Raw genomic sequence first — 144,179 nt, 5'->3', positions numbered from 1 at the left:
AGGTGCAGAGGACTACCAGCAGTGCCCAGACATATGAGGGGTGGGTGCATATCACTCCCAGCAGTGGCCAGACATATGAGGGGTGGGTGCAGAGGACTCCCTGCAGTGCCCAGACATATGAGGGGTGGGTGCAGAGGCCTCCTAGCAGTGCCCAGACATATGAGGGGTGGGTGCAGAGGACTACCAGCAGTGCCCAGACATATGAGGGGTGGGTGCAGAGGACTCCCAGCAGTGCCCAGACATATGAGGGGTGGGTGCAGAGGACTCCCAGCAGTGCCCAGACATATGAGGGGTGTGTGCATATCACTCCCAAAGTGCCCAGACATATGAGGGGTGGGTGCAGAGGACTCCCATCAGTGCCCAGACATATGAGGGGTGGGTACATATCACTCCCTGCAGTGCCCAGACATATGAGGGGTGGGTGCAGAGGACTCCCAGCAGTGCCCAGACATATGAGGGGTGGGTGTATATCACTACCAGCAGTTCCCAGACATATGAGTGGTGGGTGCATATCACTCCCAGCAGTGGCCAGACATATGAGGGGTGGGTGCAGAGGACTCCCAGCAGTGCCCAGACATATGAGGGGTGGGTGCAGAGGACTCCCAGCAGTGCCCAGACATGTGAGGGGTGGGCGCATATCACTCCCAGCAGTGGCCAGACATATGAGGGGTAGGTGCAGGGGACTACCAGCAGTGCCCAGACATATGAGGAGTGGGTGAAGAGGACTCCCAGCAGTGCCCAGACATATGAGGGGTGGGTGCAGAGGCCAGCCAGCAGTGCCCAGACATATGAGGGGTGGGTGCATATCACTCCCAGCAGTGCCCAGACATATGAGGGGTGGGTGCAGTGGACTACCAGCAGTGCCCAGACATATGAGGGGTGGGTGCAGAGGACTCCCAGCAGTGCCCAGACATATGAGGGGTGGGTGTATATCACTACCAGCAGTTCCCAGACATATGAGTGGTGGGTGCATATCACTCCCAGCAGTTGCCAGACATATGAGGGGTGGGTGCAGAGGACTCCCAGCAGTGCCCAGACATATGAGGGGTGGGTGCAGAGGACTCCCAGCAGTGCCCAGACATATGAGGGGTGGGCGCATATCACTCCCAGCAGTGGCCAGACATATGAGGGGTAGGTGCAGGGGACTACCAGCAGTGCCCAGACATATGAGGAGTGGGTGAAGAGGACTCCCAGCAGTGCCCAGACATATGAGGGGTGGGTGCAGAGGCCAGCCAGCAGTGCCCAGACATATGAGGGGTGGGTGCAGAGGACTCCCAGCAGTGCCCAGACATATGAGGGGTGGGTGCAGTGGACTACCAGCAGTGCCCAGACATATGAGGGGTGGGTGCAGAGGACTCCCAGCAGTGGCTAGACATATGAGGGGTGGGTGCATATCACTCCCAGCAGTGCCCAGACATATGAGGGGTGGGTGTAGAGGACTCCCAGCAGTTCCCAGACATATGAGGGGTGGGTGCAGAGGACTCTCAGCAGTGCCCAGACATGTGAGGGGTGGGTGCATATCACTCCCAGCAGTAGCCAGACATATGAGGGGTGGGTGCAGAGGACTCCCAGCAGTGCCCAGACATATGAGGGGTGGGTGCAGAGGACTACCAGCAGTGCCAACACATATGAGGGGTGGGTGCATATCACTCCCAGCAGTGGCCAGACATATGAGGGTTGGGTGCAGAGGACTCCCAGCAGTGGCCAGACATATGAGGGGTGGGTGCAGAGGACTCCCAACAGTGCCCAGACATATGAGGGGTGGGTGTAGAGGCTTCCCAGCAGTGCCCAGACATATGAGGGGTGGGTACAGAGGACTACCAGCAGTGCCCAGACATATGAGGGGTGGGTGCATATCACTCTCAGCAGTGCCCAGACATATGAGGGGTGGGTGCAGAGGACTCCAGCAGTGCCCAGACATATGAGGGGTGGTTGTATATCACTACCAGCAGTGCCCAGACATATTAGGGGTGGGTGCATATGACTCCCAGCAGCGCCAAAACATATGAGGTGTGGGTGCAGAGGACTCCCAGCAGTGCCCAGACATATGAGGGGTGGGTGCAGAGGAATCCCAGCAGTGCCAGACATATGAGGGGTGGGTGCAGAGGACTCCCAGCAGTGCCCAGACATATGAGGGGTGGGTGCATATCACTCCCAGCAGTGCCCAGACATATGAGGGGTGGGTGCAGAGAACTCCATGCAGTTCCCAGACATATGAGGGGTGGGTGCATATCACTCCCAGCAGTGCCCAGACATATGAGGGGTGGGTGCAGAGGACTCCCAGCAGTGCCCAGACATATGAGGGGTGGGTGCATATCACTCCCAGCAGTGGCCAGACATAGGAGGGGTGGGTGCAGAGGACTCACAGCAGTGCCCAGACATATGAGGCGTGGGTGCATATCACTCCCAGCAGTGCCCAGACATATGAGGGGTGGGCGCAGATGACTCCCAGCAGTGACCAGACATATGAGGGGTGGGTGCATATCACTCCCAGCAGTGCCCAGACATATGAGGGGTGGGTGCAGAGGACTCCCAGCAGTGCCCAGTCATATGAGGGGTGGGTGCATATCACTCCCAGCAGTGCCCAGACATATGAGGGGTGGGTGCAGAGGACTCCCAGCAGTGCCCGGACATATGAGGGGTGGGTGCATATCACTCCCAGCAGTGCCCAGACATATGAGGGGTGGGTACAGAGGACTCCCAGCAGTGCCCAGACATATGAGGGGTGGGTGCATATCACTCCCAGCAGTGCCCAGACATATGAGGGGTGGGTGCATATCACTCCCAGCAGTGGCCAGACATATGAGGGGTGGGTGCATATCACTCCCAGCAGTGGCCAGACATATGAGGGGAGGGTGCATATCACTCCCAGCAGTGGCTAGACATATGAGGGGTGGGTGCAGAGGACTCCCAGCAGTGCCCAGACATATGAGGGGTGGGTGCAGAGGACTACCAGCAGTGCCCAGACATATGAGGGGTGGGTGCAGAGGACTCCCAGCAGTGCCCACACATATGATGAGTGGGTGTATATCACTACCAGCAGTGCCCAGACATATGAGGGGTGGGTGCATATCACTCCCAGCAGTGCCCAGACATATGAGGGGTGGGTACAGAGGACTCCCAGCAGTGCCCAGACATATGAGGGTTAGGTGCACAGGACTACCAGCAGTGCCTAGACATATGAGGGGTGGGTGCATATCACTCCCAGCAGTGGCCAGACATATGAGGGGTGGGTGCAGAGGACTCCCCGCAGTGCCCAGACATATGAGGGGTGGGTGCAGAGGCCTCCCAGCAGTGCCCAGACATATGAGGGGTGGGTGCAGAGGACTTCCAGCAGTGCCCAGACATATGAGGGGTGGGTGCAGAGGACTCCCAGCAGTGCCCAGACATATGAGGGTTGGGTGCAGAGGCCTCCCATCAGTGGCCAGACATATGAGGGGTGGGTGCAGAGGACTACCAGCAGTGCCCAGACATATGAGGGGTGGGTGCATATCACTCCCAGCAGTGCCCAGACATATGAGGGGTGGGTGCAGAGGACTCCCAGCAGTGCCCAGACATATGAGGGGTGGTTGTATATCACTACCAGCAGTGCCCAGACATATGAGGGGTGGGTGCATGTGACTCCCAGCAGCGCCAAAACATATGAGGTGTGGGTGCAGAGGACTCCCAGCAGTGCCCAGGCATATGAGGGGTAGGTGCAGAGGAATCCCAGCAGTGCCAGACATATGAGGGGTGGGTGCAGAGGTGTTAGACGGCGACCTCAGAGGAGCCCGGGAAGGGAGTCCTGACTACCCTGAGACCCACCCTCAAGTATCGTAGCCGGGCACTGGCGGGAGACTCCTCAGGAGGAGAAGTCTCGTAGCGAGGATCGTACTTCGGGCACCACACGACACAGAAACAACACACCGTGCGTTCTCAGGAACCAATCTTTATCAAATAGGTTAGCACTGCAAATATGTACAAGGAGAGCGCGGGCTCAATGAGTCTCGGAAGGGATAGGGGGTAGCGGGACAGTCTTTGGCACAAAAGTTCAAGGTAAGGATGTACCCGGCGCACAGCTCACAATCCTCGAGCTGGGGGGTAGGCTGGTTGTCGTGGGGTCCGGCGGGACCAGTGGAGTCTGTGGAAGCCGCGAGTCACTCAGCGGGCTCAGGTACAAGTTCGGAGGTCTTACGGTCTTCAGGGAGCCGCGAGTCACTCAGCAGGGCTCAGGTACAAGTTCGGAGGTCTTACGATCTTCGGGGAGCCGCGAGTCACTCAGCAGGGCTCAGGTACAAGTTCGGAGGTCTTACAATCTTCAGGGAGCCGCGAGTCACTCAGCAGGGCTCAGGTACAAGTTCGGAGGTCTTACGATCTTCGGGGAGCCGCGAGTCACTCAGCAGGGCTCAGGTAGTTCTAAGTTCCAGGAGCCGCGACCGCGTCAGCAGGCTCTCGTTGTTCCAGCGTCGAATCTCCCGGACAGTCCCAGAGCACCCCTGGTTATAGGTCGACCCCTCTTTGATGTCCGGAGTCTGTGCAGGCAGGGGTCTTGTCACCTGGGGGTCGCTTGTCGGGGGTTTCCTGCCATTGTCTTTTGATCCTTTCAGGGCCGGGTCGGGAGGAGTCCCAGACACCCAGCAGGCGTGGAGCCAGCCTTCAGGGAGGCCGGAGGGCCGATCGAAACCCATCGTCCCAGGGAAGTTCAGAGGTGCGATAGAAACTGCTCCTCCCTCTCTCACCCCTGGAAGCGTGATGTCCTCCAGCCGGAGTGGCGCCTCTAGGCCCGGGTCGCGCTGGGGCGGGGCGGCCATCTTGGTGCATGAAGTGGGCACGCGGGCCCGGGGTGGCCGAAAGGAGAGAGGCCATGGACGAGGGTGTCCGGGTTGAGTGCGTGTGTTCTGGTGGAAAGGCTTGGTGAGGCCGGGGGATTGGGGCCGCCGGCACCAGGTTAGTTGGTGTGGGGACCAGTAGAGCCATGTTACGAGGCCGGGTCCAACACGCGTCCCCCCCAGCTGAAAGCCGGAGAGAACTGCCCATCATCTTGGGGGGTTCTCTTCGCTGAGGCGGAAGAACCGGGAGAGGCCATCGGCGTTGGCGTGGTCCGTCCCAGGACGGTGTTCCACGGTGAAATCCATCCCCTGAAGGGAGATTGACCACCGCAGTAGCTTGGGGTTTTCTCCCCGCATCTGCATAAGCCATCGCAAGGGCCGATGATCGGTTTGGACTTTGAAATGGGTGCCGAACAGGTAAGGGCGTAGTTTCTTGAGTGCCCAGACCACGGCAAAGGCTTCGCGCTCAATGGTACTCCATCGCTGTTCTCTGGGTAACAGCCGCCGACTGAGGAAGGCGACGGGCTGGTCCAGGCCTTGGTCACTCATCTGGGACAGGACGGCCCCAATGCCATGCTCGGAGGCATCGGTCTGGACTACAAACTCCCTGGAGTAGTCGGGAGCCTGGAGGACGGGGGCCGTGCACATGGCCTTCTTTAGGGCATCGAACGCCTCCTGGCAGGCGGTTGTCCACTGAACCTTTTTTGGCTGTTTTTTGGATGTGAGTTCTGTGAGGGGGCCGACAAGGCTGCCATACCCCTTGATGAATCTGCGGTAGTAGCCAGTGAGGCCCAGAAAGGCTCGGACCTCCGTTTGGGTGGTGGGGGGTTCCCAGGCCACGATGGCGTCGATTTTTGGTTGTAGAGGTGCGACCTGGCCACCCCCGACCTGGTGCCCCAGGTAGACTACTGATCCTTGTCCAGTTTGGCACTTGCTGGCTTTTACTGTCAGGCCTGCCTGGTGCAGGGCGGTTAGCACCCTCCGGAGGTGCTGGAGGTGCTCACTCCATCCGGAACTGAAAACGGCGATGTCGTCCAGATATGCCGCGCTGAACTGTTCTAGCCCGGCCAGGACTCTGTTTACCAGTCGCTGGAAGGTGGCCGGGGCATTTTTCATTCCGAAGGGCATTACGCGGAAGCGGTAATGCCCATCTGGGGTGGAGAAGGCAGACCGCTCCTTGGCCCCCTCGGTGAGCGCAATCTGCCAGTATCCGCAGGTGAGGTCGAAGGTGCTGAGGAACCGTGCTGCCCCGAGTCGGTCAATGAGCTCGTCGGCTCGTGGGATGGGGTGGGCATCGGCTCGGGTGACGTCATTGAGCCCCCGGTAGTCCACACAGAACCGGAGCTCGGGGGCGACACCGGGGGCCGCTGCCTTCGGGACCAGGACCACGGGGCTGGCCCAGGGACTGTCAGATGGCTCGATCACTCCCATGGTCAACATCTTTGAGACTTCAGCTTGAATGCAGGACCGGACCCGGTCGGGGACCCGGTAGGCTCGGTGTCTCACCGGCGGGCTGTCCCCGGTGTCCACGTCATGGACACACCAGTCGGTGACTCGGGGGATCAGGGAGAAGAGGTCGGCAAATTGTCCTAGTAGCTGGCGGCAGTCCTCTTGCTGCTGGGTAGTGAGAGCTGGGGAGAGATTCACTCCCTCCACGGAGCCATCCTGCTCCTTGACACACAGGAGGTCCGGGAGGGGATCGGACTCATCTTCGGCCCCGTCATCGGTGGCCAACAGGAGGCTTAGTTCTGTCCGCACAAAGTGAGGCTTGAGGCGGTTCACGTGAAGGACCCGGAGGGGATCCCGGGGCGACTGGACGTCCACCAAGTATGTGACTGGGCTCTTCCGCTCAATCACTTTGTAGGGCCCGGTCCACCTGTCCTGGAGGGCGCCTGGCTTCACGGGAGCCATGACCCATACTTGTTGGCCCGGCTGTAACTCGACCAGAGTGGCATTCTGGTCGTACCAGCGCTTCATCTCTTCTTGGCTTGTCTCTAGGTTGGCCTCGGCCAGTGCTCGGAACTTCCTGGTCTGGTTCCGGAGGGTCAGAACATAGTGGAACACATCTCGTGGGGTGGTCTGGGGTGCCGCCTCCCACCCTTCCTTAACCAAGCTGAGGGGACCCCGGACGGGGTGTCCATAGAGCAACTCAAACGGGCTGAACCCTAGGGACTTCTGGGGGACCTCTCGGTAAGCGAACAAGAGGCAGGGGAGCAGGACGTCCCACTTACGCCGGAGGGGCTCTTCTAGGCCGGTGATCATCCCTTTCAGAGTCCGGTTAAACCTCTCTACTAGGCCGTTCCCCTGGGGATGGTACGGGGTAGTGAATTTGTAGGACACTCCACATTGTTGCCACAGGGACGTCATGTACCTCGAGATAGAATTAGTGCCGCGATCGCTCACGACCTCGCGGGGGAACCCTACCCGGGAAAAGATCCCCATCAGGGCCCGGCCCACTACGGGGGCCGTGACGGTGCGTAGGGGGATCGCCTCAGGGTATTGGGTGGCGTGATCCACCAGGACCAGGATGAAACGGTGACCTTGGGAGGTGGGGGGGTCCAGGGGCCCCACGATGTCGATCCCGACTCGTTCAAAGGGGGTACTGACGACCGGGAAGGGTTGGAGGGGAGCCTTGCGCTTCCCCCCACTCTTCCCGCTAGCTTGGCACGTGGGACAGGACTTGCAGTGGGCTTCTACGGCTGCTCTCATCTTAGGCCAGTAAAAATGGGTCACGAGACGGCTGTAGGTCTTGTCTTGACCCAGGTGGCCGGCAAGTGGGACGTCGTGGGCTAAGCCCAGGAGGAAGTCTCGGAAGCAGAGGGGTACCACCAGCACCCGTCCGGATCCCAGCTCCACCGACTTCTGCTCACTATACAAAATGCTATTTTCCCAATAAATTCGGTGCGTGCCAGTTTGGTCGCCTGCGGCTTGGCCCTCGGCCTGGCGCCGCAGTCCGATCAGGGAAGGACAGGGGGCTTGCTCCCGGCAAAACTCCTCCCGGGTGGGTCCACCCTCGTGGCGCCATTGGGCCAACTCGGGTAGATCGCCTAACTCAGGGACCGGGGCGGTGTCGGACAGGGAGGGCTTGTCGCTGGCGACGGGGCCCTCCGATTGGGGGACGGGAGGACCCTCGGGGGTTACTGCTCTGACTTCTTCGGTCGGGGCGTCTTCGACTTCTCCCAGGGGGGTGAGTCGGGCTGACATAGATCGGGTGGTGGCGCACACCCACTCGGGGAGCCCCATCATCCCTAGGTGGGCCTTGCGTTCGACGTGCTTCCAGGGCGAACTCTCCAGGTCGTTCCCTAGGAGGCAGTCGACCGGCTGGGAGGTTCTTACGGCCACCCTCAGTTTACCTATTACTCCACCCCACTCAAACGGCACCAGAGCTACCTGACACATACTCTCTCTATTATCGGCGGAAATGACTGGGCAAAAGACGTTGGGGAGGATCTGCTCCTCGGGGACTAAGTGCCTGAGGACACCGGTGTTGCTGGCCCCGGTGTCCCGCAGGGCCTCTATTTGGTGGCCATTGATCTTAACGAGCTGCCCGTATTTCTTCGTGTTGGAGGGCAGGAGGCTACCAGGGACCATCTCCCTATCTCCCAGGGATACTAGGGCCATGGCTGCGGGTTCCCATTCCCCGGCTTCCTCAACCTCCTCCCCCAGAGCTACGTTGGCTATCTGTCTTGCAGGGGTGTTTTGGGTGGCCATGGGGCACTCTGGGTCATTGGCGTAGTGCCCGGGCTTCTGGCAACGGAAACAAGTGACGGTTACCCTGTGTCCCTGTACTGCTCGATTTTCCCGGCCTTCTTGTGTTGTAGAGCGATTAATATGACTTCAGTCTCTTTCCATCCAAGTCTAAGGATTAGAGTAGTGAATAGAGCCTATTTATTAGACACTTTGACACGATCCTGTGCTCCTCCCCATAGATCAGGGCTTACATACATAGCCTAGGGGATAGATTCGTTAGTATTAAGGATAACCTGCCCTATAGTGAGGGTATTTCATGGAGTCGTGCTGAATTCAGGCCTGGTAGGCCTCAGACAGGAGAGACTCCATCTTTCTTTCTGCCCCGGCAGCTTGGGACATTTCTAGGTGAAGGGTGATATTTTAGTTATGAGGTGTTATTCGCTCGGAGAGAACCGGTTCAGGCCGGCCCTTATCGAAGGAGTGTATTCTTCCCCTGCCGAAGACACTACATCAGGCCGGCCGGCTGGGAACGTGTCCTTGGCACGGGGAGGTACAGGAATTTGGTGGGCGGCAGGTTTCGAGCTGGAATTTTCCATGAGAGAATGCACCTCTATATTAGTGAAAGTCTGAGTTAGATATTGGCACTTGCTTCTAGTCCATAGGCGGCACCTGGCCGTTAGCAGAAAAGCTACTACTTATTTCAGGGAAGACAGATGATGAACTTGAATCTAAAGAGGAGAGAGTAGCCGATGAGGAAGAGGTTCCAGTGACTCGGAGAGGGAGAAGGGAGTAGATCCGCGACTGCGGAGGTGTGACTTCCAGGCGAAGCCGAGGCACAGACGAGAAGGGAACCTAGATGACCATTGAGCACAGGCTACATACGACTAAGGTGATGTCGACCCCTTTTTATTGAAGTGTATAACTTAACCTTTTACTTTCCTTGCAGGTTGTATATATGATGTATTCTGTGAGTGTGCATGTAGCAATTAAATAAAGTATTTAGCTTGTTGTGAGTCAGCATGTGTTGTGTATCCTTGTATAGGAAGATAGCCTATTCTTCTAGTCAGATTCAACTTGACATGAACAGATGTTAATCCTGATCAGGTAAGTGGTAACTGAATGAGGGAGAAAAGAGCCCCTCGAACTAAAGAACAGGTTGTGCTCAACTAATAGTCTTTGTGTGATCTGATACATAGTAACCCCGATTCCCCTATCGTGTACTACGGTGATAATAGGATGAGCTCGTGCTAAGGCTGCCGTCTGGGTAGGAAGTTCTGGGTCTGTCTGAGACCGCGAGGCTGTGAGGTCTGAGACTGCGAGACTGTGGCTGCCGTTTGGGTAGGAAGTTCTGGGTCTGTCTGAGACCGCGAGACTGTGGCTGCCGTCTGGGTAGGAAGTTCTGGGTCTGTCTGAGACCGCGAGACTGTGGCTGCCGTCTGGGTAGGAAGTTCTGGGTCTGTCTGAGATCGCGAGACTGTGGCTGCCGTCTGGGTAGGAAGTTCTGGGTCTGTCTGAGACCGCGAGACTGTGGCTGCCGTCTGGGTAGGAGGTTCTGGGTCTGTCTGAGACCGCGAGACTGTGGCTGCCGTCTGGGTAGGAAGTTCTGGGTCTGTCTGAGACCGCGAGACTGTGGCTGCCGTCTGGGTAGGAGGTTCTGGGTCTGTCTGAGACCGCGAGACTGTGGCTGCCGTCTGGGTAGGAGGTTCTGGGTCTGTCTGAGATCGCGAGGCTGTGAGGTCTTGATATATATATATATATATATATATAATAGGAATTCCCTGTCCCTAGGTGGTACATATATATGTGGTTATTTAGGTGTAAAAAGGCCCTAGGGAGGGGGTAACGTTCTGGTTTGGGTTAGAAAGGCTCTGTTGAGTGGGTTCCACCTGATCCGAAAACCCAAGCAGAACATTTGGCGTCACGAACTGTTTACGAAACCTGTGTGCGTTTTGTTTGTCTTATGTTTGCTTTCGGTGTGTGCGTGATTTTCTTTGCATTCTTTTTTATATATTTGCGTGTATAGTTTTTTTTTTCTCCTCTCTCTCTTTCTCTCTTCCTTTCTTTTCTCTGCGTTTCTTTTTCTTTCTTTTTTCGCGATGTTTTCTAAGAAATCTAAATCTACTCTTAAATTGTCCGTTGATATTCCCGGATGGGATTCAACGCCTTATGGAGGGATGTATGACGTTACAACGCACACTTTTACAACGCATGCACTTACAACGCATTTTTTACAACGCAAAATCCATTACAACGCATTCCATTACAACGCATGACACTACAACGCATTTTTAAAAACTACCTTTACAACGCATTCCATTATATCGCATACTACCTTTACAACGCATACCATTACAACGCATAATATTACATTGCATTTAAGGTAAGTATTGGATAGTATAGGGGTAAAAATTACTATTCTTACTCCAGGGGGTGCAACAGTAGGGTAAGTGTTGGATAGTATAGGGGTAAAAATTACTATTCTAACTCCAGGGGGTGCAACAGTAGGGTAAGTGTTGGGTAATATAGGGGTAAAAATTACTATTCTAACTCCAGGGGGTGCAACAGTAGGGCAAGTGTTGGATAGTATAGGGGTAAAAATTACTATTCTAACTCCAGGGGGTGCAACAGTAGGGTAAGTGTTGGATAGTATAGGGGTAAAAATTACTATTCTAACTCCAGGGGGTGCAACAGTAGGGCAAGTGTTGGATAGTATAGGGGTAAAAATTACTATTCTAACTCCAGGGGGTGCAACAGTAGGGCAAGTGTTGGATAGTATAGGGGTAAAAATTACTATTCTAACTCCAGGGGGTGCAACAGTAGGGCAAGTGTTGGATAGTATAGGGGTAAAAATTACTATTCTAACTCCAGGGGGTGCAACAGTAGGGTAAGTGTTGGATAGTATAGGGGTAAAAATTACTATTCTAACTCCAGGGGGTGCAACAGTAGGGTAAGTGTTGGATAGTGTAGGGGTTTTAATGTAATATTATGCGTTGTAATGGTATGCGTTGTAAAGGTAGTATGCGATATAATGGAATGCGTTGTAAAGGTAGTTTTTAAAAATGCGTTGTAGTGTCATGCGTTGTAATGGAATGCGTTGTAATGGATTTTGCGTTGTAAAAAATGCGTTGTAAGTGTAGTGCGTTGTAAAAGTTGCGTTGTAAAGTTTGTTCCCCCTTATGGAGCCTTAGCCCGTGAATGGGCTGACTCTACTGGTCTGAGTGAAAATTGGAACTCTTCTTTGGAGTCGGCGGAACCGGCTGACGTGATTACTTGTTTGCAGACGGCACCTGTATTGAAGGGTGAGGAGGTTCCCGCTTTGGGGCGCAGAGGTTGGGTTATTCTGTCTGCGTATCGGATTCTGCATGAGAGATTGTTGAAATTACAGATCTCTCTTAAGGATGTGGAGGCACACTTTGTTGAGATTCAGAATTCTAATACTCTACTGCGATGTCAAAATAAGTTGCTTTCTGACAAACTTGACACTTACCAAACGGTTGCCGAAAGGGCGGCTGTGCGGATTGCTCGTTATAAGTACAAGAACAGGCGTGGTCGAGTTTCGACGCGTAAGGTGCGTCTGGTCGTGGCGAAAGCTGGACTAGATTGGAATCCTGATGAATGGGATGGTAATATCTGGGACTCGAGTACCTCTTGTTCCTCGGGTGAGGAGTCTGTTACGCACGAGTTTTCTCGTTCCCGTCATGAATGTAAGTCTGCTTCTCGCACCTCTGATGGTGCACCCCGTGATTATGCTCGTTCTTCGGGCGGGATCGATGCTTCTTACACTGATTGTCCCTCTACTAGTACTGCTCGGGCTCCTTGTGATGCTCGTCCCGTGGTCTCTGCGCATCCGGTTTTTCGTCGGAAGTTGCAGCAATCTCCTAATGCTCCGCAGGGTGTTTCTTTGGACTGTTTAGAAGATTTTACTCAACAAGAAATTAGTGATATTTTGCAGCGCTTTCGGCAGCGGACTGGTGAGGCCTTGCTCACATGGATGGTGCGCCTTTATGAACTGGGCGCTGCCGGTATTATGCTGGATACTGGCGACTGTTTGAAATTTTGTTCTTTGAGTTTGGATTCTACTGTGCAAGATCATTTTCGTAACTATAATGGTGGTGGTCAAATTTCTTTGCTCCAATTGGCGACTGAGGGTTGTAATTTGAAGTATCCTACTGAATCTGACTGGCCTGTCAATGACAAGCCGTGGTATACCTTGCGTGATGCTGCACAACGTCTTAAGGAGGAAGTGATGAAAACGGCTATTTTTCTGGGCACTGCTGACAGGTTGCTTGATGGGATGTTGACTTCTTCTGTGCGGAATCGTATCATTCGCTCTTCTCCTGTCGCCTACAAGCAGGTCATGATGACTTTGTTGATTAACCAGACTGGTAATGTGCTATCTACGGTGTTGGAATCGGTGCGCCAACTCGGTGAGTTGGGTGAGTGGTTTAAACCTGAACGTCAGCCCCGGTCTGACACTCGTACTCCTGGTGAATATAAATTTACTAGACGTGATATCTTTACTGGTCTTTTGGCTGATGGTGTACGTCGGGAGGACATTGATGGTGAGACTACTGCTCATTTGTGGGAGTTGTTTCGCAAACGGGGCTTGGATCGGAAGGAGGGTGCCCGGCGTGTTCGAACGACTGAGTGTGATCGTGGTTGTTCTGATGGTAGCGGTGATGACGATCGCCGTGGGCGCTCTGATCGTCGTGATGATCGGTGTCCTGTACGTGATCTGTCCCCCCGTCGAGAGCGGGACAGGGAGAGAGAGGGGGAAAAGGAAAAGGGGAGAAATGATCATGCTTACAGCAGGCGTAGAGATGATAGGGATCAATCTCCTGAGTTGAGGAGGAGAGAGAATCGTCACAGCTTGGTTGATCGTAACCCACGGTATAATACTGAAGACTTGAATCCGTTCCGTACGGGGAATGGATATGAACAGGAGGTACCGATACCTAAGAAACGTGAGAGTCTTTATCCTGATTTGTCCTGGTACACAGAATGCAGTAAGAATGACTAGGAAATAGGTCAAGCTCCGGTACACAGATGGGCTCATAGAGATAATAGACCCTATGTAGATATTGATATTTATTGGAGACATCGTAATATCCAAAGGGCCCGAGCATTAGTTGATACAGGAGCGGAGGCCACTCTTATTCATGGAAAATCAAAGAAGTTTACAGGGCAGCCTTTTACTATTACCGGATTAGGAGGAAAAGAAACCCCTGCAGTTCAAACTTTGCTTGAAATGAGAATAGGTAGAATCCCTAGAAAGGAATATTCTGTATTAGTGGTGCCACTCTTAGAATTCATAATTGGAATTGATATTTTGAAGGGAATGACGTTGCATCTTGATGATGGGTGTTACCAATTTGGAACGACGCATTATATCTCGTCCAGACCTATACGGGTTGGTCGTTTAAGGATGCCCCCCATACAAGTTCCCCAGGCGACCAAAGTGGTTTGTCAGAAGCAGTATCGTATTCCGGGTGGTCATGAAGAGATTAGTACCACCATTCAGGAGTTGGTTGATGCAGGTGTTATAACTCCAGTTACTTCTGCTTGGAATAATCCTGTTTGGCCGGTGCGTAAGAGTGATAATTCTTGGCGCATGACTGTTGATTATCGAGAATTGAACAAACACACGCCCTCTTTGACTGTTGCAGTACCGGATGTTATTACCCTGATTGAAAGAATCCAAACACATCCAGGTACATGGTATGCGTCCATCGATATTGCTAATGCTTTCTTTTCTATTCCAATTGCCCCTGAGTGTCAGGAACAGTTCAGTTTTACGTGGAACGGGCGTCAGATGACGTTTAGAAGTCTTCCTCAGGGCTATGTGCATAGTCCTACGATTTGTCACCGGCTGGTGGCAGAACATTTGGCTGAGGTACCAGTTCATCCCAAAATTCAGATATGTCATTATATTGATGATGTTTTGATCCAAGGCGAAACACAAGAGGATGTTCAGACACAATTAGATAGAGTCATTGAGTGTCTGCGTGAGAAAGGTTGGGAGATCAATCCGGATAAATTACAAGGTCCGTCCCAAGCTGTAAAATTTTTAGGTATTAATTGGCATGAGGGACTCCGCGAGGTGATCCCTCAAGTTAAACAGAAGATTCTTGATTTTTCGGTTCCGAGGAATAGGAAGGAAGCCAAGAGCTTCATTGGCTTATTTGGTTTTTGGCGCCAGCATATTCCTCATTTGAGTCAAATATTGGCCCCTTTGTACCGAATTACACGTAAAAAGAATGCATTTGAATGGGATAAGCAACAGCAAGATGCATTTAGTCTGGCGAAAGAGGCAATTCAACATGCTATGGATCTATGGCCTGTACGTGATGGTGATGTGGATTTGAATGTGTCTGTGCAAGGCCCTTATGCAAATTGGAGTTTGTGGCAGAAACAAGGCAGGAGTAAGGTACCGTTAGGTTTTTGGACCAAAAAGCTACCTGATGCTGGTGAGCGTTATACACCCTTTGAGAAACAGCTACTTGCTTGTTATTGGGCTTTGGTGGATACCGAGCAATTGACTTTGGGACATGATATATTCTTGCGTCCTGAAATTCCTATTATGCAGTGGGTTCTGAGTTCACCGAAAAACTCATCGAATTGGGCATGCTCAAGAGGCGAGCGTGATTAAATGGAAATGGTACATACAAGACAGGGCACGTGTGGGCCCGAAAGGAGTTGCGTCTTTACATGAGCAAGTGGCGCAAGCACCGTCGACTGAGACTGAGAGTGAGTGTTCCGTACCTTTAGAACAGGAGTCTCCTGTTAAGTGGGGTAGACCTTTTGATGATTTGTCCGCTGAGGACAGAAACCATGTTTGGTTCACAGATGGGTCGGCGAAGTTTATTGGGACGACACAGCACTGGAAGGCGGTGTCTTATAATCCGGTCACACAGAAACTGTTGAGCACAACTGGTGAAGGGAAGAGTAGCCAATTTGCCGAGCTTTACGCTGTTTACCAAGTTTTGAAACAAGAATTACCTGGTACATGTCATATTTTTACCGATTCTTGGTCAACTGCCAATGGACTGGCTGTTTGGTTGCCAACTTGGCATTCCCATAATTGGAAGTTACATTCCAAAGAATTGTGGGGAAAAGAGTTATGGCAAGAGATTTGGGAGATGCTCCCACAGAGTACTGTTACAATCTTCCATGTGGATGCTCACACTCCAATAGACTCCCTTGACAAATTTTTTCATAACATTGCAGATGAAAAATCTAAAATTGCTGAGGCAGTGGTGGACAGACAAGATCCTGATATTGCGGGATTGGCGAAATGGGCACACCAGAAGGCAGGACACTTTGGAGAGAAGGCCACTAGCAGGTGGGCTGCTGATAGAGGAATTTATATTCCCCTGGATCTAATCAAAAATGTTATTTTACATTGTCCCGTCTGTCAACATATCAGACAGCGTAAGGTACCCCAAATTGTTAGAGGCCATTTACATCGCGGGAAATTGCCCGCTCAAATTTGGCAGATTGATTACATCGGACCCCTTCCCATGAGTAGGAATTGTCAATATGTTTGCACAATTGTCGATACATATAGTGGCTTGCTGGTAGCTCTTCCATGTAAGCAAGCTACCCAATTGAATACCATAAAAACATTAGAATTAATTATGATGTATTATGGTGTGCCATTCCAAATTCAATCTGATAATGCATCCCATTTTCGTGGAAGATTGGTACAAGAATTCTGTGTGGAAAATAATATTGAATGGATATTTCATATACCCTACTACCCGCAGGCCTCGGGCCTGGTGGAGAGATTGAATGGCCTGTTAAAGGACCAATTACGAAAGTTAACAGATGACAAGTATAAAAACTGGCGAGACTTTTTACCACAAGCACTATTGATTCTGAATAATCGTCCTTTTTTAAATGCTGAATCTCCACTTATGCGTTTGTTTCCCCCAAATGTTGAGACTATGCCTAATGTAATCAGTGAAACTGTGATGTATTGGGAAATTACTCCCGGAGCTCTGACTCCATGCAGAGCTACCCCAGGGTCGGCAGGTTTAGACTTGCACGCCATGGATGACACCGTTCTGGAGAGTAAGAATCGGGTCATCATTGCTACTGGTGTTGGTATTCATATACCACCTGGGAATTTTGGATTGATCGCCCCTAGATCGGGGCTGGCTGTAAAAGGCATCCAGGTACTTGGAGGTGTCATCGACAGTGACTATCAGGGAGAGATTAAGGTACTTCTGCTAAATAGCAGTGAGATTGACTTACTGATACACCGCACTGACCGAGTGGCTCAATTACTCATTATGCCTGTTTTCAGTGGCGAGATATTGAAAGGCACTGCCCCAACTTTGCTAACTGTACGTGGCCAGAAAGGCTTTGGCTCTACGGATAACCCTGGGGCCAGGGTTTGGGTGCAATCGCCTAAGAATCCCCCTGAACAAGCAGAGGTTATTGCCACCGGTCAGGACAATACCATTTTGGTTATGAGGCCAGGGAAAGATAGCTGGGAAGCTGTCCCAGCTGATAAATGTTATTTACGAGAATGATTAATGCCTGTATTTGGTTCTTTTTCAGATCATTCTTTGGATTGTTGCTGCAGGATGTGTCGGAACTGGACTCCTTTTGGATTGGTTCGGCGAGAGAGAAGGGATCCCGTCAACCCGGGATGAACTGAGAACCCGAGTGTTGCGTTCCTTCAATGCGTGGGATTCGTCATCGAACTTTTGGACATTACTGGCCAAGAGAGTGACTGATGCCCCTCACTTCTGCTTGACACCGATGAGATCTGTGCATGACATTCTAGCGACTTGTCTAGTTGCTGTTCCCGCCTCACTGGAGACTTTAATTAGTATCTTTAACGTTTCGAAGGCTCGTCCGAATATTATCCTGGGTGATTTTGCTACCCATGTATATTGTCCTTTGTGCACTGAACTGCCGACTGAGCAACTCCCCATCCAGTCCCAAATAATTACGTATAATATCACACGAGGTGACCTATGCTTCTTTCTTACATGTAATCCTAATGCAATTTCTGAATGCCTACGCCTCAAGTTAAGAGGCGCCACTTCATTCACAACTCACGAACGGACTTTGTGTTTTCAGAGGACACCGACCACATGTGTCTCAGTCCAGAACAATATGACTTGCAATAGTTTGGTAGTTACTCCCAGTCACTATCGTGCGATGTTGCTACCTGCCGGATGGCTTTTCTCATGTGGTAACACTTCCTGGCCATATGTCCCTGCAAACATTTCCGGAGGCCCGTGTGCCATTACCAGACTGAGTTTGCTGATGTTCTCATCACATCCAAATGCCAACTCTCGTGTGCTTCGAGATACTATGATGTTACAGGAGGATTGTGACTCATCTTTGCATTTATATTCCAAGTCTGAATATCTTAGTCTAGCTGTTTCAATTATTGGTGTTCCTGCTTTGGCGGTTTATAATGCCAAATCTATTGGGAAAATGGCTTGCTGGATGGTGAAATCTATTAATCATACTTCTACAGTCTTGTCTGACTTGCTATTGGACGCCCAGGGTGAACGTAGGGCCATTTTGCAAAATAGAGCAGCCATTGATTATCTTTTGCTTAAACATGGACATGGTTGCTCGGACTTTGAAGGCCTCTGCTGTTTTAACTCATCTGATCATACACAATCCATTCGTGCACACCTAGATAAGTTGCATGACTTAACGGATGAAGTTAGAAAACACATTGATCAGGGCTGGTTTGACTGGCTCTTTAATTGGTTACCGGACGTGCATATGTTACGCCACACATTAGGTGGCATTTTGATTGCTATCGCTGTTTTGATTTCTATCTGTTGCTTTATTCAGTGTATCCCTTCACTGCTTCACTTCTGTACACTCGGTACTAGACATAGATCAGTTAGTTTTGTTTCATATTATTCTTCCACCGATGTTAGTTCTGTTTAATGGATGTATAATAGACTGAAGTCAAGGGTGAAATGTACTGCTCGATTTTCCCGGCCTTCTTGTGTTGTAGAGCGATTAATATGACTTCAGTCTCTTTCCATCCAAGTCTAAGGATTAGAGTAGTGAATAGAGCCTATTTATTAGACACTTTGACACGATCCTGTGCTCCTCCCCATAGATCAGGGCTTACATACATAGCCTAGGGGATAGATTCGTTAGTATTAAGGATAACCTGCCCTATAGTGAGGGTATTTCATGGAGTCGTGCTGAATTCATGCCTGGTAGGCCTCAGACAGGAGAGACTCCATCTTTCTTTCTGCCCCGGCAGCTTGGGACATTTCTAGGTGAAGGGTGATATTTTAGTTATGAGGTGTTATTCGCTCGGAGAGAACCGGTTCAGGCCGGCCCTTATCGAAGGAGTGTATTCTTCCCCTGCCGAAGACACTACATCAGGCCGGCCGGCTGGGAACGTGTCCTTGGCACGGGGAGGTACAGGAATTTGGTGGGCGGCAGGTTTCGAGCTGGAATTTTCCATGAGAGAATGCACCTCTATATTAGTGAAAGTCTGAGTTAGATATTGGCACTTGCTTCTAGTCCATAGGCGGCACCTGGCCGTTAGCAGAAAAGCTACTACTTATTTCAGGGAAGACAGATGATGAACTTGAATCTAAAGAGGAGAGAGTAGCCGATGAGGAAGAGGTTCCAGTGACTCGGAGAGGGAGAAGGGAGTAGATCTGCGACTGCGGAGGTGTGACTTCCAGGCGAAGCCGAGGCACAGATGAGAAGGGAACCTAGATGACCATTGAGCACAGGCTACATACGACTAAGGTGATGTCGACCCCTTTTTATTGAAGTGTATAACTTAACCTTTTACTTTCCTTGCAGGTTGTATATATGATGTATTCTGTGAGTGTGCATGTAGCAATTAAATAAAGTATTTAGCTTGTTGTGAGTCAGCATGTGTTGTGTATCCTTGTATAGGAGGATAGCCTATTCTTCTAGTCAGATTCAACTTGACATGAACAGATGTTAATCCTGATCAGGTAAGTGGTAACTGAATGAGGGAGAAAAGAGCCCCTCGAACTAAAGAACAGGTTGTGCTCAACTAATAGTCTTTGTGTGATCTGATACATAGTAACCCCGATTCCCCTATCGTGTACTACGGTGATAATAGGATGAGCTTGTGCTAAGGCTGCCGTCTGGGTAGGAAGTTCTGGGTCTGTCTGAGACCGCGAGGCTGTGAGGTCTGAGACTGCGAGACTGTGGCTGCCGTTTGGGTAGGAATTTCTGGGTCTGTCTGAGACCGCGAGACTGTGGCTGCCGTCTGGGTAGGAAGTTCTGGGTCTGTCTGAGACCGCGAGACTGTGGCTGCCGTCTGGGTAGGAAGTTCTGGGTCTGTCTGAGATCGCGAGACTGTGGCTGCCGTCTGGGTAGGAAGTTCTGGGTCTGTCTGAGACCGCGAGACTGTGGCTGCCGTCTGGGTAGGAGGTTCTGGGTCTGTCTGAGACCGCGAGACTGTGGCTGCCGTCTGGGTAGGAAGTTCTGGGTCTGTCTGAGACCGCGAGACTGTGGCTGCCGTCTGGGTAGGAGGTTCTGGGTCTGTCTGAGACCGCGAGACTGTGGCTGCCGTCTGGGTAGGAGGTTCTGGGTCTGTCTGAGATCGCGAGGCTGTGAGGTCTTGATAGATATATATATATATATATAATAGGAATTCCCTGTCCCTAGGTGGTACATATATATGTGGTTATTTAGGTGTAAAAAGGCCCTAGGGAGGGGGTAACGTTCTGGTTTGGGTTAGAAAGGCTCTGTTGAGCGGGTTCCACCTGATCCGAAAACCCAAGCAGAACAGTCCCCGTCTCCCGGGGGGTCCGGTTACTGGTGGGGGGGGCGCTGGGAAAGGTGGAGATTGGGTCTTTGGAGGACTAGGCTGGGACTCTCTCTGGCCTCCCTGGTTCCCCCCTCCTCTCTGGCGGGGTGGTCCCTGACTGGCTCGGGGGTATTCTCCTACCATGCCCCGGGTGACCCGGGTGTTGGTCCAGCGGTCTGCTTCCACCGCCAGCTTCCTGGGATCGGTGAGTTTGCTGTCGAGCAGATGCTGGCGTAGTTCCACAAAGCAGTTCGCAGCCAGGGGTTCCCACAATAGGAGGTCGGTGAGTTCCTCAAGAGTGGTGACTTTGCTGCCCTTGACCCACCCATCGAAGGCCCGACTAAAAAAGTTTACATATTCTACCCAGGTGGTGCCCGGGATTTTCCTGCAGTCCCGGAATCGTTGACGGTACATCTCGGGGGTGAGACCGTACCTTGTGAGTAGAGCCTCTTTCATGTGGCTGTAGGAGGTCTGCAGAGAGAGGGGTAGGTCGAGCAGGGTGTCTCTTCCTTCGCTCAGAAATCGCCCCCACAACCCTGCCCCCCAGTCCTTCTGCGGGACCCGATGGGAGGTCATGGCGACCTCGTAGGCCCTGAACCATTGCTGAATGTCATCGTTTTTATAATATTCCTTGACCACATCTTTGGGGATGTGGACCTTCTGCTCCGCTGGGGAGGTCGCCTCTCGGTTTCCCGAGGGCCTCCCTTCCTCACTTCTGGCCTTGAGTTCGATTTCCTTCAAGCTGCGTTCGTGCTCCAGTTGGAGCTTCCTTCCTTCGTGTTCCCGTTGGAGCTTCTTCTCTTCTAGCTCGCCTTGCACGCGCATTTGCTCTACTGCTAGCTTTTTCTCTGCTAACTTTAATTCGCCTTCGATTTTGAGCTTAGCTAACTTGAGTTCGTGATTGCGGCTTCTCTCTCTGTCCGCGAGTTCCTCCGGGGATAGGCCCCCTTCTGGTACGATGTTTCGCACCTGATTGTTGCTGCTTTCGCCTTGGGGAGGTTCGGCCTCGTCGGGGCGCTCCCCCGTGTTTTCCGGGCGGGAGGCCCCGGTATCCACCCAGGCTTTCAGTGCTTTCTGCAAATCTTCCTTGGTGTTGAGACCGGTGGTAGCGATTCTAAGTTCTTTGCAGAATTGCTTTAGTTCTTTGTGTGTGTATTCTTCTAGTTGTTCCACCTGGAACACCCTGTTGGCGTTTATTTCTGCGGGGATCACGGTGTTTCCTTCTGCCATCTTTGTTGGTAGTGCGTCCGTCGTTCACAGTACGATCTCTCGGTGATGGGCCCGAATCCCGTCGCTTGCCACCAATGTTAGACGGCGACCTCAGAGGAGCCCGGGAAGGGAGTCCTGACTACCCTGAGACCCACCCTCAAGTATCGTAGCCGGGCACTGGCGGGAGACTCCTCAGGAGAAGTCTCGTAGCGAGGATCGTACTTCGGGCACCACACGACACAGAAACAACACACCGTGCGTTCTCAGGAACCAATCTTTATCAAATAGGTTAGCACTGCAAATATGTACAAGGAGAGCGCGGGCTCAATGAGTCTCGGAAGGGATAGGGGGTAGCGGGACAGTCTTTGGCACAAAAGTTCAAGGTAAGGATGTACCCGGCGCACAGCTCACAATCCTCGAGCTGGGGGGTAGGCTGGTTGTCGTGGGGTCCGGCGGGACCAGTGGAGTCTGTGGAAGCCGCGAGTCACTCAGCGGGCTCAGGTACAAGTTCGGAGGTCTTACGGTCTTCAGGGAGCCGCGAGTCACTCAGCAGGGCTCAGGTACAAGTTCGGAGGTCTTACGATCTTCGGGGAGCCGCGAGTCACTCAGCAGGGCTCAGGTACAAGTTCGGAGGTCTTACAATCTTCAGGGAGCCGCGAGTCACTCAGCAGGGCTCAGGTACAAGTTCGGAGGTCTTACGATCTTCGGGGAGCCGCGAGTCACTCAGCAGGGCTCAGGTAGTTCTAAGTTCCAGGAGCCGCGACCGCGTCAGCAGGCTCTCGTTGTTCCAGCGTCGAATCTCCCGGACAGTCCCAGAGCACCCCTGGTTATAGGTCGACCCCTCTTTGATGTCCGGAGTCTGTGCAGGCAGGGGTCTTGTCACCTGGGGGTCGCTTGTCGGGGGTTTCCTGCCATTGTCTTTTGATCCTTTCAGGGCCGGGTCGGGAGGAGTCCCAGACACCCAGCAGGCGTGGAGCCAGCCTTCAGGGAGGCCGGAGGGCCGATCGAAACCCATCGTCCCAGGGGAGTTCAGAGGTGCGATAGAAACTGCTCCTCCCTCTCTCACCCCTGGAAGCGTGATGTCCTCCAGCCGGAGTGGCGCCTCTAGGCCCGGGTCGCGCTGGGGCCGGGCGGCCATCTTGGTGCATGAAGTGGGCACGCGGGCCCGGGGTGGCCGAAAGGAGAGAGGCCATGGACGAGGGTGTCCTGGTTGAGTGCGTGTGTTCTGGTGGAAAGGCTTGGTGAGGCCGGGGGATTGGGGCCGCCGGCACCAGGTTAGGTGGTGTGGGGACCAGTAGAGCCATGTTACGAGGCCGGGTCCAACAAGAGGACTCCCAGCAGTGCCCAGACATATGAGGGGTGGGTGCATATCACTCCCAGCAGTGCCCAGACATATGAGGGGTGGGTGCATATCACTCCCAGCAGTGGCCAGACATAGGAGGGTTGGGTGCAGAGGACTCCCAGCAGTGGCCAGACGTATGAGGGGTGGGTGCAGAGGACTCCCAGCAGTGCCCAGACATATGAGGGGTGGGTGCAGAGGACTCACAGCAGTGCCCAGACATATGAGGGGTGGGTGCAGAGGCCTCCCAGCAGTGCCCAGACATATGAGGGTGGGTGCAGAAGACTACCAGCAGTGCCCAGACATATGAGGCGTGGGTGCATATCACTCCCAGCAGTGCCCAGACATATGAGGGGTGGGCGCAGAGGACTCCCAGCAGTGCCCAGACATATGAGGGGTGGGTGCATATCACTCGCAGCAGTGCCCAGACATATGAGGGGTGGGTGCAGAGGACTCCCAGCAGTGCCCAAACATATGAGGGGTGGGTGCATATCACTCCCAGCAGTGGCCAGACATAGGAGGGGTGGGTGCAGAGGACTCCCAGCAGTGCCCAGACATATGAGGGGTGGGTGCAGAGGACTCACAGCAGTGCCCAGACATATGAGGGGTGGGTGCAGAGGCCTCCCAGCAGTGCCCAGACATATGAGGGGTGGGTGCAGAGGACTACCAGCAGTGCCCAGACATATGAGGCGTGGGTGCATATCACTCCCAGCAGTGCCCAGACATATGAGGGGTGGGCGCAGATGACTCCCAGCAGTGCCCAGACATATGAGGGGTGGGTGCAGAGGACTCCCAGCAGTGCCCAGACATATGAGGGGTGGGTGCATATCACTCCCAGCAGTGCCCAGACATATGAGGGGTGGGTACAGAGGACTCACAGCAGTGCCCAGACACATGAGGGGTGGGTGCATATCACTCCCAGCAGTGCCCAGACATATGAGGGGTGGGTGCATCTCACTCCCAGCAGTGGCCAGACATATGAGGGGTGGGTGCATATCACTCCCAGCAGTGGCCAGACATATGAGGGGAGGGTGCATATCACTCCCAGCAGTGGCCAGACATATGAGGGGTGGGTGCAGAGGACTCCCAGCAGTGCCCAGACATATGAGGGGTGGGTGCAGAGGACTACCAGCAGTGCCCAGACATATGAGGGTTAGGTGCAGAGGACTACCAGCAGTGCCCAGACATATGAGGGGTGGGTGCATATCACTCCCAGCAGTGGCCAGACATATGAGGGGTGGGTGCAGAGGACTCCCCGCAGTGCCCAGACATATGAGGGTGGGTGCATAGGCCTCCCAGCAGTGCCCAGACATATGAGGGGTGGGTGCAGAGGACTACCAGCAGTGCCCAGACATATGAGGGGTGGGTGCAGAGGACTCCCAGCAGTGCCCAGACATATGAGGGGTGGGTGCAGAGGCCACCCAGCAGTGGCCAGACATATGAGGGGTGGGTGCAGAGGACTACCAGCAGTGCCCAGACATATGAGGGGTGGGTGCATATCACTCCCAGCAGTACCCAGGCATATGAGGGGTGGGTGCAGAGGACTCCCAGCAGTGCCCAGACATATGAAGGGTGGGCGCAGAGGAATCCCAGCAGTGCTCAGACATATGATGGGTGGGTGTATATCACTACCAGCAGTGGCCAGACATATGAGGGGTGGGTGCATATCACTCCCAGCAGTGCCCAGACATATGAGGGGTGGGTGCAGAGGACTCCCAGCAGTGCCCAGACATATGAGGGGTGTGTGCATATCACTCCCAAAGTGCCCAGACATATGAGGGGTGGGTGCAGAGGACTCCCTGCAGTGCCAGACATATGAGGGGTGGGTGCAGAGGACTCCCAGCAGTGCCCAGACATATGAGGGGTGGGTGTATATCTCTACCAGCAGTTCCCAGACATATGAGTGGTGGGTGCATATCACTCCCAGCAGTGGCCAGACATATGAGGGGTGGGTGCAGAGGACTCCCAGCAGTGCCCAGACATATGAGGGGTGGGTGCAGAGGACTCCCAGCAGTGCCCAGACATATGAGGGGTGGGCGCATATCACTCCCAGCAGTGGCCAGACATATGAGGGGTAGGTGCAGGGGACTACCAGCAGTGCCCAGACATATGAGGAGTGGGTGAAGAGGACTCCCAGCAGTGCCCAGACATATGAGGGGTGGGTGCAGAGGCCAGCCAGCAGTGCCCAGACATATGAGGGGTGGGTGCAGAAGACTCCCAGCAGTGCCCAGACATATGAGGGGTGGGTGCAGTGGACTACCAGCAGTGCCCAGACATATGAGGGGTGGGTGCAGAGGACTCCCAGCATTGGCTAGACATATGCGGGGTGGGTGCATATCACTCCCAGCAGTGCCCAGACATATGAGGGGTGGGTGTAGAGGACTCACAGCAGTTCCCAGACATATGAGGGGTGGGTGCAGAGGACTCTCAGCAGTGCCCAGACATGTAAGGGGTGGGTGCATATCACTCCCAGCAGTGGCCAGACATATGAGGGGTGGGTGCAGAGGACTCCCAGCAGTGCCCAGACATATGAGGGGTGGGTGCAGAGGACTCCCAGCAGTGCCCAGACATATGAGGGGTGGTTGTATATCACTACCAGCAGTGCCCAGACATATGAGGGGTGGGTGCATATGACTCCCAGCAGCGCCAAAACATATGAGGTGTGGGTGCAGAGGACTCCCAGCAGTGCCCAGACATATGAGGGTTGGGTGCAGAGGAATCCCAAGAGTGCCAGACATATGAGGGGTGGGTGCAGAGGACTCCAAGCAGTGCCCAGACATATGAGGGGTGGGTGCATATCACTCCCAGCAGTGCCCAGACATATGAGGGGTGGGTGCAGAGGACTCCAAGCAGTTCCCAGACATATGAGGGGTGGGTGCATATCACTCCCAGCAGTGCCCAGACATATAAGGGGTGGGTGCAGAGGACTCCCAGCAGTGCCCAGACATATGAGGGGTGGGTGCATATCACTCCCAGCAGTGGCCAGACATAGGAGGGGTGGGTGCAGAGGACTCCCAGCAGTGCCCAGACATATGAGGGGTGTGTGCAGAGGACTCACAGCAGTGCCCAGACATATGAGGGGTGGGTGCAGAGGCCTCCCAGCAGTGCCCAGACATATGAGGGGTGGGTGCAGAGGACTACCAGCAGTGCCCAGACATATGAGGCGTTGGTGCATATCACTCCCATCAGTGCCCAGACATATGAGGGGTGGGCGCAGATGACTCCCAGCAGTGCCCAGACATATGAGGGGTGGGTGCATATCACTCCAAGCAGTGCCCAGACATATGAGGGTGGGTGCAGAGGACTCCCAGCAGTGCCCAGTCATATGAGGGGTGGGTGCATATCACTCCCAGCAGTGCCCAGACATATGAGGGGTGGGTGCAGAGGACTCCCAGCAGTGCCAAGACATATGAGGGGTGGGTGCATATCACTCCCAGCAGTGCCCAGACATATGAGGGGTGGGTGCATCTCACTCCCAGCAGTGGCCAGACATTTGAGGGGTGGGTGCATATCACTCCCAGCAGTGGCCAGACATATGAGGGGAGGGTGCATATCTCTCCCAGCAGTGGTCAGACATATGAGGGTTGGGTGCAGAGGACTCCCAGCAGTGCCCAGACATATGAGGGGTGGGTGCAGAGGACTACCAGCAGTGCCCAGACATATGAGGGGTGGGTGCAGAGGACTCCCAGCAGTGCCCAGACATATGATGGGTGGGTGTATATCACTACCAGCAGTGCCCAGACATATGAAGGGTGGGTGCATATCACTCCTAGCAGTGCCCAGACATATGAGGGGTGGGTACAGAGGACTCCCAGCAGTGCCCAGACATATGAGGGTTAGGTGCAGAGGTCTACCAGCAGTGCCCAGACATATGAGGGGTGGGTGCATATCACTCCCAGCAGTGGCCAGACATATGAGGGGTGGGTGCAGAGGACTCCCCGCAGTGCCCAGACATATGAGGGGTGGGTGCAGAGGCCTCCTAGCAGTGCCCAGACATATGAGGGGTGGGTGCAGAGGACTACCAGCAGTGCCCAGACATATGAGGGGTGGGTGCATATCACTCCCAGCAGTACCTAGGCATATGAGGGGTGGGTGCAGAGGACTCCCAGCAGTGCCCAGACATATGAGGGGTGGGTGCAGAGGACTCCCAGCAGTGCCCAGACATATGATGGGTGGGTGTATATCACTACCAGCAGTGCCCAGACATATGAGGGGTGGGTGCATATCACTCCCAGCAGTGCCCAGACATATGAGGGGTGGGTGCAGAGGACTCCCAGCAGTGCCCAGACCTATGAGGGGTGTGTGCATATCACTCCCAAAGTGCCCAGACATATGAGGGGTGGGTGCAGAGGACTCCCATCAGTGCCCAGACATATGAGGGGTGGGTGCATATCACTCCCTGCAGTGCCCAGACATATGAGGGGTGGGTGCAGAGGACTCCCAGCAGTGCCCAGACATATGAGGGGTGGGTGTATATCACTACCAGCAGTTCCCAGACATATGAGTGGTGGGTGCATATCACTCCCAGCAGTGGCCAGACACATGAGGGGTGGGTGCAGAGGACTCCCAGCAGTGCCCAGACATATGAGGGGTGGGTGCAGAGGACTCCCAGCAGTGCCCAGACATATGAGGGGTGGGCGCATATCACTCCCAGCAGTGGCCAGACATATGAGGGGTAGGTGCAGGGGACTACCAGCAGTGCCCAGACATATGAGGAGTGGGTGAAGAGGACTCCCAGCAGTGCCCAGACATATGAGGGGTGGGTGCAGAGGCCAGCCAGTAGTGCCCAGACATATGAGGGGTGGGTGCAGAGGACTCCCAGCAGTGCCCAGACATATGAGGGGTGGGTGCAGTGGACTACCAGCAGTGCCCAGACATATGAGGGGTGGGTGCAGAGGACTCCCAGCAGTGGCTAGACATATGAGGGGTGGGTGCATATCACTCCCAGCAGTGCCCAGACATATGAGGGGTGGGTGCAGAGGCCAGCCAGCAGTGCCCAGACATATGAGGGGTGGGTGCAGAGGCCAGCCAGCAGTGCCCAGACATATGAGGGGTGGGTGCAGAGGACTCCCAGCAGTGCCCAGACATATGAGGGGTGGGTGCAGTGGACTACCAGCAGTGCCCAGACATATGAGGGGTGGGTGTAGAGGACTCACAGCAGTTCCCAGGCATATGAGGGGTGGGTGCAGAGGACTCTCAGCAGTGCCTAGACATGTGAGGGGTGGGTGCATATCACTCCCAGCAGTGGCCAGACATATGAGGGGTGGGTGCAGAGGACTCCCAGCAGTGCCCAGACATATGAGGGGTGGGTGCAGAGGACTACCAGCAGTGCCAACACATATGAGGGGTGGGTGCATATCACTCCCAGCAGTGGCCAGACATATGAGGGTTGGGTGCAGAGGACTCCCAGCAGTGGCCAGACATATGAGGGGTGGGTGCAGAGGACTCCCAGCAGTGCCCAGACATATGAGGGGTGGGTGTAGAGGCTTCCCAGCAGTGCCCAGACATATGAGGGGTGGGTACAGAGGACTACCAGCAGTGCCCAGACATATGAGGGGTGGGTGCATATCACTCTCAGCAGTGCCCAGACATATGAGGGGTGGGTGCAGAGGACTCCCAGCAGTGCCCAGACATATGAGGGGTGGTTGTATATCACTACCAGCAGTGCCCAGACATATGAGGGGTGGGTGCATATGACTCCCAGCAGCGCCAAAACATATGAGGTGTGGGTGCAGAGGACTCCCAGCAGTGCCCAGACATATGAGGGGTGGGTGCAGAGGAATCCCAGCAGTGCCAGACATATGAGGGGTGGGTGCAGAGGACCCCCAGCAGTGCCCAGACATATGAGGGGTGGGTGCATATCACTCCCAGCAGTGCCCAGACATATGAGGGGTGGGTGCAGAGGACTCCCAGCAGTGCCCAGACATATGAGGGGTGGGTGCATATCACTCCCAGCAGTGGCCAGACATAGGAGGGGTGGGTGCAGAGGACTCCCAGCAGTGCCCAGACATATGAGGGGTGGGTGCAGAGGACTACCAGCAGTGCCCAGACATATGAGGGGTGGGTGCAGAGGACTCCCAGCAGTGCCCAGACATATGATGGGTGGGTGTATATCACTACCAGCAGTGCCCAGACATATGAAGGGTGGGTGCATATCACTCCCAGCAGTGCCCAGACATATGAGGGGTGGGTGCAGAGGACTCCCAGCAGTGCCCAGACATATGATGGGTGGGTGTATATCACTACCAGCAGTGCCCAGACATATGAGGGGTGGGTGCATATCACTCCCAGCAGTGCCCAGACATATGAGGGGTGGGTGCATATCACTCCCAGCACTGCCCACACATATGAGGGGTGGGTGCAGAGGACTCCCAGCAGTGCCCAGACATATGAGAGGTGGGTGCATATCACTCCCTGCAGTTCCCAGACATATGATGGGTGGGTGCAGAGGACTCCCAGCAGTGCCCAGACATATGAGGGGTGGGTACAGAGGACTCCCAGCAGTTCCCAGACATATGAGGGGTGGGTGCATATCACTCCCAGCAGTGCCCAGACATATGAGGGGTGGGTGCAGAGGACTCCCAGCAGTGCCCAGACATATGAGGGGTGGGTGCATATCTCTCCCAGCAGTGGTCAGACATATGAGGGTTGGGTGCAGAGGACTCCCAGCAGTGCCCAGACATATGAGGGGTGGGTGCAGAGGACTACCAGCAGTGCCCAGACATATGAGGGGTGGGTGCAGAGGACTCCCAGCAGTGCCCAGACATATGATGGGTGGGTGTATATCACTACCAGCAGTGCCCAGACATATGAAGGGTGGGTGCATATCACTCCTAGCAGTGCCCAGACATATGAGGGGTGGGTACAGAGGACTCCCAGCAGTGCCCAGACATATGAGGGTTAGGTGCAGAGGTCTACCAGCAGTGCCCAGACATATGAGGGGTGGGTGCATATCACTCCCAGCAGTGGCCAGACATATGAGGGGTGGGTGCAGAGGACTCCCCGCAGTGCCCAGACATATGAGGGGTGGGTGCAGAGGCCTCCTAGCAGTGCCCAGACATATGAGGGGTGGGTGCAGAGGACCCCCAGCAGTGCCCAGACATATGAGGGGTGGGTGCAGAGGCCACCCAGCAGTGACCAGACATATGAGGGGTGGGTGCAGAGGACTACCAGCAGTGCCCAGACATATGAGGGGTGGGTGCATATCACTCCCAGCAGTACCTAGGCATATGAGGGGTGGGTGCAGAGGACTCCCAGCAGTGCCCAGACATATGAGGGGTGGGTGCAGAGGACTCCCAGCAGTGCCCAGACATATGATGGGTGGGTGTATATCACTACCAGCAGTGCCCAGACATATGAGGGGTGGGTGCATATCACTCCCAGCAGTGCCCAGACATATGAGGGGTGGGTGCAGAGGCCACCCAGCAGTGACCAGACATATGAGGGGTGGGTGCAGAGGACTACCAGCAGTGCCCAGACATATGAGGGGTGGGTGCATATCACTCCCAGCAGTACCTAGGCATATGAGGGGTGGGTGCAGAGGACTCCCAGCAGTGCCCAGACATATGAGGGGTGGGTGCAGAGGACTCCCAGCAGTGCCCAGACATATGATGGGTGGGTGTATATCACTACCAGCAGTGCCCAGACATATGAGGGGTGGGTGCATATCACTCCCAGCAGTGCCCAGACATATGAGGGGTGGGTGCAGAGGACTCCCAGCAGTGCCCAGACATATGAGGGGTGTGTGCATATCACTCCCAAAGTGCCCAGACATATGAGGGGTGGGTGCAGAGGACTCCCATCAGTGCCCAGACATATGAGGGGTGGGTGCATATCACTCCCTGCAGTGCCCAGACATATGAGGGGTGGGTGCAGAGGACTCCCAGCAGTGCCCAGACATATGAAGGGTGGGTGTATATCACTACCAGCAGTTCCCAGACATATGAGTGGTGGGTGCATATCACTCCCAGCAGTGGCCAGACATATGAGGGGTGGGTGCAGAGGACTCCCAGCAGTGCCCAGACATATGAGGGGTGGGTGCAGAGGACTCCCAGCAGTGCCCAGACATATGAGGGGTGGGCGCATATCACTCCCAGCAGTGGCCAGACATATGAGGGGTAGGTGCAGGGGACTACCAGCAGTGCCCAGACATATGAGGAGTGGGTGAAGAGGTCTCCCAGCAGTGCCCAGAGATATGAGGGGTGGGTGCAGAGGCCAGCCAGTAGTGCCCAGACATATGCGGGGTGGGTGCAGAGGACTCCCAGCAGTGCCCAGACATATGAGGGGTGGGTGCAGTGGACTACCAGCAGTGCCCAGACATATGAGGGGTGGGTGCAGAGGACTCCCAGCAGTGGCTAGACATATGAGGGGTGGGTGCATATCACTCCCAGCAGTGCCCAGACATATGAGGGGTGGGTGCAGAGGCCAGCCAGCAGTGCCCAGACATATGAGGGGTGGGTGCAGAGGCCAGCCAGCAGTGCCCAGACATATGAGGGGTGGGTGCAGAGGACTCCCAGCAGTGCCCAGACATATGAGGGGTGGGTGCAGTGGACTACCAGCAGTGCCCAGACATATGAGGGGTGGGTGTAGAGGACTCCCAGCAGTTCCCAGGCATATGAGGGGTGGGTGCAGAGGACTCTCAGCAGTGCCTAGACATGTGAGGGGTGGGTGCATATCACTCCCAGCAGTGGCCAGACATATGAGGGGTGGGTGCAGAGGACTCCCAGCAGTGCCCAGACATATGAGGGGTGGGTGCAGAGGACTACCAGCAGTGCCAACACATATGAGGGGTGGGTGCATATCACTCCTAGCAGTGGCCAGACATATGAGGGTTGGGTGCAGAGGACTCCCAGCAGTGGCCAGACATATGAGGGGTGGGTGCAGAGGACTCCCAGCAGTGCCCAGACATATGAGGGGTGGGTGTAGAGGCTTCCCAGCAGTGCCCAGACATATGAGGGGTGGGTACAGAGGACTACCAGCAGTGCCCAGACATATGAGGGGTGGGTGCATATCACTCTCAGCAGTGCCCAGACATATGAGGGGTGGGTGCAAAGGACTCCCAGCAGTGCCCAGACATATGAGGGGTGGTTGTATATCACTACCAGCAGTGCCCAGACATATGAGGGGTGGGTGCATATCACTCCCAGCAGTGGCCAGACACATGAGGGGTGGGTGCAGAGGACTCCCAGCAGTGCCCAGACATATGAGGGGTGGGTGCAGAGGACTCCCAGCAGTGCCCAGACATATGAGGGGTGGGCGCATATCACTCCCAGCAGTGGCCAGACATATGAGGGGTAGGTGCAGGGGACTACCAGCAGTGCCCAGACATATGAGGAGTGGGTGAAGAGGACTCCCAGCAGTGCCCAGACATATGAGGGGTGGGTGCAGAGGCCAGCCAGTAGTGCCCAGACATATGAGGGGTGGGTGCAGAGGACTCCCAGCAGTGCCCAGACATATGAGGGGTGGGTGCAGTGGACTACCAGCAGTGCCCAGACATATGAGGGGTGGGTGCAGAGGACTCCCAGCAGTGGCTAGACATATGAGGGGTGGGTGCATATCACTCCCAGCAGTGCCCAGACATATGAGGGGTGGGTGCAGAGGCCAGCCAGCAGTGCCCAGACATATGAGGGGTGGTGCAGAGGCCAGCCAGCAGTGCCCAGACATATGAGGGGTGGGTGCAGAGGACTCCCAGCAGTGCCCAGACATATGAGGGGTGGGTGCAGTGGACTACCAGCAGTGCCCAGACATATGAGGGGTGGGTGTAGAGGACTCACAGCAGTTCCCAGGCATATGAGGGGTGGGTGCAGAGGACTCTCAGCAGTGCCTAGACATGTGAGGGGTGGGTGCATATCACTCCCAGCAGTGGCCAGACATATGAGGGGTGGGTGCAGAGGACTCCCAGCAGTGCCCAGACATATGAGGGGTGGGTGCAGAGGACTACCAGCAGTGCCAACACATATGAGGGGTGGGTGCATATCACTCCCAGCAGTGGCCAGACATATGAGGGTTGGGTGCAGAGGACTCCCAGCAGTGGCCAGACATATGAGGGGTGGGTGCAGAGGACTCCCAGCAGTGCCCAGACATATGAGGGGTGGGTGTAGAGGCTTCCCAGCAGTGCCCAGACATATGAGGGGTGGGTACAGAGGACTACCAGCAGTGCCCAGACATATGAGGGGTGGGTGCATATCACTCTCAGCAGTGCCCAGACATATGAGGGGTGGGTGCAGAGGACTCCCAGCAGTGCCCAGACATATGAGGGGTGGTTGTATATCACTACCAGCAGTGCCCAGACATATGAGGGGTGGGTGCATATGACTCCCAGCAGCGCCAAAACATATGAGGTGTGGGTGCAGAGGACTCCCAGCAGTGCCCAGACATATGAGGGGTGGGTGCAGAGGAATCCCAGCAGTGCCAGACATATGAGGGGTGGGTGCAGAGGACCCCCAGCAGTGCCCAGACATATGAGGGGTGGGTGCATATCACTCCCAGCAGTGCCCAGACATATGAGGGGTGGGTGCAGAGGACTCCCAGCAGTGCCCAGACATATGAGGGGTGGGTGCATATCACTCCCAGCAGTGGCCAGACATAGGAGGGGTGGGTGCAGAGGACTCCCAGCAGTGCCCAGACATATGAGGGGTGGGTGCAGAGGACTACCATCAGTGCCCAGACATATGAGGGGTGGGTGCAGAGGACTCCCAGCAGTGCCCAGACATATGATGGGTGGGTGTATATCACTACCAGCAGTGCCCAGACATATGAAGGGTGGGTGCATATCACTCCCAGCAGTGCCCAGACATATGAGGGGTGGGTGCAGAGGACTCCCAGCAGTGCCCAGACATATGATGGGTGGGTGTATATCACTACCAGCAGTGCCCAGACATATGAGGGGTGGGTGCATATCACTCCCAGCAGTGCCCAGACATATGAGGGGTGGGTGCATATCACTCCCAGCACTGCCCACACATATGAGGGGTGGGTGCAGAGGACTCCCAGCAGTGCCCAGACATATGAGAGGTGGGTGCATATCACTCCCTGCAGTTCCCAGACATATGATGGGTGGGTGCAGAGGACTCCCAGCAGTGCCCAGACATATGAGGGGTGGGTGCAGAGGACTCCCAGCAGTTCCCAGACATATGAGGGGTGGGTGCATATCACTCCCAGCAGTGCCCAGACATATGAGGGGTGGGTGCAGAGGACTCCCAGCAGTGCCCAGACATATGAGGGGTGGGTGCATATCTCTCCCAGCAGTGGTCAGACATATGAGGGTTGGGTGCAGAGGACTCCCAGCAGTGCCCAGACATATGAGGGGTGGGTGCAGAGGACTACCAGCAGTGCCCAGACATATGAGGGGTGGGTGCAGAGGACTCCCAGCAGTGCCCAGACATATGATGGGTGGGTGTATATCACTACCAGCAGTGCCCAGACATATGAAGGGTGGGTGCATATCACTCCTAGCAGTGCCCAGACATATGAGGGGTGGGTACAGAGGACTCCCAGCAGTGCCCAGACATATGAGGGTTAGGTGCAGAGGTCTACCAGCAGTGCCCAGACATATGAGGGGTGGGTGCATATCACTCCCAGCAGTGGCCAGACATATGAGGGGTGGGTGCAGAGGACTCCCCGCAGTGCCCAGACATATGAGGGGTGGGTGCAGAGGCCTCCTAGCAGTGCCCAGACATATGAGGGGTGGGTGCAGAGGACTCCCAGCAGTGCCCAGACATATGAGGGGTGGGTGCAGAGGCCACCCAGCAGTGACCAGACATATGAGGGGTGGGTGCAGAGGACTACCAGCAGTGCCCAGACATATGAGGGGTGGGTGCATATCACTCCCAGCAGTACCTAGGCATATGAGGGGTGGGTGCAGAGGACTCCCAGCAGTGCCCAGACATATGAGGGGTGGGTGCAGAGGACTCCCAGCAGTGCCCAGACATATGATGGGTGGGTGTATATCACTACCAGCAGTGCCCAGACATATGAGGGGTGGGTGCATATCACTCCCAGCAGTGCCCAGACATATGAGGGGTGGGTGCAGAGGCCACCCAGCAGTGACCAGACATATGAGGGGTGGGTGCAGAGGACTACCAGCAGTGCCCAGACATATGAGGGGTGGGTGCATATCACTCCCAGCAGTACCTAGGCATATGAGGGGTGGGTGCAGAGGACTCCCAGCAGTGCCCAGACATATGAGGGGTGGGTGCAGAGGACTCCCAGCAGTGCCCAGACATATGATGGGTGGGTGTATATCACTACCAGCAGTGCCCAGACATATGAGGGGTGGGTGCATATCACTCCCAGCAGTGCCCAGACATATGAGGGGTGGGTGCAGAGGACTCCCAGCAGTGCCCAGACATATGAGGGGTGTGTGCATATCACTCCCAAAGTGCCCAGACATATGAGGGGTGGGTGCAGAGGACTCCCATCAGTGCCCAGACATATGAGGGGTGGGTGCATATCACTCCCTGCAGTGCCCAGACATATGAGGGGTGGGTGCAGAGGACTCCCAGCAGTGCCCAGACATATGAAGGGTGGGTGTATATCACTACCAGCAGTTCCCAGACATATGAGTGGTGGGTGCATATCACTCCCAGCAGTGGCCAGACATATGAGGGGTGGGTGCAGAGGACTCCCAGCAGTGCCCAGACATATGAGGGGTGGGTGCAGAGGACTCCCAGCAGTGCCCAGACATATGAGGGGTGGGCGCATATCACTCCCAGCAGTGGCCAGACATATGAGGGGTAGGTGCAGGGGACTACCAGCAGTGCCCAGACATATGAGGAGTGGGTGAAGAGGTCTCCCAGCAGTGCCCAGAGATATGAGGGGTGGGTGCAGAGGCCAGCCAGTAGTGCCCAGACATATGCGGGGTGGGTGCAGAGGACTCCCAGCAGTGCCCAGACATATGAGGGGTGGGTGCAGTGGACTACCAGCAGTGCCCAGACATATGAGGGGTGGGTGCAGAGGACTCCCAGCAGTGGCTAGACATATGAGGGGTGGGTGCATATCACTCCCAGCAGTGCCCAGACATATGAGGGGTGGGTGCAGAGGCCAGCCAGCAGTGCCCAGACATATGAGGGGTGGGTGCAGAGGCCAGCCAGCAGTGCCCAGACATATGAGGGGTGGGTGCAGAGGACTCCCAGCAGTGCCCAGACATATGAGGGGTGGGTGCAGTGGACTACCAGCAGTGCCCAGACATATGAGGGGTGGGTGTAGAGGACTCCCAGCAGTTCCCAGGCATATGAGGGGTGGGTGCAGAGGACTCTCAGCAGTGCCTAGACATGTGAGGGGTGGGTGCATATCACTCCCAGCAGTGGCCAGACATATGAGGGGTGGGTGCAGAGGACTCCCAGCAGTGCCCAGACATATGAGGGGTGGGTGCAGAGGACTACCAGCAGTGCCAACACATATGAGGGGTGGGTGCATATCACTCCTAGCAGTGGCCAGACATATGAGGGTTGGGTGCAGAGGACTCCCAGCAGTGGCCAGACATATGAGGGGTGGGTGCAGAGGACTCCCAGCAGTGCCCAGACATATGAGGGGTGGGTGTAGAGGCTTCCCAGCAGTGCCCAGACATATGAGGGGTGGGTACAGAGGACTACCAGCAGTGCCCAGACATATGAGGGGTGGGTGCATATCACTCTCAGCAGTGCCCAGACATATGAGGGGTGGGTGCAGAGGACTCCCAGCAGTGCCCAGACATATGAGGGGTGGTTGTATATCACTACCAGCAGTGCCCAGACATATGAGGGGTGGGTGCATATGACTCCCAGCAGCGCCAAAACATATGAGGTGTGGGTGCAGAGGACTCCCAGCAGTGCCCAGACATATGAGGGGTGGGTGCAGAGGAATCCCAGCAGTGCCAGACATATGAGGGGTGGGTGCAGAGGACCCCCAGCAGTGCCCAGACATATGAGGGGTGGGTGCATATCACTCCCAGCAGTGCCCAGACATATGAGGGGTGGGTGCAGAGAACTCCATGCAGTTCCCAGACATATGAGGGGTGGGTGCATATCACTCCCAGCAGTGCCCAGACATATGAGGGGTGGGTGCAGAGGACTCCCAGCAGTGCCCAGACATATGAGGGGTGGGTGCATATCACTCCCTGCAGTGGCCAGACATAGGAGGGGTGGGTGCAGAGGACTCACAGCAGTGCCCAGACATATGAGGCGTGGGTGCATATCACTCCCAGCAGTGCCCAGATGTTGGAAGGCGGACCCCGAGGAGTCGGCGAGACCACCAAGGGGGGCCCTCACACTGTATGAAGTAGCCGAGCGCTGCCGAGAAGTCTCCTGAGAGATCCTTCTCCTATCACGTACTAGCACAGTAACACCACCACACAGGACTCAAGGAGGTTGTCTCAAGACAAGCAATTCTTTATCAGCAATCGAAAGGGTACGAGGTCAATATTCACACTAAGGGATCAAGCGATCCACCAAAAGTCTCAGTGTCTCTTTGGAAGGGTAGGGGTAGCGGGACAGTCCTCGGCAGGAGTGCGGTACGAGGGTACCTGGGGCCCAGTTCTTATCCTCAAGCTAGAGGACCTCCGGATCTCGGAGGGGTCGAGCCGCGACGGCGTCAGTAGGGCTCTGGCGGACAGTTCGTGGAGAGCCGCGATCCAATCAGCAGGGCTCTCAAGATGGTTTCTGCTCAGCTCGAGCCGCGACGTCGTCAGCAGGGCTCCGAGGGAGGTTTCAGCGAGGTTGGGCCGCGACAGCATCAGCAGGGCTCCGATGTTCCAGGTGACTTCAAAGTGTTCACAAGAAGGAGCCGCGATGCAGTCAGCAGGGCTCTCGACTCCGGGATACAACTGCTGATCTGTGGCGGGGTCGCCCCAGATATAGGTCTGGAGCCCTTTGATGTCTGGACCCAGGCGCCCGGTGGGGGCGGAGAGGCCGGGTGGAGGTGGCCAGACGCCCAGCAGGAGAGGCGCCAGGCCCAAGGGAGTTGCAGGGTGATCACACCTCGAGAGGGGAGGACAGTTGGGGGTCCCATCGATACTGTCCTCCGCCGGGGGCGATGAATGGTTCCTGCGGCACCTCCTGGCCAGTTCGTGGTGCCTCGATGTCGGGGCTTCGCTGGGGTCGAGGCCGGGTTGAGCGGGGTCGCGCTGGCTGGTGCACAGAGTCACGTGGGTGCCAACAAGATGGCGGAGCCACGAGGGGTATGCGACCTCCTGCCGCTCAGGAGGAAGGGCCTCGGTGCAGTTCAGAAGGGTGGCCCGTGAAGGCCGGGGCGGGGAACGGGCACAATCCACGAGGGTAAGGACCATGCCACGAGGCCGGGTCCAACACCAGACATATGAGGGGTGGGCGCAGATGACTCCCACCAGTGCCCAGACATATGAGGGGTGGGTGCATATCACTCCCAGCAGTGCCCAGACATATGAGGGGTGGGTGCAGAGGACTCCCAGCAGTGCCCAGTCATAAGAGGGGTGGGTGCATATCACTCCCAGCAGTGCCCAGACATATGAGGGGTGGGTGCAGAGGACTCCCAGCAGTGCCCGGACATATGAGGGGTGGGTGCATATCACTCCCAGCAGTGCCCAGACATATGAGGGGTGGGTGCATATCACTCCCAGCAGTGGCCAGACATATGAGGGGTGGGTGCATATCACTCCCAGCAGTGGCCAGACATATGAGGGTAGGGTGCATATCACTCCCAGCAGTGGCTAGACATATGAGGGGTGGGTGCAGAGGACTCCCAGCAGTGCCCAGACATATGAGGGGTGGGTGCAGAGGACTACCAGCAGTGCCCAGACATATGAGGGGTGGGTGCAGAGGACTCCCAGCAGTGCCCACACATATGATGAGTGGGTGTATATCACTACCAGCAGTGCCCAGACATATGAGGGGTGGGTGCATATCACTCCCAGCAGTTCCCAGACATATGAGTGGTGGGTGCATATCACTCCCAGCAGTGGCCAGACATATGAGGGGTGGGTGCAGAGGACTCCCAGCAGTGCCCAGACATATGAGGGGTGGGTGCAGAGGACTCCCAGCAGTGCCCAGACATATGAGGGGTGGGCGCATATCACTCCCAGCAGTGGCCAGACATTTGAGGGGTAGGTGCAGGGGACTACCAGCAGTGCCCAGACATATGAGGAGTGGGTGAAGAGGACTCCCAGCAGTGCCCAGACATATGAGGGGTGGGTGCAGAGGCCAGCCAGCAGTGCCCAGACATATGAGGGGTGGGTGCAGAGGACTCCCAGCAGTGCCCAGACATATGAGGGGTGGGTGCAGTGGACTACCAGCAGTGCCCAGACATATGAGGGGTGGGTGCAGAGGACTCCCAGCATTGGCTAGACATATGAGGGGTGGGTGCATATCACTCCCAGCAGTGCCCAGACATATGAGGGGTGGGTGTAGAGGACTCCCAGCAGTTCCCAGACATATGAGGGTGGGTGCAGAGGACTCTCAGCAGTGCCAAGACATGTGATGGGTGGGTGCATATCACTCCCAGCAGTAGCCAGACATATGAGGGGTGGGTGCAGAGGACTCCCAGCAGTGCCCAGACATATGAGGGGTGGGTGCAGAGGACTCCCAGCAGTGCCCAGACATATGAGGGGTGGTTGTATATCACTACCAGCAGTGCCCAGACATATGAGGGGTGGGTGCATATGACTCCCAGCAGCGCCAAAACATATGATGTGTGGGTGCAGAGGACTCCCAGCAGTGCCCAGACATGTGAGGGGTGGGTGCAGAGGAATCCCAGGAGTGCCAGACATATGAGGGGTGGGTGCAGAGGACTCCAAGAAGTGCCCAGACATATGAGGGGTGGGTGCATATCACTCCCAGCAGTGCCCAGACATATGAGGGGTCGGTGCAGAGGACTCCAAGCAGTTCCCAGACATATGAGGGGTGGGTGCATATCACTCCCAGCAGTGCCCAGACATATAAGGGGTGGGTGCAGAGGACTCCCAGCAGTGCCCAGACATATGAGGGGTGGGTGCATATCCCTCCCAGCAGTGGCCAGACATAGGAGGGGTGGGTGCAGAGGACTCCCAGCAGTGCCCAGACATATGAGGGGTGGGTGCAGAGGACTCCCAGCAGTGCCCAGACATATGAGGGGTGGGTGCAGAGGCCTCCCAGCAGTGCCCAGACATATGAGGGGTGGGTGCATATCACTCCCAGCAGTGCCCAGACATATGAGGGGTGGGTGCATATCACTCCCAGCAGTGGCCAGACATATGAGGGGTGGGTGCATATCATTCCCAGCAGTGGCCAGACATATGAGGGGAGGGTGCATATCACTCCCAGCAGTGGCTAGACATATGAGGGGTGGGTGCAGAGGACTCCCAGCAGTGCCCAGACATATGAGGGGTGGGTGCAGAGGACTTCCAGCAGTGCCCAGACATATGAGGGGTGGGTGCAGAGGACTCCCAGCAGTGCCCACACATATGATGAGTGGGTGTATATCACTACCAGCAGTGCCCAGACATATGAGGGGTGGGTGCATATCACTCCCAGCAGTACCCAGACATATGAGGGGTGGGTACAGAGGACTCCCAGCAGTGCTCAGACATATGAGGGTTAGGTGCAGAGGACTACCAGCAGTGCCCAGACATATGAGGGGTGGGTGCATATCACTCCCAGCAGTGGCCAGACATATGAGGGGTGGGTGCAGAGGACTCCCCGCAGTGCCCAGACATATGAGGCATGGGTGCAGAGGCCTCCCAGCAGTGCCCAGACATATGAGGGGTGGGTGCAGAGGACTACCAGCAGTGCCCAGACATATGAGGGGTGGGTGCAGAGGACTCCCAGCAGTGCCCAGACATATGAGGGGTGGGTGCAGAGGCCTCCCAGCAGTGGCCAGACATATGAGGGGTGGGTGCAGAGGACTCCCAGCAGTGCCCAGACATATGAGGGGTGATTGTATATCACTACCAGCAGTGCCCAGACATATGAGGGGTGGGTGCATATGACTCCCAGCAGCGCCAAAACATATGAGGTGTGGGTGCAGAGGACTCCCAGCAGCGCCCAGCCATATGAGGGGTGGGTGCAGAGGAATCTCAGCAGTGCCAGACATATGAGGGGTGGGTGCAGAGGACTCCCAGCAGTGCCCAGACATATGAGGGGTGGGTGCATATCACTCCCAGCAGTGCCCAGACATATGAGGGGGGTGCAGAGGCCTCCCAGCAGTGCCCAGACATATGAGGGTGGGTGCAGAAGACTACCAGCAGTGCCCAGACATATGAGGTGTGGGTGCATATCACTCCCAGCAGTGCCCAGATATATGAGGGGTGGGCGCAGATGACTCCCAGCAGTGCCCAGACATATGAGGGGTGGGTGCATATCACTCCCAGCAGTGCCCAGACATATGAGGGGTGGGTGCAGAGGACTCCCAGCAGTGCCCAGTCATATAAGGGGTGGGTGCATATCACTCCCAGCAGTGCCCAGACATATGAGGGGTGGGTGCAGAGGACATCCAGCAGTGCCTAGACATATGAGGGGTGGGTGCATATCACTCCCAGCAGTGCCCAGACATATGAGGGGTGGGTACAGAGGACTCCCAGCAGTGCCCAGACATATGAGGGGTGGGTGCATATCACTCCCAGCAGTGCCCAGACATATGAGGGGTGGGTGCATCTCACTCCCAGCAGTGGCCAGACATATGAGGGGTGGGTGCATATCACTCCCAGCAGTGGCCAGACATATGAGGGGAGGGTGCATATCACTCCCAGCTGTGGCCATACATATGAGGGGTGGGTGCAGAGGACTCCCAGCAGTGCCCAGACATATGAGGGGTGGGTGCATATCACTCCCACCAGTGCCCAGACATATGAGGGGTGGGTGCAGAGGACTCCAATTAGTTCCCAGACATATGAGGGGTGGGTGCATATCACTCCCAGCAGTGCCCAGACATATGAGGGGTGGGTGCAGAGGACTCCCAGCAGTGCCCAGACATATTAGGGGTGGGTGCATATCACTCCCAGCAGTGGCCAGACATAGGAGGGGTGGGTGCAGAGGACTCCCAGCAGTGCCCAGACATATGAGGGGTGGGTGCAGAGGCCAGCCAGCAGTGCTCAGACATATGAGGGGTGGGTGCATATCACTCCCAGCAGTGCACAGACATATGAGGGGTGGGTGCAGAGGACTCCCAGCAGTGCCCAGACATATGAGGGGTGGGTGTATATCACTCCCAGCAGTGCCCAGACATATGAGGGGTGTGTGCATATCACTCCCAGCAGTGCCCAGACATATGAGGGGTGGGTGCATATAACTCCCAGCAGTGCCCAGACATATGAGGGGTGGGTGCAGAGGACTCCCAGCAGTGCCCAGTCATATGAGGGGTGGGTGCATATCACTCCCAGCAGTGCCCAGACATATGAGGGGTGGGTGCAGAGAAGTCCCAGCAGTGCCCAGACATATGAGGGGTGGGTGCATATCACTCCCAGCAGTGCCCAGACATATGAGGGGTGGGTACAGAGGACTCCCAGCAGTGCCCAGACATATGAGGGGTGGGTGCATATCACTCCCAGCAGTGCCCAGACATATGAGGGGTGGGTGCATCTCACTCCCAGCAGTGGCCAGACATATGAGGGGTGGGTGCATATCACTCCCAGCAGTGGCCAGACATATGAGGGGAGGGTGCATATCACTCCCAGCAGTGGCCAGACATATGAGGGGTGGGTGCAGAGGACTCCCAGCAGTGCCCAGACATATGAGGGGTGGGTGCAGAGGACTACCAGCAGTGCCCAGACATATGAGGGGTGGGTGCAGAGGACTCCCAGCAGTGCCCAGACATATGATGGGTGGGTGTATATCACTACCAGCAGTGCCCAGACATATGAGGGGTGGGTGCATATCACTCCTAGCAGTGCCCAGACATATGAGGGGTGGGTACAGAGGACTCCCAGCAGTGCCCAGACATATGAGGGTTAGGTGCAGAGGACTACCAGCAGTGCCCAGACATATGAGGGGTGGGTGCATATCACTCCCAGCAGTGGCCAGACATATTAGGGGTGGGTGCAGAGGACTCCCCACAGTGCCCAGACATATGAGGGGTGGGTGCAGAGGCCTCCCAGCAGTGCCCAGACATATGAGGGGTGGGTGCAGAGGACTACCAGCAGTGCCCAGACATATGAGGGGTGGGTGCAGAGGACTCCCAGCAGTGCCCAGACATATGAGGAGTGGGAGCAGAGGCCACCCAGCAGTGGCCAGACATATGAGGGGTGGGTGCAGAGGACTACCAGCAGTGCCCAGACATATGAGGGTTGGGTGCATATCACTCCCAGCAGTACCCAGGCATATGAGGGGTGGGTGCAGAGGACTCACAGCAGTGCCCAGACATATGAGGGGTGGGTGCAGAGGACTCCCAGCAGTGCCCAGACATATGATGGGTGGGTGTATATCACTACCAGCAGTGCCAAGACATATGAGGGGTGGGTGCATATCACTCCCAGCAGTGCCCAGACATATGAGGGGTGGGTGCAGAGGACTCCCAGCAGTGCCCAGACATATGAGGGGTGTGTGCATATCACTCCCAAAGTGCCCAGACATATGAGGGGTGGGTGCAGATGACTCCCAGCAGTACCCAGACATATGAGGGGTGGGTGCATATCACTCCCTGCAGTGCCCAGACATATGAGGGGTGGGTGCAGAGGACTCCCAGCAGTGCCCATACATATGAGGGGTGGGTGTATATCACTACCAGCAGTTCCCAGACATATGAGTGGTGGGTGCATATCACTCCCAGCAGTGGCCAGACATATCAGGGGTGGGTGCAGAGGACTCCCAGCAGTGCCCAGACATATGAGGGGTGGGTGCAGAGGACTCCCAGCAGTGCCCAGACATATGAGGGGTGGGCGCATATCACTCCCAGCAGTGGCCAGACATATGAGGGGTAGGTGCAGGGGACTACCAGCAGTGCCCAGACATATGAGGAGTGGGTGAAGAGGACTCCCAGCAGTGCCCAGACATATGAGGGGTGGGTGCAGAGGCCAGCCAGCAGTGCCCAGACATATGAGCGGTGGGTGCAGAGGACTCCCAGCAGTGCCCAGACATATGAGGGGTGGGTGCAGAGGACTACCAGCAGTGCCCAGACATATGAGGGGTGGGTGCAAAGGACTCCCAGCAGTGGCTAGACATATGAGGGGTGGGTGCATATCACTCCCAGCAGTGCCCAGACATATGAGGGGTGGGTGCAGAGGACTCCCAGCAGTTCCCAGACATATGAGGGGTGGGTGCAGAGGACTCTCAGCAGTGCCCAGACATGTGAGGGGTGGGTGCATGTCACTCCCAGCAGTGGCCAGACACATGAGGGGTGGGTGCAGAGGACTCCCAGCAGTGCCCAGACATATGAGGGGTGGGTGCAGAGGACTACCAGCAGTGCCAACACATATGAGGGATGGGTGCATATCACTCCCGGCAGTGGCCAGACATATGAGGGTTGGGTGCAGAGGACTCCCAGCAGTGGCCAGACATATGAGGGGTGGGTGCAGAGGACTCCCAGCAGTGCCCAGACATATGAGGGGTGGGTGTAGAGGCTTCCCAGCAGTGCCCAGACATATGAGGGGTGGGTACAGAGGACTACCAGCAGTGCCCAGACATATGAGGGGTGGGTGCATATCACTCCCAGCAGTGTTCAGACATATGAGGAGTGGGTGCAGAGTACTCCCAGCAGTGCCCAGACATATGAGGGGTGGTTGTATATCACTACCAGCAGTGCCCAGACATATGAGGGGTGGGTGCATATGACTCCCAGCAGCACCAAAACATATGAGGTGTGGGTGCAGAGGACTCCCAGCAGTGCCCAGACATATGAGGGGTGGGTGCAGAGGAATCCCAGCAGTGCCAGACATATGAGGGGTGGGTGCAGAGGACTCCCAGCAGTGCCCAGACATATGAGGGGTGGGTGCATATCACTCCCAGCAGTGCCCAGACATATGAGGGGTGGGTGCAGAGGACTCCATGCAGTTCCCAGACATATGAGGGGTGGGTGCATATCACTCCCAGCAGTGCCCAGACATATGAGGGGTGGGTGCAGAGGACTCCCAGCAGTGCCCAGACATATGAGGGGTGGGTGCATATCACTCCCAGCAGTGGCCAGACATAGGAGGGGTGGGTGCAGAGGACTCACAGCAGTGCCCAGACATATGAGGCGTGGGTGCATATCACTCCCAGCAGTGCCCAGACATATGAGGGGTGGGCGCAGATGACTCCCAGCAGTGCCCAGACATATGAGGGGTAGGTGCATATCACTCCCAGCAGTGCCCAGACATATGAGGGGTGGGTGCAGAGGACTCCCAGCAGTGCCCAGTCATATGAGGGGTGGGTGCATATCACTCCCAGCAGTGCCCAGACATATGAGGGGTGGGTGCAGAGGACTCCCAGCAGTGCCCGCACATATGAGGGGTGGGTGCATATCACTCCCAGCAGTGCCCAAACATATGAGGGGTGGGTACAGAGGACTCCCAGCAGTGCCCAGACATATGAGGGGGTGGGTGCATATCACTCCCAGCAGTGCCCAGACATATGAGGGGTGGGTGCATATCACTCCCAGCAGTGGCCAGACATATGAGGGGTGGGTGCATATCACTCCCATCAGTGGCCAGACATATGAGGGGAGGGTGCATATCACTCCCAGCAGTGGCCAGACATATGAGGGGTGGGTGCAGAGGACTCCCAGCAGTGGCCAGACATATGAGGGGTGGGTGCAGAGGACTCCCAGCAGTGCCCAGACATATGAGGGGTGGGTGTAGAGGCTTCCCAGCAGTGCCCAGACATATGAGGGGTGGGTACAGAGGACTACCAGCAGTGCCCAGACATATGAAGGGTGGGTGCATATCACTCCCAGCAGTGTTCAGACATATGAGGAGTGGGTGCAGAGGACTCCCAGCAGTGCCCAGACATATGAGGGGTGGTTGTATATCACTACCAGCAGTGCCCAGACATATGAGGGGTGGGTGCATATGACTCCCAGCAGCGCCAAAACATATGAGGTGTGGGTGCAGAGGACTCCCAGCAGTGCCCAGACATATGAGGGGTGGGTGCAGAGGACTCCCAGCAGTGCCCAGACATATGAGGGGTGGGTGCATATCACTCCCAGCAGTGCCCAGACATATTAGGGGTGGGTGCAGAGGACTCCATGCAGTTCCCAGACATATGAGGGGTGGGTGCATATCACTCCCAGCAGTGCCCAGACATATGAGGGGTGGGTGCAGAGGACTCCCAGCAGTGCCCAGACATATGAGGGGTGGGTGCATATCACTCCCAGCAGTGGCCAGACATAGGAGGGGTGGGTGCAGAGGACTCATAGCAGTGCCCAGACATATGAGGGGTGGGTGCATATCACTCCCAGCAGTGCCCAGACATATGAGGGGTGGGTGCAGAGGACTCCCAGCAGTGCCCAGTCATATGAGGGGTGGGTGCATATCACTCCCAGCAGTGCCCAGACATATGAGGGGTGGGTGCAGAGGACTCCCAGCAGTGCCCGCATGTTGGACAGGCCACACGAAGGGCTTGCTCCCTCCCCGCACGACAGGGCCCGAGCTCCGGCCCACCAGGCATAACCCACGAAAAGCACCGGTACCCCGTCTCACGACGGATCTTCTGCCCTCGGACCTCTACTCCTCACGGGGCCCAGCCCCACCGGCTCCCCCGGCCGGTTCAAGCCGCCATCTTGGGCCCTGCACCACGAGGCCGCGTGGCCTCGCCCCGACCCTAACCCCGGGCCTGGCCGGCCCCGACATCCCGGCACCACCGTCCACCCAGGAGGTGAGCGGACCACTTGGCAGGTCAATGGGAGAACGAAGTGTCAAGAGCTCTTCCCCCGCCAGGTGCCGATCGCCTCCAGCTCCCCCAGGTGCTGGCTCCACCCCCTGCTGGGTGTCTGGACACCTTCATCCCGGGCCCTCCGACCTCCAAGTGCGAGGGTCCGGACATCAAAGGGCGCCTGCCCTATAACTGGGACAACTCCGGAGCAGGAAGGCAGTTGTATCCTGGAGTCGAGAGACACCGAGAGAACTCAGCCTTGACGGACTACTGGCGCTGCCGTAGCCCGCTCTTGTGAACCATCATCCTGCCTGCTGGCGCTGCTGCGGCCTTCTACAACATCCATCCTCGTCGGGACCTGCTGGCGCTGCCGCGGCCCGTTGTAACGACCACCCTCGTCGGGACCTGCTGGCGCTGCCGCGGCCCGCTGTAACGACCACCCTCGTCGGGACCTGCTGGCGCTGCCGCGGCCCGTTGTAACGACCATCCTCACCGGGACCTGCTGGCGCTGCCGCGGACCGTCCATCGACCATCTTTCCGGGACCTGCTGGCGCTGCCGCGGCCCGTACCAACCAAGCTCGAGGATTGTGAGCTAATCATCATCTCATCCAAACTACCTGACTGGTAGACAGACTGTCCCGCTACCCCTTACCCTGCTTTGAGAGCCTTGAATTGAGGGGACCCCTGAGTCCAGACCTCCTTGTACCAGTCAAGCGTACCCTAAGAAGTGCTTATAAAGAACCCTGAACCTTATCCGTGTGTGGTATTTGTCTGTGGGGGGGAAGTTACTTGTCTGTACGATCGCTGGAGACGGCTCTCCCCGGAGACCTCTCCTCCTGACCCCGGCCGACCCTCCCGGTCCGTCTACCCCTTTCTAACATTGGTGGCCAGCGGCGCGATCCGAATCAACGCGTAATCGTACAGAGAGTAGCTCACCCCACGACAAAAACACGATGTCAGCCAAAGAGAGCAACTCCACCGAGAAATTCCAAATGGATAAAATAGAAGAATACAACCACCGCGAACTGAGACAATTCTGCATAGAACTTGGCATTGCTACCACCGGCCTGAGTACCAAAGAAGATCTAAAACACGCCCTGGAGTCGTGGACAGAAACTGGGGTCGCCGGACCCTCCGACCAAAGCAGCATCACACCAGAGGAGAACGCCACGGCTCCCGAGGAGCGGGGAACGGGCCTCCCGCAGGAGGAGATCCGAGAAAGAGAAAGAACCAGATTGCACGAGTTGGAAATGGCACGACTCAAGATGGATGGGGAACTCAAGTTAGCTGAACAGAAACTCAACCTCGAGCACATGCGGCTCCGAGATGAACGAGAAGAGAAGCAGAGACAGAGAGAGCTTGAGGAGAAAAAAATAACGCTCGAGCACGAGCGCAAACTGGCGGAAATAGAACTTCGGAAACAGAATAAAGAACTGGGGGTGCCTGAGCGACCACACACCCCGGGGCCAATCGAGAAAAAAGTCCACATCCCCAAGGATGTTGTCCGCGAGTATGTCCGAGAAGACGACATACAACAGTGGTTTAAAGCCTACGAGATCGCCATGACCTCCCACCGGATCGACCGGAGTGATTGGGGAGCCGGACTTTGGGGGAGGTTTATCAACGAGGGTCGCGATGCCCTACTACAGCTCCCAGATCACCAAATGTCGTCCTACGACCACATGAAGGCTGCCCTCCTCACCCGCTACGGCCTCACACCCGAGATGTACCGCCAGAGGTTCAGAGATTGCACCCGGATCCCAGGTACAACTTGGGTAGAATACGTGAACTATTTCAGCCGTGCCTTCGAGGGTTGGATAAAGGGGAGCCAGGTCACCACCTACGAACAACTCTTTAACCTGATGGTATGGGAGCACCTGTCAAACAACTGTTTCGTCGAGCTCAGGCAGCACCTCCTCGACAGTAAGCTGACTGACCCCCGGCAGCTCGCCGCCGAAGCTGACCGATGGGAAAGCACCCGAGTGGGCCGGAGGGGGCCACACGAACAGAACAGAAACAACCAAGGCCAGCACCGTCCTCGGGGAGGAGGAGGGGGCCAGGGGCGAGGGAGAGACGCCTTGCCCGCAACACCCGTGGCCAGCACCCCGGCCCCGGCCGGTCGGGGCAACCCCCCGTGGCGTCCTGGGGTCCGAGCCAACGTCACGTGCCACCGATGCCAGCGAGTCGGCCACTACGCCAATGACCCGAGCTGCCCGCAGAACCAAACACCCAAGCCCCGCCAGGTAGCTGCCGCCGCCCTGGGGGAAGAGCGATCATTGGAAGAACCAGAGGAGTATGAGCCGGCCCAGCAAGAGTGGGAACCGGCCGCCATGGTCCTGGCGTGCTTAGGGGGAAGAGACATGGTCCCGCGAGCTCCCCTACCCGCTAACACCAGGAAATACGGTCAGTGGGTGACCATTAATGGACAACGAGCCGAGGCCTTGCGTGACACAGGCGCCAGTGTGACGGCCGTCCGCTGTCACCTGGTGAAGCCCGAGCAGATCCTGCCGAACATTCTCTGCCCCGTCCGCTCGGCAGACAACTCTGAAAGTATGTGTCAAATGGCCTGCGTCCCATTCGAATGGGGAGGGGTCTCCGGCCTGTTGAAGGTGACGGTCTGGGACGATGCCCCCGTGGACTGCCTCCTGGGGAATGACCTCGAGAGTTCCCCGTGGGCCACCGTTGAGAGAAGAGAGCACCTGGGGATGCTGGGCCTCCCGGACTGGGCCTGCATAACCACCCGGTCCATGGCCGCCCGTGCCGTCCCTCGATCAGAAGAACCAGAATGGCCAGCACCCCCGCCCCCAGTCGCCCCAGTAGAAGACAACGACGAGGCCAGCCTCCCAGACTCGACGACCGAAGGGGACGCGCAACCCCAGGACCTTCCTGACCTGGCTCAGTGGCGTCAGGAAGGGGGGCCCACCCAAGAACAGTTCCGCCAGGAACAAAAGACCTGTCCCTCCCTCGAGGGACTCCGCCAACAAGCCAGCGCCCAGAACATAGGGGACTCCACCGGAACTCACTGGGTCTACTGGGATAATGACCTGCTCTACAGCGAGCAAAGAATCGCCGAGCTGGGGGCCGGTCGAGTACTGGTGGTACCTCTCCGCTTCAGAGACTTTCTGCTCAACCTGGCCCACGATGTCCCCCTGGCTGGACACCTGGGCCAGGATAAAACGTACAGCCGCCTAGTGACCCACTTTTTCTGGCCGAAAATGCGGAACGACGTCCTGAACCACTGCCGATCTTGCCCCACATGCCAAGCCAGCGGGAAGAGTGGTCGGAAGCTGAAAGCCCCTCTGCAACCCTTCCCTGTGGTCACCACCCCGTTCGACAGGGTGGGGATAGACATCGTGGGGCCTCTGGACCCCCGCACGGCACAAGGACACAGGTTCATCTTAGTACTGGTGGACCATGCCACCCGCTACCCCGAGGCGGTGCCCCTACGGACCGTGACAGCTCCGGTGGTTGGCCGGGCCCTAATGGGGATCTTCTCCCGGGTAGGCTTCCCCCGAGAAGTCGTCAGTGACCGAGGCACGAACTTTATATCCAAATACATGAAGTCCCTCTGGCAACAATGCGGGGTCACCTACAGATTCACGACCCCCTATCACCCCCAAGGGAACGGACTAGTGGAGCGTTTCAACCGCACCCTCAAGGGGATGATTGGGGGATTGGAAGAGCCCCTCCGTCGCCAGTGGGATGTACTACTCCCGTGCCTCCTCTTCGCTTACCGAGAAGTTCCCCAGAAGTCCCTCGGTTTTAGCCCTTTCGAACTCCTGTACGGGCACCCTGTGCGAGGGCCCCTCAGCCTAGTAAAAGAAGGTTGGGAGATGGCCCCCCTAAAGACCCCTCCAGACGTCTTCAGATACATCCTGGCCCTACGCAACCAGACCCGGCGCTTCAGAGAGATGGCCAAGGCGAACCTCGAGGCCAGCCAGGAGGACATGAAGAAGTGGTATGATCACAATGCCTCCTCCGTTGAGTTCGAGCCTGGACAACAAGTATGGGTGATGTCCCCCACCGAACCATGTGCCTTGCAAGATAAGTGGACGGGGCCCTTCAAAGTGGTCGAGCGCAAAAGCCCCGTCACTTACCTCATCGACCTGGGGACCTCCCGGAACCCCCTTCGGGTCCTCCACACCAACCGACTCAAACCACACTTTGTGCGCTCAGAACTCAGCCTCCTGATGGCTACGGACAGTGGGGCAGAGGAGGACTCCGAACCCCTCCCGGATCTTCTGAAGACTCAGGAGAATGACGGCTCCGTGGACGGGGTCCGGCTCTCTGACGCCCTCACTTCGGAGCAACGCCAGGGCTGCCGGAACCTCCTGCTGCAGTTTGCTACCCTGTTCTCCCTCACCCCCGGGGTCACCCCTTGGTGTTTGCACGACGTGGACACCGGGGACAGTCCCCCTGTCCGACACCGGGCCTACCGCGTACCGGATCGGGTACGGGCCTGCATACAGGAGGAGGTGGCCAAGATGCTTACAATCGGGGTCATCGAGCCCTCGGACAGTCCCTGGGCCAGTCCGGTTGTATTGGTCCCCAAAGCCGCTGCCCCCGGCACCGCACCTGAACTGAGATTCTGCGTCGACTACCGGGGCTTGAACGCTGTCACCCGGACCGACGCTCACCCGATCCCCCGAGCAGACGAGCTGATCGACCGGCTGGGGGCCGCCCGCTACCTCAGTATCTTCGACCTAACAGCGGGCTACTGGCAGATCGGCCTCACACCCAGGGCTCAGGAACGGTCAGCCTTCTCTACCCCCGATGGCCACTACCAATTCAAGGTCATGCCCTTCGGCATGAAGAATGCCCCCGCCACGTTTCAACGCCTCGTGAACCAGGTCTTGGCGGGGCTCGAAGAGTTCAGCGCTGCCTACCTGGACGATATCGCTGTATACAGCCGCCACTGGCTCGACCACCTCCGTCACCTCCAAGAGGTCCTACAGGCCCTCCAGCGGGCCGGCCTCACAATTAAGGCCGGCAAGTGCCAAATTGGCCAAGGGTCTGTGACCTACCTTGGGCACCAAGTGGGAAGCGGGCTGGTGGCCCCGCTACAACTTAAGATTGCTGCCATCCAGTCCTGGCAGCCCCCCGTCACCAAGACCGAGGTCCGAGCCTTCTTGGGGCTCACCGGCAACTACCGGCGGTTCGTGAAGGACTACGGCAGCATCGTGGGGCCCCTCACGGGTCTCACGTCCAAGAACCAACCGAAGCGGATTAATTGGACCCCCGATTGTCAAGCGGCCTTCGAGAAGCTGAAGGCCGCCCTGTGCACCGCCCCTGTGCTCCAGGCCCCCGATTACAGTCGGGAATTCGTGGTACAGACCGGCGCCTCCGACCACGGCATCGGAGCCGTCCTTTCTCAATTAAACCCCGAAGGTCATGACCAGCCGGTGGCCTTCATCAGTCGACGTCTCCTGGCCCGAGAACAGCGCTGGAGCACCATCGAGAGGGAGGCCTTCGCAGTGGTGTGGGCCCTCAAAAAGCTCCGGCCCTATCTCTTCGGTACCCATTTCCGGGTACAAACCGACCATCGACCCCTGCAGTGGCTGATTCAGATGCGGGGGGAGAACCCAAAACTCTTGCGCTGGTCCATTTCCCTGCAGGGAATGGACTTCACTGTGGAGCACCGACCAGGCCAAGACCACGCCAACGCGGACGGCCTGTCCCGCTTTTTCCGCCTCGACGAAGAGAGTCCCCAAGGAGATGGGTGACTCTCCCCGCCTTCAGCTGGGGGGGACGCATGTTGGACAGGCCACACGAAGGGCTTGCTCCCTCCCCGCACGACAGGGCCCGAGCTCCGGCCCACCAGGCATAACCAACGAAAAGCACCGGTACCCCGTCTCACGACGGATCTTCTGCCCTCGGACCTCTACTCCTCACGGGGCCCAGCCCCACCGGCTCCCCCGGCCGGTTCAAGCCGCCATCTTGGGCCCTGCACCACGAGGCCGCGTGGCCTCGCCCCGACCCTAACCCCGGGCCTGGCCGGCCCCGACATCCCGGCACCACCGTCCACCCGGGAGGTGAGCGGACCACTTGGCAGGTCAATGGGAGAACGAAGTGTCAAGAGCTCTTCCCCCGCCAGGTGCCGATCGCCTCCAGCTCCCCCAGGCGCTGGCTCCACCCCCTGCTGGGTGTCTGGACACCTTCATCCCGGGCCCTCCGACCTCCAAGTGCGAGGGTCCGGACATCAAAGGGCGCCTGCCCTATAACTGGGACAACTCCGGAGCAGGAAGGCAGTTGTATCCTGGAGTCGAGAGACACCGAGAGAACTCAGCCTTGACGGACTACTGGCGCTGCCGTAGCCCGCTCTTGTGAACCATCATCCTGCCTGCTGGCGCTGCCGCGGCCTTCTACAACATCCATCCTCGTCGGGACCTGCTGCCGCTGCCGCGGCCCGTTGTAACGACCACCCTCGTCGGGACCTGCTGGCGCTGCCGCGGCCCGCTGTAACGACCACCCTCGTCGGGACCTGCTGGCGCTGCCGTGGCCCGTTGTAACGACCATCCTCACCGGGACCTGCTGGCGCTGCCGCGGACCGTCCATCGACCATCTTTCCGGGACCTGCTGGCGCTGCCGCGGCCCGTACCAACCAAGCTCGAGGATTGTGAGCTAATCATCATCTCATCCAAACTACCTGACTGGTAGACAGACTGTCCCGCTACCCCTTACCCTGCTTTGAGAGCCTTGAATCGAGGGGACCCCTGAGTCCAGACCTCCTTGTACCAGTCAAGCGTACCCTAAGAAGTGCTTATAAAGAACCCTGAACCTTATCCGTGTGTGGTATTTGTCTGTGGGGGGGAAGTTACTTGTCTGTACGATCGCTGGAGACGGCTCTCCCCGGAGACCTCTCCTCCTGACCCCGGCCGACCCTCCCGGTCCGTCTACCCCTTTCTAACACCGGACATATGAGGGGTGGGTGCATATCACTCCCAGCAGTGCCCAGACATATGAGGGGTGGGTACAGAGGACTCCCAGCAGTGCCCAGACATATGAGGGGGTGGGTGCATATCACTCCCAGCAGTGCCCAGACATATGAGGGGTGGGTGCATATCACTCCCAGCAGTGGCCAGACATATGAGGGGTGGGTGCATATCACTCCCAGCAATGGCCAGACATGTGAGGGGAGGGTGCATATCACTCCCAGCAGTGGCCAGACATATGAGGGGTGGGTGCAGAGGACTCCCAGCAGTGCCCAGACATATGAGGGGTGGGTGCAGAGGACTACCAGCAGTGACCAGATATATGAGTGGTGGGTGCAGAGGACTCCCAGCAGTGCCCACACATATGATGAGTGGGTGTATATCACTATAGCAGTGCCCAGACATATGAGGGGTGGGTGCATATCACTCCCAGCAGTGCCCAGACATATGAGGGGTGGGTACAGAGGACTCCCAGCAGTGCCCAGACATATGAGGGTTAGGTGCAGAGGACTACCAGCAGTGCCCAGACATATGAGGGGTGGGTGCATATCACTCCCAGCAGTGGCCAGACATGTGAGGGGTGGGTGCAGAGGACTCCCCGCAGTGCCCAGACATATGAGGGGTGGGTGCAGAGGCCTCCCAGCAGTGCGCAGACATATGAGGGGTGGGTGCAGAGGACTACCAGCAGTGCCCAGACATATGAGGGGTGGGTGCAGAGGACTCCCAGCAGTGCCCAGACATATGAGGGGTGGGTGCAGAGGCCTCCCAGCAGTGGCCAGACATATGAGGGGTGGGTGCAGAGGACTACCAGCAGTGCCCAGACATATGAGGGGTGGGTGCATATCACTCCCAGCAGTGCCCAGACATATGAGGGGTGGGTGCAGAGGACTCCCAGCAGTGCCCAGACATATGAGGGGTGGTTGTATATCACTACCAGCAGTGCCCAGACATATGAGGGGTGGGTGCATATGACTCCCAGCAGCGCCAAAACATATGAGGTGTGGGTGCAGAAGACTCCCAGCAGTGCCCAGACATATGAGGGGTGGGTGCAGAGGAATCCCAGCAGTGCCAGACATATGAGGGGTGGGTGCAGAGGACTCCCAGCAGTGCCCAGACATATGAGGGGTGGGTGCATATCACTCCCAGCAGTGCCCAGACATATGAGGGGTGGGTGCAGAGGACTCCAAGCAGTTCCCAGACATATGAGGGGTGGGTGCATATCACTCCCAGCAGAGGCCAGACATAGGAGGGGTGGGTGCAGAGGACTCTCAGCAGTGCCCAGACATATGAGGGGTGGGTGCAGAGGACTCACAGCAGTGCCCAGACATATGAGGGGTGGGTGCAGAGGCCTCCCAGCAGTGCCCAGACATATTAGGGGTGGGTGCAGAGGACTACCAGCAGTGCCCAGACATATGAGGCGTGGGTGCATACCACTCCCAGCAGTGCCCAGACATATGAGGGGTGGGCGCAGATGACTCCCAGCAGTGCCCAGACATATGAGGGGTGGGTGCATATCACTTCCAGCAGTGCCCAGACATATGAGGGGTGGGTGCAGAGGACTCCCAGCAGTGCCCAGTCATATAAGGGGTGGGTGCATATCACTGCCAGCAGTGCCCAGACATATGAGGGGTGGGTGCAGAGGACTACCAGCAGTGCCCAGACATATGAGGGGTGGGTGCATATCACTCCCAGCAGTGCCCAGACATATGAGGGGTGGGTACAGAGGACTCCCAGCAGTGCCCAGACATATGAGGGGTGGGTGCATATCACTCCCAGCAGTGCCCAGACATATGAGGGGTGGGTGCATCTCACTCCCAGCAGTGGCCAGACATATGAGGGGTGGGTGCATATCACTCCCAGCAGTGGCCAAACATATGAGGGGAGGGTGCATATCACTCCCAGCTGTGGCCAGACATATGAGGGGTGGGTGCAGAGGACTCCCAGCAGTGCCCAGACATATGAGGGGTGGGTGCATATCACTCCCAGCAGTGCCCAGACATATGAGGGGTGGGTGCAGAGGACTCCAAGCAGTTCCCAGACATATGAGGGGTGGGTGCATATCACTCCCAGCAGTGTCCAGACATATGAGGGGTGGGTGCAAAGGACTCCCAGCAGTGCCCAGATATATGAGGGGTGGGTGCATATCACTCCCAGCAGTGGCCAGTCATAGGAGGGGTGGGTGCAGAGGACTCACAGCAGTGCCCAGGCATATGAGGGGTGGGTGCAGAGGCCAGCCAGCAGTGCCCAGACATATGACGGGTGGGTTCATATCACTCCCAGCAGAGCACAGACATATGAGGGGTGGGTGCAGAGGACTCCCAGCAGTGCCCAGACATATGAGGGGTGTGTGTATATCACTCCCAGCAGTGCCCAGACATATGAGGGGTGTGTGCATATCACACCCAGCAGTGCCCAGACATATGAGGGGTGGGTGCATATCACTCCCAGCACTGCCCAGACATATGAGGGGTGGGTGCAGAGGACTCCCAGCAGTGCCCAGACATATGAGAGGTGGGTGCATATCACTCCCTGCAGTTCCCAGACATATGATGGGTGGGTGCAGAGGACTCCCAGCAGTGCCCAGACATATGAGGGGTGGGTGCATATCACTCCCAGCAGTGCCCAGACATATGAGGGGTGGATGCAGAGGACTCCCAACAGTGCCCAGACATATGAGGGGTGGGTGTATATCACTACCAGCAGTACCCAGACATATGAGTGGTGGGTGCATCTCACTCCCTGCAGTGGCCAGACATATGAGGGGTGGGTGCAGAGGACTCCCAGCAGTGCCCAGACATATGAGGGGTGGGTGCATAACACTCCCAGCAGTGGCCAGACATATGAGGGGTAGGTGCAGGGGACTACCAGCAGTGCCCAGACATATGAGGGGTGGGTGAAGAGGACTCCCAGCAGTGCCCAGACATATGAGGGGTGGGTGCATATCACTCCCAGCAGCGGCCAGACATATGAGGGGTGGGTGCAGAGGACTCCCAGCAGTGCCCAGACATATGAGGGGTGGGTGCAGAGGACTCCCAGCAGTGCCCAGACATATGAGGGGTGGGTGCAGAGGCCAGCCAGCAGTGCCCAGACATATGAGGGGTGGGTGCAAAGGACTCCCAGCATTGCCCAGACATATGAGGGGTGGGTGCAGAGGACTACCAGCAGTGCCCAAACATATGAGGGGTGGGTACATATCACTCCCAGCAGTGGCCAGACATATGAGGGGTGGTTGCAGAGGTCTCCCAGCAGTGCCCAGACATATGAGGGGTGGGTGCATATCACTCTCAGCAGTGGCCAGACATATGAGGGGTGGTGCAGAGGACTCCCAGCAGTGCCCAGACATATGAGGGGTGGGTGTATATCACTACCATAAGTGCCCAGACATATGAGGGGTGGGTGCATACCACTCCCAGCAGTGCCCAGACATATGAGGGGTGGGTGCAGAGGACTCCCAGCAGGGCCAAGACATATGAGGGGTGGGTGCAGAGGACTCCCAGCAGTGCCCAGACATATGAGGGGTGGGTGCAGAGGAATCCCAGCAGTGCCAGACATATGAGGGGTGGGTGCATATCACTCCCAGAAGAGGCCAGACATAGGAGGGGTGGGTGCAGAGGACTCTCAGCAGTGCCCAGACATATGAGGGGTGGGTGCAGAGGACTCACAGCAGTGCCCAGACATATAAGGGGTGGGTGCAGAGGCCTCCCAGCAGTGCCCAGACATATTAGGGGTGGGTGCAGAGGACTACCAGCAGTGCCCAGACATATGAGGCGTGGGTGCATATCACTCCCAGCAGTGCCCAGACATATGAGGGGTGGGCGCAGATGACTCCCAGCAGTGCCCAGACATATGAGGGGTGGGTGCATATCACTCCCAGCAGTGCCCAGACATATGAGGGGTGGGTGCAGAGGACTCCCAGCAGTGCCCAGTCATATAAGGGGTGGGTGCATATCACTCCCAGCAGTGCCCAGACATATGAGGGGTGGGTGCAGAGGACTACCAGCAGTGCCCAGACATATGAGGGGTGGGTGCATATCACTCCCAGCAGTGCCCAGACATATGAGGGGTGGGTACAGAGGACTCCCAGCAGTGCCCAGACATATGAGGGGTGGGTGCATCTCACTCCCAGCAGTGGCCAGACATATGAGGGGTGGGTGCATATCACTCCCAGCAGTGTCCATACATATGAGGGGAGGGTGCATATCACTCCCAGCAGTGGCCAGACATATGAGGGGTGGGTGCAGAGGACTCCCAGCAGTGCCCAGACATATGAGGGGTGGGTGCATAACACTCCCAGCAGTGCCCAGACATATGAGGGGTGGGTGCAGAGGACTCCAAGCAGTTCCCAGACATATGAGGGGTGGGTGCAGAGGACTCCCAGCAGTGCCCAGACATATGATGGGTGGGTGTATATCATTACCAGCAGTGCCCAGACAAATGAGGGGTGGGTGCATATCACTCCCAGCAGTGCCCAGACATATGAGGGGTGGGTGCAGAGGACTCCCAGCAGTGCCCAGACATATGAGGGGTGTGTGCATATCACTCCCAAAGTGCCCAGAAATATGAGGGGTGGGTGCAGAGGACTCCCAGCAGTGCCCAGACATATGAGGGGTGGGTGCATATCACTCCCAGCAGTGCCCAGACATATGAGGGGTGGGTGCAGAGGACTCCCAGCAGTGCCCAGACATATGAGGGGTGGGCGCATATCACTCCCAGCAGTGGCCAGACATATGAGGGATAGGTGCAGAGGCCAGCCAGCAGTGCCCAGACATATGAGGGGTGTGTGCAGAGGACTCCCAGCAGTGCCCAGACATATGAGGGGTGGGTGCAGAGGACTACCAGCAGTGCCCAGACATATGAGGGGTGGGTGCATATCACTCCCAGCAGTGGCCAGACATATGAGGGGTGGGTGCAGAGGACTCCCAGCAGTGCCCAGACATATGAGGGGTGGGTGCAGAGGACTCCCAGCAGTGCCCAGACATATGAGGGGTGGGTGCAGAGGCCAGCCAGCAGTGCCCAGACATATGAGGGGTGGGTGCAGAGGACTCCCAGCAGTGCCCAGACATATGATGGGTGGGTGTATATCACTACCGGCAGTGCCCAGACATATGAGGGGTGGGTGCATATCACTCCCAGCAGTGCCCAGACATATGAGGGGTGGGTGCAGAGGACTCCCAGCAGTGCCCAGACATATGAGGGGTGGGTGCATATCACTCCCAGCAGTGGCCAGACATAGGAGGGGTGGGTGCAGAGGACTCCCAGCAGTGCCCAGACATATGAGGGGTGGGTGCAGAGGCCAGCCAGCAGTGCCCAGACATATGACGGGTGGGTGCATATCACTCCCAGCAGTGCACAGACATATGAGGGGTGGGTGCAGAGGACTCCCAGCAGTGCCCAGACATATGAGGGGTGGGTGTATATCACTCCCAGCAGTGCCCAGACATATTAGGGGTGACAAATGAGGGGTGGGTGCATATCACTCCCAGCACTGCCCAGACATATGTGGGGTGGGTGCAGAGGACTCCCAGCAGTGCCCAGACATATGAGAGGTGGGTGCCTAACACTCCCTGCAGTTCCCAGACATATGATGGGTGGGTGCAGAGGACTCCCAGCAGTGCCCAGACAAATGAGGGGTGGGTGCATATCACTCCCAGCAGTGCCCAGACATATGAGGGGTGGATGCAGAGGACTCCCAGCAGTGCCCAGACATATGAGGGGTGGGTGTATATCACTACCAGCAGTGCCCAGACATATGAGTGGTGGGTGCATCTCACTCCCTGCAGTGGCCAGACATATGAGGGGTGGGTGCAGAGGACTCCCAGCAGTGCCCAGACATATGAGGGGTGGATGCAGAGGACTCCCAGCAGTGGCCAGACATATGAGGGGTGGGTGCATATCACTCCCAGCAGTGGCCAGACATATGAGGGGTAGGTGCAGGGGACTACCAGCAGTGCCCAGACATATGAGGGGTGGGTGAAGAGGACTCCCAGCAGTGCCCAGACATATGAGGGGTGGGTGCATATCACTCCCAGCAGTAGCCAGACATAAGAGGGGTGGGTGCAGAGGACTCCCAGCAGTGCCCAGACATATGAGGGGTGGGTGCAGAGGACTCCCAGCAGTGCCCAGACATATGAGGGGTGGGTGCAGAGGCCAGCCAGCAGTGCCCAGACATATGACGGGTGGGTGTAAAGGACTCCCAGCAGTGCCCAGACATATGAGGGGTGGGTGCAGAGGACTACCAGCAGTGCCCAAACATATGAGGGGTGGGTACATATCACTCCCAGCAGTGGCCAGACATATGAGGGGTGGTTGCAGAGGTCTCCCAGCAGTGCCCAGACATATGAGGGGTGGGTGCATATCACTCTCAGCAGTGGCCAGACATATGAGGGGTGGTGCAGAGGACTCCCAGCAGTGCCCAGACATATGAGGGGTGGGTGTATATCACTACCATAAGTGCCCAGACATATGAGGGGTGGGTGCATACCACTCCCAGCAGTGCCCAGACATATGAGGGGTGGGTGCAGAGGACTCCCAGCAGGGCCAAGACATATGAGGGGTGGGTGCAGAGGACTCCCAACAGTGCCCAGACATATGAGGTGTGGGTGCAGAGGACTCCGAGCAGTGCCCAGACATATGAGGGTTGGCTGCATATCACTCCCAGCAGTGCCGAGACACATGAGGGGTGGGTGCAGAGGACTCCCAGCAGTGCCCAGACATATGAGGGGTGGGTGCATATCACTCCCAGCAGTGCCCAGACATATGAGGGGTGGGTGCAGAGGACTTCCAGCAGTGCCCAGACATATCAGGAGTGGGTGCATGTCAATCCCAGCAGTGGCCAGACATATGAGGGGTGGGTGCAGAGGCCTCCCAGCAGTGCCCAGACATATGAGGGGTGAGTGCAGAGGACTCTCAGCAGTGCCCAGACATATGAGGGGTGGGTGCAGAGGACTACCAGCAGTGCCCAGACATATGAGGGGTGGGTGCATATCACTGACAGCAGTGCCCAGACATATGAGGGGTGGGTGCATATCACTCCCAGCAGTGCCCAGGCATATGAGGGGTGGGTGAAGAGGACTTCCAGCAGTGCCCAGACATATGAGGGGTGGGTGCAGAGGACTACCAGCAGTGCCCAGACCTATGAGGGGTGGGTGCAGAGGCCTACCAGCAGTGCCCAGACATATGAGGGGTGGGTGCAGAGGCCTCCCTGCAGTGCCCAGACATATGAGGGGTGGGTGCATATCACTCCCAGCAGTGCCCGGACATATGAGGGGTGGGTGCAGAGGACTTCCAGCAGTGCCCAGACATATCAGGGGTGGGTGCATGTCAATCCCAGCAGTGGCCAGACATATGAGGGGTGGGTGCAGAGGCCTCCCAGCAGTGCCCAGACATATGAGGGGTGGGTGCAGAGGACTCTCAGCAGTGCCCAGACATATGAGGGGTGGGTGCAGAGGACTACCAGCAGTGCCCAGACATATGAGGGGTGGGTGCATATCACTGACAGCAGTGGCCAGACATATAAGGGGTGGGTGCAGAGGACTCCCCGCAGTGCCCAGACATATGAGGGGTGGGTGCAGAGGCCTCCCAGCAGTGCCCAGACATATGAGGGGTGGGTGAAGAGGACTTCCAGCAGTGCCCAGACATATGAGGGGTGGGTGCATATCACTCCCAGCAGTGCCCAGGCATATGAGGGGTGGGTGCAGAGGACTTCCAGCAGTGCCCAGACATATGAGGGGTGGGTGCAGAGGCCTACCAGCAGTGCCCAGACATATGAGGGGTGGGTGCAGAGGCCTCCCTGCAGTGCCCAGACATATGAGGGGTGGGTGCATATCACTCCCAGCAGTGCCCAGGCATATGAGGGATGGGTGCAGGGGACTTCCAGCAGTGCCCAGACATATGAGGGGTGAGTGCAGAGGCCTCCCAGCAGTGCCCAGACATATGAGGGGTGGGTGCAGAGGCCTCCCAGCAGTGCCCAGACATATGAGGGGTGGGTGCATATCACTCCCTGCAGTGCCCAGGCATATGAGGGGTGGGTGCAGAGGACTTCCAGCAGTGCCCAGACATATGAGGGGTGGGTGCAGAGGACTACCAGCAGTGCCCAGACATATGAGGGGTGGGTGCATATCACTGACAGCAGTGCCCAGACATATGAGGGGTGGGTGCATATCACTCCCAGCAGTGCCCAGGCATATGAGGGGTGGGTGCAGAGGACTCCCAGCAGTGCCCAGACATATGAGGGGTGGGTGCAGAGGACTACCAGCAGTGCCAACACATATGAGGGGTGGGTGCATATCACTCCCAGCAGTGGCCAGACATATGAGGGTTGGGTGCAGAGGACTCCCAGCAGTGGCCAGACATATGAGGGGTGGGTGCAGAGGACTCCCAGCAGTGCCCAGACATATGAGGGGTGGGTGTAGAGGCTTCCCAGCAGTGCCCAGACATATGAGGGGTGGGTACAGAGAACTACCAGCAGTGCCCAGACATATGAGGGGTGGGTGCATATCACTCCCAGCAGTGCCCAGACATATGAGGGGTGGGTGCAGAGGACTCCCAGCAGTGCCCAGACATATGAGGGGTGGTTGTATATCACTACCAGCAGTGCCCAGACATATGAGGGGTGGGTGCATATGACTCCCAGCAGCGCCAAAACATATGAGGTGTGGGTGCAGAGGACTCCCAGCAGTGCCCAGACATATGAGGGGTGGGTGCAGAGGAATCCCAGCAGTGCCAGACATATGAGGGGTGGGTGCAGAGGACTCCCAGCAGTGCCCAGACATATGAGGGGTGTGTTCATATCACTCCCAGCAGTGCCCATACATATGAGGGGTGGGTGCAGAGGACTCCAAGCAGTTCCCAGATATATGAGGGGTGGGTGCATATCACTCCCAGCAGTGCCCAGACATATGAGGGGTGGGTGCAGAGGACTCCCAGCAGTGCCCAGACATATGAGGGGTGGGTGCATATCACTCCCAGCAGTGGCCAGACATAGGAGGGGTGGGTGCAGAGGACTCCCAGCAGTGCCCAGACATATGAGGGGTGGGTGCAGAGGACTCACAGCAGTGCCCAGACATATGAGGGGTGGGTGCAGAGGCCTCCCAGCAGTGCCCAGACATATGAGGGGTGGGTGCAGAGGACTACCAGCAGTGCCCAGACATATGAGGCGTGGGTGCATATCACTCCCAGCAGAGCCCAGACATATGAGGGGTGGGCGCAGATGACTCCCAGCAGTGCCCAGACATATGAGGGGTGGGTGCATATCACTCCCAGCAGTGCCCAGACATATGACGGGTGGGTGCAGAGGACTCCCAGCAGTGCCCAGTCATATGAGGGGTGGGTGCATATCAATCCCAGCAGTGCCCAGACATATGAGGGGTGGGTGCAGAGGACTCCAAGCAGTGCCCAGACATATGAGGGGTAGGTGCATATCACTCCCAGCAGTGCCCAGACATATGAGGGGTGGGTACAGAGGACTCCCAGCAGTGCCCAGACATATGAGGGGTGGGTGCATATCATTCCCAGCAGTGCCCAGACATATGAGGGGTGGGTGCAGAGGACTACCAGCAGTGCCCAGACATATGAGGCGTGGGTGCATATCACTCCCAGCAGTGCCCAGACATATGAGGGGTGGGCGCAGATGACTCCCAGCAGTGCCCAGACATATGAGGGGTGGGTGCATATCACTCCCAGCAGTGCCCAGACATATGTCGGGTGGGTGCAGAGGACTCCCAGCAGTGCCCAGTCATATGAGGGGTGGGTGCATATCAATCCCAGCAGTGCCCAGACATATGAGGGGTGGGTGCAGAGGACTCCCAGCAGTGCCCAGACATATGAGGGGTAGGTGCATATCACTCCCAGCAGTGCCCAGACATATGAGGGGTGGGTACAGAGGACTCCCAGCAGTGCCCAGACATATGAGGGGTGGGTGCATATCACTCCCAGCAGTGCCCAGACATATGAGGGGTGGGTGCATCTCACTCCCAGCAGTGGCCAGACATATGAGGGGTGGGTGCATCTCACTCCCAGCAGTGGCCAGACATATGAGGGGAGGGTGCATATCACTCCCAGCAGTGGCCAGACATATGAGGGGTGGGTGCAGAGGACTCCCAGCAGTGCCCAGACATATGAGGGGTGGGTGCAGAGGACTACCAGCAGTGCTCAGACATATGAGGGGTGGGTGCAGAGGACTCCCAGCAGTGCCCAGACATATGATGGGTGGGTGTATATCACTACCAGCAGTGCCCAGACATATGATGGGTGGGTGCATATCACTCCTAGCAGTGCCCAGACATATGAGGGGTTGGTACAGAGGACTCCCAGCAGTGCCCAGACATATGAGGGTTAGGTGCAGAGGACTACCAGCAGTGCCCAGACATATGAGGAGTGGGTGCATATCACTCCCAGCAGTGCCCAGACATATGAGGGGTGGGTGCATATCACTCCCAGCAGTGGCCAGACATAGGAGGGGTGGGTGCAGAGGACTCCCAGCAGTGCCCAGACATATGAGGGGTGGGTGCAGAGGCCAGCCAGCAGTGCCCATACATATGACGGGTGGGTGCATATCACTCCCAGCAGTGCCCAGACATATGAGGGGTGGGTGCATATCACTCCCAGCACTGCCCAGACATATGTGGGGTGGGTGCAGAGGACTCCCAGCAGTGCCCAGACATATGAGAGGTGGGTGCCTAACACTCCCTGCAGTTCCCAGACATATGATGGGTGGGTGCAGAGGACTCCCAGCAGTGCCCAGACATATGAGGGGTGGGTGCATATCACTCCCAGCAGAGCCCAGACATATGAGGGGTGGATGCAGAGGACTCCCAGCAGTGCCCAGACATATGAGGGGTGGGTGTATATCACTACCAGCAGTGCCCAGACATATGAGTGGTGGGTGCATCTCACTCCCTGCAGTGGCCAGACATATGAGGGGTGGGTGCAGAGGACTCCCAGCAGTGCCCAGACATATGAGGGGTGGATGCAGAGGACTCCCAGCAGTGGCCAGACATATGAGGGGTGGGTGCATATCACTCCCAGCAGTGGCCAGACATATGAGGGGTAGGTGCAGGGGACTACCAGCAGTGCCCAGACATATGAGGGGTGGGTGAAGAGGACTCCCAGCAGTGCCCAGACATATGAGGGGTGGGTGCATATCACTCCCAGCAGTGGCCAGACATAAGAGGGGTGGGTGCAGAGGACTCCCAGCAGTGCCCAGACATATGAGGGGTGGGTGCAGAGGACTCCCAGCAGTGCCCAGACATATGAGGGGTGGGTGCAGAGGCCAGCCAGCAGTGCCCAGGCATATGACGGGTGGGTGTAAAGGACTCCCAGCAGTGCCCAGACATATGAGGGGTGGGTGCAGAGGACTACCAGCAGTGCCCAAACATATGAGGGGTGGTTGCAGAGGTCTCCCAGCAGTGCCCAGACATATGAGGGGTGGGTGCATATCACTCTCAGCAGTGGCCAGACATATGAGGGGTGGTGCAGAGGACTCCCAGCAGTGCCCAGACATATGAGGGGTGGGTGTATATCACTACCATAAGTGCCCAGACATATGAGGGGTGGGTGCATACCACTCCCAGCAGTGCCCAGACATATGAGGGGTGGGTGCAGAGGACTCCCAGCAGGGCCAAGACATATGAGGGGTGGGTGCAGAGGACTCCCAGCAGTGCCCAGACATATGAGGTGTGGGTGCAGAGGACTCCCAGCAGTGCCCAGACATATGAGGGTTGGCTGCATATCACTCCCAGCAGTGCCGAGACACATGAGGTGTGGGTGCAGAGGACTCCCAGCAGTGCCCAGACATATGAGGGGTGGGTGCATATCACTCCCAGCAGTGCCCAGACATATGAGGGGTGGGTGCAGAGGACGTCCAGCAGTGCCCAGACATATCAGGGGTGGGTGCATGTCAATCCCAGCAGTGGCCAGACATATGAGGGGTGGGTGCAGAGGCCTCCCAGCAGTGCCCAGACATATGAGGGGTGAGTGCAGAGGACTCTCAGCAGTGCCCAGACATATGAGGGGTGGGTGCAGAGGACTACCAGCAGTGCCCAGACATATGAGGGTGGGTGCATATCACTGACAGCAGTGCCCAGACATATGAGGGGTGGGTGCATATCACTCCCAGCAGTGCCCAGGCATATGAGGGGTGGGTGCAGAGGACTTCCAGCAGTGCCCAGACATATGAGGGGTGGGTGCAGAGGACTACCAGCAGTGCCCAGACCTATGAGGGGTGGGTGCAGAGGCCTACCAGCAGTGCCCAGACATATGAGGGGTGGGTGCAGAGGCCTCCCTTCAGTGCCCAGACATATGAGGGGTGGGTGCATATCACTCCCAGCAGTGCCCGGACATATGAGGGGTGGGTGCAGAGGACTTCCAGCAGTGCCCAGACATATCAGGGGTGGGTGCATGTCAATCCCAGCAGTGGCCAGACATATGAGGGGTGGGTGCAGAGGCCTCCCAGCAGTGCCCAGACATATGAGGGGTGGGTGCAGAGGACTCTCAGCAGTGCCCAGACATATGAGGGGTGGGTGCAGAGGACTACCAGCAGTGCCCAGACATATGAGGGGTGGGTGCATATCACTGACAGCAGTGGCCAGACATATAAGGGGTGGGTGCAGAGGACTCCCCGCAGTGCCCAGACATATGAGGGGTGGGTGCAGAGGCCTCCCAGCAGTGCCCAGACATATGAGGGGTGGGTGAAGAGGACTTCCAGCAGTGCCCAGACATATGAGGGGTGGGTGCATATCACTCCCAGCAGTGCCCAGGCATATGAGGGGTGGGTGCAGAGGACTTCCAGCAGTGCCCAGACATATGAGGGGTGGGTGCAGAGGCCTACCAGCAGTGCCCAGACATATGAGGGGTGGGTGCAGAGGCCTCCCTGCAGTGCCCAGACATATGAGGGGTGGGTGCATATCACTCCCAGCAGTGCCCAGGCATATGAGGGATGGGTGCAGGGGACTTCCAGCAGTGCCCAGACATATGAGGGGTGAGTGCAGAGGCCTCCCAGCAGTGCCCAGACATATGAGGGGTGGGTGCAGAGGCCTCCCAGCAGTGCCCAGACATATGAGGGGTGGGTGCATATCACTCCCTGCAGTGCCCAGGCATATGAGGGGTGGGTGCAGAGGACTTCCAGCAGTGCCCAGACATATGAGGGGTGGGTGCAGAGGACTACCAGCAGTGCCCAGACATATGAGGGGAGGGTGCATATCACTGACAGCAGTGCCCAGACATATGAGGGGTGGGTGCATATCACTCCCAGCAGTGCCCAGGCATATGAGGGGTGGGTGCAGAGGACTCCCAGCAGTGCCCAGACATATGAGGGGTGGGTGCAGAGGACTACCAGCAGTGCCAACACATATGAGGGGTGGGTGCATATCACTCCCAGCAGTGGCCAGACATATGAGGGTTGGGTGCATATCACTCCCAGCAGTGCCCAGACATATGAGGGGTGGGTGCAGAGGACTCCCAGCAGTGCCCAGACATATGAGGGGTGGTTGTATATCACTACCAGCAGTGCCCAGACATATGAGGGGTGGGTGCATATGACTCCCAGCAGCGCCAAAACATATAAGGTGTGGGTGCAGAGGACTCCCAGCAGTGCCCAGACATATGAGGGGTGGGTGCAGAGGAATCCCAGCAGTGCCAGACATATGAGGGGTGGGTGCAGAGGACTCCCAGCAGTGCCCAGACATATGAGGGGTGTGTTCATATCACTCCCAGCAGTGCCCATACATATGAGGGGTGGGTGCAGAGGACTCCAAGCAGTTCCCAGATATATGAGGGGTGGGTGCATATCACTCCCAGCAGTGCCCAGACATATGAGGGGTGGGTGCAGAGGACTCCCAGCAGTGCCCAGACATATGAGGGGTGGGTGCATATCACTCCCAGCAGTGGCCAGACATAGGAGGGGTGGGTGCAGAGGACTCCCAGCAGTGCCCAGACATATGAGGGGTGGGTGCAGAGGACTCACAGCAGTGCCCAGACATATGAGGGGTGGGTGCAGAGGCCTCCCAGCAGTGCCCAGACATATGAGGGGTGGGTGCAGAGGACTACCAGCAGTGCCCAGACATATGAGGCGTGGGTGCATATCACTCCCAGCAGAGCCCAGACATATGAGGGGTGGGCGCAGATGACTCCCAGCAGTGCCCAGACATATGAGGGGTGGGTGCATATCACTCCCAGCAGTGCCCAGACATATGACGGGTGGGTGCAGAGGACTCCCAGCAGTGCCCAGTCATATGAGGGGTGGGTGCATATCAATCCCAGCAGTGCCCAGACATATGAGGGGTGGGTGCAGAGGACTCCAAGCAGTGCCCAGACATATGAGGGGTAGGTGCATATCACTCCCAGCAGTGCCCAGACATATGAGGGGTGGGTACAGAGGACTCCCAGCAGTGCCCAGACATATGAGGGGTGGGTGCATATCACTCCCAGCAGTGCCCAGACATATGAGGGGTGGGTGCAGAGGACTACCAGCAGTGCCCAGACATATGAGGCGTGGGTGCATATCACTCCCAGCAGTGCCCAGACATATGAGGGGTGGGCGCAGATGACTCCCAGCAGTGCCCAGACATATGAGGGGTGGGTGCATATCACTCCCAGCAGTGCCCAGACATATGTCGGGTGGGTGCAGAGGACTCCCAGCAGTGCCCAGTCATATGAGGGGTGGGTGCATATCAATCCCAGCAGTGCCCAGACATATGAGGGGTGGGTGCAGAGGACTCCCAGCAGTGCCCAGACATATGAGGGGTAGGTGCATATCACTCCCAGCAGTGCCCAGACATATGAGGGGTGGGTACAGAGGACTCCCAGCAGTGCCCAGACATATGAGGGGTGGGTGCATATCACTCCCAGCAGTGCCCAGACATATGAGGGGTGGGTGCATCTCACTCCCAGCAGTGGCCAGACATATGAGGGGTGGGTGCATCTCACTCCCAGCAGTGGCCAGACATATGAGGGGAGGGTGCATATCACTCCCAGCAGTGGCCAGACATATGAGGGGTGGGTGCAGAGGACTCCCAGCAGTGCCCAGACATATGAGGGGTGGGTGCAGAGGACTACCAGCAGTGCTCAGACATATGAGGGGTGGGTGCAGAGGACTCCCAGCAGTGCCCAGACATATGATGGGTGGGTGTATATCACTACCAGCAGTGCCCAGACATATGATGGGTGGGTGCATATCACTCCTAGCAGTGCCCAGACATATGAGGGGTTGGTACAGAGGACTCCCAGCAGTGCCCAGACATATGAGGGTTAGGTGCAGAGGACTACCAGCAGTGCCCAGACATATGAGGAGTGGGTGCATATCACTCCTAGCAGTGCCCAGACATATGAGGGGTGGGTGCATATCACTCCCAGCAGTGGCCAGACATAGGAGGGGTGGGTGCAGAGGACTCCCAGCAGTGCCCAGACATATGAGGGGTGGGTGCAGAGGCCAGCCAGCAGTGCCCAGACATATGACGGGTGGGTGCATATCACTCCCAGCAGTGCCCAGACATATGAGGGGTGGGTGCATATCACTCCCAGCACTGCCCAGACATATGTGGGGTGGGTGCAGAGGACTCCCAGCAGTGCCCAGACATATGAGAGGTGGGTGCCTAACACTCCCTGCAGTTCCCAGACATATGATGGGTGGGTGCAGAGGACTCCCAGCAGTGCCCAGACATATGAGGGGTGGGTGCATATCACTCCCAGCAGTGCCCAGACATATGAGGGGTGGATGCAGAGGACTCCCAGCAGTGCCCAGACATATGAGGGGTGGGTGTATATCACTACCAGCAGTGCCCAGACATATGAGTGGTGGGTGCATCTCACTCCCTGCAGTGGCCAGACATATGAGGGGTGGGTGCAGAGGACTCCCAGCAGTGCCCAGACATATGAGGGGTGGATGCAGAGGACTCCCAGCAGTGGCCAGACATATGAGGGGTGGGTGCATATCACTCCCAGCAGTGGCCAGACATATGAGGGGTAGGTGCAGGGGACTACCAGCAGTGCCCAGACATATGAGGGGTGGGTGAAGAGGACTCCCAGCAGTGCCCAGACATATGAGGGGTGGGTGCATATCACTCCCAGCAGTGGCCAGACATAAGAGGGGTGGGTGCAGAGGACTCCCAGCAGTGCCCAGACATATGAGGGGTGGGTGCAGAGGACTCCCAGCAGTGCCCAGACATATGAGGGGTGGGTGCAGAGGCCAGCCAGCAGTGCCCAGGCATATGACGGGTGGGTGTAAAGGACTCCCAGCAGTGCCCAGACATATGAGGGGTGGGTGCAGAGGACTACCAGCAGTGCCCAAACATATGAGGGGTGGTTGCAGAGGTCTCCCAGCAGTGCCCAGACATATGAGGGGTGGGTGCATATCACTCTCAGCAGTGGCCAGACATATGAGGGGTGGTGCAGAGGACTCCCAGCAGTGCCCAGACATATGAGGGGTGGGTGTATATCACTACCATAAGTGCCCAGACATATGAGGGGTGGGTGCATACCACTCCCAGCAGTGCCCAGACATATGAGGGGTGGGTGCAGAGGACTCCCAGCAGGGCCAAGACATATGAGGGGTGGGTGCAGAGGACTCCCAGCAGTGCCCAGACATATGAGGTGTGGGTGCAGAGGACTCCCAGCAGTGCCCAGACATATGAGGGTTGGCTGCATATCACTCCCAGCAGTGCCGAGACACATGAGGTGTGGGTGCAGAGGACTCCCAGCAGTGCCCAGACATATGAGGGGTGGGTGCATATCACTCCCAGCAGTGCCCAGACATATGAGGGGTGGGTGCAGAGGACGTCCAGCAGTGCCCAGACATATCAGGGGTGGGTGCATGTCAATCCCAGCAGTGGCCAGACATATGAGGGGTGGGTGCAGAGGCCTCCCAGCAGTGCCCAGACATATGAGGGGTGAGTGCAGAGGACTCTCAGCAGTGCCCAGACATATGAGGGGTGGGTGCAGAGGACTACCAGCAGTGCCCAGACATATGAGGGTGGGTGCATATCACTGACAGCAGTGCCCAGACATATGAGGGGTGGGTGCATATCACTCCCAGCAGTGCCCAGGCATATGAGGGGTGGGTGCAGAGGACTTCCAGCAGTGCCCAGACATATGAGGGGTGGGTGCAGAGGACTACCAGCAGTGCCCAGACCTATGAGGGGTGGGTGCAGAGGCCTACCAGCAGTGCCCAGACATATGAGGGGTGGGTGCAGAGGCCTCCCTTCAGTGCCCAGACATATGAGGGGTGGGTGCATATCACTCCCAGCAGTGCCCGGACATATGAGGGGTGGGTGCAGAGGACTTCCAGCAGTGCCCAGACATATCAGGGGTGGGTGCATGTCAATCCCAGCAGTGGCCAGACATATGAGGGGTGGGTGCAGAGGCCTCCCAGCAGTGCCCAGACATATGAGGGGTGGGTGCAGAGGACTCTCAGCAGTGCCCAGACATATGAGGGGTGGGTGCAGAGGCCTCCCAGCAGTGCCCAGACATATGAGGGGTGGGTGAAGAGGACTTCCAGCAGTGCCCAGACATATGAGGGGTGGGTGCATATCACTCCCAGCAGTGCCCAGGCATATGAGGGGTGGGTGCAGAGGACTTCCAGCAGTGCCCAGACATATGAGGGGTGGGTGCAGAGGCCTACCAGCAGTGCCCAGACATATGAGGGGTGGGTGCAGAGGCCTCCCTGCAGTGCCCAGACATATGAGGGGTGGGTGCATATCACTCCCAGCAGTGCCCAGGCATATGAGGGATGGGTGCAGGGGACTTCCAGCAGTGCCCAGACATATGAGGGGTGAGTGCAGAGGCCTCCCAGCAGTGCCCAGACATATGAGGGGTGGGTGCAGAGGCCTCCCAGCAGTGCCCAGACATATGAGGGGTGGGTGCATATCACTCCCTGCAGTGCCCAGGCATATGAGGGGTGGGTGCAGAGGACTTCCAGCAGTGCCCAGACATATGAGGGGTGGGTGCAGAGGACTACCAGCAGTGCCCAGACATATGAGGGGAGGGTGCATATCACTGACAGCAGTGCCCAGACATATGAGGGGTGGGTGCATATCACTCCCAGCAGTGCCCAGGCATATGAGGGGTGGGTGCAGAGGACTCCCAGCAGTGCCCAGACATATGAGGGGTGGGTGCAGAGGACTACCAGCAGTGCCAACACATATGAGGGGTGGGTGCATATCACTCCCAGCAGTGGCCAGACATATGAGGGTTGGGTGCATATCACTCCCAGCAGTGCCCAGACATATGAGGGGTGGGTGCAGAGGACTCCCAGCAGTGCCCAGACATATGAGGGGTGGTTGTATATCACTACCAGCAGTGCCCAGACATATGAGGGGTGGGTGCATATGACTCCCAGCAGCGCCAAAACATATAAGGTGTGGGTGCAGAGGACTCCCAGCAGTGCCCAGACATATGAGGGGTGGGTGCAGAGGAATCCCAGCAGTGCCAGACATATGAGGGGTGGGTGCAGAGGACTCCCAGCAGTGCCCAGACATATGAGGGGTGTGTTCATATCACTCCCAGCAGTGCCCATACATATGAGGGGTGGGTGCAGAGGACTCCAAGCAGTTCCCAGATATATGAGGGGTGGGTGCATATCACTCCCAGCAGTGCCCAGACATATGAGGGGTGGGTGCAGAGGACTCCCAGCAGTGCCCAGACGTATGAGGGGTGGGTGCATATCACTCCCAGCAGTGGCCAGACATAGGAGTGGTGGGTGCAGAGGACTCCCAGCAGTGCCCAGACATATGAGGGGTGGGTGCAGAGGACTCACAGCAGTGCCCAGACATATGAGGGGTGGGTGCAGAGGCCTCCCAGCAGTGCCCAGACATATGAGGGGTGGGTGCAGAGGACTACCAGCAGTGCCCAGACATATGAGGCGTGGGTGCATATCACTCCCAGCAGAGCCCAGACATATGAGGGGTGGGCGCAGATGACTCCCAGCAGTGCCCAGACATATGAGGGGTGGGTGCATATCACTCCCAGCAGTGCCCAGACATATGACGGGTGGGTGCAGAGGACTCCCAGCAGTGCCCAGTCATATGAGGGGTGGGTGCATATCAATCCCAGCAGTGCCCAGACATATGAGGGGTGGGTGCAGAGGACTCCAAGCAGTGCCCAGACATATGAGGGGTAGGTGCATATCACTCCCAGCAGTGCCCAGACATATGAGGGGTGGGTACAGAGGACTCCCAGCAGTGCCCAGACATATGAGGGGTGGGTGCATATCACTCCCAGCAGTGCCCAGACATATGAGGGGTGGGTGCAGAGGACTACCAGCAGTGCCCAGACATATGAGGCGTGGGTGCATATCACTCCCAGCAGTGCCCAGACATATGAGGGGTGGGCGCAGATGACTCCCAGCAGTGCCCAGACATATGAGGGGTGGGTGCATATCACTCCCAGCAGTGCCCAGACATATGACGGGTGGGTGCAGAGGACTCCCAGCAGTGAACAGTCATATGAGGGGTGGGTGCATATCAATCCCAGCAGTGCCCAGACATATGAGGGGTGGGTGCAGAGGACTCCCAGCAGTGCCCAGACATATGAGGGGTAGGTGCATATCACTCCCAGCAGTGCCCAGACATATGAGGGGTGGGTACAGAGGACTCCCAGCAGTGCCCAGACATATGAGGGGTGGGTGCATATCACTCCCAGCAGTGCCCAGACATATGAGGGGTGGGTGCATCTCACTCCCAGCAGTGGCCAGACATATGAGGGGTGGGTGCATCTCACTCCCAGCAGTGGCCAGACATATGAGGGGAGGGTGCATATCACTCCCAGCAGTGGCCAGACATATGAGGGGTGGGTGCAGAGGACTCCCAGCAGTGCCGAGACATATGAGGGATGGGTGCAGAGGACTACCAGCAGTGCTCAGACATATGAGGGGTGGGTGCAGAGGACTCCCAGCAGTGCCCAGACATATGATGGGTGGGTGTATATCACTACCAGCAGTGCCCAGACATATGAGGGGTGGGTGCATATCACTCCTAGCAGTGGCCAGACATATGAGGGGTGGGTGCAGAGGACTCCCCGCAGTGCCCAGACATATGAGGGGTGGGTGCAGAGGCCTCCCAGCAGTGCCCAGACATATGAGGGGTGGGTGCAGAGGACTATCAACTCCCAGCAGTGGCCAGACATATGAGGGGTGGGTGCAGAGGCCTCCCAGCAGTGGCCAGACATATGAGGGGTGGGTGCAGAGGACTACCAGCAGTGCCCAGAGATATGAGGGGTGGGTGCATATCACTCCCAGCAGTACCCAGGCATATGAGGGGTGGGTGCAGAGGACTCCCAGCAGTGCGCAGACATATGAGGGGTGGGTGCAGAGGACTCCCAGCAGTTCCCAGACATATGATGGGTGGGTGTATGTCACTCCCAGCAGTGGCCAGACATATGAGGGGTGGGTGCAGAGGACTCCCCGCAGTGCCCAGACATATGAGGGGTGGGTGCAGAGGCCTCCCAGCAGTGCCCAGACATATGAGGGGTGGGTGCAGAGGACTATCAACTCCCAGCAGTGGCCAGACATATGAGGGGTGGGTGCAGAGGCCTCCCAGCAGTGGCCAGACATATGAGGGGTGGGTGCAGAGGACTACCAGCAGTGCCCAGAGATATGAGGGGTGGGTGCATATCACTCCCAGCAGTACCCAGGCATATGAGGGGTGGGTGCAGAGGACTCCCAGCAGTGCGCAGACATATGAGGGGTGGGTGCAGAGGACTCCCAGCAGTTCCCAGACATATGATGGGTGGGTGTATGTCACTACCAGCAGTGCCCTGACATATGAGGGGTGGGTGCATATCACTCCCAGCAGTGCCCAGACATATGAGGGGTGGGTGCAGAGGACTCCCAGCAGTGCCCAGACATATGAGGGGTGTGTGCATATCACTCCCAAAGTGCCCAGACATATGAGGGGTGGGTGCAGAGGACTCCCAGCAGTGTCCAGACATATGAGGGGTGGGTGCATATCACTCCCTGCAGTGCCCAGACATATGAGGGGTGGGTGCAGAGGACTCCCAGCAGTGCCCAGACATATGAGGGGTGGGTGTATATCACTACCAGCAGTTCCCAGACATATGAGTGGTGGGTGCATATCACTCCCAGCAGTGGCCAGACATATGAGGGGTGGGTGCAGAGGACTCCCAGCAGTGCCCATACATATGAGGGGTGGGTGCAGAGGACTCCCAGCAGTGCCCAGACATATGAGGGGTGGGCGCATATCACTCCCAGCAGTGGCCAGACATATGAGGGGTTGGTGCAGGGGACTACCAGCAGTGCCCAGACATATGAGGAGTGGGTGAAGAGGACTCCCAGCAGTGCCCAGACATATGAGGGGTGGGTGCAGAGGCCAGCCAGCAGTGCCCAGACATATGAGGGGTGGGTGCAGAGGACTCCCAGCAGTGCCCAGACATATGAGGGGTGGGTGCAGAGGACTACCAGCAGTGCCCAGACATATGAGGGGTGGGTGCAGAGGACTCCCAGCAGTGGCTAGACATATGAGGGGTGGGTGCATATCACTCCCAGCAGTGCCCAGACATATGAGGGGTGGGTGCAGAGGACTCCCAGCAGTTCCCAGACATATGAGGGGTGGGTGCAGAGGACTCTCAGCAGTGCCCAGACATGTGAGGGGTGGGTGCATATCACTCCCAGCAGTGGCCAGACATATGAGGGGTGGGTGCAGAGGACTCCCAGCAGTGCCCAGACATATGAGGGGTGGGTGCCGAGGACTCCCAGCAGTGCCCAGGCATATGAGGGGTGGGTGTAGAGGCTTCCCAGCAGTGCCCAGACATATGAGGGGTGGGTACAGAGAACTACCAGCAGTGCCCAGACATATGAGGGGTGGGTGCATATCACTCCCAGCAGTGCCCAGACATATGAGGGGTGGGTGCAGAGGACTCCCAGCAGTGCCCAGACATATGAGGGGTGGTTGTATATCACTACCAGCAGTGCCCAGACATATGAGGGGTGGGTGCATATGACTCCCAGCAGCGCCAAAACATATGAGGTGTGGGTGCAGAGGACTCCCAGCAGTACCCAGACATATGAGGGGTGGGTGCAGAGGAATCCCAGCAGTGCCAGACATATGAGGGGTGAGTGCAGAGGACTCCCAGCAGTGCCCAGACATATGAGGGGTGGGTGCATATCACTCCCAGCAGTGCCCAGACATATGAGGGGTGGGTGCAGAGGACTCCAAGCAGTTCCTAAACATATGAGGGGTGGGTGCATATCACTCCCAGCAGTGCCCAGACATATGAGGGGTGGGTGCAGAGGACTCCCAGCAGTGCCCAGACATATGAGGGGTGGGTGCATATCACTCCCAGCAGTGGCCAGACATAGGAGGGGTGGGTGCAGAGGACTCCCAGCAGTGCCCAGACATATGAGGGGTGGGTGCAGAGGACTCACAGGAGTGCCCAGACATATGAGGGGTGGGTGCAGAGGCCTCCCAGCAGTGCCCAGACATATGAGGGGTGGGTGCAGAGGACTACCAGCAGTGCCCAGACATATGAGGCGTGGGTGCATATCACTCCCAGCAGTGCCCAGACATATGAGGGGTGGGCGCAGATGACTCCCAGCAGTGCCCAGACATATGAGGGGTGGGTGCATATCACTCCCAGCAGTGCCCAGACATATGACGGGTGGGTTCAGAGGACTCCCAGCAGTGCCCATTCATATGAGGGGTGGGTGCATATCAATCCCAGCAGTGCCCAGATATATGAGGGGTGGGTGCAGAGGACTCCCAGCAGTGCCCAGACATATGAGGGGTGGGTGCATATCACTCCCAGCAGTGCCCAGACATATGAGGGGTGGGTACAGAGGACTCCCAGCAGTGCCCAGACATATGAGGGGTGGGTGCATATCACTCCCAGCAGTGCCCAGACATATGAGGGGTGGGTGCATCTCACTCCCAGCAGTGGCCAGACATATGAGCGGTGGGTGCATATCACTCCCAGCAGTGGCCAGACATATGAGGGGAGGGTGCATATCACTCCCAGCAGTGGCCAGACATATGAGGGGTGGGTGCAGAGGACTCCCAGCAGTGCCCAGACATATGAGGGGTGGGTGCAGAGGACTACCAGCAGTGCCCAGACATATGAGGGGTGGGTGCAGAGGACTCCCAGCAGTGCCCAGACATATGATGGGTGGGTGTATATCACTACCAGCAGTGCCCAGACATATGAGGGGTGGGTGCATATCACCCCTAGCAGTGCCCAGACATATGAGGGGTGGGTACAGAGGACTCCCAGCAGTGCCCAGACATATGAGGGTTAGGTGCAGAGGACTACCAGCAGTGCCCAGACATATGAGGAGTGGGTGCAGAGGCCTCCCAGCAGTGCCCAGACATATGAGGGGTGGGTGCAGAGGACTACCAGCAGTGCCCAGACATATGAGGGGTGGGTGCAGAGGACTCCCAGCAGTGCCCAGACATATGAGGGGTGGGTGCAGAGGCCTCCCAGCAGTGGCCAGACATATGAGGGGTGGGTGCAGAGGACTACCAGCAGTGCCCAGACATATGAGGGGTGGGTGCATATCACTCCCAGCAGTACCCAGGCATATGAGGGGTGGGTGCAGAGGACTCCCAGCAGTGCCCAGACATATGAGGGGTGGGTGCAGAGGACTCCCAGCAGTGCCCAGACATACGATGGGTGGGTGTATATCACTACCAGCAGTGCCCAGACATATGAGGGGTGGGTGCATATCACTCCCAGCAGTGCACAGACATATGAGGGGTGGGTGCAGAGGACTCCCAGCAGTGCCCAGACATATGAGGGGTGTGTGCATATCACTCCCAAAGTGCCCAGACATATGAGGGGTGGGTGCAGAGGACTCCCAGCAGTGTCCAGACATATGAGGGGTGGGTGCATATCACTCCCTGCAGTGCCCAGACATATGAGTGGTGGGTGCATATCACTCCCAGCAGTGGCCAGACATATGAGGGGTGGGTGCAGAGGACTCCCAGCAGTGCCCATACATATGAGGGGTGGGTGCAGAGGACTCCCAGCAGTGCCCAGACATATGAGGGGTGGGCGCATATCACTCCCAGCAGTGGCCAGACATATGAGGGGTAGGTGCAGGGGACTACCAGCAGTGCCCAGACATATGAGGAGTGGGTGAAGAGGACTCCCAGCAGTGCCCAGACATATGAGGGGTGGGTGCAGAGGCCAGCCAGCAGTGCCCAGACATATGAGGGGTGGGTGCAGAGGACTCCCAGCAGTGCCCAGACATATGAGGGGTGGGTGCAGAGGACTACCAGCAGCACCCAGACATATGAGGGGTGGGTGCAGAGGACTCCCAGCAGTGGCTAGACATATGAGGGGTGGGTGCATATCACTCCCAGCAGTGCCCAGACATATGAGGGGTGGGTGCAGAGGACTCCCAGCAGTGCCCAGACATATGAGGGGTGGGTGCAGAGGACTACCAGCAGTGCCAACACATATGAGGGGTGGGTGCATATCACTCCCAGCAGTGGCCAGACATATGAGGGTTGGGTGCAGAGCACTCCCAGCAGTGGCCAGACATATGAGGGGTGGATGCAGAGGACTCCCAGCAGTGCCCAGACATATGAGGGGTGGGTGTAGAGGTTTCCCAGCAGTGCCCAGACATGAGGGGTGGGTACAGAGGACTACCAGCAGTGCACAGACATATGAGGGGTGGGTGCATATCACTCCCAGCAGTACCCAGACATATGAGGGGTGGGTGCAGAGGACTCCCAGCAGTGCCCAGACATATGAGGGGTGGGTGCAGAGGACTACCAGCAGTGCCCAGACATATGAGGGGTGGGTGCAGAGGACTCCCAGCAGTGGCTAGACATATGAGGGGTGGGTGCATATCACTCCCAGCAGTGCCCAGACATATGAGGGGTGGGTGCAGAGGACTCCCAGCAGTTCCCAGACATATGAGGGGTGGGTGCAGAGGACTCTCAGCAGTGCCCAGACATGTGAGGGGTGGGTGCATATCACTCCCAGCAGTGGCCAGACATATGAGGGGTGGGTGCAGAGGACTCCCAGCAGTGCCCAGACATATGAGGGGTGGGTGCCGAGGACTCCCAGCAGTGCCCAGGCATATGAGGGGTGGGTGTAGAGGCTTCCCAGCAGTGCCCAGACATATGAGGGGTGGGTACAGAGAACTACCAGCAGTGCCCAGACATATGAGGGGTGGGTGCATATCACTCCCAGCAGTGCCCAGACATATGAGGGGTGGGTGCAGAGGACTCCCAGCAGTGCCCAGACATATGAGGGGTGGTTGTATATCACTACCAGCAGTGCCCAGACATATGAGGGGTGGGTGCATATGACTCCCAGCAGCGCCAAAACATATGAGGTGTGGGTGCAGAGGACTCCCAGCAGTACCCAGACATATGAGGGGTGGGTGCAGAGGAATCCCAGCAGTGCCAGACATATGAGGGGTGAGTGCAGAGGACTCCCAGCAGTGCCCAGACATATGAGGGGTGGGTGCATATCACTCCCAGCAGTGCCCAGACATATGAGGGGTGGGTGCAGAGGACTCCAAGCAGTTCCTAAACATATGAGGGGTGGGTGCATATCACTCCCAGCAGTGCCCAGACATATGAGGGGTGGGTGCAGAGGACTCCCAGCAGTGCCCAGACATATGAGGGGTGGGTGCATATCACTCCCAGCAGTGGCCAGACATAGGAGGGGTGGGTGCAGAGGACTCCCAGCAGTGCCCAGACATATGAGGGGTGGGTGCAGAGGACTCACAGGAGTGCCCAGACATATGAGGGGTGGGTGCAGAGGCCTCCCAGCAGTGCCCAGACATATGAGGGGTGGGTGCAGAGGACTACCAGCAGTGCCCAGACATATGAGGCGTGGGTGCATATCACTCCCAGCAGTGCCCAGACATATGAGGGGTGGGCGCAGATGACTCCCAGCAGTGCCCAGACATATGAGGGGTGGGTGCATATCACTCCCAGCAGTGCCCAGACATATGACGGGTGGGTGCAGAGGACTCCCAGCAGTGCCCATTCATATGAGGGGTGGGTGCATATCAATCCCAGCAGTGCCCAGATATATGAGGGGTGGGTGCAGAGGACTCCCAGCAGTGCCCAGACATATGAGGGGTGGGTGCATATCACTCCCAGCAGTGCCCAGACATATGAGGGGTGGGTACAGAGGACTCCCAGCAGTGCCCAGACATATGAGGGGTGGGTGCATATCACTCCCAGCAGTGCCCAGACATATGAGGGGTGGGTGCATCTCACTCCCAGCAGTGGCCAGACATATGAGCGGTGGGTGCATATCACTCCCAGCAGTGGCCAGACATATGAGGGGAGGGTGCATATCACTCCCAGCAGTGGCCAGACATATGAGGGGTGGGTGCAGAGGACTCCCAGCAGTGCCCAGACATATGAGGGGTGGGTGCAGAGGACTACCAGCAGTGCCCAGACATATGAGGGGTGGGTGCAGAGGACTCCCAGCAGTGCCCAGACATATGATGGGTGGGTGTATATCACTACCAGCAGTGCCCAGACATATGAGGGGTGGGTGCATATCACCCCTAGCAGTGCCCAGACATATGAGGGGTGGGTACAGAGGACTCCCAGCAGTGCCCAGACATATGAGGGTTAGGTGCAGAGGACTACCAGCAGTGCCCAGACATATGAGGAGTGGGTGCAGAGGCCTCCCAGCAGTGCCTAGACATATGAGGGGTGGGTGCAGAGGACTACCAGCAGTGCCCAGACATATGAGGGGTGGGTGCAGAGGACTCCCAGCAGTGCCCAGACATATGAGGGGTGGGTGCAGAGGCCTCCCAGCAGTGGCCAGACATATGAGGGGTGGGTGCAGAGGACTACCAGCAGTGCCCAGACATATGAGGGGTGGGTGCATATCACTCCCAGCAGTACCCAGGCATATGAGGGGTGGGTGCAGAGGACTCCCAGCAGTGCCCAGACATATGAGGGGTGGGTGCAGAGGACTCCCAGCAGTGCCCAGACATACGATGGGTGGGTGTATATCACTACCAGCAGTGCCCAGACATATGAGGGGTGGGTGCATATCACTCCCAGCAGTGCCCAGACATATGAGGGGTGGGTGCAGAGGACTCCCAGCAGTGCCCAGACATATGAGGGGTGTGTGCATATCACTCCCAAAGTGCCCAGACATATGAGGGGTGGGTGCAGAGGACTCCCAGCAGTGTCCAGACATATGAGGGGTGGGTGCATATCACTCCCTGCAGTGCCCAGACATATGAGTGGTGGGTGCATATCACTCCCAGCAGTGGCCAGACATATGAGGGGTGGGTGCAGAGGACTCCCAGCAGTGCCCATTCATATGAGGGGTGGGTGCAGAGGACTCCCAGCAGTGCCCAGACATATGAGGGGTGGGCGCATATCACTCCCAGCAGTGGCCAGACATATGAGGGGTAGGTGCAGGGGACTACCAGCAGTGCCCAGACATATGAGGAGTGGGTGAAGAGGACTCCCAGCAGTGCCCAGACATATGAGGGGTGGGTGCAGAGGCCAGCCAGCAGTGCCCAGACATATGAGGGGTGGGTGCAGAGGACTCCCAGCAGTGCCCAGACATATGAGGGGTGGGTGCAGAGGACTACCAGCAGCACCCAGACATATGAGGGGTGGGTGCAGAGGACTCCCAGCAGTGGCTAGACATATGAGGGGTGGGTGCATATCACTCCCAGCAGTGCCCAGACATATGAGGGGTGGGTGCAGAGGACTCCCAGCAGTTCCCAGACATATGAGGGGTGGGTGCAGAGGACTCTCAGCAGTGCCCAGACATGTGAGGGGTGGGTGTATATCACTCCCAGCAGTGGCCAGCCATATGAGGGGTGGGTGCAGAGGACTCCCAGCAGTGCCCAGACATATGAGGGGTGGGTGCAGAGGACTACCAGCAGTGCCAACACATATGAGGGGTGGGTGCATATCACTCCCAGCAGTGGCCAGACATATGAGGGTTGGGTGCAGAGCACTCCCAGCAGTGGCCAGACATATGAGGGGTGGATGCAGAGGACTCCCAGCAGTGCCCAGACATATGAGGGGTGGGTGTAGAGGTTTCCCAGCAGTGCCCAGACATATGAGGGGTGGGTACAGAGGACTACCAGCAGTGCACAGACATATGAGGGGTGGGTGCATATCACTCCCAGCAGTACCCAGACATATGAGGGGTGGGTGCAGAGGACTCCAAGCAGTTCCCAGACATATGAGGGGTGGGTGCATATCACTCCCAGCAGTGCCCAGACATACTAGGGGTGGGTGCAGAGGACTCCCAGCAGTGCCCAGACATATGAGGGGTGGGTGCATATCACTCCCAGCAGTGGCCAGACATAGGAGGGGTGGGTGCAGAGGACTCCAAGCAGTGCCCAGACATATTGAGGGGTGGGTGCAGAGGCCTCCCAGCAGTGCCCAGACATATGAGGGGTGGGTGCAGAGGACTACCAGCAGTGCCCAGACATATGAGGCGTGGGTGCATATCACTCCCAGCAGTGCCCAGACATATGAGGGGTGGGCGCAGATGACTCCCAGCAGTGCCCAGACATATGAGGGGTGGGTGCATATCACTCCCAGCAGTGCCCAGACATATGAGGGGTGGGTGCAGAGGACTCCCAGCAGTGCCCAGTCATATGAGGGGTGGGTGCATATCACTCCCAGCAGTGCCCAGACATATGAGGGGTGGGTGCAGAGGACTCCCAGCAGTGCCCAGACATATGAGGGGTGGGTGCATATCACTCCCAGCAGTGCCCAGACATATGAGGGGTGGGGACAGAGGACTCCCAGCAGTGCCCAGACATATGAGGGATGGGTGCATATCACTCCCAGCAGTGCCCAGACATATGAGGGGTGGGTGCATCTCACTCCCAGCAGTGGCCAGACATATGAGGGGTGGGTGCATATCACTCCCAGCAGTGGCCAGACATATGAGGAGAGGGTGCATATCACTCCCAGCAGTGGCCAGACATATGAGGGGTGGGTGCAGAGGACTCCCAGCAGTGCCCAGACATATGAGGGGTGGGTGCAGAGGACTACCAGCAGTGCCCAGACATATGAGGGGTGGGTGCAGAGGACTCCCAGCAGTGCCCAGACATATGAGGGGTGGGTGCAGAGGCCAGCCAGCAGTGCCCAGACATATGAGGGGTGGGTGCAGAGGACTCCCAGCAGTGCCCAGACATATGAGGGGTGGGTGCAGAGGACTACCAGCAGTGCCCAGACATATGAGGGGTGGGTGCAGAGGACTCCCAGCAGTGGCTAGACATATGAGGGGTGGGTGCATATCACTCCCAGCAGTGCCCAGACATATGAGGGGTGGGTGCAGAGGACTCCCAGCAGTTCCCAGACATATGAGGGGTGGGTGCAGAGGACTCTCAGCAGTGCCCAGACATATGAGGGGTGTGTGCATATCACTCCCAAAGTGCCCAGACATATGAGGGGTGGGTGCAGAGGACTCCCAGCAGTGCCCAGACATATGAGGGGTGGCTGCATATCACTCCCTGCAGTGCCCAGACATATGAGGGGTGGGTGCAGAGGACTCCCAGCAGTGCCCAGACATATGAGGGGTGGGTGCAGAGGCCTCCCAGCAGTGGCCAGACATATGAGGGGTGGGTGCAGAGGACTACCAGCAGTGCCCAGACATATGAGGGGTGGGTGCATATCACTCCCAGCAGTACCCAGGCATATGAGGGGTGGGTGCAGAGGACTCCCAGCAGTGCCCAGACATATGAGGGGTGGGTGCAGAGGACTCCCAGCAGTGCCCAGACATACGATGGGTGGGTGTATATCACTACCAGCAGTGCCCAGACATATGAGGGGTGGGTGCATATCACTCCCAGCAGTGCCCAGACATATGAGGGGTGGGTGCAGAGGACTCCCAGCAGTGCCCAGACATATGAGGGGTGTGTGCATATCACTCCCAAAGTGCCCAGACACATGAGGGGTGGGTGCAGAGGACTCCCAGCAGTGTCCAGACATATGAGGGGTGGGTGCATATCACTCCCTGCAGTGCCCAGACATATGAGTGGTGGGTGCATATCACTCCCAGCAGTGGCCAGACATATGAGGGGTGGGTGCAGAGGACTCCCAGCAGTGCCCATACATATGAGGGGTGGGTGCAGAGGACTCCCAGCAGTGCCCAGACATATGAGGGGTGGGCGCATATCACTCCCAGCAGTGGCCAGACATATGAGGGGTAGGTGCAGGGGACTACCAGCAGTGCCCAGACATATGAGGAGTGGGTGAAGAGGACTCCCAGCAGTGCCCAGACATATGAGGGGTGGGTGCAGAGGCCAGCCAGCAGTGCCCAGACATATGAGGGGTGGGTGCAGAGGACTCCCAGCAGTGCCCAGACATATGAGGGGTGGGTGCAGAGGACTACCAGCAGCACCCAGACATATGAGGGGTGGGTGCAGAGGACTCCCAGCAGTGGCTAGACATATGAGGGGTGGGTGCATATCACTCCCAGCAGTGCCCAGACATATGAGGGGTGGGTGCAGAGGACTCCCAGCAGTTCCCAGACATATGAGGGGTGGGTGCAGAGGACTCTCAGCAGTGCCCAGACATGTGAGGGGTGGGTGTATATCACTCCCAGCAGTGGCCAGACATATGAGGGGTGGGTGCAGAGGACTCCCAGCAGTGCCCAGACATATGAGGGGTGGGTGCAGAGGACTACCAGCAGTGCCAACACATATGAGGGGTGGGTGCATATCACTCCCAGCAGTGGCCAGACATATGAGGGTTGGGTGCAGAGCACTCCCAGCAGTGGCCAGACATATGAGGGGTGGATGCAGAGGACTCCCAGCAGTGCCCAGACATATGAGGGGTGGGTGTAGAGGTTTCCCAGCAGTGCCCAGACATATGAGGGGTGGGTACAGAGGACTACCAGCAGTGCACAGACATATGAGGGGTGGGTGCATATCACTCCCAGCAGTACCCAGACATATGAGGGGTGGGTGCAGAGGACTCCAAGCAGTTCCCAGACATATGAGGGGTGGGTGCATATCACTCCCAGCAGTGCCCAGACATATGAGGGGTGGGTGCAGAGGACTCCCAGCAGTGCCCAGACATATGAGGGGTGGGTGCATATCACTCCCAGCAGTGGCCAGACATAGGAGGGGTGGGTGCAGAGGACTCCATGCAGTGCCCAGACATATGAGGGGTGGGTGCAGAGGACTCACAGCAGTGCCCAGACATATGAGGGGTGGGTGCAGAGGCCTCCCAGCAGTGCCCAGACATATGAGGGGTGGGTGCAGAGGACTACCAGCAGTGCCCAGACATATGAGGCGTGGGTGCATATCACTCCCAGCAGTGCCCAGACATATGAGGGGTGGGCGCAGATGACTCCCAGCAGTGCCCAGACATATGAGGGGTGGGTGCATATCACTCCCAGCAGTGCCCAGACATATGAGGGGTGGGTGCAGAGGACTCCCAGCAGTGCCCAGTCATATGAGGGGTGGGTGCATATCACTCCCAGCAGTGCCCAGACATATGAGGGGTGGGTGCAGAGGACTCCCAGCAGTGCCCAGACATATGAGGGGTGGGTGCATATCACTCCCAGCAGTGCCCAGACATATGAGGGGTGGGGACAGAGGACTCCCAGCAGTGCCCAGACATATGAGGGATGGGTGCATATCACTCCCAGCAGTGCCCAGACATATGAGGGGTGGGTGCATCTCACTCCCAGCAGTGGCCAGACATATGAGGGGTGGGTGCATATCACTCCCAGCAGTGGCCAGACATATGAGGAGAGGGTGCATATCACTCCCAGCAGTGGCCAGACATATGAGGGGTGGGTGCAGAGGACTCCCAGCAGTGCCCAGACATATGAGGGGTGGGTGCAGAGGACTACCAGCAGTGCCCAGACATATGAGGGGTGGGTGCAGAGGACTCCCAGCAGTGCCCAGACATATGAGGGGTGGGTGCAGAGGCCAGCCAGCAGTGCCCAGACATATGAGGGGTGGGTGCAGAGGACTCCCAGCAGTGCCCAGACATATGAGGGGTGGGTGTAGAGGACTACCAGCAGTGCCCAGACATATGAGGGGTGGGTGCAGAGGACTCCCAGCAGTGGCTAGACATATGAGGGGTGGGTGCATATCACTCCCAGCAGTGCCCAGACATATGAGGGGTGGGTGCAGAGGACTCCCAGCAGTTCCCAGACATATGAGGGGTGGGTGCAGAGGACTCTCAGCAGTGCCCAGACATATGAGGGGTGTGTGCATATCACTCCCAAAGTGCCCAGACATATGAGGGGTGGGTGCAGAGGACTCCCAGCAGTGCCCAGACATATGAGGGGTGGCTGCATATCACTCCCTGCAGTGCCCAGACATATGAGGGGTGGGTGCAGAAGACTCCCAGCAGTGCCCAGACATATGAGGGGTGGGTGTATATCACTACCAGCAGTTCCCAGACATATGAGTGGTGGGTGCATATCACTCCCAGCAGTGGCCAGACATATGAGGGGTGGGTGCAGAGGACTCCCAGCAGTGCCCAGACATATGAGGGGTGGGTGCAGAGGACTCCCAGCAGTGCCCAGACATATGAGGGGTGGGCGCATATCACTCCCAGCAGTGGCCAGACATATGAGGGGTAGGTGCAGGGGACTACCAGCAGTGCCCAGACATATGAGGAGTGGGTGAAGAGGACTCCCAGCAGTGCCCAGACATATGAGGGGTGGGTGCAGAGGCCAGCCAGCAGTGCCCAGACATATGAGGGGTGGGTGCAGAGGACTCCCAGCAGTGCCCAGACATATGAGGGGTGGGTGCAGAGGACTACCAGCAGTGCCCAGACATATGAGGGGTGGGTGCAGAGGACTCCCAGCAGTGGCTAGACATATGAGGGGTGGGTGCAGAGGACTCCCAGCAGTTCCCAGACATATGAGGGGTGGGTGCAGAGGACTCTCAGCAGTGCCCAGACATTTGAGGGGTGGGTGCATTTCACTCCCAGCAGTGGCCAGACATATGAGGGGTGGGTGCAGAGGACTCTCAGCAGTGCCCAGACATGTGAGGGGTGGGTGCATTTCACTCCCAGCAGTGGCCAGACATATGAGGGGTGGGTGCAGAGGACTCACAGCAGTGCCCAGACATATGAGGGGTGGGTGCAGAGGACTACCAGCAGTGCCAACACATATGAGGGGTGGGTGCATATCACTCCCAGCAGTGGCCAGACATATGAGGGTTGGGTGCAGAGCACTCCCAGCATTGGCCAGACATATGAGGGGTGGGTGCAGAGGACTCCCAGCAGTGCCCAGACATATGAGGGGTGGGTGTATAGGCTTCCCAGCAGTGCCCAGACATATGAGGGGTGGGTACAGAGGAATACCAGCAGTGCCCAGACATATGAGGTGTGGGTGCATATCACTCCCAGCAGTGCCCAGACATATGAGGGGTGGGTGCAGAGGACTCCCAGCAGTGCCCAGACATATGAGGGGTGGTTGTATATCACTACCAGCAGTGCCCAGACATATGAGGGGTGGGTGCCTATGACTTCCAGCAGCGCCAAAACTTATGAGGTGTGGGTGCAGAGGACTCCCAGCAGTGCTCAGACATATGAGGGGTGGGTGCAGAGGAATCCCAGCAGTGCCAGACATATGAGGGGTGGGTGCAGAGGACTCCCAGCAGTACCCAGACATATGAGGGGTGGGTGCATATCACTCCCAGCAGTGCCCAGACATATGACGGTTGGGTGCAGAGGACTCCATGCAGTTCCCAGACATATGAGGGGTAGGTGCAGAGGACTCCCAGCAGTGCCCAGACATATGAGGGGTGGGTGCAGAGGACTCCCAGCAGTGCCCAGACATATGAGGGGTGGGTGCATATCACTCCCAGCAGTGGCCAGACATAGGAGGGGTGGGTGCAGGGGACTACCAGCAGTGCCCAGACATATGAGGAGTGGGTGAAGAGGACTCCCAGCAGTGCCCAGACATATGAGGGGTGGGTGCAGAGGCCAGCCAGCAGTGCCCAGACATATGAGGGGTGGGTGCAGAGGACTCCCAGCAGTGCCCAGACATATGAGGGGTGGGTGCAGAGGACTACCAGCAGTGCCCAGACATATGAGGGGTGGGTGCAGAGGACTCCCAGCAGTGGCTAGACATATGAGGGGTGGGTGCATATCACTCCCAGCAGTGCCCAGACATATGAGGGGTGGGTGCAGAGGACTCCCAGCAGTTCCCAGACATATGAGGGCTGGGTGCAGGGGACTCTCAGAAGTGCCCAGACATGTGAGGGGTGGGTGCATATCACTCCCAGCAGTGGCCAGACATATGAGGGGTGGGTGCAGAGGACTCACAGCAGTGCCCAGACATATGAGGGGTGGGTGCAGAGGACTACCAGCAGTGCCAACACATATGAGGGGTGGGTGCATATCACTCCCAGCAGTGGCCAGACATATGAGGGTTGGGTGCAGAGCACTCCCAGCAGTGGCCAGACATATGAGGGGTGGGTGCAGAGGACTCCCAGCAGTGCCCCGACATATGAGGGGTGGGTGTATAGGCTTCCCAGCAGTGCCCAGACATATGAGGGGTGGGTACAGAGGACTACCAGCAGTGCCCAGATATATGAGGTGTGGGTGCATATCACTCCCAGCAGTGCCCAGACATATGAGGGGTGGGTGCAGAGGACTCCCAGCAGTGCCCAGACATATGAGGGGTGGTTGTATATCACTACCAGCAGTGCCCAGACATATGAGGGGTGGGTGCATATGACTCCCAGCAGCGCCAAAACTTATGAGGTGTGGGTGCAGAGGACTCCCAGCAGTGCTCAGACATATGAGGGGTGGGTGCAGAGGAATCCCAGCAGTGCCAGACATATGAGGGGTGGGTGCAGAGGACTCCCAGCAGTGCCCAGACATATGAGGGGTGGGTGCATATCACTCCCAGCAGTGCCCAGACATATGAGGGTTGGGTGCAGAGGACTCCATGCAGTTCCCAGACATATGAGGGGTGGGTTCATATTACTCCCAGCAGTGCCCAGACATATGAGGGGTGGGTGCAGAGGACTCCCAGCAGTGCCCAGACATATGAGGGGTGGGTGCATATCGCTCCCAGCAGTGGCCAGACATAGGAGGGGTGGGTGCAGAGGACTCCCAGCAGTGCCCAGCCATATGAGGGGTGGGTGCAGAGGACTCACAGCAGTGCCCAGACATATGAGGCGTGGGTGCATATCACTCCCAGCAGTGCCCAGACATATTAGGGGTGGGCGCAGATGACTCCCAGCAGTGCCCAGACATATGAGGGGTGGGTGCATATCACTCCCAGCAGTGCCCAGACATATGAGGGGTGGGTGCAGAGGACTCCCAGCAGTGCCCAGTCATATGAGGGGTATTGTATTGTATTGTATTGTATAAAATTCTTCTATAGCGCTTTCTGTCACCCTACGGGTATCCTGGCACTAAGAGACTATAAAAAACCTGAGACAGTAGGAACGTTCGCCGTTGTGCCAAGAATGGGGTGGGTGCATATCACTCCCAGCACTGCCCAGACATATGAGGGGTGGGTGCAGAGGACTCCCAGCAGTGCCCGGACATATGAGGGGTGGGTGCATATCACTCCCAGCAGTGCCCAGACATATGAGGGGTGGGTACAGAGGACTCCCAGCAGTGCCCAGACATATGAGGGGTGGGTGCATATCACTCCCAGCAGTGCCCAGACATATGAGGGGTGGGTGCATATCACTCCCAGCAGTGGCCAGACATATGAGGGGTGGGTGCATATCACTCCCAGCAGTGGCCAGACATATGAGGGGAGGGTGCATATCACTCCCAGCAGTGGCCAGACATATGAGGGGTGGGTGCAGAGGACTCCCAGCAGTGCCCAGACATATGAGGGGTGGGTGCAGAGGACTACCAGCAGTGCCCAGACATATGAGGGGTGGGTGCAGAGGACTCCCAGCAGTGCCCACACATATGATGGGTGGGTGTATATCACTACCAGCAGTGCCCAGACATATGAGGGGTGGGTGCATATCACTCCCAGCAGTGCCCAGACATATGAGGGGTGGGTACAGAGGACTCCCAGCAGTGCCCAGACATATGAGGGTTAGGTGCAGAGGACTACCAGCAGTGCCCAGACATATGAGGGGTGGGTGCATATCACTCCCAGCAGTGGCCAGACATATGAGGGGTGGGTGCAGAGGACTCCCCGCAGTGCCCAGACATATGAGGGGTGGGTGCAGAGGCCTCCCAGCAGTGCCCAGACATATGAGGGGTGGGTGCAGAGGACTACCAGCAGTGCCCAGACATAATAGGGGTGGGTGCAGAGGACTCCCAGCAGTGCCCAGACATATGAGGGGTGGGTGCAAAGGCCTCCCAGCAGTGGCCAGACATATGAGGGGTGGGTGCATATCACTCCCAGCAGTGCCCAGACATATGAGGGGTGGTTGTATATCACTACCAGCAGTGCCCAGACATATGAGGGGTGGGTGCATATGACTCCCAGCAGCGCCAAAACATATGAGGTGTGGGTGCAGAGGACTCCCAGCAGTGCCCAGACATATGAGGGGTGGGTGCAGAGGAATCCCAGCAGTGCCAGACAAATGAGGGGTGGGTGCAGAGGACTCCCAGCAGTGCCCAGACATATGAGGGGTGGGTGCATATCACTCCCAGCAGTGCCCAGACATATGAGGGGTGGGTGCAGAGGACTCCAAGCAGTTCCCAGACATATGAGGGGTGGGTGCATATCACTCCCAGCAGTGCCCAGACATATGAGGGGTGGGTGCAGAGGACTCCCAGCAGTGCCCAGACATATGAGGGGTGGGTGCATATCACTCCCAGCAGTGGCCAGACATAGGAGGGGTGGGTGCAGAGGACTCCCAACAGTGCCCAGACATATGAGGGGTGGGTGCAGAGGACTCACAGCAGTGCCCAGACATATGAGGGGTGGGTGCAGAGGCCTCCCAGCAGTGCCCAGACATATGAGGGGTGGGTGCAGAGGACTACCAGCAGTGCCCAGACATATGAGGCGTGGGTGCATATCACTACCAGCAGTGCCCAGACACATGAGGGGTGGGCGCAGATGACTCCCAGCAGTGCCCAGACATATGAGGGGTGGGTGCATATCACTCCCAGCAGTGCCCAGACATATGAGGGGTGGGTGCAGAGGACTCCCAGCAGTGCCCAGTCATATGAGGGGTGGGTGCATATCACTCCCAGCAGTGCCCAGACATATGAGGGGTGGGTGTAGAGGACTCCCAGCAGTGCGCAGACATATGAGGGGTGGGTGCATATCACTCCCAGCAGTGCCCAGACATATGAGGGGTGGGTACAGAGGACTCCCAGCAGTGCCCAGACATATGAGGGGTGGGTGCATATCACTCCCAGCAGTGCCCAGACATATGAGGGGTGGGTGCATCTCACTCCCAGCAGTGGCCAGACATATGAGGGGTGGGTGCATATCACTCCCAGCAGTGGCCAGACATATGAGGGGAGGGTGCATATCACTCCCAGCAGTGGACAGACATATGAGGGGTGGGTGCAGAGGACTCCCAGAAGTGCCCAGACATATGAGGGGTGGGTGCAGAGGACTACCAGCAGTGCCCAGACATATGAGGGGTGGGTGCAGAGGACTCCCAGCAGTGCCCAGACATATGATGGGTGGGTGTATATCACTACCAGCAGTGCCCAGACATATGAGGGGTGGGTGCATATCACTCCTAGCAGTGCCCAGACATATGAGGGGTGGGTACAGAGGACTCCCAGCAGTGCCCAGACATATGAGGGTTAGGTGCAGAGGACTACCAGCAGTGCCCAAACATATGAGGGGTGGGTGCAAATCACTCCCAGCAGTGGCCAGATGTTAGAAGGCGACCTCAGAGGGGCCCGGAAGGGGCCCTGACTGCCCTGAGACCCACCCTCGAGGTATCGTAGCCGGGCACTGGCGGGAGACTCCTCAGTGGAGGAACCTCATATCTAGGATCGTACACTCGGCACCACACGACAGAGAGACAGTACACGGGAAGTTCTTAAGAGCAAATCTTTATCAGATCGGAGTTGTGGGATCTTTATGATCAGCAAGGCAAAATATATACAAGTAGAGCGCGGGCTCACAAAGTCTTGGAGGGGGGTTAGGAGGTAGCGGGACAGTCTTTGGGGATAAGAATCAAATGCAGGAGCGTACCCGGCGCACAGCTCACAATCCTCGAGCTGGGGGATACGCTTGTCGTCGTGGGGTCCGGCGGGACCAAGAGAGTCTGTGGGAGCCGCGAGTCACTCTGCAGGCTCGAGTATAAGTTCGGAGGCCTTACGATCTTCAGGGAGCCGCGAGTCACTCAGCAGGGCTCAAGCACAAGTTCGGAGGTCTTACGATCTTCAGGGAGCTGCGAGTCACTCAGCAGGGCTCAAGCAGAAGTTCGGAAGTCTTACGATCTTCAGGGAGCCGCGAGTCACTCAGCAGTTCTCAGGCACAAGGTCGGAGGTCTTACGATCTTCAGGGGAGCCGCGAGTCACTCAGCAGGGCTCAGGTGTTCCAAGGCGAATCTGCCGGACAGTCCCAGAGCACCCCTTGTTATAGGGCGACTCCTCTTTGATGTCCGGAGTCTGTGCAGGCAGGGGTCTTGTCACCTGGGGGTCGCTTGTTGGGGGTTTCCTGCCATTGTCCTTTGATCCTTTCAGGGCCGGGTCGGGAGGAGCCCCAGACACCCAGCAGGCGTGGAGCCAGCCCTCGGGGAGGCCGGCGGGTCGATCGAAACCCACCTTCCCAGGGAAGCGCAGAGGTGTGATGGAAACTGCTCCTCCCTTTCTCATCCCAAGGGGAGCGCGATGTCCTCCAGCCGGAGTGGCACCTCTAGGCCAGGGTCGCGCTGGGGCCGGGCGGCCATCTTGGTGCATGAAGTGGGCACGCTGGCCCGGGGTGGCCGAAGGAGGAAGGCCACGGACGGGGGAAGTCCGGGTCGGGTGTGTGTGTTCTGGTGGGAGGGATCGGCTAGGCCGTGGGCTCGGGGCTGGTGTGAGGTGCAGGGGTCAGGTCTGAATATGTTACGAGGGCCGGGTCTAACACGCGTCCCCCCCAGCTGAAAGCCGGAGAGAACTACCCATCTTCTTGGGGGTTCTCTTCGCTGAGGCGGAAGAATCGGGAGAGGCCATCGGCGTTGGCGTGGTCCGTACCAGGGCGATGTTCCACGGTGAAATCCATCCCCTGGAGGGAGATTGACCACCGCAGAAGCTTGGGGTTTTCTCCTCGCATCTGCATGAGCCATCGCAAGGGGCGATGATCGGTTTGGACCCTGAAATGGGTGCCGAACAGGTAAGGGCGTAGTTTCTTGAGGGCCCAGACTACGGCGAACGCCTCGCGCTCGATGGTACTCCATCTCTGTTCCCGGGGCAACAGCCTTCGGCTGAGGAAGGCCACGGGCTGGTCTAGACCCTGGTCAATCACCTGGGAGAGGACTGCCCCGATGCCATGCTCGGAGGCATCAGTTTGTACCACAAACTCTTTGGAGTAGTCGGGGGCCTGGAGGACGGGGGCCGTACACATGGCCGTTTTCAGGGCATTGAACGCCTCTTGGCAGGCAGGGGACCACTGTACCTTCTTGGGCTGTTTCTTGGACGTAAGTCCCGTGAGGGGACCGACCAGGCTGCCGTAATTCCGGATGAATCTCCGGTAGTAGCCCGTGAGGCCCAGAAAGGCTCGGACCTCTGTTTGGGTAGTGGTGGGTTCCCAGGCTAGGATGGCGTCGATTTTGGGCTGTAGAGGGGCGACCTGCCCGCTTCCGACCTGGTGCCCCAGGTAGGTTACCGAACCTTGCCCAATCTGGCATTTGCTGGCTTTCACGGTGAGGCCCGCCTGGCGTAGGGCGGTTAGCACCCTCCGGAGGTGCTGGAGGTGCTCACTCCATTTGGAACTAAAAACTGCAATATCGTCAAGATATGCAGCGCTGAATTTTTCCAGCCCGGCCAGGACTCTATTTACCAGTCGCTGGAAGGTGGCCGGGGCATTTTTCATCCCGAAAGGCATCACGCGATAGCGATAGTGCCCATCCGGGGTGGAGAAGGCGGACCGCTCCTTGGCTCCCTCTGTGAGCGCAATTTGCCAATAGCCGCAGGTGAGATCGAAGGTGCTGAGGAACCGAGCAGCCCCGAGCCGGTCAATGAGCTCGTCGGCTCGGGGAATGGGGTGGGCATCGGCTCGGGTGACTTCATTGAGTCCCCGGTAGTCCACGCAGAAGCGGAGTTCTGGGGCGACCCCGGGGGCAGCTGCTTTTGGGACCAGGACTACGGGGCTGGCCCAGGGGCTGTCTGAGGGTTCGATCACGCCTGGGGTCAACATTTTTGAGACTTCGGCTTGGATACAGGACCGGACCCGATCAGGGACTCGGTAGGCTCGGTGTCTTACTGGCGGGCTGTCCCCGGTATGCACATCATGGACACACCAGTCGGTGACCTTGGGGACCAAGGAGAAAAGGTCCGGAAACTGCCCTAGGAGCTGGCGGCAATCCTCACGTTGCTGGGGAGTGAGAGACGGGGAGAGGTTCACTCCCTCTACGGAGCCGTCCTTCTCCTTGGTGCACAGAAGATCAGGGAGAGGATCTGACTCTTCTTCGGACCCGTCGTCAGTGGCCAGTAGGAGGCTCAGCTCCGTCCGCACAAAGTGAGGCTTGAGGCGGTTCACGTGGAGGACCCGGAGGGGGTCCCGGGGTGACTGGACGTCTACCAAGTACGTGACCGGGCTCTTCCGCTCAACTACTTTGAAGGGCCCGGTCCATTTATCCTGGAGAGCGCAGGGTTTCACGGGGGCCATGACCCACACCAGCTGGCCCGGCTGAAACTCGACTAGCGCGGCGTTCTGGTCGTACCAGCGCTTCATCTCCTCCTGACTCGCCTCCAGGTTGGCCTCTGCCATCTCCCGGAACCTCCTAGTCTGATTTCGGAGGGTCAGGACGTAATGGAACACGTCTCGGGGGGGACTCGGGGCGCCGCCTCCCACTCTTCCTTGACCAGGCTGAGGGGCCCCCTGACGGGGTGCCCGTAGAGTAACTCAAATGGGCTGAAACCCAAGGATTTCTGGGGAACCTCTCGGTATGCGAATAGGAGGCAGGGGAGCAGGTGGTCCCACTTACGCCGGAGGGGCTCTTCCAGGCCCACGATCATCCCCTTCAGAGTCCAGTTAAACCGCTCTACCAGGCCGTTTCCTTGGGGGTGGTACGGGGTGGTGAACTTGTAGGACACCCCGCACTGTTGCCATAAGGACCTCATGTATCGGGAGATAAAGTTGGTACCGCGATCGCTCACGACCTCGCGGGGAAAACCCATGCGGGAGAAGATTCCCATCAACGCCCGGCCCACCACGGGGGCCGTGACGGTACGCAGGGGGATGGCCTCAGGGTAACGGGTGGCATGGTCCACCAGGACGAGGATGAACCGGTGCCCCTGGGAAGTTGGGGGGTCCAGAGGTCCTATAATGTCGATCCCGACCCGCTCAAAAGGGGTACTGACGACAGGGAAGGGTTGGAGGGGAGCCTTGCGCTTCCCTCCACTCTTCCCACTGGCCTGGCACGTGGGACAGGACTTGCAGTGGGCTCCCACATCCGCTTTCATTCTGGGCCAGTAGAAGTGAGTCACGAGGCGACTGTATGTTTGGTCCTGACCCAAGTGGCCTGCGAGGGGAACGTCGTGGGCCAAGCCCAGGAGGAGGGTTTGGAAGCGTAGGGGTACCACCAGCACCCGGCCGGACCCTAGCTCCACCGACTTCTGTTCGCTGTACAAAAGGTCATTCTCCCAGTATACCCGGTGCGTCCCCGTCTGGTCGCCTGCGGCCTGGGCCTCTGCCTGCTGCCGGGGCCCGACCAGGGAGGGACAGGTAGCCTGCTCTCAGCAGAACTCCTCTCGGGAGGGGCCCCCCTCGTGGCGGCACTGGGCTAATTCGGGCAGATCGCCTAACTCGGTGTCTGGGGTGGAGTCGGAAGGCGGGGGTTCGTCACTGGCGATCGACTCTTCTGGTGGGGGGATGTGGGGACCCTCGGCCGGGACCATCCCATCTTCAGGGGCCGGGGCGTCGTCGACGTCCCTCAGGGGGGTCAGTCGAGCCGCCATGGATCGAGTGGTGGCGCACACCCACTCAGGGAGGCCCATCATCCCTAGGTGGGTCTTGCGCTCAACTTGTCCCCAGGGGGAACTTTCCAGGTCGTTCCCCAGGAGACAGTCGACGGACTGGGAGGTTCTCACTGCGACCTTCAGTTTGCCGACCACCCCTCCCCACTCAAAGGGCACCAGGGCTACCTTACATAGGCTTTCTGTGTTGTCGGCTGAAATGACAGGGCAAAATACGTTGGGGAGGACCTGGTCTTCGTGGACTAAGTGGCTGAGGACCCCGGTGATGCTGGCCCCTGTGTCACGGAGGGCTTCTACTTGGTGGCCATTGATCGTTACGAGCTGCCCATATTTCTTTGTGTTAGAGGGCAGGAGGCTCCCAGGGACCATCTCTCTATCTCCTAAGGATGCTAGGGCCATAGCGGCGGGTTCCCACTCCTCGGCCTCCTCAACCTCCTCCCCCAGGGCTATATTGGCTATCTGTCTAGCGGGGGGTGCTGCCTGGGTGGTGCGTGGGGCCATGGGGCATTCAGGGTCGTTGGCGTAATGCCCGGGCTTCTGGCAACGGAAACAAGTGATGGTTACCCGGTGCCCCCGTCTCAGGGGGGGGCCGGATACAGCTGGTGGGGGTGCCGGGAAAGGGGGAGATTGGGACTTCGGGGGACTAGCCTGGGACTCTCTCTGCCCTCCCTGGTTTCCCCCCCCTCTCTGGCGGGGTGGTCCCTGACTGGCTCAGGGGTACTCTCCTACAGGGCCCGGGGAGACCCGGGTGTTGGTCCAGCGATCCGCCTCGACAGCCAGCTTCCTCGGGTCCGTGAGCTTGCTGTCGAGCAGATGCTGGCGTAGTTCCACAAAGCAGTTGGCAGCCAGGTGCTCCCACAACATAAGGTCGGTTAGTTATTCCAGGGTGGTTACCTTGCTGCCCTTGATCCACCCATCGAAGGCGCGGCTGAAGAAATTCACATATTCCACCCAGGTGGTACCCGGGATCTTCCTGCAGTCCCGGAACCGCTGGCGGTACATCTCCGGGGTGAGGCCGTACCTAGTGAGGAGGGCCGCTTTCATGTGTTCATAGGAGGTCTGCATGGAGGTGGGTAGGTCGAGCAGGGTGTCTCTCCCTTCGCTCAGGAATCGTCCCCATAACCCAGTGTTAGACGGACCGGGAGGGTCGGCCGAGGACAAGGAGTGAGGTCTCCGGGGAGAGCCGTCTCCAGCGATCGTACAGATGAATAACTTCCCCCCCACAGATATACACCACACAAGGATAAGATTTAGCGTTCTTTATAGGTGATTTCTTAAGGTACGATGAAATGGTACAAGGAGGTCTGGACTCAGGGGTCTCCTCGATTCGAGTCTCTTGGTTTGGGGAAAGGGGGTAGCGGGACAGTCTGGTTACTAGTCTGGTAGCTGAGATGGTATGGTGGATAGCTCACAATCCTCGAGCTCGGTGTTCTAGCTTGGACGGGCCGCGGCAGCGCCAGCAGGTCCCGGTGAAGATGGTCGTTACACGGTCCGCGGCAGCGCCAGCAGGTCCCGGTGAAGATGGTCGTTACACGGTCCGCGGCAGCGCCAGCAGGTCCCGATGAAGGTGGTCGTTACAACGGTCCGCGGCAGCGCCAGCAGGTCCCGACGAGGATGGATGTTGCAGAAGGCCGCGGCAGCGCCAGCAGGCAGGACGATGGTTCACAAGGCAGGGCTACGGCAGCGCCAGTAGTCCGTCAAGGATGAGTTCTCTCGGTGTCTCTCGACTCCAGGATACAACTGCCTTCCTGCTCTGGAGCTGCCCTAGTTATAGGTCTGGCGCCCTTTGATGTCCGGACCCTCGCACTTGGAGGTCGGGGGGTCCGGGATGAGGGAGTCCAGACACCCAGAAGGGGGTAGAGCCAGCGCCTGGGGGAGCTGGAGGGTGATCGGCACCTGGCGGGGTAGAGCCCTCGACGCTTCTTTCTCCCATTGACCTGCCAAGTGGTCCGTTCACCTCCTGGGTGGATGGTGTTGCCGGGATGTCGGGGCCGGCCAGGCCCAGGGTTAGGGTCGGGCTGAGGCCGCGCGGCCTCGTGGCGCAGTGTCCAAGATGGCGGCTGATCCGGCCGGGGGAGCCGGTAGTGGTTCGGCCCCATGATACATGGATGTCCGGGGGTAGGAGTTCCGTTGGGAGACGGGGTGCGGGTTGCCCTTGGGGGTAACACCTGGGAGTCCGGGGTTTGGGCCCTGTCGTGCGGGGAGGGAGCAAGCCCTTCATGTGGCCTGTCCAACATGCGTCCCCCCCAGCTGAAGGCGGGGAGAGTCACCCATCCTCTTGGGGACTCTCCTCGTCGAGGCGGAAAAAGCGTGACAGGCCATCTGCGTTGGCGTGGTCTTGGCCCGGTCGATGTTCCACAGTGAAGTCCATTCCCTGCAGGGAGATGGACCAGCGCAATAGTTTTGGGTTTTCCCCCCGCATCTGCATTAGCCACTGCAGGGGTCGATGATCGGTTTGCACCCGGAAGTGGGTACCGAAGAGATAGGGCCGGAGCTTTTTGAGGGCCCACACCACTGCGAAGGCCTCCCTCTCGATTGTGCTCCAGCGCTGTTCTCGGGCCAGGAGGCGTCTGCTGATGAAGGCCACCGGCTGGTCAAGACCCTCGGGGTTCAGCTGGGAAATAACCGCCCCGATGCCGTGGTCGGAGGCGTCCGTTTGTACAATGAATTCCCGACTGTAATCGGGGGCCTGGAGCACAGGGGCGGTGCACAGGGCGGCCTTCAGCTTCTTGAAGGCCGCTTGACAGTCGGGGGTCCAGTTAATCTTCTTCGGGTGGTTTTTGGACGTGAGACCCGTGAGGGGCCCCACAATGCTGCCATAGTCCCTCACGAACCGCCGGTAGTAGCCGGTGAGTCCCAAGAAGGCTCGGACCTCGGTCTGCGTGACGGGGGGTTGCCAGGACTGGATGGCAGCAATTTTGAGTTGCAGAGGGGCCACCAGACCGCTTCCCACCTGGTGTCCGAGGTAGGTCACGGACCCTTGACCAATTTGGCACTTGCCGGCCTTAATCGTGAGGCCGGCCCGCTGGAGGGCCTGCAGGACCTCTTGGAGGTGGTGGAGGTGGTCGGACCAGTGGCGGCTGTACACAGCGATATCGTCCAGGTAGGCGGCGCTGAACTCTTCGAGCCCCGCCAAGACCTGGTTCACTAGACGTTGAAAAGTAGCTGGGGCATTCTTCATGCCGAAGGGCATGACCTTGAAGTGGTAGTGGCCATCGGGGGTAGAAAAGGCGGACCGTTCCTGGGCCCGGGGTGTGAGACCGATCTGCCAGTAGCCCGCTGTCAGGTCGAAGATGCTGAGGTAGCGGGCGGCCCCCAGGCAGTCGATCAATTCATCCGCTCGGTGGATAGGATGAGCGTCGGTCCGGGTGACAGCGTTCAAGCCCCGATAGTCGATGCAGAATCGGAGTTCAGGAGTGGTGCCGGGGGCAGCGGCTTTGGGGACCAGCACGACCGGGCTGGCCCAGGGGCTGTCCGAGGGTTCGATGACCCCGAGCGTGAGCATCTTGGATACTTCCTCTTGGATGCAGGCCCGCACCCGATCTGGTACGCGGTAGGCCCGGTGCCGGATAGGGGGACTGTCCCCGGTGTCCACGTCGTGCAAGCACCAAGGGGTGATCCCTGGGGTGAGGGAAAACAGTGTAGCAAACTGCAGCAGGAGGTCCCGGCAGCCCTGGCGTTGCTCTGAGGTGAGGGCATCGGAGAGCCAGACCCCGTCCACGGAACCGTCGTTCTCCTGGGTCTTCAGGAGATCAGGGAGGGGCTCGGAGTCTTCTTCCGCCCCACTGTCTGTAGCCATCAGGAGGCTGAGTTCCGATCGCACAAAGTGGGGTTTGAGTCTGTTGGTGTGGAGGACCCGGAGGGGGTTCCGGGGGGACTCCATGTCGATGAGGTAGGTGACGGGGCTCTTGCGTTCGACCACTTTGAAGGGCCCCGTCCACTTATCTTGCAAGGCACATGGTTCGGTGGGGGACATCACCCACACTTGTTGACCAGGTTCGAATTCGACGGAGGAGGCATTCTGATCGTACCATTTTTCCATGTCCTCCTGACTGGCCTCGAGGTTCGCTTTTGCCATTTCCCTGAAGCGCCGGGTCTGATTGCGTAGTGCCAGGAGGTACTTGAAGACGTCTGGGGGGGTCTTTAGGGGGGCCATCTCCCAACCTTCTTTGACTAGGCTGAGGGGCCCTCGCACAGGGTGCCCGTACAGGAGTTCGAAAGGGCTAAAGCCGAGGGACTTCTGGGGAACTTCTCGATAGGCGAAGAGGAGGCACGGGAGTAGTACATCCCACTGGCGACGGAGGGGCTCTTCCAATCCCCCAATCATTCCCTTGAGTGTGCGGTTGAATCGCTCAACTAGTCCGTTCCCTTGAGGGTGATAGGGGGTCGTGAATCGGTAGGTGACCCCGCACTGTTGCCAGAGGGACTTCATATATTTCGAGATAAAGTTTGTGCCTCGGTCGCTGACGACTTCTCGGGGGAAGCCCACCCGGGAGAAGATCCCCATTAGGGCCCGGCCGACCACCGGAGCTGTTACAGTTCGCAGGGGCACAGCCTCGGGGTAGCGGGTGGCGTGGTCCACCAGTACCAGGATGAACCGATGTCCTTGTGCTGTGCGGGGGTCCAGGGGCCCCACAATGTCTATTCCTACCCTCTCGAACGGGGTGGTGACCACTGGGAAGGGTTGCAGAGGGGCTTTGAGCTTACGGCCGCTCTTCCCGCTGGCCTGGCACGTGGGGCAGGACCGGCAGTGGTTGAGGACGTCGTTCCGCATCTTCGGCCAGAAAAAGTGGGTCACCAGGCGACTGTAGGTTTTGTCCTGGCCCAGGTGTCCAGCCAGGGGAACATCGTGGGCCAAAGTTAGTAGGAAGTCTCTGAAACGGAGGGGCACCACCAGCACTCGACTGGCCCCTAACTCCGCGATTCTTTGTTCACTGTATAGCAGGTCGTTATCCCAATAGACCCAATGGGTTCCGGTGGAGTCCCCTGCGCTCTGGGCGCTGGCTTGCTGGCGGAGTCCCTCGAGGGAGGGGCAGGTCTTCTGTTCCTGGCGAAACTGTTCCTGGGTGGGCCCCCCTTCTTGACGCCACTGAGCCAGGCCGGGAAGGTCCTGGGGCTGGGCGACCCCTTCGGGCGTTGGCTCTGGGGGGTCGGTATAGCCGTTGTCCTCTACTGGAGCGACCGGGGGAGGAGGTGCTGGCCATTCTGGTTCTTCTGGTCGGGGGACGGCACGGGCGGCCATGGACCGGGTGGTTACGCAGGCCCAGTCCGGGAGGCCCAGCATCCCCAGGTGCTCTCTTCTATCGACGGCAGCCCACGGGGAACTCTCAAGGTCATTCCCCAGGAGACAGTCCACGGGGGCATCATCCCGGACCGTCACCTTCAACATGCCGGAGACCCCTCCCCATTCAAAGGGGACGCAGGCCATCCGACACAGACTTTCGGAATTGTCGGCTGAGCGGACGGGGCAGAGAATGTTCGGCAGGATCTGCTCTGGTTTCACCAGGTGACAGCGGACGGCCGTCACACTGGCCCCTGTGTCACGTAGGGCTTCGGCCCGGCGCCCATTAATGTTCACCCACTGGCCATATTTCCGGGTGTTGGCGGGTAGGGGAGCCCGCGGGACCATGTCTTTTCCCCCTAGGCACGCTAGAACCATGGCGGCCGGTTCCCACTCTTGTTGTGCCTGCTCATATTCTTCCTGTTCCTCGGAGATTTGTTCTCCCCCCAGGGCGGCGGCAGCTACCTGGCGGGGCTTTGGCGTTTGGTTCTGCGGGCAGCTAGGGTCATTGGCGTAGTGGCCGACTCGCTGGCATCGGTGACACGTGACGTTGGCTCGGAACCCCGGGCGCATCGGGGGGTTGCCCCGGCCGGCCAGGGGCGGGGTGCTGGCCGCGGGAGGGGCCGGGATGGTGTCTCTCCCTCGCCCCTGGCCTCCTCCTCCTCCTCGGGGACGGTGCTGACCCTGGTGGTTTCGGTTTTGCTCGTGTGGCCCTCTCCGGCCCACTCGGGTGCTTTCCCACCGGTCAGCTTCGGCGGCGAGTTGCCGTGGGTCAGTCAATTTACTGTCGAGGAGGTGCTGCCTGAGCTCGACGAAGCAGTTGTTAGACAGGTGCTCCCACACCATAAGATTAAAGAGCTGCTCGTAGGTCGTTACGTGGCTTCCCTTGATCCAACCCTCGAAGGCTCGGCTGAAATAGTTGACGTATTCCACCCAAGTTGTACCCGGGATCCGGGTGCAGTCTCGGAACCTCTGGCGGTACATTTCGGGTGTGAGCCCATATCGGGTGAGGAGGGCAGCCTTCATGTGGTCATAGGATGACATCTGATGATCTGGGAGCTGTAGTAGGGCATCGCGGCCTTCGTTGACGAACCTCCCCCATAGGCCGGCTCCCCAGTCACTCCGATCGATCCGGTGGGAGGTCATGGCGATCTCGTAGGCTTTGAACCACTGTTGTATGTCGTCCTCTCGGACATACTCTCGGACAACATCCTTGGGGATGTGGACTTTCTTCTCGGTTGCTCCCGGGGTGTGCGGTCGCTCAGGCACCCCCGGTTCTTTATTCTGTTTCCGAAGTTCTATTTCCGCCAGTTTGCGCTCGTGTTCGAATGTTAGTCTTTTTTCTTCGAGCTCTCTCTGCCTCTGTTTTTCTTCCCGTTCTTCTCGGAGCCGCAGATGTTCTAGATTTAGTTTTTGCTCGGCTAACTTTAGTTCACCGTCCATCTTGAGTCGTGCCATTTCCAACTCATGTAATCTGGTTCTTTCTCTTTCTTGGATCTCTCCCTGCGAGAGGCCCGTTCCTCGCTCCTCGGGAGCTGTGGCGTTCCCCTCTGGTGCTACACCGTTTTGGTCGGGGGATCCGGCGACCCCGGTTTCCGCCCACGACTCAAGGGCGTGCTTCAAATCGTCTTTGGTACTCAGGCCGGTGGTAGCAATGCCTAGTTCCATGCAGAATTGTTTAAGTTCGCGATGGCTATACTCTTCCAATTTATCCATCTGGAATTTCTCGGTGGAACCGCTCTCTTTGGTTGACATCGTGGTTTTGTCGTGGGGTGAGCTACTCTCTGTACGATTACGCGTTGATTCGGATCGCGCCGCTGGCCACCAATGTTAGACGGACCGGGAGGGTCGGCCGAGGACAAGGGGAGAGGTCTCCGGGGAGAGCCGTCTCCAGCGATCGTACAGATGAATAACTTCCCCCCACAGATATACACCACACAAGGATAAGATTTAGCGTTCTTTATAGGTGATTTCTTAAGGTACGATGAAATGGTACAAGGAGGTCTGGACTCAGGGGTCTCCTCGATTCGAGTCTCTTGGTTTGGGGAAAGGGGGTAGCGGGACAGTCTGGTTACCAGTCTGGTAGCTGAGATGGTATGGTGGATAGCTCACAATCCTCGAGCTCGGTGTTCTAGCTTGGACGGGCCGCGGCAGCCCCAGCAGGTCCCGGTGAAGATGGTCGTTACACGGTCCGCGGCAGCGCCAGCAGGTCCCGATGAAGGTGGTCGTTACAACGGTCCGCGGCAGCGCCAGCAGGTCCCGACGAGGATGGATGTTGCAGAAGGCCGCGGCAGTGCCAGCAGGCAGGACGATGGTTCACAAGGCAGGGCTACGGCAGCGCCAGTAGTCCGTCAAGGATGAGTTCTCTCGGTGTCTCTCGACTCCAGGATACAACTGCCTTCCTGCTCTGGAGCTGCCCTAGTTATAGGTCTGGCACCCTTTGATGTCCGGACCCTCGCACTTGGAGGTCGGGGGGTCCGGGATGAGGGAGTCCAGACACCCAGCAGGGGGTGGAGCCAGCGCCTGGGGGAGCTGGAGGGTGATCGGCACCTGGCGGGGGAGAGCCCTCGACGCTTCTTTCTCCCATTGACCTGCCAAGTGGTCCGTTCACCTCCTGGGTGGATGGTGGTGCCGGGATGTCGGGGCCGGCCAGGCCCAGGGTTAGGGTCGGCCTCGTGGCGCAGTGTCCAAGATGGCGGCTGATCCGGCCGGGGGAGCCGGTAGTGGTTCGGCCCCTTGATACATGGATGTCCGGGGGCAGGAGTTCCGTTGGGAGACGGGGTGCGGGTTGCCCTTGGGGGTAACACCTGGGAGTCCGGGGTTTGGGCCCTGTCGTGCGGGGAGGGAGCAAGCCCTTCATGTGGCCTGTCCAACACCCAGCCCCCCAATCCTTCTGTGGGACCCGATGGGAGGTCATGGCGACCTCGTAGGCCCGGAACCACTGCTGAATGTCATCATTTTTGTAATATTCTTTGACCACATCCTTGGGGATGTGGACCTTCTGCTCCGTCGGGGCGGCCGCCTCCCGGTTCCCCGGGGGGCGCGCTTCTTCGCTTCTTGCTTTCAGTTCTATTTCCTTCAAGCTGCGTTCATGTTCCAGTTGAAGTCTCCTTCCCTCGTGTTCTCGTTGGAGTTTCTTCTCTTCTAGTTCTCCTTGTACTCGCAACTGTTCTACTGCTAGCTTTTTCTCGGCTAATTTCAACTCGCCCTCAATTTTGAGTTTGGCTAATTCGAGCTTGTGATGGCGACTTTTTTCTCTGTCTGCGAGTTCCTCCGGGGATAGGCCCCCGTCTGGTACGAAGCCTCGCACCTGGTTGCTGCTGCGTTCTCCTTGGGAGGGTCCAGCTTCGTCGTGGGGCTCCCCCGCTCCTTCTGGGCGGGAGGCTCCAGAATCCACCCAAGCTTTCAGTGCCTTTTGCATATCTTCTTTGGTGTTGAGACCAGTGGTAGCGATTCTGAGTTCCTTGCAGAATTGCTTTAGTTCTTTGTGAGTGTACTCTTCCAGCTGTTCCACCTGGAACACGGTACTGGCGTCGTCTTCTATGAGAACCGCGGCGTTTCCTTCTGCCGTCTTTGTCGGTAGTGCGTCAGCCGTTCACGGTACGATCTCTAGATTATGGGCCCGAATCCCGTCGCTTGCCACCAATGTTAGAAGGCGACCTCAGAGGGGCCCGGAAGGGGCCCTGACTGCCCTGAGACCCACCCTTGAGGTATCGTAGCCGGGCACTGGCGGGAGACTCCTCAGGGGAGGAACCTCGTATCTAGGATCGTACACTCGGCACCACACGACAGAGAGACAGTACACGGGAAGTTCTTAAGAGCAAATCTTTATCAGATCGCAGTTGTGGAATCTTTATGATCAGCAAGGCAAAATATATACAAGTAGAGCGCGGGCTCACAAAGTCTTGGAGGGGGGTTATGAGGTAGCGGGACAGTCTTTGGGGATAAGAATCAAATGCAGGAGCGTACACGGCGCACAGCTCACAATCCTCGAGCTGGGGGATACGCTTGTCGTCGTGGGGTCCGGCGGGACCAAGAGAGTCTGTGGGAGCCGCGAGTCACTCGGCAGGCTCGAGTATAAGTTCGGAGGCCTTACGATCTTCAGGGAGCCGCGAGTCACTCAGCAGGGCTCAAGCACAAGTTCGGAGGTCTTACGATCTTCAGGGAGCCGCGAGTCACTCAGCAGGGCTCAGGCACAAGGTCGGAGGTCTTACGATCTTCAGGGGAGCCGCGAGTCACTCAGAAGGGCTCAGGTGTTCCAAGGCGAATCTGCCGGACAGTCCCAGAGCACCCCTTGTTATAGGGCGACTCCTCTTTGATGTCCGGAGTCTGTGCAGGCAGGGGTCTTGTCACCTGGGGGTCGCTTGTTGGGGGTTTCCTGCCATTGTCCTTTGATCCTTTCAGGGCCGGGTCGGGAGGAGCCCCAGACACCCAGCAGGCGTGGAGCCAGCCCTCGGGGAGGCCGGCGGGTCTATCGAAACCCACCTTCCCAGGGAAGCGCAGAGGTGTGATGGAAACTGCTCCTCCCTTTCTCATCCCAAGGGGAGCGCGATGTCCTCCAGCTGGAGTGGCGCCTCTAGGCCAGGGTCGCGCTGGGGCCGGGCGGCCATCTTGGTGCATGCAGTGGGCACGCTGGCCCGGGGTGGCCGAAGGAGGAAGGCCACGGACGGGGGAAGTCCGGGTCGGGTGTGTGTGTTCTGGTGGGAGGGATCGGCTAGGCCGTGGGCTCGGGGCTGGTGTGAGGTGCAGGGGTCAGGTCTGACTATGTTACGAGGGCCGGGTCTAACACCAGACATATGAGGGGTGGGTGCAGAGGACTCCCCGCATTGCCCAGACATATGAGGGGTGGGTGTAGAGGCCTCCCAGCAGTGCCCAGACATATGAGGGGTGGGTGCAGAGGACTACCAGCAGTGCCCAGACATATGAGGGGTGGGTGCAGAGGACTCCCAGCAGTGCCCAGACATATGAGGGGTGGGTGCAGAGGCCTCCCAGCAGTGGCCAGACATATGAGGGGTGGGTGCAGAGGACTACCAGCAGTGCCCAGACATATGAGGGATGGGTGCATATCACTCCCATCAGTACCCAGGCATATGAGGGGTGGGTGCAGAGGACTCCCAGCAGTGCCCAGACATATGAGGGGTGGGTGCAGAGGACTCCCAGCAGTGCCCAGACATATGATGGGTGGGTGTATATCACTCCCAGCAGTGCCCAGACATATGAGGGGTGGGTGCAGAGGACTCCCAGCAGTGCCCAGACATATGAGGGGTGTGTGCATATCACTCCCAAAGTGCCCTGACATATGAGGGGTGGGTGCAGAGGACTCCCATCAGTGCCCAGACATATGAGGGGTGGGTGTATATCACTACCAGCAGTTCCCAGACTTATGGGTGGTGGGTGCATATCACTCCCAGAAGTGGCCAGACATATGAGGGGTGGGTGCAGAGGACTCCCAGCAGTGCCCAGACATATGAGGGGTGGGTGCAGAGGACTCCCAGCAGTGCCCAGACACATGAGGGGTAGGCGCATATCACTCCCAGCAGTGGCCAGACATATGAGGGGTAGGTGCAGGGGACTACCAGCAGTGCCCAGACATATGAGGAGTGGGTGAAGAGGACTCCCAGCAGTGCCTAGACATATGAGGGGTGGGTGCAGAGGCCAGCCAGCAGTGCCCAGACATATGAGGGGTGGGTGCAGACGACTCCCAGCAGTGCCCAGACATATGAGGGGTGGGTGCAGAGGACTACCAGCAGTGCCCAGACATATGAGGGGTGGGTGCAGAGGACTCCCAGCAGTGGCTAGACATATGAGGGGTGGGTGCATATCACTCCCAGCAGTGCCCAGACATATGAGGGGTGGGTGCAGAGGACTCCCAGCAGTTCCCAGACATATGAGGGGTGGGTGCAGAGGACTCTCAGCAGTGCCCAGACATGTGAGGGGTGGGTGCATATCACTCCCAGCAGTGGCCAGACATATGAGGGGTGGGTGCAGAGGACTACCAGCAGTGCCAACACATATGAGGGGTGGGTGCATATCACTCCCAGCAGTGGCCAGACATATGAGGGTTGGGTGCAGAGGAATCCCAGCAGTGGCCAGACATATGAGGGGTGGGTGCAGAGGACTCCCAGCAGTGCCCAGACATATGAGGGGTGGGTGTATATCACTCCCAGCAGTGCCCAGACATATGAGGGGTGGGTACAGAGGACTCCCAGCAGTGCCCAGACATATGAGGGGTGGGTGCATATCACTCCCAGCAGTGCCCAGACATATGAGGGGTGTGTGCATATCACTCCCAGCAGTGCCCAGACATATGAGGGGTGGGTGCATATCACTCCCAGCACTACCCAGACATAGGAGGGGTGGGTGCAGAGGACTCCCAGCAGTGCCCAGACATATGAGGGGTGGGTGCAGAGGACTCACAGCAGTGCCCAGACATATGAGGGGTGGGTGCAGAGGCCTCCCAGCAGTGCCCACACATATGAGGGGTGGGTGCAGAGGACTACCAGCAGTGCCCAGACATATGAGGCGTGGGTGCATATCACTCCCAACAGTGCCCAGACATATGAGGGGTGGGTGCATATCACTCCCAGCAGTGCCCAGAGATATGAGGGGTGGGTGCAGAGGACCCCCACCAGTGCCCAGTCATATGAGGGGTGGGTGCATATCACTCCCAGCAGTGCCCAGACATATGAGGGGTGGGTGCAGAGGACTCCCAGCAGTGCCCAGACATATGAGGGGTGGGTGCATATAACTCCCAGCAGTGCCCAGACATATGAGGGGTGGGTACAGAGGACTCCCAGCAGTGCCCAGACATATGAGGGGTGGGTGCATATCACTCCCAGCAGTGCCCAGACATATGAGGGGTTGGTGCATATCACTCCCAGCAGTGGCCAGCCATATGAGGGGTGGGTGCATATCACTCCCAGCAGTGGCCAGACATAGGAGGGGAGGGTGCATATCACTCCCAGCAGTGGCCAGACATATGATGGGTGGGTGCAGAGGACTCCCAGCAGTGCCCAGACATATGAGGGATGGGTGCAGAGGACTACCAGCAGTGCTCAGACATATGAGGGGTGGGTGCAGAGGACTCCCAGCAGTGCCCAGACATATGATGGGTGGGTGTATATCACTACCAGCAGTGCCCAGACATATGAGGGGTGGGTGCATATCACTCCCAGCAGTGCCCAGACATATGAGGGGTAGGTACAGAGGACTCCCAGCAGTGCCCAGACATATGAGGGTTAGGTGCAGAGGACTACCAGCAGTGCCCAGACATATGAGGGGTGGGTGCATATAACTTCCCAGCAGTGGCCAGACATATGAGGGGTGGGTGCAGAGGACTCCCCGCAGTGCCCAGACATATGAGGGGTGGGTGCAGAGGCCTCCCAGCAGTGCCCAGACATATGAGGGGTGGGTGCAGAGGACTACCAGCAGTGCCCAGACATATGAGGGGTGGGTGCAGAGGACTCCCAGCAGTGCCCAGACATATGAGGGGTGGGTGTAGAGGCCTCCCAGCAGTGGCCAGACATATGAGGGGTGGGTGCAGAGGACTACCAGCAGTGCCCAGACATATGAGGGGTGGGTGCATATCACTCCCAGCAGTACCCAGGCATATGAGGGGTGGGTGCAGACGACTCCCAGCAGTGCCCAGACATATGAGGGGTGGGTGCAGAGGACTCCAAGCAGTGCCCAGACATATGAGGGGTGGGTGCAGAGGACTCCAAGCAGTGCCCAGACATATGAGGGGTGGGCGCATATCACTCCCAGCAGTGGCCAGACATATGAGGGGTAGGTGCAGGGGACTACCAGCAGTGCCCAGACATATGAGGGGTGGGTGAAGAGGACTCCCAGCAGTGCCAAGACATATGAGGGGTGGGTGCAGAGGCCAGCCAGCAGTGCCCAGACATATGAGGGGTGGGTGTATATCACTACCAGCAGTGCCCAGACATATGAGGGGTGGGTGCATATCACTCCCAGCAGTGCCCAGACATATGAGGGGTGTGTGCATATCACTCCCAAAGTGCCCAGACATATGAGGGGTGGGTGCAGAGGACTCCCAGCAGTGCCAAGACATATGAGGGGTGGGTGCATATCACTCCCTGCAGTGCCCAGACATATGAGGGGTGGGTGCAGAGGACTCCCAGCAGTGCCCAGACATATGAGGGGTGGGTGTATATCACTACCAGTAGTTCCCAGACATATGAGTGGTGGGAGCATATCACTCCCAGCAGTGGCCAGACATATGAGGGGTGGGTGCAGAGGACTCCAAGCAGTGCCCAGACATATGAGGGGTGGGCGCATATCACTCCCAGCAGTGGCCAGACATATGAGGGGCAGGTGCAGGGGACTACCAGCAGTGCCCAGACATATGAGGGGTGGGTGAAGAGAACTCCCAGCAGTGCCCAGACATATGAGGGGTGGGTGCAGAGGCCAGCCAGCAGTGCCCAGACATATGAGGGGTGGGTGCAGAGGACTCCCAGCAGTGCCCAGACATATGAGGGGTGGGTGCAGAGGACTACCAGCAGTGCCCAGACATATGAGGGGTGGGTGCATATCACTCCCAGCAGTGGCCAGACATATGAGGGGTGGGTGCAGAGGACTCCCAGCAGTGCCCAGACATATGAGGGGTGGGTGCAGAGGACTCCCAGCAGTGCCCAGACATATGAGGGGTGGGTGCAGAGGCCAGCCAGCAGTGCCTAGACATATGAGGGGTGGGTGCATATCACTCCCAGCAGTGCACAGACATATGAGGGGTGGGTGCAGAGGACTCCCAGCAGTGCCCAGACATATGAGGGGTGGGCGTATATCACTCCCAGCAGTGCCCAGACATATGAGGGGTGGGTGCAGAGCACTCCCAGCAGTGCCCAGACATATGAGGGGTGTGTGCATATCACTCCCAGCAGTGCCCAGACATATGAGGGGTGGGTGCATATCACTCCCAGCACTGCCCAGACATATGAGGGGTGGGTGCAGAGGACTCCCAGCAGTGCCCAGACATATGAGGGGTGGGTGCATATCACTCCCTGCAGTTCCCAGACATATGATGGGTGGGTGCAGAGGACTCCCAGCAGTGCCCAGACATATGAGGGGTGGGTGCATATCACTCCCAGCAGTGCCCAGACATATGAGGGGTGGATGCAGAGGACTCCCAGCCGGGCCCAGACATATGAGGGGTGGTTTTATATCACTACCAGCATTGCCCAGACATATGAGTGGTGGGTGCACATCACTCCCAGCAGTGGCCAGACATATGAGGGGTGGGTTCATATCACTCCCTGCAGTTCCCAGAAATATGAGGGGTGAGTGCAGAGGACTCCCAGCAGTGCCCAGACATATGAGGGGTGGATGCATATCACTCCCAGCAGTGGCCAGACATTGAAGGGGTAGGTGCAGGGGACTACCAGCAGTGCCCAGACATATGAGGGTTGGGTGAAGAGGACTACCAGCAGTGCCCAGACATATGAGGGGTGGGTACACATCACTCCCAGCAGTGGCCAGACATATGAGGGGTGGTTGCAGAGGTCTCCCAGCAGTGCCCAGACATATGAGGGGTGGGTGCATATCACTCTCAGCAGTGGCCAGACATATGAGGGGTGGTGCAGAGGACTCCCAGCAGTGCCCAGACATATGAGGGGTGGGTGTATATCACTACCATCAGTGCCCAGACATATGAAGGGTGGGTGCATATCACTCCCAGCAGTCCCCAGACATATGAGGGGTGGGTGCAGAGGACTCCCAGCAGGGCCAAGACATATGAGGGGTGGGTGCAGAGGACTCCCAGCAATGCCCAGACATATGAGGTGTGGGTGCAGAGGACTCCCAGCAGTGCCCAGACATATGAGGGGTGGGTGCATATCACTCCCGGCAGTGCCCAGACATATGAGGGGTGGGTGCAGAGGACTCCCAGCAGTGCCCAGACATATGAGGGGTGGGTGCATATCACTCCCAGCAGTGCCCAGACATATGAGGGGTGGGTGCAGAGGACTTCCAGCAGTGCCCAGACATATCAGGGGTGGGTGCATGTCAATCCCAGCAGTGGCCAGACATATGAGGGGCAGATGCCGAGGACTCCCAGCAGTGCCCAGACATATGAGGGGTGGGTGCAGAGGACTCCCAGCAGTGCACAGACATATGAGGGGTGGGTGCAGAGGCGTCCCAGCAGTGCCCAGACATATGAGGGGTGGGTGCAGAGGTCTACCAGCAGTGCCCAGACATATGAGGGGTGGGTGCATATCACTCCCAGCAGTGCCCAGACATATGAGGGGTGGGTGTATATCACTTCCTGTAGTGGCCAAACATATGAGGGGTGGGTGCAGAGGACTACCAGCAGTGCCCAGACATATGAGGGATGGGTGCAGAGGACTCCCAGCAGTGCCCAGACATATGAGGGGTGGATGCATGTCACTCCCAGCAGTGGCCAGACATATGAGGGGTAGGTGCAGGGGACTACCAGCAGTGCCCAGACATATGAGGGTTGGGTGAAGAGGACTCCCAGCAGTGCCCAGACATATGAGGGGTGGGTGCATATCACTCCCAGCAGTGGCCGGATATATGAGGGGTGGGTGCAGAGGACTCCCAGCAGTGCCCAGACATATGAGGGGTAGGTGCAGAGGACTCCCAGCAGTGCCCAGACATATGAGGGGTGGGTGCAGAGGCCAGCCAGCAGTGCCCAGACATATGAGGGGTGGGTGCAAAGGACTCCCAGCAGTGCCCAGACATATGAGGGGTGGGTGCAGAGGACTACCAGCAGTGCCCAGACATATGAGGGGTGGGTACACATCACTCCCAGCAGTGGCCAGACATATGAGGGGTGGTTGCAGAGGTCTCCCAGCAGTGCCCAGACATATGAGGGGTGGGTGCATATCACTCTCAGCAGTGGACAGACATATGAGGGGTGGTGCAGAGGACTCCCAGCAGTGCCCAGACATATGAGGGGTGGGTGTATATCACTACCATCAGTGCCCAGACATATGAGGGGTGGGTGCATATCACTCCCGGCAGTGCCCAGACATATGAGGGGTGGGTGCAGAGGACTCCCAGCAGTGCCCAGACATATGAGGGGTGGGTGCATATCACTCCCAGCAGTGCCCAGACATATGAGGGGTGGGTGCAGAGGACTTCCAGCAGTGCCCAGACATATCAGGGGTGGGTGCATGTCAATCCCAGCAGTGGCCAGACATATGAGGGGCGGATGCCGAGGACTGCCAGCAGTGCCCAGACATATGAGGGGTGGGTGCAGAGGACTCCCAGCAGTGCACAGACATATGAGGGGTGGGTGCAGAGGCGTCCCAGCAGTGCCCAGACATATGAGGGGTGGGTGCAGAGGACTACCAGCAGTGCCCAGACATATGAGGGGTGGGTGCATATCACTCCCAGCAGTGCCCAGACATATGAGGGGTGGGTTAATATCACTTCCTGTAGTGGCCAAACATATGAGTGGTGGGTGCAGAGGACTACCAGCAGTGCCCAGACATATGAGGGATGGGTGCAGAGGACTCCCAGCAGTGCCCAGACATATGAGGGGTGGGTGCATATCACTACCAGCAGTGCCCAGACATATGAGGGGTGGGTGCAGAGGACTCCCAGCAGTGCCCAGACATATGAGGGGTGGGTGCATATCACTTCAATCAGTGCCCAGACATATGATGGGTGCGTGCAGAGGAATCCCAGCAGTGCCCAGACATATGAGGGGTGGGTGCATATCACTCCCTGCAGTGGCCAGACATATGAGTGGTGGGTGTAGAGGACTCCCAGCAGTGCCCAGGCATATGAGGGGTGGGTGCTGAGGACTCCCAGCAGTGCCCAGACATATGAGGGGTGGGTGCAGTGGACTCCCAGCAGTGCCCAGATGTTAGAATGGGGAACCTCTGGTTGGCACAGGTAGGTACTTGTGACAAGCAGTGGTCCCTTCTTCTATTCAGGGCGAGAGAATTACCCCTTCAGAACAACCCCTGCTCACCCTATAGGTAGTGTGGCGCGAGCAGTCAGGGCTAAACTTCAGGGCACTAGTCAGTTAAGCATTTATGATCACACACAGTAAACCAAAACGATCCCCCACAAACGGACACCAGGCGTAAGTTGTATCAAAAATACGGATGCTTTATATAAAAGATTCTTGGTTACGCAGGCATGTACAAGACCATCAATAACGGTTGCGAAATGGAAGCCACAAGATGATAATTAGGCACTGTTCTTGTCTTTGGTAACTTATTCGATCACGAGCGCTTCACAGGGCTTGGTTGAGTCGGTCCAGTCACGATGATGCGCAGTGCACCCGGGGTACAGTGATACGGGGAAATCAGAACGTTGCGGACCCCGAGTCCGATAGGGAGTTCACTGTACCTGGGAACGTGCGATGTGCTTGGACGAGTCTTCAGGGGAGATGCAGGTTCTGCACCTCGCGGGTCTTCCGGATCAAGAATTCAGCGGCGGCTCTCGGTAGACAGGTGCGGCCCAGGGCCTCCGGCACGGACTGTGCGGGAGGTCACTGCGGAGGGCGGCACGGTCAGACTCAGGCTGGGAGGTGAAGCGGGGCGGCCGGATACGTTACGACGTACGGGCGGCCGTCCGAGGCTTGATTTCACTTCCCAGTTAGAAATCCGGCGGGAGGGCGAGAGGGCACCAGGCACGCTCCAGTGGCAGGCAGGTGACAGGGAAGCGGGGCGGCCAGCCTCGATGGGTCCAGAGCGACTCAGGTAGAGCGGGGCTCTCGGCGAGGGGAGGCGGCCAGGCTTCTGGGTGTCACGGCCCTAGGAGGGATGCGAAGGTGCGCAGAGCACTCCGGCGGGAGAAAGCACACGGCTCAAATTCTCAGACGAGCGGAGACACGGTGAACCCACTGGTCCTGGGGTTCAGTTCAGGGGGCAAGCTCTTCTTCCAAGCCCTTGGAGATAGTTGAAAACAAAGTGCAAAGTCTCTTTCAGTCTTTTCCTCTCCTTCCTCAGCAAGGCACCTACTGCAGGCCAGTCCCTCAGGTCAGGGAAAGTTACTCCTCCTTCAGCTTCTTCCAGGTCCTTCTAGTCGGGCAGAGTTCCTTCGTGGTTCAATCTGGATCTGATTTCTTAGGAGCCAGGTTCCTACTTTTATACAGTGATTCTTTTGTTCTTTAGCGCCAGGGGGCCTGGGCCTGGCTCAGTCCAGTTCTGGAGTACTTTGTTTTGGTGACTCGGCTCTTTCCTTTCAGCAGCAGGGCAGAGACATCAGCCGCTCCACAGGGGGCGGAGCCGGCTTTGTGGTGGCAGAGCACAGGTCTATTCAAGAGTCAGGGTGGACTCCTCCCACTCATCCTGGTGCGATCTCTCTACCCACCACCTGGCAGCCAACCTGTCTCCTGGAATCCCCCAGCCCTGCTCCTGTACTGTTGCTAGGCAGAACACACACCCACAGCAGAGGCGGACTGAGATGGTCAGGCACGCAAAGGCTAACTTTCTAAAAGTAGCATTTGCAAACCCAGGATATTAAAATAACCTTTACTAAAAGATGTATTTTATTATCCCGAGTTCAGGCATACTAAACATGACTTTCTACCATGCTCTCTGAGTCCACTGGGGTCACAGCGTGTAGCGATCCCAGCAGCCCATTCTGGCCTATGGAGAGCAGGTAGCCTTCAATAGTGAAAAACGAAAATGGCTGTAATTCACTATTAAGACATGCCACACACATCAGGGCATGTCCTACCTTATGCCTACAATGCAACCTGCGCTTGGGCCTACCAGAGGGGTGACTAACATGTAGTTAAGGGAAGGTTTAGGGACTGGCAAGTGGGGACACTTGCTCAGTCAGCGCGACAGTACCAGACCGCGCGCAGGTTCTGCAGTGGCAGATCCTAGACACATTTTACCCCGCTGCTTCGGTGGGTGGCACAATCAGGGCTGCAAGCCCACTAGCAGCATTTGGATATACAAGCCCTTGGCACCCCTGGTGCACTCTACAAGGGACTGACAGTAACCCAAATATGCCAAACGTGGAAGTCAATTCACATAATACACTTTACCATAGGGAGCACTTGCACTGTGGCACTGGATGGCAGTGGCACAGTGCCCTGAGCAGCTAACACCAACACAAAAACACATTGAGGCACAGACAAAAAAATGGAAGGGTGACCCACGCCAATGGTGCCAGGTCTAACACCAGACATATGAGGGGTGGGTGCAGAGGACTACCAGCAGTGCCCAGACATATGAGGGGTGGGTGCATATCACTCCCAGCAGTGGCCAGACATATGAGGGGTGGGTGCAGAGGACTCCCCGCAGTGCCCAGACATATGAGGGGTGGGTGCAGAGGCCTCCCAACAGTGCCCAGACAAATGAGGGGTGGGAGCAGAGGACGACCAGCAGTGCCCAGACATATGAGGGGTGGGTGCATATCACTCCCAGCAGTGCCCAGACATATGAGGGGTGGGTGCAGAGGCCTCCCAGCAGTGCCCAGACATTTGATGGGTGGGTGCAGAGGACTACCAGCAGTGCCCAGACATATGAGGGGTGGGTGCGTATCACTCCCAGCAGTGCCCAGACATATGAGGGGAGGGTGCAGAGGACTCCCAGCAGGGCCAAGACATATGAGGGGTGGGTGCAGAGGCCAGTCAGCAGTGCCCAGACATATGTGGGGTGGGTGCAGAGGACTCCCAGCAGTGCCCAGACATATGAGGGGTGGGTGCAGAGGACTACCAGCAGTGCCCAGACATATGAGGGGTGGGTGCATATCACTCCCAGCAGTGGCCAGACATATGAGGGGTGGTTGCAGAGGTCTCCCAGCAGTGCCCAGACATATGAGGGGTGGGTGCATATCTCCCTCAGCAGTGGCCAGACATATGAGGGGTGGTGCAGAGGACTCCCAGCAGCGCCCAGACATATGAGGGGTGGGTTTATATCACTACCATCAGTGCCCAGACATATGAGGGGTGGGTGCATATCACTCCCAGCAGTGCCCAGACATATGAGGGGTTGGTGCAGAGGACTCCCAGCAGTGCCCAGACATATGAGGGGTGGGTGCATATCACTCCCAGCAGTGCCCAGACATATGAGGGGTGGGTGCAGAGGACTTCCAGCAGTGACCAGAAATATCAGGGGTGGGTGCAGAGGACTCCCAGCAGTGCCCAGACACATGAGGTGTGGGTGCAGAGGACTCCCAGCAGTGCCCAGACATATGGGGGGTGGGTGCATATCACTCCCAGCAGTGCCCAGACATATGAGGGGTGGGTGCAGAGGACTTCCAGCAGTGCCCAGACATATCAGGGGTGGGTGCATGTCAATCCCAGCAGTGGCCAGACATATGAGGGGTGGGTGCAGAGGACTCCCAGCAGTGCACCGACATATGAGGGGTGGGTGCAGAGGCCTCCCAGCAGTGCCCAGACATATGAGGGGTGGGTGCAGAGGACTCCCAGCAGTGCACAGACATATGAGGGGTGGGTGCAGAGGCCTCCCAGCAGTGCCCAGACATATGAGGGGTGGGTGCAGAGGACTCCCAGCAGTGCCCAGACATATGAGGGATGGGTGTGTATCACTTCCTGTAGTGGCCAGACATATGAGGGGTGGGTGCAGAGGACTACCAGCAGTGCCCAGACATATGAGGGATGGGTGCAGAGCACTCCCAGCAGTGCCCAGACATATGAGGGGTGGGTGCATATCACTCCCAGCAGGCCCAGACATGTGAGGGATGGGTGCAGAGGAATACCAGCAGTGCCCAGACATATGAGGGATGGGTGCATATCACTCCCAGCAGTGCCCAGACAGATGAGGGTTTGGTGCAGAGGACTCCCAGCAGTGCCCAGACATATGAGGGGTGGCTGCATATCACTCCCAGCAGTGCCCAGACATATGAGAAGTGGGTGCAGAGGACTCCCAGCAGTGCACAGACATATGAGGGGTGGGTGCATATCACTCCCAGCAGTGCCCAGACATATGAGGGGTGCGTGCAGAGGACTCCCAGCAGTGCCCAGACATATGAGGGGTGGGTGCATATCACTCCCTGGAGTGGCCAGACATATGAGGGGTGGGTGCAGAGGACTCCCAGCAGTGCCCAGACATATGAGGGGTGGGTGCTGAGGCCTCCCAGCAGTGCCCAGACATATGAGGGGTGGGTGCAGAGGACTCCCTGCAGTGCCCAGACATATGAGGGGTGGGTGCAGAGGACTACCAGCAGTGCCCAGACATATGAGGGGTGGGTGTATATCACTCCCAGCAGTGGCCAGACATATGAGGGGTGGGTGCAGAGGACTCCCCGCAGTGCCCAGACATATGAGGGGTTGGTGCAGAGGCCTCCCAGCAGTGCCCAGACAAATGAGGGGTGGGTGCAGAGGACGACCAGCAGTGCCCAGACATATGAGGGGTGGGTGCATATCACTCCCAGCAGTGCCCAGACATATGAGGGGTGGGTGCAGAGGACTCCAAGCATTGCCCAGACATATGAGGGGTGGGTGCAGAGGGCTCCCAGCAGTGCCCAGACATTTGATGGGTGGGTGCAGAGGACTACCAGCAGTGCCCAGACATATGAGGGGTGGGTGCATATCACTCCCAGCAGTGCCCAGACATAACTGGGGTGGGTGCAGAGGACTCCCAGCAGTGCCCAGACATATGAGGGGTGGGTGTATATCACTACCAGCAGTGCCCAGACATATGAGGGGTGGGAGCATATCACTCCCAGCAGTGCCCAGACATATGAGGGGTGGGTGCAGAGGACTCCCAGCAGTGACCAGACATATGAGGGGTGGGTGCATATCACTCCCAGCAGTGCCCAGACATATGAGGGGTGGGTGCAGAGGACTCCCAGCAGTGCCCAGACATATGAGGGGTGGGTGTATATCACTACCAGCAGTGCCCAGACATATGAGGGGTGGGTGCATATCACTCCCAGCAGTGCCCAGGCATATGAGGGGTGGGTGCAGAGGACTCCCAGCAGTGACCAGACATATGAGGGGTGGGTGCATATCACTCCCAGCAGTGCCCAGACATATGAGGGGTGGGTGCAGAGGACTCCCAGCAGTGACCAGACATATGAGTGGTGGGTGCATAGCACTCCCAGCAGCGCCCAGACATATGAGGGGTGGGTGCAGAGGACTCCCAGCAGTGCCCAGCCATATGAGGGGTGGGTGTATATCACTACCAGCAGTGCCCAGACATATGAGGGGTGGGTGCATATCACTCCCAGCAGTGCCCAGACATATGAGGGGTGGGTGCATATCACTCCCAGCAGTGCCCAGACATATGAGGGTGGGTGTATATCACTACCATCAGTGCCCAGACATATGAGGGGTGGGTGCATATCACTCCCAGCAGTGGTCAGACATATGAGGCGTGGGTGCAGAGGACTCCCAGCAGTGCACAGACATATGAGGGGTGGGTGCAGAGGCCTCCCAGCAGTGCCCAGACATATGAGGGGTGGGTGCAGAGGACTACCAGCAGTGCCCAGACATATGAGGGGTGGGTGCATATCACTCCCAGCAGTGCCCAGACATATGAGGGGTGGGTGTATATCACTTCCTGTAGTGGCCAGACATATGAGGGGTGGGTGCAGAGGACTACCAGCAGTGCCCAGACATATGAGGGATGGGTGCAGAGGACTCCCAGCAGTGCCCAGACATATGAGGGGTGGGTGCATATCACTCCAGCAGTGCCCAGACATATGAGGGGTGGGTGCAGAGGACTCCCAGCAGTGCCCAGACATATGAGGGGTGGGTGCATATCACTCCCATCAGTGCCCAGACATATGAGGGGTGCGTGCAGAGGAATCCCAGCAGTGCCCAGACATATGAGGGGTGGGTGCATATCACTCCCTGCAGTGGCCAGACATATGAGGGGTGGGTGCAGAGGACTCCCAGCAGTGCCCAGACATATGAGGGGTGGGTGCTGAGGCCTCCCAGCAGTGCCCAGACATATGAGGGGTGGGTGCAGTGGACTCCCAGCAGTGCCCAGACATATGAGGGGTGGGTGCAGAGGACTACCAGCAGTGCCCAGACATATGAGGGGTGGGTGCATTTCTCCCTCAGCAGTGGCCAGACATATGAGGGGTGGTGCAGAGGACTCCCAGCAGTGCCCAGACATATGAGGGGTGGGTGTATATCACTACCATCAGTGCCCAGACATATGAGGGGTGGGTGCATATCACTCCCAGCAGTGCCCAGACATATGAGGGGTTGGTGCAGAGGACTCCCAGCAGTGCCCAGACATATGAGGGGTGGGTGCATATCACTCCCAGCAGTGCCCAGACATATGAGGGGTGGGTGCATATCACTCCCAGCAGTGCCCAGACATATGAGGGGTGGGTGCAGAGGACTTCCAGCAGTGCCCAGACATATCAGGGGTGGGTGCATGTCAATCCCAGCAGTGGCCAGACATATGAGGGGTGGGTGCAGAGGACTCCCAGCAGTGCACAGACATATGAGGGGTGGGTGCAGAGGCCTCCCAGCAGTGCCCAGACATATGAGGGGTGGGTGCAGAGGACTCCCAGCAGTGCACAGACATATGAGGGGTGGGTGCAGAGGCCTCCCAGCAGTGCCCAGACATATGAGGGGTGGGTGCAGAGGACTCCCAGCAGTGCCCAGACATATGAGGGATGGGTGTGTATCACTTCCTGTAGTGGCCAGACATATGAGGGGTGGGTGCAGAGGACTACCAGCAGTGCCCAGACATATGAGGGATGGGTGCAGAGGACTCCCAGCAGTGCCCAGACATATGAGGGGTGGGTGCATATCACTCCCAGCAGGCCCAGACATGTGAGGGATGGGTGCAGAGGAATACCAGCAGTGCCCAGACATATGAGGGGTGGGTGCATATCACTCCCAGCAGTGCCCAGACAGATGAGGGTTGGGTGCAGAGGACTCCCAGCAGTGCCCAGACATATGAGGGGTGGCTGAATATCACTCCCAGCAGTGCCCAGACATATGAGAAGTGGGTGCAGAGGACTCCCAGCAGTGCACAGACATATGAGGGGTGGGTGCATATCACTCCCAGCAGTGCCCAGACATATGAGGGGTACGTGCAGAGGACTCCCAGCAGTGCCCAGACATATGAGGGGTGGGTGCATATCACTCCCTGCAGTGGCCAGACATATGAGGGGTGGGTGCAGAGGACTCCCAGCAGTGCCCAGACATATGAGGGGTGGGTGCTGAGGCCTCCCAGCAGTGCCCAGACATATGAGGGGTGGGTGCAGAGGACTCCCTGCAGTGCCCAGACATATGAGGGGTGGGTGCAGAGGACTACCAGCAGTGCCCAGACATATGAGGGGTGGGTGCATATCACTCCCAGCAGTGGCCAGACATATGAGGGGTGGGTGCAGAGGACTCCCAGCAGTGCCCAGACATATGAGGGGTTGGTGCAGAGGCCTCCCAGCAGTGCCCAGACAAATGAGGGGTGGGTGCAGAGGACGACCAGCAGGGCCCAGACATATGAGGGGTGGGTGCATATCACTCCCAGCAGTGCCCAGACATATGAGGGGTGGGTGCAGAGGACTCCCAGCATTGCCCAGACATATGAGGGGTGGGTGCAGAGGGCTCCCAGCAGTGCCCAGACATTTGATGGGTGGGTGCAGAGGACTACCAGCAGTGCCCAGACATATGAGGGGTGGGTGCATATCACTCCCAGCAGTGCCCAGACATAACTGGGGTGGGTGCAGAGGACTCCCAGCAGTGCCCAGACATATGAGGGGTGGGTGTATATCACTACCAGCAGTGCCCAGACATATGAGGGGTGGGAGCATATCACTCCCAGCAGTGCCCAGACATATGAGGGGTGGGTGCAGAGGACTCCCAGCAGTGACCAGACATATGAGGGGTGGGTGCATATCACTCCCAGCAGTGCCCAGACATATGAGGGGTGGGTGCAGAGGACTCCCAGCAGTGCCCAGACATATGAGGGGTGGGTGTATATCACTACCAGCAGTGCCCAGACATATGAGGGGTGGGTGCATATCACTCCCAGCAGTGCCCAGGCATATGAGGGGTGGGTGCAGAGGACTCCCAGCAGTGACCAGACATATGAGGGGTGGGTGCATATCACTCCCAGTAGTGCCCAGACATATGAGGGGTGGGTGCAGAGGACTCCCAGCAGTGACCAGACATATGAGTGGTGGGTGCATAGCACTCCCAGCAGCGCCCAGACATATGAGGGGTGGGTGCAGAGGACTCCCAGCAGTGCCCAGCCATATGAGGGGTGGGTGTATATCACTACCAGCAGTGCCCAGACATATGAGGGGTGGGTGCATATCACTCCCAGCAGTGCCCAGACATATGAGGGGTGGGTGCATATCACTCCCAGCAGTGCCCAGACATATGAGGGGTGGGTGTATATCACTACCATCAGTGCCCAGACATATGAGGGGTGGGTGCATATCACTCCCAGCAGTGGTCAGACATATGAGGGGTGGGTGCAGAGGACTCCCAGCAGTGCACAGACATATGAGGGGTGGGTGCAGAGGCCTCCCAGCAGTGCCCAGACATATGAGGGGTGGGTGCAGAGGACTACCAGCAGTGCCCAGACATATGAGGGGTGGGTGCATATCACTCCCAGCAGTGCCCAGACATATGAGGGGTGGGTGTATATCACTTCCTGTAGTGGCCAGACATATGAGGGGTGGGTGCAGAGGACTACCAGCAGTGCCCAGACATATGAGGGATGGGTGCAGAGGACTCCCAGCAGTGCCCAGACATATGAGGGGTGGGTGCATATCACTCCAGCAGTGCCCAGACATATGAGGAGTGGGTGCAGAGGACTCCCAGCAGTGCCCAGACATGTGAGGGGTGGGTGCATATCACTCCCTGCAGTGGCCAGACATATGAGGGGTGGGTGCAGAGAACTCCCAGCAGTGCCCAGACATATGAGGGGTGGGTGCTGAGGCCTCCCAGCAGTGCCCAGACATATGAGGGGTGGGTGCAGTGGACTCCCAGCAGTGCCCAGACATATGAGGGGTGGGTGCAGAGGACTACCAGCAGTGCCCAGACATATGAGGGGTGGGTGCATTTCACTCCCAGCAGTGGCCAGACATATGAGGGGTGGGTGCAGAGGACTCCCCGCAGTGCCAAGACATATGAGGGGTGGGTGCAGAGGCCTACCAGCAGTGCCCAGACAAATGAGGGGTGGTTGCAGAGGACGACCAGCAGTGCCCAGACATATGAGGGGTGGGTGCATATCACTCCCAGCAGTGCCCAGACATATGAGGGGTGGGTGCAGAGGACTCCCAGCAGTGCCCAGACATATGAGGGATGGGTATGTATCACTTCCTGTAGTGGCCAGACATATGAGGGGTGGGTGCAGAGGACTCCCCGCAGTGCCCAGACATATGAGGGGTGGGTGCAGAGGCCTACCAGCAGTGCCCAGACAAATGAGGGGTGGGTGCAGAGGACTACCTGCAGTGCCTAGACATATGAAGGGTGGGTGCATATCACTCCCAGCAGTGCCGAGACATATGAGGGGTGGGTGCAGAGGACTCCCAGCAGGGCCAAGACATATGAGGGGTGGGTGCAGAGGCCAGCCAGCAGTGCCCAGACATATGAGGGGTGGGTGCAGAGGACTCCCAGCAGTGCCCAGACATATGAGGGGTGGGTGCAGAGGACTACCAGCAGTGCCCAGACATATGAGGTGTGGGTGCATATCACTCCCAGCAGTGGCCAGACATAAAAGGGGTGGTTGCAGAGGTCTCCCAGCAGTGCACAGACATATGAGGGGTGGGTGCATATCTCCCTCAGCAGTGGCCAGACATATGAGGGGTGGTGCAGAGGACTCCCAGCAGTGCCCAGACATATGAGGGGTGGGTGTATATCTCTACCATCAGTGCCCAGACATATGAGGGGTGGGTGCATATCACTCCCAGCAGTGCCCAGACATATGAGGGGTTGGTGCAGAGGACTCCCAGCAGGGCCAAGACATATGAGGGGTGGGTGCAGAGGACTCCCAGCAGTGCCCAGACATATGAGGTGTGGGTGTAGAGGACTCCCAGCAGTGCCCAGACATATGAGGGGTGGGTGCATATCACTCCCAGCAGTGCCCAGACATATGAGGGGTGGGTGCAGAGGACTCCCAGCAGTGCCCAGACATATGAGGGGTGGGTGCATATCACTCCCAGCAGTGCCCAGACATATGAGGGGTGGGTGCAGAGGACTTCCAGCAGTGCCCAGACATATCAGGGGTGGGTGCATGTCAATCCCAGCAGTGGCCAGACATATGAGGGGTGGATGCCGAGGACTCCCAGCAGTGCCAAGACATATGAGGGGTGGGTGCAGAGGACTCCCAGCAGTGCACAGACATATGAGGGGTGGGTGCAGAGGCCTCCCAGCAGTGCCCAGACATATGAGGGGTGGGTGCAGAGGACTCCCAGCAGTGCCCAGACATATGAGGGATGGGTATGTATCACTTCCTGTAGTGGCCAGACATATGAGGGGTGGGTGCAGAGGACTACCAGCAGTGCCCGGACATATGAGGGATGGGTGCAGAGGACTCCCAGCAGTGCCCAGACATATGAGGGGTGGGTGCATATCACTGCCAGCAGTGCACAGACATATGAGGGGTGGGTGCAGAGGACTCCCAGCAGTGCCCAGACATATGAGGTGTGGGTGGATATCACTCCCAGCAGGCCCAGACATGTGAGGGATGGGTGCAGAGGAATACCAGCAGTGCCCAGACATATGACGGGTGGGTGCATATCACTCCCAGCAGTGCCCAGACATGAGGGTTGGGTGCAGAGGACTCCCAGCAGTGCCCAGACATATGAGGGGTGGCTGCATATCACTCCCAGCAGTGCCCAGACATATGAGGGGTGGGTGCATATCACTCCCAGCAGTGCCCAGACATATGAGGGGTGGGTGCATATCACTCCCAGCAGTGCCCAGACATATGAGGGGTGGGTGTATATCACTACCATCAGTGCCCAGACATATGAGGGGTGGGTGCATATCACTCCCAGCAGTGGTCAGACATATGAGGGGTGGGTGCAGAGTACTCCCAGCAGTGCACAGACATATGAGGGGTGGGTGCAGAGGCCTCCCAACAGTGCCCAGACATATGAGGGGTGGGTGCAGAGGACTACCAGCAGTGCCCAGACATATGAGGGGTGGGTGCATATCACTCCCAGCAGTGCCCAGACATATGAGGGGTGGGTGTATTTCACTTCCTGTAGTGGCCAGACATATGAGGGGTGGGTGCAGAGGACTCCCAGCAGTGCCCAGACATATGAGGGGTGGGTGCATATCACTCCCAGCAGTGCCCAGAAATATGAGGGGTGGGTGCAGAGGACTCCCGCAGTGCCCAGACATATGAGGGGTGGGTGCATATCACTCCCATCAGTGCCCAGACATATGCGGGATGCGTGCAGAGGAATCCCAGCAGTGCCCAGATATATGAGGGGTGGGTGCATATCACTCCCTGTAGTGGCCAGACATATGAGGGGTGGGTGCAGAGGACTCCCAGCAGTGCCCAGACATATGAGGGGTGGGTGCTGAGGCCTCCCAGCAGTGCCCAGACATATGAGGGGTGGGTGTAGTGGACTCCCAGCAGTGCCCAGACATATGAGGGGTGGGTGCAGAGGACTACCAGCAGTGCCCAGACATATGAGGGGTGGGTGCATATCACTCCCAGCAGTGGTCAGACATATGAGGGGTGGGTGCAGAGGACTCCCCGCAGTGCCCAGACATATGAGGGGTGGGTGCAGAGGCCTCCCAGCAGTGCCCAGACAAATGAGGGGTGGGTGCAGAGGACGACCAGCAGTGCCCAGACATATGAGGGGTGGGTGCATATCACTCCCAGCAGTGCCCAGACATATGAGGGGTGGGTGCAGAGGCCTCCCAGCAGTGCCCAGAAATTTGATGGGTGGGTGCAGAGGACTACCAGCAGTGCCCAGACATATGAAGGGTGGGTGCATATCACTCCCAGCAGTGCCCAGACATATGAGGGGTGGGTGCAGAGGACTCCCAGCAGGGCCAAGACATATGAGGGGTGGGTGCAGTGGCCAGCCAGCAGTGCCCAGACATATGAGGGGTGGGTGCAGAGGACTCCCAGCAGTGCCCAGACATATGAGGGGTGGGTGCAGAGGACTACCAGCAGTGCCCAGACATATGAGGGGTGGGTGCATATCAATCCCAGCAGTGGCCAGACATATGAGGGGTAGTTGCAGACGTCTCCCAGCAGTGCCCAGACATATGAGGGGTGGGTGCATATCTCCCTCAGCAGTGGCCAGACATATGAGGGGTGGTGCAGAGGACTCCCAGCAGTGCCCAGACATATGAGGGGTGGGTGTATATCACTACCATCAGTGCCCAGACATATGAGGGGTGGGTGCATATTACTCCCAGCAGTGCCCAGACATATGAGGGGTTGGTGCAGAGGACTCCCAGCAGGGCAAAGACATATGAGGGGTGGGTGCAGAGGACTCCCAGCAGTGCCCAGACATATGAGGTGTGGGTGCAGAGGACTCCCAGCAGTGCCCAGACATATGAGGGGTGGGTGCATATCACTCCCAGCAGTGCCCAGACATATGAGGGGTGGGTGCAGAGGACTCCCAGCAGTGCCCAGACATATGAGGGGTGGGTGCATATCACTCCCAGCAGTGCCAAGACATATGAGGGGTGGGTGCAGAGGACTTCCAGCAGTGCCCAGACATATCAGGGGTGGGTGCATGTCAATCCCAGCAGTGGCCAGACATATGAGGGGTGGATGCCGAGGACTCCCAGCAGTGCCCAGACATATGAGGGGTGGGTGCAGAGGCCTCCCAGCAGTGCCCAGACATATGAGAGGTGGGTGCAGAGGACTCCCAGCAGTGCACAGACATATGAGGGGTGGGTGCAGAGGCCTCCCAGCAGTGCCCAGACATATGAGAGGTGGGTGCAGAGGACTCCCAGCAGTGCCCAGACATATGAGGGATGGGTATGTATCACTTCCTGTAGTGGCCAGACATATGAGGGGTGGGTGCAGAGGACTACCAGCAGTGCCCAGACATATGAGGGATGGGTGCAGAGGACTCCCAGTAGTGCCCAGACATATGAGGGATGGGTGCATATCACTCCCAGCAGTGCACAGACATATGAGGGGTGGGTGCAGAGGACTCGCAGCAGTGCCCAGACATATGAGGTGTGGGTGCATATCTCTCCCAGCAGGCCCAGACATGTGAGGCATGGGTGCAGAGGAATACCAGCAGTGCCCAGACATATGACGGGTGGGTGCATATCACTCCCAGCAGTGCCCAGACATGAGGGTTGGGTGCAGAGGACTCCCAGCAGTGCCCAGACATATGAGGGGTGGCTGCATATCACTCCCAGCAGTGCCCAGACATATGAGGGGTGGGTGCAGAGGACTCCCAGCAGTGCACAGACATATGAGGGGTGGGTGCATATCACTCCCAGCAGTGCCCAGGCATATGAGGGGTGCGTCCAGAGGACTCCCAGCAGTGCCCAGACATATGAGGGGTGGGTGCATATCACTCCCTGCAGTGGCCAGACATATGAGGGGTGGGTGCAGAGGACTCCCAGCAGTGCCCAGACATATGAGGGGTGGGTGCTGAGGCCTCCCAGCAGTGCCCAGACATATGAGGGGTGGGTGCAGAGGACTCCCAGCAGTGCCCAGACATATGAGGGGTGGGTGCAGAGGACTACCAGCAGTGCCCAGACATATGAGGGGTGGGTGCATATCACTCCGAGCAGTGGCCAGACATATGAGGGGTGGGTGCAGAGGACTCCCCGCAGTGCCCAGACATATGAGGGGTGGGTGCAGAGGCCTCCCAGCAGTGCCCAGACAAATGAGGGGTGGGTGCAGAGGACAACCAGCAGTGCCCAGACATATGAGGGGTGGGTGCATATCACTCCCAGCAGTGCCCAGACATATGAGGGGTGGGTGCAGAGGACTCCCAGCATTGCCCAGACATATGAGGGGTGGGTGCATATCACTCCCAGCAGTGCCCAGACATAACTGGGGTGGGTGCAGAGGACTCCCAGCAGTGCCCAGACATATGAGGGGTGGGTGTATATCACTACCAGCAGTGCCCAGACATATGAGGGGTGGGAGCATATCACTCCCAGCAGTGCCCAGACATATGAGGGGTGGGTGTATATCACAACCAGCAGTGCCCAGACATATGAGGGGTGGGTGCAGAGGACTCCCCGCAGTGCCCAGACATATGAGGGGTGGGTGCAGAGGCCTCCCAGCAGTGCCCAGACATATGAGGGGTGGGTGCAGAGGACTCCCAGCAGTGACCAGACATATGAGGGGTGGGTGCATATCACTCCCAGCAGTGCCCAGACATATGAGGGGTGGGTGCAGAGGACTCCCAGCAGTGCCCAGACATATGAGGGGTGGGTGTATATCACTACCAGCAGTGCCCAGACATATACGGGGTGGGTGCATATCACTCCCAGCAGTGCCCAGACATATGAGGGGTGGGTGCAGAGGACTCCCAGCAGTGACCAGACATATGAGGGGTGGCTGCATATCACTCCCAGCAGTGCCCAGACATATGAGGGGTGGGTGCAGAGGACTCCCAGCAGTGACCAGACATATGAGTGGTGGGTGCATAGCACTCCCAGCAGCGCCCAGACATATGAGGGGTGGGTGCAGAGGACTCCCAGCAGTGCCCAGCCATATGAGGGGTGGGTGTATATCACTACCAGCAGTGCCCAGACATATGAGGGGTGGGTGCATATCACTCCCAGCAGTGCCCAGACATATGAGGGGTGGGTGCATATCACTCCCAGCAGTGCCCAGACATATGAGGGGTGGGTGTATATCACTACCATCAGTGCCCAGACATATGAGGGGTGGGTGCATATCACTCCCAGCAGTGAACAGACATATGAGGGGTGGGTGCAGAGGACTCCCAGCAGGGCCAAGACATATGAGGGGTGGGTGCAGAGGACTCCCAGCAGAGCCCAGACATATGAGGTGTGGGTGCAGAGGACTCCCAGCAGTGCCCAGACATATGAGGGGTGGGTGCATATCACTCCCAGCAGTGCCCAGACATATGAGGGGTGGGTGCAGAGGACTCCCAGCAGTGCCCAGACATATGAGGGGTGGGTGCATATCACTCCCAGCAGTGCCCAGACATATGAGATGTGGGTGCAGAGGACTTCCAGCAGTGCCCAGACATATCAGGGGTGGGTGCATGTCAATCCCAGCAGTGGCCAGACATATGAGGGGTGGATGCCGAGGACTCCCAGCAGTGCCCAGACATATGAGGGGTGGGTGCAGAGGACTCCCAGCAGTGCACAGACATATGAGGGGTGGGTGCAGAGGCCTCCCAGCAGTGCCCAGACATATGAGGGGTGGGTGCAGAGGACTCCCAGCAGTGCCCAGACATATGAGGGATGGGTGTGTATCACTTCCTGTAGTGGCCAGACATATGAGGGGTGGGTGCAGAGGACTACCAGCAGTGCCCAGACATATGAGGGATGGGTGCAGAAGACTCCCAGCAGTGCCCAGACATATGAGGGGTGGGTGCATATCACTCCCAGCAGTGCCCAGACATATGAGGGGTGGGTGCAGAGGACTCCCAGCATTGCCCAGACATATGAGGGGTGGGTGCATATCACTCCCAGCAGTGCCCAGACATAACTGGGGTGGGTGCAGAGGACTCCCAGCAGTGCCCAGACATATGAGGGGTGGGTGCTGAGGCCTCCCAGCAGTGCCCAGACATATGAGGGGTGGGTGCAGAGGACTCCCAGCAGTGGCCAGACATATGAGGGGTGGGTGCAGAGGACTCCCCGCAGTGCCCAGACATATGAGGGGTGGGTGCAGAGGCCTCCCAGCAGTGCCCAGACAAATGAGGAGTGGGTGCAGAGGACGACCAGCAGTGCCCAGACATATGAGGGGTGGGTGCATATCACTCCCAGCACTGCCCAGACATATGAGGGGTGGGTGCAGAGGACTCCCAGTATTGCCCAGACATATGAGAAGTGGGTGCAGAGGGCTCCCAGCAGTGCCCAGACATTTGATGGGTGGGTGCAGAGGACTACCAGCAGTGCCCAGACATATGAGGGGTGGGTGCATATCACTCCCAGCAGTGCCCAGACATAACTGGGGTGGGTGCAGAGGACTCCCAGCAGTGCCCAGACATATGAGGGGTGGGTGTATATCACTACCAGCAGTGCCCAGACATATGAGGGGTGGGTGCAGAGGACTCCCAGCATTGCCCAGACATATGAGGGGTGGGTGCAGAGGGCTCCCAGCAGTGCCCAGACATTTGGTGGGTGGGTGCAGAGGACTACCAGCAGTGCCCGGACATATGAGGGGTGGGTGCATATCACTCCCATCAGTGCCCAGACATAACTGGGGTGGGTGCAGAGGACTCCCAGCAGTGCCCAGACATATGAGGGGTGGGTGTATATCACTACCAGCAGTGCCCAGACATATGAGGGGTGGGAGCATATCACTCCCAGCAGTGCCCAGACATATGAGGGGTGGGTGTATATCACTACCAGCAGTGCCCAGACATATGAGTGGTGGGTGCAGAGGACTCCCCGCAGTGCCCAGACATATGAGGGGTGGGTGCAGAGGCCTCCCAGCAGTGCCCAGACATATGAGGGGTGGGTGCAGAGGACTCCCAGCAGTGACCAGACATATGAGGGGTGGGTGCATATCACTCCCAGCAGTGCCCAGACATATGAGGGGTGGGTGCAGAGGACTCCCAGCAGTGCCCAGACATATGAGGGGTGGGTGTATATCACTACCAGCAGTGCCCAGACATATGAGGGGTGGGTGCATATCACTCCCAGCAGTGCCCAGACATATGAGGGGTGGGAGCAGAGGACTCACAGCAGTGACCAGACATATGAGGGGTGTGTGCATATCACTCCCAGCAGTGCCCAGACATATGAGGTGTGGGTGCAGAGGACTCCCAGCAGTGACCAGACATATGAGTGGTGGGTGCATAGCACTCCCAGCAGCGCCCAGACATATGAGGGGTGGGTGCAGAGGACTCCCAGCAGTGCCCAGACAAATGAGGGGTGGGTGCAGAGGACGACCAGCAGTGCCCAGACATATGAGGGGTGGGTGCATATCACTCCCAGCAGTGCCCAGACATATGAGGGGTGGGTGCAGAGGACTCCCAGCATTGCCCAGACATATGAGGGGTGGGTGCAGAGGGCTCCCAGCAGTGCCCAGACATTTGATGGGTGGGTGCAGAGTACTACCAGCAGTGCCCAGACATATGAGGGGTGGGTGCATATCACTCCCAGCAGTGCCCAGACATAACTGGGGTGGGTGCAGAGGACTCCCAGCAGTGCCCAGACATATGAGGGGTGGGTGTATATCACTACCAGCAGTGCCCAGACTTATGAGGGGTGGGAGCATATCACTCCCAGCAGTGCCCAGACATATGAGGGGTGGGTGCAGAGGACTCCCAGCAGTGACCATACATATGAGGGGTGGGTGCATATCACTCCCAGCAGTGCCCAGACATATGAGGGGTGGGTGCAGAGGACTCCCAGCAGTGCCCAGACATATGAGGGGTGGGTGTATATCACTACCAGCAGTGCCCAGACATATGAGGGGTGGGTGCATATCACTCCCAGCAGTGCCCAGACATATGAGGGGTGGGTGCAGAGGACTCCCAGCAGTGACCAGACATATGAGTGGTGGGTGCATATCACTCCCAGCAGTGCCCAGACATATGAGGGGTGGGTGCAGAGGACTACCAGCAGTGACCAGACATATGAGTGGTGGGTGCATAGCACTCCCAGCAGTGCCCAGACATATGAGGGGTGGGTGCAGAGGACTCCCAGCAGTGCCCAGCCATATGAGGGGTGGGTGTATATCACTACCAGCAGTGCCCAGACATATGAGGGGTGGGTGCATATCACTCCCACCAGTGCCCAGACATATGAGGGGTGGGTGCATATCACTCCCAGCAGTGCCCAGACATATGAGGGGTGGGTGTATATCACTACCATCAGTGCCCAGACATATGAGGGGTGGGTGCATATCACTCCCAGCAGTGCCCAGACATATGAGGGGTGGGTGCATATCACTCCCAGCAGTGCCCAGACATATGAGGGGTGGGTGCAGAGGACTCCCAGCAGTGCCCAGACATATGAGGGGTGGGTGCATATCACTCCCAGCAGTGCCCAGACATATGAGATGTGGGTGCAGAGGACTTCCAGCAGTGCCCAGACATATCAGGGGTGGGTGCATGTCAATCCCAGCAGTGGCCAGACATATGAGGGGTGGATGCCGAGGACTCCCAGCAGTGCCCAGACATATGAGGGGTGGGTGCAGAGGACTCCCAGCAGTGCACAGACATATGAGGGGTGGGTGCAGAGGCCTCCCAGCAGTGCCCAGCCATATGAGGGGTGGGTGTATATCACTACCAGCAGTGCCCAGACATATGAGGGGTGGGTGCATATCACTCCCAGCAGTGCCCAGACATATGAGGGGTGGGTGCATATCACTCCCAGCAGTGCCCAGACATATGAGGGGTGGGTGTATATCACTACCATCAGTGCCCAGACATATGAGGGGTGGGTGCATATCACTCCCAGCAGTGGTCAGACATATGAGGGGTGGGTGCAGAGGACTCCCAGCATGGCCAAGACATATGAGGCGTGGGTGCAGAGGACTCCCAGCAGAGCCCAGACATATGAGGTGTGGGTGCAGAGGACTCCCAGCAGTGCCCAGACATATGAGGGGTGGGTGCATATCACTCCCAGCAGTGCCCAGACATATGAGGGGTGGGTGCAGAGGACTCCCAGCAGTGCCCAGACATATGAGAGGTGGGTGCATATCACTCCCAGCAGTGCCCAGACATATGAGATGTCGGTGCAGAGGACTTCCAGCAGTGCCCAGACATATCAGGGGTGGGTGCATGTCAATCCCAGCAGTGGCCAGACATATGAGGGGTGGATGCCGAGGACTCCCAGCAGTGCCCAGACTTATGAGGGGTGGGTGCAGAGGACTCCCAGCAGTGCACAGACATATGAGGGGTGGGTGCAGAGGCCTCCCAGCAGTGCCCAGACATATGAGGGGTGGGTGCAGAGGACTCCCAGCAGTGCCCAGACATATGAGGGAGGGGTGTGTATCACTTCCTGTAGTGGCCAGACATATGAGGGGTGGGTGCAGAGGACTACCAGCAGTGCCCAGACATATGAGGGATGGGTGCAGAGGACTCCCAGCAGTGCCCAGACATATGAGGGGTGGGTGCATATCACTCCCAGCAGTGCACAGACATATGAGGGGTGGGTGCACAGGACTCCCAGCAGTGCCCAGACATATGAGGTGTGGGTGCATATCACTCCCAGCAGGCCCAGACATGTGAGGGATGGGTGCAGAGGAATACCAGCAGTGCCCAGACATATGAGCGGTGGGTGCATATCACTCCCAGCAGTGCCCAGACAGATGAGGGTTGGGTGCAGAGGACTCCCAGCAGTGCCCAGACATATGAGGGGTGGCTGCATATCACTCCCAGCAGTGCCCAGACATATGAGGGGTGGGTGCAGAGGACTCCCAGCTGTGCACAGACATATGAGGGGTGGGTGCATATCACTCCCAGCAGTGCCCAGACATATGAGGGGTGCATGCAGAGGACTCCCAGCAGTGCCCAGACATATGAGGGGTGGGTGCATATCAGTCCCTGCAGTGGCCAGACATATGAGGGGTGGGTGCAGAGGACTCCCAGCAGTGCCCAGACATATGAGGGGTGGGTGCTGAGGCCTCCCAGCAGTGCCCAGACATATGAGGGGTGGGTGCAGAGGACTCCCAGCAGTGCCCAGACATATGAGGGGTGGGTGCAGAGGACTACCAGCAGTGCCCAGACATATGAGGGGTGGGTGCATATCACTCCCAGCAGTGGCCAGACATATGAGGGGTGGGTGCAGAGGACTCCCCGCAGTGCCCAGACATATGAGGGGTGGGTGCAGAGGCCTCCCAGCAGTGCCCAGACAAATGAGGGGTGGGTGCAGAGGACGACCAGCAGTGCCCAGACATATGAGGGGTGTTGGACAGGCCACACGAAGGGCTTGCTCCCTCCCCGCACGACAGGGCCCGAGCTCCGGCCCACCAGGCATAACTGACGAAAAGCACCGGTACCCCGTCTCACGACGGATCTTCTGCCCTCGGACCTCTACTCCTCACGGGGCCCAGCCCCACCGGCTCCCCGGCCGGTTCAAGCCGCCATCTTGGGCCCTGCACCACGAGGCCGCGTGGCCTCGCCCCGACCCTAACCCCGGGCCTGGCCGGCCCCGACATCCCGGCACCACCGTCCACCCGGGAGGTGAGCGGACCACTTGGCAGGTCAATGGGAGAACGAAGTGTCAAGAGCTCTTCCCCCGCCAGGTGCCGATCGCCTCCAGCTCCCCCAGGCGCTGGCTCCACCCCCTGCTGGGTGTCTGGACACCTTCATCCCGGGCCCTCCGACCTCCAAGTGCGAGGGTCCGGACATCAAAGGGCGCCTGCCCTATAACTGGGACAACTCCGGAGCAGGAAGGCAGTTGTATCCTGGAGTCGAGAGACACCGAGAGAACTCAGCCTTGACGGACTACTGGCGCTGCCGTAGCCCGCTCTTGTGAACCATCATCCTGCCTGCTGGCGCTGCCACGGCCTTCTACAACATCCATCCTCGTCGGGACCTGCTGGCGCTGCCGCGGCCCGTTGTAACGACCACCCTCGTCGGGACCTGCTGGCGCTGCCGCGGCCCGCTGTAACGACCACCCTCGTCGGGACCTGCTGGCGCTGCCGCGGCCCATTGTAACGACCATCCTCACCGGGACCTGCTGGCGCTGCCGCGGACCGTCCATCGACCATCTTTCCGGGACCTGCTGGCGCTGCCGCGGCCCGTACCAACCAAGCTCGAGGATTGTGAGCTAATCATCATCTCATCCAAACTACCTGACTGGTAGACAGACTGTCCCGCTACCCCTTACCCTGCTTTGAGAGCCTTGAATCGAGGGGACCCCTGAGTCCAGACCTCCTTGTACCAGTCAAGCGTACCCTAAGAAGTGCTTATAAAGAACCCTGAACCTTATCCGTGTGTGGTATTTGTCTGTGGGGGGGAAGTTACTTGTCTGTACGATCGCTGGAGACGGCTCTCCCCGGAGACCTCTCCTCCTGACCCCGGCCGACCCTCCCGGTCCGTCTACCCCTTTCTAACATTGGTGGCCAGCGGCGCGATCCGAATCAACGCGTAATCGTACAGAGAGTAGCTCACCCCACGACAAAAACACGATGTCAGCCAAAGAGAGCAACTCCACCGAGAAATTCCAAATGGATAAAATAGAAGAATACAACCACCGCGAACTGAGACAATTCTGCATTGAACTTGGCATTGCTACCACCGGCCTGAGTACCAAAGAAGATCTAAAACACGCCCTGGAGTCGTGGACAGAAACTGGGGTCGCCGGACCCTCCGACCAAAGCAGCATCACACCAGAGGAGAACGCCACGGCTCCCGAGGAGCGGGGAACGGGCCTCCCGCAGGAGGAGATCCGAGAAAGAGAAAGAACCAGATTGCACGAGTTGGAAATGGCACGACTCAAGATGGATGGGGAACTCAAGTTAGCTGAACAGAAACTCAACCTCGAGCACATGCGGCTCCGAGATGAACGAGAAGAGAAGGAGAGACAGAGAGAGCTTGAGGAGAAAAAAATAACGCTCGAGCACGAGCGCAAACTGGCGGAAATAGAACTTCGGAAACAGAATAAAGAACTGGGGGTGCCTGAGCGACCACACACCCCGGGGCCAATCGAGAAAAAAGTCCACATCCCCAAGGATGTTGTCCGCGAGTATGTCCGAGAAGACGACATACAACAGTGGTTTAAAGCCTACGAGATCGCCATGACCTCCCACCGGATCGAGCGGAGTGATTGGGGAGCCGGACTTTGGGGGAGGTTTATCAACGAGGGTCGCGATGCCCTACTACAGCTCCCAGATCACCAAATGTCGTCCTACGACCACATGAAGGCTGCCCTCCTCACCCGCTACGGCCTCACACCCGAGATGTACCGCCAGAGGTTCAGAGATTGCACCCGGATCCCAGGTACAACTTGGGTAGAATACGTGAACTATTTCAGCCGTGCCTTCGAGGGTTGGATAAAGGGGAGCCAGGTCACCACCTACGAACAACTCTTTAACCTGATGGTATGGGAGCACCTGTCAAACAACTGTTTCGTCGAGCTCAGGCAGCACCTCCTCGACAGTAAGCTGACTGACCCCCGGCAGCTCGCCGCCGAAGCTGACCGATGGGAAAGCACCCGAGTGGGCCGGAGGGGGCCACACGAACAGAACAGAAACAACCAAGGCCAGCACCGTCCTCGGGGAGGAGGAGGGGGCCAGGGGCGAGGGAGAGACGCCTTGCCCGCAACACCCGTGGCCAGCACCCCGGCCCCGGCCGGTCGGGGCAACCCCCCATGGCGTCCTGGGGTCCGAGCCAACGTCACGTGCCACCGATGCCAGCGAGTCGGCCACTACGCCAATGACCCGAGCTGCCCGCAGAACCAAACACCCAAGCCCCGCCAGGTAGCTGCCGCCGCCCTGGGGGAAGAGCGATCATTGGAAGAACCAGAGGAGTATGAGCCGGCCCAGCAAGAGTGGGAACCGGCCGCCATGGTCCTGGCGTGCTTAGGGGGAAGAGACATGGTCCCGCGAGCTCCCCTACCCGCTAACACCAGGAAATACGGTCAGTGGGTGACCATTAATGGACAACGAGCCGAGGCCTTGCGTGACACAGGCGGCAGTGTGACGGCCGTCCGCTGTCACCTGGTGAAGCCCGAGCAGATCCTGCCGAACATTCTCTGCCCCGTCCGCTCGGCAGACAACTCTGAAAGTATGTGTCAAATGGCCTGCGTCCCATTCGAATGGGGAGGGGTCTCCGGCCTGTTGAAGGTGACGGTCCGGGACGATGCCCCCGTGGACTGCCTCCTGGGGAATGACCTCGAGAGTTCCCCGTGGGCCACCGTTGAGAGAAGAGAGCACCTGGGGATGCTGGGCCTCCCGGACTGGGCCTGCATAACCACCCGGTCCATGGCCGCCCGTGCCGTCCCTCGATCAGAAGAACCAGAATGGCCAGCACCCCCGCCCCCAGTCGCCCCAGTAGAAGACAACGACGAGGCCAGCCTCCCAGACTCGACGACCGAAGGGGACGCGCAACCCCAGGACCTTCCTGACCTGGCTCAGTGGCGTCAGGAAGGGGGGCCCACCCAAGAACAGTTCCGCCAGGAACAAAAGACCTGTCCCTCCCTCGAGGGACTCCGCCAACAAGCCAGCGCCCAGAACACAGGCGACTCCACCGGATCTCACTGGGTCTACTGGGATAACGACCTGCTCTACAGCGAGCAAAGAATCGCCGAGCTGGGGGCCGGTCGAATACTGGTGGTACCTCTCCGCTTCAGAGACTTTCTGCTCAACCTGGCCCACGATGTCCCCCTGGCTGGACCCCTGGGCCAGGATAAAACGTACAGCCGCCTAGTGACCCACTTTTTCTGGCCGAAAATGCGGAACGACGTCCTGAACCACTGCCGATCTTGCCCCACATGCCAAGCCAGCGGGAAGAGTGGTCGGAAGCTGAAAGCCCCTCTGCAACCCTTCCCTGTGGTCACCACCCCGTTCGACAGGGTGGGGATAGACATCGTGGGGCCTCTGGACCCCCGCACGGCACAAGGACACAGGTTCATCTTAGTACTGGTGGACCATGCCACCCGCTACCCCGAGGCGGTGCCCCTACGGACCGTGACAGCTCCGGTGGTTGGCCGGGCCCTAATGGGGATCTTCTCCCGGGTAGGCTTCCCCCGAGAAGTCGTCAGCGACCGAGGCACGAACTTTATATCCAAATACATGAAGTCCCTCTGGCAACAATGCGGGGTCACCTACAGATTCACGACCCCCTATCACCCCCAAGGGAACGGACTAGTGGAGCGTTTCAACCGCACCCTCAAGGGGATGATTGGGGGATTGGAAGAGCCCCTCCGTCGCCAGTGGGATGTACTACTCCCGTGCCTCCTCTTCGCTTACCGAGAAGTTCCCCAGAAGTCCCTCGGTTTTAGCCCTTTCGAACTCCTGTACGGGCACCCTGTGCGAGGGCCCCTCAGCCTAGTAAAAGAAGGTTGGGAGATGGCCCCCCTAAAGACCCGTCCAGACGTCTTCAGATACATCCTGGCCCTACGCAACCAGACCCGGCGCTTCAGAGAGATGGCCAAGGCGAACCTCGAGGCCAGCCAGGAGGACATGAAGAAGTGGTATGATCACAATGCCTCCTCCGTTGAGTTCGAGCCTGGACAACAAGTATGGGTGATGTCCCCCACCGAACCATGTGCCTTGCAAGATAAGTGGACGGGGCCCTTCAAAGTGGTCGAGCGCAAAAGCCCCGTCACTTACCTCATCGACCTGGGGACCTCCCGGAACCCCCTTCGGGTCCTCCACACCAACCGACTCAAACCACACTTTGTGCGCTCAGAACTCAGCCTCCTGATGGCTACGGACAGTGGGGCAGAGGAGGACTCCGAACCCCTCCCGGATCTTCTGAAGACTCAGGAGAATGACGGCTCCGTGGACGGGGTCCGGCTCTCTGACGCCCTCACTTCGGAGCAACGCCAGGGCTGCCGGAACCTCCTGCTGCAGTTTGCTACCCTGTTCTCCCTCACCCCCGGGGTCACCCCTTGGTGTTTGCACGACGTGGACACCGGGGACAGTCCCCCTGTCCGACACCGGGCCTACCGCGTACCGGATCGGGTACGGGCCTGCATACAGGAGGAGGTGGCCAAGATGCTTACAATCGGGGTCATCGAGCCCTCGGACAGTCCCTGGGCCAGTCCGGTTGTATTGGTCCCCAAAGCCGCTGCCCCCGGCACCGCACCTGAACTGAGATTCTGCGTCGACCACCGGGGCTTGAACGCTGTCACCCGGACCGACGCTCACCCGATCCCCCGAGCAGACGAGCTGATCGACCGGCTGGGGGCCGCCCGCTACCTCAGTATCTTCGACCTAACAGCGGGCTACTGGCAGATCGGCCTCACACCCAGGGCTCAGGAACGGTCAGCCTTCTCTACCCCCGATGGCCACTACCAATTCAAGGTCATGCCCTTCGGCATGAAGAATGCCCCCGCCACGTTTCAACGCCTCGTGAACCAGGTCTTGGCGGGGCTCGAAGAGTTCAGCGCTGCCTACCTGGACGATATCGCTGTATACAGCCGCCACTGGCCCGACCACCTCCGTCACCTCCAAGAGGTCCTACAGGCCCTCCAGCGGGCCGGCCTCACAATTAAGGCCGGCAAGTGCCAAATTGGCCAAGGGTCTGTGACCTACCTTGGGCACCAAGTGGGAAGCGGGCTGGTGGCCCCGCTACAACTTAAGATTGCTGCCATCCAGTCCTGGCAGCCCCCCGTCACCCAGACCGAGGTCCGAGCCTTCTTGGGGCTCACCGGCTACTACCGGCGGTTCGTGAAGGACTACGGCAGCATCGTGGGGCCCCTCACGGGTCTCACGTCCAAGAACCAACCGAAGCAGATTAATTGGACCCCCGATTGTCAAGCGGCCTTCGAGAAGCTGAAGGCCGCCCTGTGCACCGCCCCTGTGCTCCAGGCCCCCGATTACAGTCGGGAATTCGTGGTACAGACCGACGCCTCCGACCACGGCATCGGAGCCGTCCTTTCTCAATTAAACCCCGAAGGTCATAACCAGCCGGTGGCCTTCATCAGTCGACGTCTCCTGGCCCGAGAACAGCGCTGGAGCACCATCGAGAGGGAGGCCTTCGCAGTGGTGTGGGCCCTCAAAAAGCTCCGGCCCTATCTCTTCGGTACCCATTTCCGGGTACAAACCGACCATCGAACCCTGCAGTGGCTGATGCAGATGCGGGGGGAGAACCCAAAACTCTTGCGCTGGTCCATTTCCCTGCAGGGAATGGACTTCACTGTGGAGCACCGACCAGGCCAAGACCACGCCAACGCGGACGGCCTGTCCCGCTTTTTCCGCCTCGACGAAGAGAGTCCCCAAGGAGATGGGTGACTCTCCCCGCCTTCAGCTGGGGGGGACGCATGTTGGACAGGCCACACGAAGGGCTTGCTCCCTCCCCGCACGACAGGGCCCGAGCTCCGGCCCACCAGGCATAACCCACGAAAAGCACCGGTACCCCGTCTCACGACGGATCTTCTGCCCTCGGACCTCTACTCCTCACGGGCCCAGCCCCACCGGCTCCCCCGGCCGGTTCAAGCCGCCATCTTGGGCCCTGCACCACGAGGCCGCGTGACCTCGCCCCGACCCTAACCCCGGGCCTGGCCGGCCCCGACATCCCGGCACCACCGTCCACCCGGGAGGTGAGCGGACCACTTGGCAGGTCAATGGGAGAACGAAGTGTCAAGAGCTCTTCCCCCGCCAGGTGCCGATCGCCTCCAGCTCCCCCAGGCGCTGGCTCCACCCCCTGCTGGGTGTCTGGACACCTTCATCCCGGGCCCTCCGACCTCCAAGTGCGAGGGTCCGGACATCAAAGGGCGCCTGCCCTATAACTGGGACAACTCCGGAGCAGGAAGGCAGTTGTATCCTGGAGTCGAGAGACACCGAGAGAACTCAGCCTTGACGGACTACTGGCGCTGCCGTAGCCCGCTCTTGTGAACCATCATCCTGCCTGCTGGCGCTGCCACGGCCTTCTACAACATCCATCCTCGTCGGGACCTGCTGGCGCTGCCGCGGCCCGTTGTAACGACCACCCTCGTCGGGACCTGCTGGCGCTGCCGCGGCCCGCTGTAACGACCACCCTCGTCGGGACCTGCTGGCGCTGCCGCGGCCCATTGTAACGACCATCCTCACCGGGACCTGCTGGCGCTGCCGCGGACCGTCCATCGACCATCTTTCTGGGACCTGCTGGCGCTGCCGCGGCCCGTACCAACCAAGCTCGAGGATTGTGAGCTAATCATCATCTCATCCAAACTACCTGACTGGTAGACAGACTGTCCCGCTACCCCTTACCCTGCTTTGAGAGCCTTGAATCGAGGGGACCCCCGAGGCCAGACCTCCTTGTACCAGTCAAGCGTACCCTAAGAAGTGCTTATAAAGAACCCTGAACCTTATCCGTGTGTGGTATTTGTCTGTGGGGGGGAAGTTACTTGTCTGTACGATCGCTGGAGACGGCTCTCCCCGGAGACCTCTCCTCCTGACCCCGGCCGACCCTCCCGGTCCGTCTACCCCTTTCTAACAAGGGGTGGGTGCATATCACTCCCAGCACTGCCCAGACATATGAGGGGTGGGTGCAGAGGACTCCCAGCATTGCCCAGACATATGAGAAGTGGGTGCAGAGGGCTCCCAGCAGTGCCCAGACATTTGATGGGTGGGTGCAGAGGACTACCAGCAGTGCCCAGACATATGAGGGGTGGGTGCATATCACTCCCAGCAGTGCCCAGACATAACTGGGGTGGGTGCAGAGGACTCCCAGCAGTGCCCAGACATAGGAGGGGTGGGTGTATATCACTACCAGCAGTGCCCAGACATATGAGGGGTGGGAGCATATCAATCCCAGCAGTGCCCAGACATATGAGGGGTGGGTGCAGAGGACTCCCAGCAGTGACCAGACATATGAGGGGTGGGTGCATATCACTCCCAGCAGTGCCCAGACATATGAGGGGTGGGTGTATATCACTACCAGCAGTGCCCAGACATATGAGGGGTGGGTGCAGAGGACTCCCAGCAGTGCCCAAACATATGAGGGGTGGGTGTATATCACTACCAGCAGTGCCCAGACATATGAGGGGTAGGTGCAGAGGACTCCCAGCAGTGCCCAGCCATATGAGGGGTGGGTGTATATCAATACCAGCAGTGCCCAGACATATGAGGGGTAGGTGCAGAGGACTACCAGCAGTGCCCAGACATATGAGGGGTGGGTACATATCACTCCCAGCAGTGGCCAGACATATGAGGGGTGGTTGCAGAGGTCTCCCAGCAGTGCCCAGACATATGAGGGGTGGGTGCATATCACTCTCAGCAGTGGCCAGACATATGAGGGGTGGTGCAGAGGACTCCCAGCAGTGCCCATACATATGAGGGGTGGGTGTATATCACTACCATCAGTGCCCAGACATATGAGGGGTGGGTGCATATCACTCCCAGCAGTCCCCAGACATATGATGGGTGGGTGCAGAGGACTCCCAGCAGTGCCAAGACATATGAGAAGTGGGTGCAGAGGGCTCCCAGCAGTGCCCAGACATTTGATGGGTGGGTGCAGAGGACTACCAGCAGTGCCCAGACATATGAGGGGTGGGTGCATATCACTCCCAGCAGTGCCCAGACATAACTGGGGTGGGTGCAGAGGACTCCCAGCAGTGCCCAGACATATGAGGGGTGGGTGTATATCACTACCAGCAGTGCCCAGACATATGAGGGGTGGGAGCATATCAATCCCAGCAGTGCCCAGACATATGAGGGGTGGGTGCAGAGGACTCCCAGCAGTGACCAGACATATGAGGGGTGGGTGCATATCACTCCCAGCAGTGCCCAGACATATGAGGGGTGGGTGTATATCACTACCAGCAGTGCCCAGACATATGAGGGGTGGGTGCAGAGGACTCCCAGCAGTGACCAGACATATGAGGGGTGGGTGCATATCACTCCCAGCAGTGCCCAGACATATGAGGGGTGGGTGTATATCACTCCCAGCAGTGGCCAGACATATGAGAGGTGGGTGCAGAGGACTCCCAGCAGTGCCCAGACATATGAGGGGTGGGTGCAGAGGCCTCCCAGCAGTGCCCAGACAAATGAGGGGTGGGTGCAGAGGATGACCAGCAGTGCCCAGACATATGAGGGGTGGGTGCATATCACTCCCAGCAGTGCCCAGACATATGAGGGGTGGGTGCAGAGGACTCCCAGCATTGCCCAGACATATGAGGGGTGGGTGCAGAGGGCTCCCAGCAGTGCCCAGACATTTGATGGGTGGGTGCAGAGTACTACCAGCAGTGCCCAGACATATGAGGGGTGGGTGCATATCACTCCCAGCAGTGCCCAGACATAACTGGGGTGGGTGCAGAGGACTCCCAGCAGTGCCCAGACATATGAGGGGTGGGTGTATATCACTACCAGCAGTGCCCAGACTTATGAGGGGTGGGAGCATATCACTCCCAGCAGGCCCAGACATGTGAGGGATGGGTGCAGAGGAATACCAGCAGTGCCCAGACATATGACGGGTGGGTGCATATCACTCCCAGCAGTGCCCAGACATGAGGGTTGGGTGCAGAGGACTCCCAGCAGTGCCCAGACATATGAGGGGTGACTGCATATCACTCCCAGCAGTGCCCAGACATATGAGGGGTGGGTGCAGAGGACTCCCAGCAGTGCACAGACATATGAGGGGTGGGTGCATATCACTCCCAGCAGTGCCCAGACATATGAGGGGTGCGTCCAGAGGACTCCCAGCAGTGCCCAGACATATGAGGGGTGGGTGCATATCACTCCCTGCAGTGGCCAGACATATGAGGGGTGGGTGCAGAGGACTCCCAGCAGTGCCCAGACATATGAGGGGTGGGTGCTGAGGCCTCCCAGCAGTGCCCAGACATATGAGGGGTGGGTGCAGAGGACTCCCAGCAGTGCCCAGACATATGAGGGGTGGGTGCAGAGGACTACCAGCAGTGCCCAGACATATGAGGGGTGGGTGCATATCACTCCCAGCAGTGGCCAGACATATGAGAGGTGGGTGCAGAGGACTCCCCGCAGTGCCCAGACATATGAGGGGTGGGTGCAGAGGCCTCCCAGCAGTGCCCAGACAAATGAGGGGTGGGTGCAGAGGATGACCAGCAGTGCCCAGACATATGAGGGGTGGGTGCATATCACTCCCAGCAGTGCCCAGACATATGAGGGGTGGGTGCAGAGGACTCCCAGCATTGCCCAGACATATGAGGGGTGGGTGCAGAGGGCTCCCAGCAGTGCCCAGACATTTGATGGGTGGGTGCAGAGTACTACCAGCAGTGCCCAGACATATGAGGGGTGGGTGCATATCACTCCCAGCAGTGCCCAGACATAACTGGGGTGGGTGCAGAGGACTCCCAGCAGTGCCCAGACATATGAGGGGTGGGTGTATATCACTACCAGCAGTGCCCAGACTTATGAGGGGTGGGAGCATATCACTCCCAGCAGTGCCCAGACATATGAGGGGTGGGTGCAGAGGACTCCCAGCAGTGACCATACATATGAGGGGTGGGTGCATATCACTCCCAGCAGTGCCCAGACATATGAGGGGTGGGTGCAGAGGACTCCCAGCAGTGCCCAGACATATGAGGGGTGGGTGTATATCACTACCAGCAGTGCCCAGACATATGAGGGGTGGGTGCATATCACTCCCAGCAGTGCCCAGACATATGAGGGGTGGGTGCAAAGGACTCCCAGCAGTGACCAGACATATGAGTGGTGGGTGCATATCACTCCCAGCAGTGCCCAGACATATGAGGGGTGGGTGCAGAGGACTCCCAGCAGTGACCAGACATATGAGTGGTGGGTGCATAGCACTCCCAGCAGTGCCCAGACATATGAGGGGTGGGTGCAGAGGACTCCCAGCAGTGCCCAGCCATATGAGGGGTGGGTGTATATCACTACCAGCAGTGCCCAGACATATGAGGGGTGGGTGCATATCACTCCCAGCAGTGCCCAGACATATGAGGGGTGGGTGCATATCACTCCCAGCAGTGCCCAGACATATGAGGGGTGGGTGTATATCACTACCATCAGTGCCCAGACATATGAGGGGTGGGTGCATATCACTCCCAGCAGTGCCCAGACATATGAGGGGTGGGTGCATATCACTCCCAGCAGTGCCCAGACATATGAGGGGTGGGTGCAGAGGACTCCCAGCAGTGCCCAGACATATGAGGGGTGGGTGCATATCACTCCCAGCAGTGCCCAGACATATGAGATGTGGGTGCAGAGGACTTCCAGCAGTGCCCAGACATATCAGGGGTGGGTGCATGTCAATCCCAGCAGTGGCCAGACATATGAGGGGTGGATGCCGAGGACTCCCAGCAGTGCCCAGACATATGAGGGGTGGGTGCAGAGGACTCCCAGCAGTGCACAGACATATGAGGGGTGGGTGCAGAGGCCTCCCAGCAGTGCCCAGACATATGAGGGGTGGGTGCAGAGGACTCCTAGCAGTGCCCAGACATATGAGGGATGGGTGTGTATCACTTCCTGTAGTGGCCAGACATATGAGGGGTGGTTGCAGAGGACTACCAGCAGTGCCCAGACATATGAGGGATGGGTGCAGAGGACTCCCAGCAGTGCCCAGACATATGAGGGGTGGGTGCATATCACTCCCAGCAGTGCACAGACATATGAGGGGTGGGTGCAGAGGACTCCCAGCAGTGCCCAGACATATGAGGTGTGGGTGCATATCACTCCCAGCAGGCCCAGACATGTGAGGGATGGGTGCAGAGGAATACCAGCAGTGCCCAGACATATGAGGGGTGGGTGCATATCACTCCCAGCAGTGCCCAGACAGATGAGGGTTGGGTGCAGAGGACTCCCAGCAGTGCCCAGACATATGAGGGGTGGCTGCATATCACTCCCAGCAGTGCCCAGACATATGAGGGGTGGGTGCAGAGGACTCCCAGCA

Source organism: Triturus cristatus, chromosome 1_1 (assembly GCF_964204655.1).
Source record: "Triturus cristatus chromosome 1_1, aTriCri1.1, whole genome shotgun sequence".
In the NCBI taxonomy this organism is placed as follows: Eukaryota; Metazoa; Chordata; class Amphibia; order Caudata; family Salamandridae; genus Triturus; species Triturus cristatus.
Note: the sequence above shows the minus strand (reverse complement) of the source record.